General features: G+C 36.4%; 3 protein-coding genes, 1 long non-coding RNA gene and 4 pseudogenes across 15 annotated transcripts; 4 read left to right on the plus strand and 4 right to left on the minus strand.

Annotated features, from left to right (window-relative positions):
- Nucleotides 1–13,507: 13,507 nt before the first annotated feature.
- On the minus strand, nucleotides 13,508–25,943 carry LOC114321156 (uncharacterized). Of its 4 annotated transcripts, XM_082921958.1 has the most exons (10): nucleotides 25,725–25,943; nucleotides 25,540–25,603; nucleotides 17,029–17,172; nucleotides 16,616–16,711; nucleotides 16,378–16,509; nucleotides 16,008–16,073; nucleotides 15,169–15,270; nucleotides 14,928–15,019; nucleotides 14,334–14,415; nucleotides 13,508–13,710 (listed from the first exon to the last, which is right to left on the minus strand). In XM_082921958.1, the coding sequence occupies exons 2-10, from the start codon at nucleotides 25,579–25,581 to the stop codon at nucleotides 13,618–13,620; spliced, it is 849 nt and encodes a 282-aa protein (XP_082778084.1). In that variant the 5' UTR covers nucleotides 25,582–25,603; nucleotides 25,725–25,943; the 3' UTR covers nucleotides 13,508–13,617. The 4 variants fall into 4 exon arrangements, with proteins under 4 accessions (XP_082778084.1, XP_082778086.1, XP_082778085.1 ...); XM_082921960.1 differs by lacking the exon at nucleotides 25,540–25,603; XM_082921959.1 differs by lacking the exon at nucleotides 16,008–16,073.
- LOC145820826 (putative receptor protein kinase ZmPK1) lies at nucleotides 18,511–25,530 on the minus strand (annotated as a pseudogene).
- Nucleotides 25,944–31,624: 5,681 nt separating the features above from the next.
- On the minus strand, nucleotides 31,625–35,030 carry LOC114321155 (putative receptor protein kinase ZmPK1; annotated as a pseudogene).
- Nucleotides 35,031–39,951: 4,921 nt separating this feature from the next.
- LOC114321188 (uncharacterized) lies at nucleotides 39,952–46,904 on the minus strand. 9 transcript variants are annotated; one of them, XM_082921962.1, is made up of 11 exons: nucleotides 46,566–46,904; nucleotides 46,357–46,409; nucleotides 45,426–45,528; nucleotides 45,128–45,294; nucleotides 45,000–45,037; nucleotides 44,757–44,865; nucleotides 44,605–44,628; nucleotides 44,439–44,507; nucleotides 44,306–44,344; nucleotides 43,547–43,662; nucleotides 39,952–40,189 (listed from the first exon to the last, which is right to left on the minus strand). In XM_082921962.1, the coding sequence occupies exons 6-11, from the start codon at nucleotides 44,805–44,807 to the stop codon at nucleotides 40,078–40,080; spliced, it is 411 nt and encodes a 136-aa protein (XP_082778088.1). In that variant the 5' UTR covers nucleotides 44,808–44,865; nucleotides 45,000–45,037; nucleotides 45,128–45,294; nucleotides 45,426–45,528; nucleotides 46,357–46,409; nucleotides 46,566–46,904; the 3' UTR covers nucleotides 39,952–40,077. The 9 variants fall into 9 exon arrangements, with proteins under 9 accessions (XP_082778088.1, XP_082778089.1, XP_028124138.2 ...); XM_082921963.1 differs by having other exon boundaries at nucleotides 46,357–46,434; nucleotides 46,566–46,892; XM_028268337.2 differs by lacking the exon at nucleotides 45,426–45,528 and having other exon boundaries at nucleotides 46,566–46,892.
- Nucleotides 46,905–68,709: 21,805 nt separating this feature from the next.
- Nucleotides 68,710–69,503, plus strand: LOC145788820 (putative receptor protein kinase ZmPK1; annotated as a pseudogene).
- Nucleotides 69,504–71,117: 1,614 nt separating this feature from the next.
- On the plus strand, nucleotides 71,118–72,217 carry LOC114321154 (putative receptor protein kinase ZmPK1; annotated as a pseudogene).
- Nucleotides 72,218–90,966: 18,749 nt separating this feature from the next.
- LOC145823036 (uncharacterized) lies at nucleotides 90,967–101,505 on the plus strand. The gene is made up of 3 exons (XR_014365116.1): nucleotides 90,967–91,096; nucleotides 98,780–99,405; nucleotides 101,138–101,505. It is a non-coding gene; the product is annotated as an uncharacterized LOC145823036 (long non-coding RNA).
- Nucleotides 101,506–119,690: 18,185 nt separating this feature from the next.
- On the plus strand, nucleotides 119,691–121,513 carry LOC114321187 (putative receptor protein kinase ZmPK1). Its single transcript, XM_028268330.2, has one exon. It carries the CDS (start codon nucleotides 119,856–119,858, stop codon nucleotides 121,410–121,412), a length of 1,557 nt encoding a protein of 518 aa, XP_028124131.2. The 5' UTR covers nucleotides 119,691–119,855; the 3' UTR covers nucleotides 121,413–121,513.
- The last annotated feature ends 22,666 nt before the right edge of the window (nucleotides 121,514–144,179 follow it).

Raw genomic sequence — 144,179 nt, forward strand, 5'->3', positions numbered from 1 at the left:
AAGAAAAAAAAGTTATGTACATGTTTGTATATATGAATGGCTGCAACCTAAAAGACCTTTCCCGAAATCAATACGTTTGGTTTGGTAATGGTCCTATCAAGGTTTCTTCTATATATTCTTCTTCAACTCTGCCTACAAATGTGTATAATATTTCCTGTGTCATTCTGTGTCTGATTGATTATTCCAAACCAATGAAGATCAATCAATTATGTTCCCCTCTTCGCAACGTAGGCAAATTGGTTCCTCCATTAAGGTCCGTCATACTTTTTGCCCTATACTCTTTGTTCTTAAATTCATGACGGTAGTCGCAGAAAATATATTTTTGCAAGTACCATACTTGGTTAGGAAGAGTGTTATTTGTCGTACTCACAAAACAGGTAACATTGCATGTCCCAATCAAGGCCAATTTGTTGAACCATGACAGAACAATGTATGAAACATATGAACGGGGGAATAGAAAAAAATCGAGTTATTGGCATACCATTAGCAGGAAAACACATCTAGTTGCACCGCGATGACCTTTATACTTGCGAACACCATTGTGAAGGAATTACAGTGTCAACTTTGCCCAATTACAAGCTCGCATACCATTCACGTTCTTCACTGCATGAATGAACGATGGATTCAAGGCGGTCATTGTGGTAGGACACAACATGGCCCCCAAGACGTACAGCGCAAAATTCCTCCGAAACTCGTCCTCCGCACCATCAGTCTCGGTTAGATAATGTCTCAACTTGTTCAAAGGAATGACTCCGTTAACAACTCCAACCTCATCGTAGATATTGGGATATGCTTCTAATGACCCAGCCAACTGCACGTCATCGCTTTCACACCGTATTCCCAATAAAACATTAACTGCCTTACAGGTGAGCATGAGTTGACGACCATGAACATTCAATGAACTACTGTCAGGATTGAAGTTCTGTACCAACCATGCACACAAGTCGTGATCTATACGTGTACACATCATCCCCAGGAGGCCAGCCAATCGAATGTCAATGACTGCTTGCTTTTGTGCTTCGTTGAACCGGTTAACTAGCTCAACAATTGACTTCAATGATATGCGGAGTTGCCTTTTACCCTGCACATTTTTTACCCTTAAATTAATACAAAAATACAACCAACAATGTCAGTAAAGCAAGACCTAGCCAAATGCATTTACGAAAACATGAAGTACGTAATGACCTCTTCAGACTTCGGTGCACATGGTACTACTTTGGCATGTTCCTCGGCGCTTGCCTTAGCCATTTCCACAAACCTCTTTTTCTCATCAGAGGGGAGTGCCTTCCACCTTTCCCCAATCTCCTTTCTACTCTTTAACCACAAAAGTGACAGACGTACAAGACAAGTAACAACTATGAGTCCAAAATAGCTGTGACTACAACTTTATGCCACATGCAATCCACGTGCATTGTTGGTAATTAAATAAGATTGCAAATACAAATAATAGTTGCAGGAAAAAGTCAGCGACAAAATGTAGTTGGACTTTTACAATGAATTGAAATTTACGAAAACAATAGGAATGTGACATTATTACATCCTACAATCCTACAAACGTGAAACAATCACAAGCCTACTACGACCATTCAATACAACGTGTGGATAGCAACCCAGCCATGTGTTTCCATCATAGTGTATTATAGAGAATACAAATTTCGACACTCATATTTTTCGTCGAGTGTTATCTGGTCCTTGCATTTCCTTGAATTGTTGCCGGCTGCATGCAAGCATCGTGAAGCTTATTATCACTGAATCTTAAATATGAATATATATATATATATGCAAGTATTTATGTCAAGCTGGCCTCGAAATCCGCATAAGACACCTTTCGTACATCCGGGACTGAATCGACACCAATTTAAACATTTTCAGACATGCGGAACGAAACTAATTTCAAACATCACAAACTGAACTTCGACAAGGCACGTAGTTTCACTACAAAAAATGTAATTCCAGATTGTCAAAATGAACAACTAGTACCTGTAACAAATGAATGGTGCAACTGGCCGCTTTCGACAAGAGCCAGCGATTATGTCAAACATTTGGATATGTTGTTCGGCAATTGTCTTCAATCTTTTCCTTCCCCTTTATGAAAAAGAAAATCATACAAATTAGATTGAAGGGAAAATTACAGGGGTGGTGTACACATTTTGTCCGTTGTCTAATTTGAATCGATGCACTTTAAACTCCCTCAATTCTGACACTCCATTTTAAATTTCCTGGACAATTTTGGTCAACTTGCTAATGCCGTTTGCGATTTTTATAACAAATATTGTAATGTCAATTGATTGAGATTATGTAAGTTTAGTAAAGTTATAAGTTGACTACAACAAAAAGTACAGTTGCCACGTATATGCATATTTTCTGATAGAAAACAGTGAAGAGTTGTAATCAAATGGATGTAATTGAAACAAAAGTTCACAATTGATGATGCAAAGCGAGGCCATTCAAAATTTGTGCAAAATAAATAACACAAACACAAAAGTACATAGGCTGCTATAAGAATTGATCCCAAAAAAAAATCAGCGTATTCCTTGGTGATGGATTTCGTTTGTTTACAAACATATGTATGAAACCAACTGGTAGCAAGTCTTGAAGGAGAAAACTAACATTGTTGGTGCGAGGTGACCAATATCCATTAGATGCAATGATGACAATTCTTGCAAAGTATTCTAATCAATATTTACAAGAACACAAACAAACGGCTGCAACATGTGGCTGTTAACCTTAAAATTTTGCGTAAACATAGACAACAAAACGCAGAATTTCCCAACACATATACAGATTTTGAAACGGACAAAAGAAAGGACACACATCAAAATTTTGCATTTAGTTCACATAGCTTACAATTGAAATAATTATGTGTACAAGCGATAAATGCATAATTTCCCAAAAATTGAAGAGGAAGGACTACATTTTGTTTTTCATTTAGGGCTGAAGGACTATACGCACATACTTTTATGAAGGCCCGACTACAAAGGACAAAGAAGCAACTGAACTATTTCATGACGAGGTTAAACAATCTGGACAGGATTTTACTGTCACTGAAATTGGTGTTCATTCCAGGCACAAAAACCAGATGAAACCCTATCAAGTTGAGGGCTTCAATTTCCTACTGAGCAACTTGGTTGCAGAGAATCGAGGTGGCTGCATCCTGGCCCACGCTCCGTTACCTTCGGGTCCTCAGACAGTGGGCAGATCAGAGAAGAATACTTTTCTGGGCGTACCAGCAAGTTTCTTCAATTGTATGTGACAATGAAACAAGCAAGATTGCCACTACCTGCCAACAAATATTACTAATGTACCCATCCATTCTCATTCTAGACGAAGGTCATACTCCCACAAATGAAAGAACGCATTTCATGAACTCGCTCAATAAAGTCCAGACAGCCCGCAACTCCTGAATAACAGCTACCTTTCTCTTCAAATGTAACTATTATTCAACAGAAAGATGATAATTTCAAGAGAAAGGTAACCGTCATTCAAGAGTTACATGCAATGACAGGCAAGGCTGTCCATTTCTATGAATGAGGTTTTCTTAATGAATTGCCTGGGCTTGTTGACTTCTCTGCATTTCTTCACCTCAGCCCTACAACAGTTCGTGAAGTTGAAGAACTAAACAACTTAGTTAAGAAGTTCAACATCAGCTGGGATGGGAGCACACTCTATGTGCACGCACAGTTGAGATCTCTCCTAAAGAGTTCACCTACAGACACGTCAACCACAGAAACAGAGGGCATTGACGATGCCCGGATGGACCACATCTTAGAAAAGTTGGATATTAGAGAAGGACTGAAGGAAAACTTTTTCCTTAATCTGTTAGGCTTGTTCGAATCAGGTGGGGAGAAGGTACTGGTTTTCAGCCATCGTCTCCGGCCGCTTAAGTTGTTGGTAAGGCTAGCCATGAAAGTGAAGGGTTCGACTCTGGGCGAAGAATTGGGTGTGGGGAACGAATAGATTTCATTAAAATTTGAAAATCGTCATCCTCATTTCAACTCTTTCGATTGGCTTTCCTATGTTTTAAGTTCAATACCGTCAACTATGCATGAACTTCAACACTGAAACAAACAGTTGTTTCCTATGTTACACGGACTCAGGTACGGGTGCCGAGTGCAGGTATGTATGTACAGGTCCGACTCATTAAATCTTACATTCAACCGTACGCGGTCTGGGGAAAGAATATCATATTTTTAATCTAATATGTGACATAAAATGGTACTATATGTAACTTGCAGTGTCAAAATGACATTTATAGTAATTTGACAATAATTTGCACATATAATAATTGTGTTATATACAATTATATAAGAAGTGTCCGTTGAAAAGTATCTGACACATCCCATACCCTTGTCCGACTCTCAGGTGTCCGACACGGGTATTTGATATATTTTGAAGAGTCCGTGTAAAACAAATTGTTTCTAAACATAAGTTCCGCCAATATAAAATCACCGAGTACTACAAAATTGAAAGTAGAATTCAACCGAGTGTGCTAGCCGTTGCGGAATCAAGATTAGTCATTGTTTGTTTATCGAGTTTCTTATTTTTGCTTTTTTGGGTACTCTAAAAATTTTTTTTTTTTCCCGTGCCAACATTACACAATTTTTTTTTCTTTGGTTATATATAACCTAACCTAACAATGCTTGTTGCTAACTACTATGATACCTATGTTCAACTTGCAGCACTGATAGCAGACGGAAGACTTCCTATTCGAAAGGGAGAAAATACAAAAATCGAGTACAGAACAGTTCCTTTTGAGTCGATTTCAGGCAGCAGAGGGAAGAGTTCCTATTTGAATAGCACAAAATACCAAAATGGAGTACAAAACAGTTCCTATTGGGTCGATTTCGAGTTGGGTGTGAAGGTATATGAGAATGAAAGAAGACATACAAGGAGACAGATAAAGAGAGAGCACGAAATAAAGGAAATACCAACCGGAGCAGACAAACCGACGGTGGTGCTCGATTAACCCTTGCGGTTGTGCTCCAACGACAAAAATCAACTTCAAAAAAGAATTTATGCATCCACTTCCATGGCTAGCCTTCCCAAGAACTTAAATGATTGATGTTCGCCAAACTCAAGTAAATAAGTTTTGTTCTTTCAATATGATTTTTGCCCTCAAATATTTTTCTCTGTAAAACCCTACAGCTACGAGGAAATGGAACAACGGAGAGACAGGGAGAGGGAAAGACAAACAGAGAGAGAGGGTCCGAGATGGAAGAGAGACAGGCGGGCCGAGGGAACTTACACCTTTTCTGAACACTACGGCATTTTTGAAAATTTTATACTTTTTCTGACAACTTACACCTTTTTATGAAAAGTTATGTCATTTATAAAATAATTTTGTTCATAAAAGTTACACCTTGGAACTTACACTTTTTGTAAAAACAAAACTTACACATTTTCTAATATCCCTAAAGCTTTTGTGGAAAAACATACGCCTTTCGTGAAAACTTGAATTACACGTTTTGTGAATTGACTTGCACCTTTTGTGAAAAAACATACACCTTTTTAGAAAATTTACACCTTTTGTAAAAGAAATTTTTTCATACAATTTACACATTTTTAAAACATTCAACTTTTCTGAAAACTTATATGTTGTAGTGAAATTACTTACACCATTCCTCAAAAGTTTTACCTTCTGTAAAATATTTTTATTCCAAAAATTTACACCTTTTATTCGAACTTACACATTTTCTGAAAACGAACCTTACACCTTTTGCCAATTTACTTACATCTTTTGTGGAAAAACTTACACCATTTCTCAAAAATTACACCTTCTGTGAAATACCTTCTTTCCAAAAATATACATCTTTTGTTCAAACTTGCACGTTTTCTTAAATCTTACACCTTTTGTTGAAAATAGTTACACCTTCTCTGAAAAGTTACTTCTTTTGTGAAATAAACTTTGCATAAAATTTACACATTTTGTGAATCGAAGACTTAGACTATTTTTTAAATCATTTACACCTTCTGTGAAAAACATAAAACTTTTTTGAAAAGTAACACCTTTTGTGAAATAAATTTTTTCATAAAATTTACACCTTTTGCTAAAAACATACACTTTTTCTAAAAGTTTACACCTTTTCGTGCAAATACTTACACCTTTTTCTGAAAAGTTACTTCATTTGTGAGTTAATATTTTCCATAAAATTTACACCTTCTATTGGAAGTCACACATTTTCTGAAAACAAAATTTACACCTTCTGTGACATTACTTGCATATTTTGTGAAAACATTTTCACGTTATTTGAAAATTTACACCTTTTATGGAGATTTTGGTTTCATAAAATTTATACCTTTTGTGAATCCTTACACCTTGTTTGAAAGTTTAAACCTTTGAGGGGAAGTACTTATACCATTTCTGAAAAGGTGTAAATATTTTTCCCAAAAGGTGTACACTTTCAAAAAAAATATAAGTTTTTTACAAAAGGTGTAAACTTTATGAAAACATATTTTCATAAAAAAAAGTGTAAATTTTCAAAAACCGTGAAACTGTTTTCACAAAAAAATTAAGTTATGTCACAAAAATGTGTAACTTTTGTTTTTAGAAAAGGTGTAAGTCATAATAAAAGGTATTTCACAACAGGAGTAACTTCTCAGAATGGGTGTAAGTTTTTAACAAAAGGTGGAAATTTTCAAAAAAGATGTAACTGTTTTCACAAAGGATGTAAGTTATGTCACAGAAGATGTAACTTTTGTTTTCAGAAAAGGTGTAAGTTCTAATAAGAGGAGTAAATTTTATGGAAAAAATTATTTCACAAATGGCGTAACTTTTCAGATAACGTGTAAGTATTTCCCACAAAAGGTGTAAAATTTAAGAAAATGTGTAAGTTTTTTAACAAAAGGTGTATATTTTATGAAATGCAGTTTTCCATAAAAAGGTGTAAATTTTTGTAATGAAATTATTTTACAAAAGAGGTAACTTTTTCTGAAAAGGTGTAAGTATTTGAACGAAAATGTGTAAATTTCCACAATAAATTATTTCATAAAAAACTGTAACGTTCCAGAAATACTGCAAGTGTTTTCACAAAAGATGAAATTAACTTCACAAAACGTGTAAGTTCCGTTTTTTCGCAGAATGAGTAAGTTGCTAGAACCCAATCAAACTGTATTTGTGTTGTTCATGGTTCGATATCGAAATAGACAGACAGAGACGAAGGGAGGGAGAGAGACGGACCGATATCGACAGACAGAGACCGAGATAGACATGGTTTGACAGAGAGAGACGGATCCAGATCGACATAGACAAACCAAGATCGGCAGACAGTCAGAGAGAGACCGACATTGTTCGACAGAGAGAGACGGACCCAGATCGACACAGACAAACCAAGATCGATAAAGACAAAGATCGGCAGACAGAGAGAGAGAGACCGACATCGACAGAGAAGAGCCCGAGATGGACAAAGAGAGACCAAGATCGATAGAGACAGAAAAATCCTTTGATTTGCACTAGCGGCGGTAGCAGTGGCAATGTCAGTCAGCGGTGGGCAACGGTGGCCCGCGACGGTTGCGTGGTCGGTGGTGATAAAATTTTCAATGTATAAGTCATCGATAAAAGTTAGAGCTTCTTTGGGAACTTATATCTTTTGTAAACACAAAACATTCAGCTTGATTGTCTCACAAAGTTTACACCTATTCCTTAATTTTACACATTTTCTAAAAATTTACACCTTTTTGTGGAAATATTTACAACTTCTTTGAAAAATTACACATTTTGTGGAAAAACTTTTTTCATAAAATTTAAACTTATTATTTGAAGTTACACCTTTAGTGAAAGACATAACTTACATCTTTTCTAAGGTCATTCACACCTTCTTCGGAAAAACATACACAATATTTGAAAAGGTTATACGTTTTGTCAAATAATTTCTTTTAACAAACTTTATCAAAGCATATTTTCCATAAAACGTGTAAATTTTCAAAAAAGGTGTAATTGTCTTCACCAAAGATGTAACTCCTATTAAAAGGGGTAAATTTAAAAAAAAAAAAATTTGTTTCACAAATGGACTACCTTTTCAGAAGATGTGTAAGTTTTTAAAATAAGGTGTACACTTGATGAAAACATATTTTCCATAGAATGTGTAAATTTTTAAAAAAAGTGTAAGTTTTCCTGGCAAAAAAGGTGTAATATCCCATAAAAAGTGTAAATTTTATGAAAAACGTTATTCACAAAAGCAGTAACCATTCAGAAAATGTGTAAGTATTCCCACAAAAAGGTGTAACCATTCAGAAAATGTTTATGTTTTTAACAAAAGGTATAAATTTTAAGAAAATATTTTTTCCATGAAAGGTGTAAATTTATTTAATAACACTCTTTACAAAAGTAGTAACTTCTCACAAAGGGTGTAAGTATTTCAACGAAAAGGTGTGAATTTTACAAAATAAATTATTTCACAAATGTGTAACCTTCCATAAATAGTGTAAGTGTTTTCACAAAAAGGTGTAACCATTCAGAAAAGGTTTATGTTTTTAACAAAAGGTATAAATTTTACGCAAATATTTTTTCCATGAAATGTGTAAATTTTTTTAATAACATTCTTTACAAAAGTAGTAACTTCTCACAAAGGGTGTAAGTATTTCAACGAAAATGTGTAAATTTTATAAAATAAATTATTTCACAAAATAAATTATTTCACAAATGTGCAACCTTCCACAAATAGTGTGAGTGTTTTCACAAAAAGGTGTAACCATTCAGAAAAAGTTTATGTTTTTAACAAAAGGTATAAATTTTATGCAAATATTTTTTCCATGATAGGTGTAAATTTTTTTAATAACATTCTTTACAAAAGTAATAACTTCTCATAAATGGTGTAAGTATTTCAACGAAAATGTGTAAATTTTACGAAATAAATTATTTCACAAATGTGTAACCTTCCACAAATAGTGTAAGTGTTTTCACAAAAAGGTGTAACCATTCAGAAAAGGTTTATGTTTTTAACAAGAGGTATAAATTTTATGCAAATATTTTTTTCCATGAAAGGTGTAAATTTTTTTAATAACATTCTTTACAAAAGTAGTAACTTCTCACAAAAGGTGTAAGTATTTCAACGAAAATGTGTAAATTTTACAAAATAAATTATTTCACAAAAGTGTAACCTTCCACAAATAGTGTAAGTGTTTTCACAAAAAGGTGTAATCATTCAGAAAATGTTTATGTTTTTAACAAAAGGTATAAATTTTACGCAAATATTTTTTCCATGAAAGGTGTAAATTTATTTAATAACATTCTTTACAAAAGTATAACTTCTCATAAAGGGTGTAAGTATTTCAACGAAAATGTGTAAATTTTACAAAATAAATTATTTCAAAAATGTGTAACCTTCCACAAATAGTGTAAGTGTTTTCATAAGAGATGTAAGTAACTTAGCAAAACGTGTAAGTTTCGTTTTTTCACAAAACGTGTAAGTTCCTAAAATCCAATCAAACTGTATTTGTCTTGTTCAAATAATGGCAATGTGAGAGAGAAGGGCGTTTCGGAGGGCTTGGTCTTTCTCTCAGTACAAGTCCATTCCAGAGAAGACGAGTTTGGGAGGGCATGGAATAGCGACTCCAAGTCCAAATCCAACCAAGTATGTCAATGTAAAAGAGAACCGTTTTTAATATAGAGTAAGGGACAGACAGAGAGAGAGAGATAGCTGAGATCAACAGACATAGAGACCTAGATGGACAGTGATCGACAGAGACAGCCAGACTGAGATCGACAGAGAAGAGACCGACATGGAGACAGACCAAGATCGCTGGAGACTGACCGAGATAGACAGGGATCGACAGAGAGAGACCGACATCGACGGAGAATAGGCCGACATCGACAGAGAGAGACCAAGATCGAAAGCGAGAGAGAAAAAAACCTTTGATTTGTGGCAGCGGCGGTGGCGGTAGCCGTAGCAGTCGCCGTGGAGGTGGCGATGTCAGATGGCAGTGAGCACCGGAGGCCACTAACGCTTGGGTGGTTAGCGGGGGTCAGGATTGGTGGTGACTATTTTGTGTGCGTGTGAGAGAGAACAGAGAAAGTGTTGATGGGAAACAGAGAAGAGGGGAGCCGATGGTAATAAAATTTCAAACCTTTAGCGACTAAACTGTTATTTGTCGATAAAATTTACACTAAACTAAATTTTACACTTTTTCTGAAACATTACACCTTTTCTGAAAATTTTTCTAAACTTATACCTTTTCGTCAAAATACTTACACCATTTTGTGAAAGTTTACACCCATTTCTAAAAGTTTATACCTTTTCGTCAAAACACTTGCACCATTTTCTGAAGGTTTACACCTTTTCCTGCAAGTTTATACCTTACACCATTTTGTGAAAGTTTACACCCATTTCTGAAAGTTTATACCTTTTCGTCAAAACACTTGCACCATTTTCTGAAAGTTTACACCCTTTTGTGAAATTATTAATATATTATATTATTTAATTAATTTACCTGCAAAGGACCCATTTAGCAGGTCACCAATGTGTAAACTTTCAAAAAATGTCGTCTAACTCAATACATAAAAGGTGTAAATGCAAAATAGAAAATGGGTAAATGCCTTGCATACCATATGCAAGGAACACCTAAGAAAAGTCCTTTTAATTAACCAAACAAATATTGAATAAAATAAAATCATGGTGTGCTGCCTTGCGCATGTGAAATGACTCAACAAATCTCAATATGGTGCCGTATTCACTCACAGCAACCCTGCTGTGCTTAGGCGCACAGCAGGGACCCCGCATCCACTATTTAAAACACGTGACTGTTAAAATATTACTAAAGTTAATTACCTAAAAGTCATGTTTACAAATATTATGGTAGTTCAGATCAGATCTAATATTTTTTGAACCAGTAAGTCCTATTTAATAAAACTGATAATATTATTAGTTTTTTTCCAATTTTCAAAATTAAGAGCATTATCAATTTTGCATATTAATGTTCCAGATAATTGTTACACTAACTGACGAAAAAAATAGATTATGAGATTAAACATTTTTGTTCTTCTATTTATTGGTTTGATTCAACTATCTAATGAAACCGAGAACATTATCAGTTTTTTTTTTTAATTTTAAAACTAAAAACATTATCAATTTTTTCATTTTTAAATTTTTTTTATTCAATTTTGCACATCAATGTTCCAACATCATACTCCTTTATAGACACAAAATTTTCCATTTTGTACAAAAAATAATTCAGTTTTTTCAACAAAAAAAAAACAATCAGCTTGCTTGTTTTCATTTTTCAAAAAACACTTTTCAGAAAATTCTACTTTCTTATTTTTCGTGTTTTTTTGTTTTTACTGAATTTTTTTAATATTTTAAGCAATTTTTTTACTTTTTAGATACACCTAACATAAATATACCTAAAAAGTAAAAAAATTGTAAAAAAATCTTTTAAAAATTCACTAAATACCAAAAATACAAGAATTCAGTACATTTTTTGTATTTTTATGTATTTATTAATTTTTTAAAATATTTTTTTACAAATTTTTTACTTTTTAGATACATTTAAGCAAGGTGCATCTAAAAAAGTAAAAAAAAAAAATTAAAAATTTTAAAAATATTCACTAAAAACAAAAAAAAAATACGAAAATCAAAAAACTCAATTTTCAAAAAACTTAATCCAAAAAACTCAAACCAAACACACTGATTAATTTTTTTTTTTTGGCACATTTTTTTTTAGTTTTTTCAATTTGAAAGTTGATATTTTAAAATTTTGAAAATCAAAATAAATGTCAAATCATCTTGTTCCTTTATAGATAATCATAAATAATGAACAATTATTATTTGAAGGATAATGAGACTTGAAGGTCTAAAAAATCTTAGTTAAGATTTAATGAAGTATAAGTTCATAAATTAGAACTTGTGTGTAAATGTCCCATATTACTATTATAAAAGATGATTGTCCCAAAAAGTGATTATTTAAAAATTATGATAATTGACAATAGTATTAAAAAAAAAGTAAAGATTTTTTTAAATAAAATAGAAAAAAAAAATAAAGAGTTTACTGCAGAAGACATTCAAAAACATAGCCAACTAAAATAGAAAGTTTTTCAGTCAAAATTTGACTAAATTTTATCTAGTTTGATGCAATGCCCTGATCTTATTATTGAATTCGTCTCTCATATAAAATAGATTTCACACATTTAATGGGACTACTCATCTTAGATGAGATAATTGTGTATGATTTCATGCATTTAAAATTTTTCATTTATTAAATGAAAAGAGTTACAAAGCATCACCTTAAAAAATAATATGGACTAATTATAATATGATCGGCCTATTCTATAAGTGACCTTTATTAACTAGTCATTGGAAAAATTATTCAGTATTCGGGTTCCTCACATCAATTTTTATCTCGTGCACATATCGGAGATGTTATTAATAAATAAAAATAATATTCTTTTAAAAAAGCAAGATCGAAAATCCTATTTTATTGGAATTCACATCTTCAAAAATGTGAAAAATTAAAACATTTTGTACTCTTTTTATTTTTATTTTTTGGTATATTCAATTATAATGATTTCAAATCAAAATTGATGTAGGGATTCTAAACTACTAAATAATTTTACTCATGGTCATTGATTATTATGGTTAAAATTATATATGTATTTTTTAATTGAGGATTGCTATATATCAATTTTTTTTTTTAATCATCAAATGAGAAAATATAATTTACTTTTATTAATAGTAAACATGGGAATTATTGTAGGAAATGAAAATAAAAGGCTGAAAACAAACAAATCAAGGACATAAGAGTGCAAATTCAACCAAGTGTATTACCTCACTGGCGGTGTCATGGCTATCCTCATGGCCCAAAAGCATCTCCACCACGTCTCTCATGGTGGGTCTAGCATCTGTACCTACCCCCACACATTGCACAACCACCCTAACCAGATTTTCCATCTTACTCCTCTCACATCCCCCCATCATGACAGGGTTTATTATTTCTTCAATCCACAATGCCTCTGAACCATTCATGTTCTTCCTCACCCAAGTTTCCAATCTTTCACACCCCTTCTCTTCTTCACCCTCAACAGCGTCGCGGACTCCCGTTGGGCTTCTTCCTATGATCATCTCCAACACAACAATCCCATAGCTATAAACATCAACTTTGGAAGTAATTGGGAGATTGAAAACCCATTTAGGAGCCATGTAACCTCACTGTTGGAAAACATATTTTTAGTGGCGTTTAAAAACGCCGCTATAAGTGACAAACGCCGCCAATTCCTTTTGCGACGCTTAGCACTAAACGCCGAGGATGCGGCCGTCACTATAGCTTTGTGGCGTTTTAAAAACGTCGTGATATTGGTATAGGCGCCGCCAAATGTCCTACTAAACACAAGCTGACGTCACTGACGATATTTAGCGACGTTTTGAAAAAATGCCGTCATATCTTTTCTTAAAAATATGACCGTTAGTGAGTAGGGTTTAAGAGGCGTTTGTAGAAAAGCCGTCATATCCCTTTTCTTTTCTTTTTTTTGAAATTGTGCTTATTTTATTTGATTGAACTACAAAAATACCTGTAATAGCACTAATATAAAATAATAACTCTCATTCAAATAGCTGTAATGAAGCATTAATTCACTTTCTCATTCAATTAATATCTAATCACCATTACCCACAAAATTAACATATCCAAAATTCAAAAATCATGTCTTAACATTAACCACAAACTAACATATATCCAAAAATCATGTCTTAGCATTAAAGTTGTAGCCTTCACTGGTCTACATGTCTGCATCAGAACATAAACTACAATCAGAATTTACCAAAATAAACACAAATTGAAGAATTTGTACCCAATACTTATAAAAAGTACTTAAAACTTGAAGAAGCACTAACAAGAATATTTCATCACATACCAAGAAGTACTAAATACATATATAGAAACGGGCACACCCAAAGACAATACAGACACATATGAGAATCATGTAAAATTAATGCTCCCATAGCAAAAACAAATTTAGAGGCCATTTGATCTAACTCACACTCATCAAATTAGGCAAGACTTCCAAAGGGTCATTAACATATTTTTTCTTTTAGAATGTGTATAACCTTATCAAATTGAGATTTACCATCACATACAAATTCAAATTTGAATCCAACCAAAAATCTAGGCCAATGTTGAATAGGTCTATGATGAACAAATCTAGACCTTTAATTGACAATAAAAAAAATAATTAATGATGCTCTCCAATTCGGCAAACACTATTCTTTCTAAAAAAATTGTCAGTGACATGTTTGTTGTGTTTTGGTTAGGAACTTTTTTAGAATTATTTGCGGCCAACTATATATATTTTAAGTAAATGTCAACTGAAATCAAAGACAGTTAACTGCTTGTGAACAGCAATATGGTACCTGCAATAATTCTTCAACTATGTCCTTTGCATTTGAAACATCACACATGCCATAGAGCAGAGCAAGAGCACGCCTCCGAATACTATGAGGGTTAAATTATTGTCAGTAAATTACAGGTACATAAACAAGCATACTAGCACTACGAATGAATTTAGACTAATGACTATATATATATTTTTTTATATGCGTAGGATCAAGGGGACTTGTGCCCCTGACATAAAGATTGGGAGTCCAACTGGGTAACACTTAAGCCTAGAAGCTCAAATATCATTAATAATCAATAATGAAAAGCAGCCCGATTAATGCATCACTGTTTGCTTAGGTGAGCATTTTAGATTGTTGGAGCTACAGAGTGCAATCTAGAATGCCAGGAAAAGATATAATCAGCTCAGCATCTACGATACAAGTCAAGCTGATTTTACACATCTAAGATAAGCAATAAATTTCTCAACAAGTTCATGCACATAACATAGGCATTGTACAATATTAAATACAGATTTAATGTTGCTTTTGCTTACCATGTAATCGATCATTGTGCCTCATGGTGAAGAAGCAGAAAGTATCTCCAAAAAACTACAAAGCACTTAAACTAACCTGATATCTGGATCCTTCAAGGAGGTGATGATCTGTGATTGATGCCTTTTAATAATGTCCTGAACATCTGAGACCATCAACATCCGGGTCTCCTGCATCAGATCAATCCATAAATCATGCAACCAAATGAAAACAACCAGATCAAACCTTCCAAATTCTGACATTTGCATACTATAACTTGGCATGCTTTGAACATAAGTTGCATCAATGAGATAAGAACGGTTGTGTTCTCGTAACTTACCAAACCAAGATATCGAATATTTGGCTCACGAACAGCAATGAATTTCTCAAGCAAGGCAACACACTGAGACATCATTTCTTTCTCAGCACCAAGATGCATAACCTGTGATAAGGCGATTAGAACACATAAAACCATAAAGAAGCCCTCAAAAACCTTAGCAAGGTGAAGTAGATTAAGCCTACCCATACAAAATTAGAAGAAATTACTAAGCATTAGTCATTTTAAACCACCTTTATCATAATCAACTTTTAACAGGGGTAAAAAATGGCCAGCAGCCGTAAAGGGAAGAGAAAATAAGTCTACAACAAAGTGCACGTATTTTTCATGAATATATTTACACTAGCATCAACATAGTAACCACTAACAAATAAGTAAATTGGACATTACTGACTTTCGCGATCTGATGCAGAAGATTTCCTCCCATTGTCAATTCCAGATTTGTATTCAAAAGATACGTATTTGTTACCATTGGGAACTTGTGACCCCTGATGCTGCATCTTTTATAATCAGGTCCAGGTGTATGCATTTACAAAATGAAAAGAGGATTACAAAATGATACCATATGCAGAAATAATGATCAAGTGTCATCTAAATAAATATGTAAACCAAAATTGCAAAAGAGTTCACAAAAGGGTTATGCAACCATTCTATAGTTCACCAAAAAATTGACTTTTCTTTGAAGTAATACGATGTAAGTGAGGCAACAATTTCAAAGAGAATTATGAGCTGATATGTGAAGAGAACAAGACACATTTTCCCCTTATTATTTTCTTCATTTTTTTTTTTTTGATGGAGGGGAGGGGGAGGCGGAGGGGGAAATGCAGTCCGAGAAAATAAACCTGATCAATGACAAGTTCAATTTTCTCTTTCCAGATAAGTGCCTCCTGAATGTTAAATGCTGCCATCTGAACAAAAACCCAACCAATATGAATAAAATTTATCTGCCATGCCATAAATTTACAGCAGCTTACAAAGCATTAGTCTGAAGAAATTACTAAGCATTAGTCATTTTTTCACAATCAATGGCACATGACAACTATTCCAATTTTAAAAATCATTACAAAACATTCTAGATCGATTCTGTACTCTACAGATTACACATTTCAGATGCAGGGAGAAAACATGAAATTAAGAACAGTATAACAAAGGATAACTCATTATAGATGTGTGATGTAAAAGTAAAATTTAAATTTAACAGTAATTTATTACCTTCCCTTCAACAAGCATGCCCATCAAATGCAACTTTGCCCGCATTCCAAAACCCAATCTCTTACTTAATTTCACAGCAAGTATTGCACTCATATCATCTGCAGTCCGAAAATTCATTCCCAACTCCAAAACCTGCATTTAATGAATTTCAACTATTATTCTGGCTACAAAACAAATTATGACTAGAAGTAATACATTATTGACATGAATCCACCATGACTAAGACAGTATTACATACCAAGTGGTCGTCATCAGTGGTTTGATGAAGAACCCTCATTTCTGTGAACACAGGAGGTGATCGTCCCATATACAGATGCTGAACCACAGCGTCTTTCTGTGTATATACCCAAATAATTCTCAAAACTAATCATCAACACATTAAAAATGATTTAAAAACACAATTTTCATACATAAAACTCATCCAAAATGATGTGGTGTAAGTAATGCCATTTTTCAAATTATAAGTCATAACATTGGGCTTTTTAGTTTGAAATTAATATAACCCCCAAAAAGCCGCATTATTTGTATGCGAATTTTGTACAAAATTTCCGTTCGTGTAGAATAGGGAATCCCTCAAAGACGAAGGCATTTTGAACCAGAAAAATGGAACAAGGACAGCAATTAATCATATTTAGGAGGGTAGACTCGTACCACAGTCCATGGTTTGTACTTCTCCAAGAACCAAGGTATGATAGGGAGGAGAATTTTCTGTGAAACAATAGGCTCCATACAAACAGGCCAAATCTTTTCAACCGCATGGTTCAACCACCACACAGTTTCAGAATCGAAGAGTACCTTTAAAAAAGCAAAAAAAAAAAAAAAAAGTTGAAATTATAAACATTTATACATATTCATATGGGCAAGAAAGTAAATTCTCAAAAGGAATCTCAATATCTAACTGCATACATATATATACATAGCAACATACATACATAGAGATAATAAAAAAGATGCAAAGAAAAAATGCCACATATTTGTTCAAGAAGTTAACTTGCACTCCACTATGAACAAAAACAAATTTTGTGGAGAAGTTAATAGGATAACTATTCTATTAAAAAAAACTCATTGATACCGAAGTTTATTAAATAGTCCTAACAAATTATTGAACAACTCAGTCCAAGATGCAGGGTTCTTAACTTTTTTATCCCCAAATTATAAAGTTGTTAATACAACTTCAACAATATGTCTTCCAATCAAATTTGATCAGGTAAAGCAGCTCAAAATAGCATTTTAGTCTCATCAACTGATAGCCTTACTCGCATAAATGCAACCAAAATAAATATGAAAAAGAAAAGAAAAGAGAAAGTCAGCCAAAAAGAATATCACATACTGCAAGTTAAAACATGTAAGAGGAACTATATAACACTTCTGTAGACTAAAAAGATTTATTAAGCTGATATACAAGATATCATAATTTTTTGGCAATAACAATGTTATCAATGAAGTCGGACAAACCTGGCCATAACAAAAAGTTCTCTAACCATTCAAGAGCCCTCACCAACATACTTCTGAACCAACTCAGAGCCAAAAACCCTTATAAAGGTACAATCAGTATGAGATCTAGAGAAAGAGACGGTGGAGCTCGCTACCTCGCCGGTGCAGATGACGGTGGCGACGAAGCTTCAAAATCGCTCTGAATCTCGAAATCGATCTGAATCTTCGAAATTGCTCTGAACAGCCGATTGATATCGATCTAAATCTTTGAAATCGCTTCGAAATCGCTCTAAACAGCCAGTGGAGCTTGTGTTCTTTGAAGCTCTCTTCAAGAATAGCCGATTTATCTTTCGAGAGACGAAGCTTCTTCATAGAGTTATCTCCTTCGTCTTCTTCATCACTGAGAGAGAGAGAGAGAGAGAGAGAGAGAGAGAGAGAGATGTCTGCGTCTAAGATAAGAGAGTATAAGAGAGAGAGGGCTCAGATTCAAAAATAAGGGTTTCAAAAAAGGGGCGCGTATATCTACCGCATTTGGAGGCGGTTTTAAACGCCTTTAAATAGAAAACGGTGCCATTTTGGTTAAACAAATATGCGACGGTTATAAAACGTCGTTAAAAATAAAAAAAGTGACGTTTAATAAAACGTCGTTAATTAAACGCCGTTAAATCCCTGATTTCCTGTAGTGCCTCTTGTTCCTCTTTATCTTCTAAAAACTCGAATTTTGGCCACCACCCTTATTTAGTAATTTGGATAGGTCAAAATCTGCTACCTTTGGTTGGTAATTTGTGTCCAAGAGTATGTTCTGAGGCTTCACATCACAATGCGGAACCCATTCCAAACACTCTTCGTGCAGATAAGCTAGGCCTTTTGCAATGCTAGCCGCGATGTTGAACCTCTTGTCATAGTCAAGTTTATTGGAATACAAATTTTTTTCCAATAATCCGTGTTCCATGTACTCGTAAACCAAAAGCCTGTGCTTTCGCTCCGCACAATATCCCCACATCTCTACCAAATTCATGTGGTTTAGCCTTCCAATGGTGCTTACCTCTATTAGAAATTCAGCTTCTCCTTTGTTAGCTTTGTTGAACCGCTTAATTGCTGCAACTCGATGATCGGGTAATATGCCTTTGTAAACAACTCCATGACCACCTCTCCCAATCTCTTCACTGAAACCTCGTGTTGCCCTTTTCATTTCTGCATAAGTGGATTTTTTAAATGTCGTTGCACTGAGGAAATAGCCTTGCATTTCTAGACCCGAATAGTTGGGGTTTTTAAGTACCAAAAAAGATATCAAAAGTATACATAGTATCTCAACAACTCCTATTGCGCAGGAAAACCAAACCAAAAAATTCAAGAACTTTTTTCCATCGTTCCTTTTATAAACTCGATCCAATTGTGTAGAGTTCTTGCCCAAACTCAAGCAATTCAATTTCATTTCTTTAACAGGTACTGCATTTGAGGAAAAAACACCACTTTTTTTAGAAACATTTAGCTTGACATAGTGTTCCAAGTAAATTTTGGGAATGTTTCCCATTCAGTAGTTGTGACTTGGCATAGCAGTTATAGACACCACTTTCAAATTTGAACAAGAACCCTTTGCATATCAATGTTTGCAAACACATTTCCTTGCAACTCTCTAAGGTGGAGTTCTTAGAAACATTATCCTCATACCCATACAATTCCATATGATCCACCACGACAAAACTAGCCTTGCGATCATTATCAGGAAGATTGTGTTCTAATTCACACCCATAAGACCAATCACTCTGATTCTTGATCTTATGCCTTGGCAGACAAGAGCACCCCCTATTGGAACCAGAACCATAATTACAACTACTGTTGGGTCCACATAGTCCATGAACCCTACAAGGATCAGCCATGGCTTGCCATGTTACGGTTCAATTACCAGTCTTCTCATCTAAGCTACACAATCGAAGATTACCATCGAAATCGAGGGTCAATCTTCTTTGAATCCCCAAACCAAGATCAACAGATTTAAATTTCAAGAAATCAGATGATACAAAATAACCTGAAGTGTCAAGTATTGCAATTTTGCGGTTATTGAATGTTGTTCTGCCAGAATCCCACGGCATGAGCCAGGGGTCAGTCCAATAAATGCTGGAAACTTCTTGAACATTGTAAAGAAGGCTTGGAAGATTATTGTTGTCGAAGAAAAGCTTGCAGAAACCAGATGAGTGGTTGGTTTGGTTTCTTGAGGAGACAAGGGTTATATATCTAGTGAACATTTGGAGAGGAAGAAGTGTGTCTGTGGGTGAATCAAAGCTTTGCCAAAGAATGGAACTTTTCGATGAATTGAGAACAAGATTACCAGAGTTGAGGAGGGCTAATTGCACCATGGTAGTCGAGGTGGTGGTGGTGGTGGACCAGATGGTGTTTTGACTAGCGTCAGTTAAGATGAGATTGCCATATTTGAATAGTGAAAGCTTTGAGGCTTTTCTATTTGCAGGTTGGCCTCAGTTGGCTGTCCAGACAACAGTAGGACACGATGATTTGGCAAACCAGATGGCAAGGATAAAAGCATTGTCGCCAACTGGGTGAAACCCGGCTGTGAAAACACTGTTTGGTGAAATCAAAATGTCATTTGGTTTCTCCACAGAAAGAGACGAGCGTGAGTGTAAAGTGCTGCGAGTTGTTGATGAAGATGGAATCACCAACATGGAAAATATGAGGAAGAAGGAAAGTGAGATGTCCATGTAAGATTAAGAAAATAGTTGAGGAAGGGGCTTGTGGAGGAAGAAAGAGTACTGTGTAAACCTTCACACATCCAAGCTATCAATACCAAGCAACTGTAGTGTTTTCAGTGATAATTGGTTGGCATAGGTTTGGTTTATTGGAATAACATAGAATAAAATTATTGTTTTATTAAATCATTTTTTTTTAGATGGTATAAGGCCGAAGCCTGAAATTAAATCATGTTTGTTTTGATTAAAATTGTAGATACAATTACGAGACAATTTTCACTGTATTCGAAAAGCGGATTAAGAAAGGGGAGACTCCGTTTGATTACAAAAATCAAAAAATAATAAAATAAAATAAAGAAAAACAGATTCGTATTTTATTACAGAAACAAAACAGAATCTAGAAAGGAAAACTAAAGAAAAACAAGAAAGTAAACCAAACATTTACAGTATTATCTTCTCAGAAATTTTGATCATGTCAAGTGTTCAACACTATGTCCTTAAGGCAGATTCGTCTTCTCCATGGTACTTTCAGATTATTGATGTCAATCTCCCAGGATAAAATGATCAACAACAACTAGTAGCGGCACTACTAACTAATTGCCCAGCGAATACACTCTGTGTATATACTCATTTTCACAAAAAATTTATGTAGCAAAATGTAGGAAGTAACAACAGAAAAGAAGAATGAAAATTGGATAATAAACTAAATGGATGACTTGTCTATAGAAGACTTGGTGGCTATTCAAGGTAGAGTTGAACATGCATGGAACTTGTTCGGTACAGTTTTGAACAGGTAAAGAATCTGTTTAGGTTGGATTTGAGCAGGTGCTTGTTCAGGTAAAGCACCTGTTCGGGTTTCGGAATTTATTTTGAATTTCAAACCGAAATTCAAATTCCAAACGGTAAGAATTTAATTTTAGAAAAAATAAAATTCAAATATTTTTGACCCAAAAATATAAGCATTGGGCAAGCCCAACCCAGCCCGCTCGGACAACGGCGCATATGTGTTTGTTTTGGGTCCAATGGATCTAACCCACTTTGCCCATAATCTCACCCTTCCACAAAACTTGGGTATCCTTTGGGGCCCTCCACAAGATGCAAACTCAAAGCTTATAAACCCACACCAAGTTTGCCCATCAAAGCAATATGGGACAAATCTTAACTCCATCCTTTATGAAAATTTCACCAAAACACTATTTTCATGGTGCTCATTTTGGCATCGATTCACCCGATAATTGTTTTGAGCAATCAAATATACGATGTGAATCGTTACGCGGCAAAAAAACGTGTTGCTACATAGACTAGCCAACTTTGGCACATAGGTCCCACTTAAAAAATAGACCAAAGTTTTAGAAAAACTTTTTTTTTCCCAAACCATTTCTTACAATCCCCCACATGAATAGAATTTGATGACAACGAAAATGCAACAATATGCATAATTTGTCAAGAGAGTATAAATCGAAAATATCTTGCATCAAGATAGGTAGCTTTCGGCCTTAAGCCTATCCTAGTGATAACCTATCGAACATACTTGTTAACCAATAGACGCGATACCTTGAATCGTTCAGCTTTAATCTAAGCCAAGACAATAAATTTCACACAAAATATCTTTTGATACATTGTTGTTCTCATGGTTGTGTTCATTTTGGCCTTGAACGGTCTTGGTTATTTATGAGTACTCTAGAGAATTTATCATGGAACCAACCCCAATTTAACACTCATATAGGTGATTCTTATTGAGAGTATCCCTTATACTCATCTTGACTTTTTATTCTTAAGTCAAGATGAAAAACCTAGAAATCCCCTAGATATTAATTTATGATTATGTATCAATTTTAAGCAGAAAATATCAATCCCAATCAAACAATCAAGACAAATCGACTTTAACCTGGAAAAACCACAATTGGAGCACCTCCAATTATGATAAAAAAATCACGGGCCAAAGCTACAAAATAATCCACTAAGAAAACAAAATAAATTACACAAGTGCACTCTCAATTACCTAGCGAATCTACGCCCAAATTGAACTAACCCCTATATGCATCTTCTACCATTGTCTTCACCTCGGAATTGTCTTTCCTAACATTGAATCCACAACGCCGATGTCGAATCACGACGATGAGCTACTTCAGAATCCATCAAAGTTTCAGGCCCGAATTCCCTAGAATCCACTGAAGAAGAACACTCTCTTTTGTATAGAATAAACAAACAATCCTTTGATGTATACTTCTTAAACCATGAGTTGAATACTCAATCAAACATCAAAGAAAACTAGCAAAATAGCCCCAGAAGAAAATCCTAGAACCCTCAAAGAAGATTTGGGATCCGTAACCCTAAAATCTAACTGAAACACATATTTATAGCAATCTGTTTCGCGATCGTCGCTTAAGTACAGGAATGGCCGCTCGAGTGCAGGAAAGTTCACTCGAGCGTAAAATCCCAACTTCTAGTACTTTTGCAGACAGATCAAACTTCTGGAACCAAACATTCTCCGCTCAAGCACACAAACGGCCGCTCGAGCAGACAAGCAACTTCGAATGTATTTTTGCATTTTACTTCAGGGGCATTGCCCCTCAACCCCACCGTGGCGCTGTCCCAGACCCACCAAGGGGCACTGCCCCCTGGACCCCAGTTCGATCCCCATCATAGTCAACGAAGTGACAAACATGAAAGAATAAACACCACAAACTTCTCTACATAGGTACAATTCGGGTTGGATTTGCATCTAAAAACTCATAGCCTCATTGAAATAAAAGTGCGAGTACAAGTACAACTGAAAGGAGTTTTATCAAACGGGATTACCAAGAATAAAAAACCTAACACAAGATATAAGTAATCATGAAAAGCAAAGCTTATCCTTAAACCCCAGCATACAAAACATGTTGCAGATATCACTCTCATCATAAGAATGGATAAGGAATTTAATCCCTTAGTGATTTTTGACAAGCCACACATAACTTAGTTGTCCCTTTGAATTTAGTTCTTGGGATCTCCAGTCAATTAAGTAGGGTTATCATTATGATAACTCTTATGTAATAGGCCTTAACCACATTCCCTTCGATGAACTGTATACTTACTCTTTTGCTAAATCTTTTGTTAATGGATCCATGATATTCTTCTTAGATTTTGGTCTCTCCAAGCTATGTAAAAGAGGCGGCGAACATAGCTCAAACTTTTCTAGAGTAAGAGGAACAAGAGGTTATATGGCTCCCAAGTGGATTTCCAATCTCCAAATCACATCCAAAGTTGATGTTTATAGCTATGGAGTGGTGGTGTTGGAGATGGTTACTAGAAAGAGCCCGATGACAAGTCCTTATACCTCTGGCAATTCAAGGGAGATGGAACAGAGGGGTTGTTAAATGGGTGAGAGAGAAGATAAATGAAAGTGTAGTGAACGAATTGTCGCTTAAAGAGATCATAAACCCAGTGATGATGAAAAGTATAGGACGCAAGCAAGATGGAAATATTGATTAAAGTGGCCTTGCAATGTGTAGTGGAAGACAAAGATGCAAGACCAACTATGAGTCAAGTGATAGAGAAACTTCTGCACCATGAGCAAGGTGATTATTAGCAAAAGCAAAGGTCTTAGCAAAATAAATCAAGATTATTAGAAAAGGTAGTTTATGAATAAAACGTTGCCAAGAGATCACAATGGAAGAAATTGAAGCATCTCTAAAAGTAATAAGCAACAATCATGTCTCTTGCAAGCATGGCAAGGGATGTGGCTACTTAGCTAAACTTCACAGGCTGTCACAAGTTATTTTTGACCTCCCGAGTTGTGAGAAATTGTTATGTTCTTTTTAATTGTCAAGGATTTTTTGTTCAAATTTTTTTTCTGTTCTCTCGTCTTAATTTTTCACAACTAGTAAGACATTTTTTGAAATTCTCATGTTAAAAAGTCCTTGGTAAATGATATATTAGAAAACCTCACAATAAAATAAGGAATATAATTCACTTGATTTGAATGAAATCATATTAAACAAAGAAAAAAAAAAGTAATGCTAAAAGAATTAATTAGACTTTTGCGAGAAAAAATAGACTGGTCTCTTATGTGGGTTCCAAATAATTTATTAATTGGATCATTTATGAAGCTTGCCACATTGAATAATATTAAGATAATTTTATGAGAAGTTTGTACTATATATCAATTTTTATAATTTTTAATCATTCCAATTGGCCATAAACAATAATTTAAACAATTTAAACTTAATTCGATCTACTGGCTGCTCAACTAGAACCACCCCATACTTTCCTTCTAGCCTCTCAATGTTTGAGTTTCAGATCCATCTGGATTAAATATTGTGTATAACAGTGATACCGCATAGTGATATTACCAATCAATAACAAATCCCAAATGAGGTAGTGAGGATTACATTGTTGGGCTAATAGGAGAGGAGAGATATCCATCTAATCCTATTTTGGGGTCTTTTGTTGATAGGTGACACCATGATACAGTCAATATTTATTCCCATGAGTCCAAGCCAGTCCCTTGATTTCTTATCCTTCTAGTCCACAAAAGAGCTATAAATGTACAATGAAAAAATTCTAAAAAATAAAATAATAAAATAAAATAAAACTAGAAAAACGAATTACATGACATAGATTCAAACTTAGCGAGGTGTAAGTTACACTCGGACTAAATTTGGGTGAAGCATTTTTGGATAATTTTTAGGGCATGTGAAATGAACTCTAACATTCATCATAATCATAACACTATTAACATTTCCTAGTTTCCCTAGTAACGAATATCTTAGTATGAAAATTTGCTAAGTGAATATTTTTCTTTAGTTTTTTGGATAACTAATTTTATTAACACATCAAAATTAAAATAATTAGTAGTGACAGTAAAAGCTGCCCTTCAACTCAAATAAAGTAAAAGTAGAAGTAGAAGCTAATTTCTGAGAAAATGTTCAAAACAAATGCAAGCACAGGAGCAATGTTTCATTCGTCGACCATCAACAAAGTCAAAACATACAAGATCCATTTATTTTACTACAATATTGTAAAGAAAGTAAAACACACATACATTGTCCAAGAATGCAAAACTCAAAATCAGAGAATGGCTCATATCAGCGAGAGAAATAGAGAATCTGACAAAGACAGAAAAAACAAGAGAGAAGATTAAAAAATCTTATCTTTACACTATATTTAGTTGAGAGATTTGAAAACTGATTTGGTAACGGAAGGGAAAAAGGTATGTATTTCATCTACCTTTTCGTTTTTCTTTTCCAAATGGCTTTTCAAATCTCTCAATCAAACACAACATTAGGGTCACTTGTGCTCTCTAAAGTGGATTAGTCAAGAAAAGCTCTAGATCGGTGCTTGAGCTGCGTGATCGACACTCTACGATGGCTTGTGGAGCTGGGGATGAGGTCCAGGTGCGGCAGGAATTGGCTCTCTCAAATAGATAGATAGAGAGAGAGAGAGAGAGAGAGGGAGAGAGAGAGAGTAGCAAAGGGTTTTAAAAAAAATGAGAAAATTACAAACGAAGACAATTTTTTAAAAATAATTATAAATACATGAAAAAAAAATTGATTTAATAATTTAAATTTATAGGTTTTACCATAGTTTGTATTTTTTTTTATTTTTTGGTAAATTATACTTTGTCTGTTTTATGTTTGGCTACTTTCTCATTTTAACCCTTAAAATTTTTTTTTTCTCATTTTGATTCTTCGTATTTTAAGTTTTTTCATATTATTCTTAAAATTAATTTTTGTTCAAAATTAGATGGAAAGTATCACGATAACTGTCACATGACATAAAAAATATTATATTTGGATTTGAGTTTGTGTCAAAAGTATGAGTTATATAATAAAATATTTTTATACAATGTGATTGTCAATGTGTTATTTTTTGTCTAATTTTTAGTAAAAGTTTGTTTTAGGAGTTAATTGGAAAAAATTTGAAAAAAAAAAGTAAAAAAAAAAAAAACTTTAAAGATCAAAATGAAAAAGTGACTGAATATAATTTATCCCTTTTTTTGAGTGCTGCTATTAGCACCTTTCTTTCTTCTTTGGACCCCCCACTTCTTTGAACCCCCATCCAACTAAATGAGGCCGCTCTATTTTCTCTTTGAACCCCTACCTTAATTCCAACTATACCCTCACTCTAACCCACCTTCCCAACCCAACCATTGTCAGCTCCGGCAACAACCTCTACCAACGGCACCACTCTCCGGTCAACTCCAATCCCCAGTAGCTTCAGACACTGTCAATCCAGAGCCACCGCCTCGAGCCACTGTCGCGAGCCCTCTCTCTCTCTCTCTCTCGCCACCATCGTCGGTCGCTGCTCCTCCCAACTCAAATCGCGACGGCAACGAAGGCGACTAGGGTTTGAGGCCACAAATCTCGACGACAGTTAGGGTTTGAGGTCACAGATCACGACGACGGCTAGGGTTGAGATCTCAAATCACAACGGCGATGGAGGTGGCTAGGGTTTGAGGTCACAGATTGTCGTCCCCGTCACCATCGTGCCTCTAAACCTTATCAACCCAACCATGCGTAGAAAGAGAGAGAGAGAGATTGCAGTGGCGTTGGGGTTCGCGATTGGTAGGAGTGGAGATCGCAATTTCAGAAGAAGAGGGAGATGGAGGTGGCAACTGGAAGTGAGGGGCTGGCCGGCGGCCGGTGGAGGTGGTAGCCGGAGTTGAGAGGGGTTAGGGTTTGGGTTTGAAAAATTAGGGTTAGAAGATAAGGGATAAGGGTAAAAGTGAAATTTTATGTTGGGATATAATTGGAAATTAAAAAAAAAAATGAAAGAGATAGGGTCCAAAGAAAAAAGGTAAGTGTTAATAGCAACATTCCTTTGTTTTTCATCTATCAACTGATATGCTATTTCCCCAAAAAAATTACAGTTTTGGGGTGGGCAGATTGGGTATGGATGGGTCTATGTTAAGTGACATCAAGGATGAGTGCGCTGGAAACCACCAATGGAAGGGTGGTTTAAGGTGAATTTTGATGCTCCTGTCTTCGGGGATCAAAAGACGATTAGTGTTGGGATTATTATTCACGACTTCAACGGGGAAGTGGTTGCTTCCTTGTCTGAAAAGATTGAAACTTGGGTTGAGGCAGATTGTGCTTGAAGCTTTTGCTGTTCTAAACGCTGCGAGTTTTGCTAGTGAAGTCGTGATTCTAGATACTCACTGACAATTGTCAATGCCGTTCGTGATGTTGGGTATTTGTTCTCTTCTCTCCTTTTGGACACAATCTCTCACAGAGTCATCGCCAAAGGTTGGGTTTCCGTCAGTTTTGAATCTCTCATACGCAGCGGGAAGGTAACAAAGTGGGTCATGCATTGGCTAAGATGGCCAAGTCAGTTGTTGGTTGGTTGGAGGATACTCCACCTAATTTGGCTACCTTGCTCTGTTTGGATTGTTTGTAATTGTTTTGTTTGTTTTGGTTGAATTGGTATCCATTCAAATATATCTATCTATACTATTATAAAGTAAACATCCCTTATAGTGTTTTGAAACATTTGTTTCTTATGCTGCCACATGTCTACTTTTTTATTTGAAATAAAAAAAAAGAAAAAAAAATTAGATAGGTGAGAGGAGGAGATTTGAACCTTAGACTTATGTCAAATTAATAAAACTCTTACCACTTAATTAACCTACAATATATGATAAATGTTTTATTTTATTTTGATTTATTTGAATTGCATTTATTTTATTTTTATTTATTTGAATTGCACACGCATTGTGTGTGACAACGGCTAATATATATATATATATTGAGTGCGGGTCAGTGCGATTCTCAACGAACGAATAATTTTTGAAAAGCTGTATTAATCGGCTTGCCAAAATAAAATTTGAAAGCGCTTTTTTTGCGCGGCCTTACGTGGTAGTGTGATAGTTTGTGTAAGGGGACTTGCATTTATGTATGAAAAATGAACCATGTTGTTTTTATTTTAGCCAAATTATGATAGTAATCTCTATATTTTGATTATTATGTCATTTTAATTTTTGTAATTTCAATTGTTTCGATTTTGATCTTGAATTTATGATTTTATGTCAATTTAGTCTAATTAATTACAATTCTTAGCATTTCTTTATGAAAAATACATACATAAATGTCATGTGTCATATGTTTAAAAGCAAAATAATAAACTTAATAAACTCATTCAATTAACCTCAACTAATTATTTTTTTAAAAAAAATAAACACTAATAATATTATCAATTAGACCAAATTAGCACAAAATTTAAATTAAAGGTCAAAATTGAATCCATTGAAAGTGTAGAAACCAAAATGACACAACTGGTAAAATATAAGTACCACTGGTGTAATTTGTCCTATTTTTTTTGGTACATTGAAAGTTTATATAAAAATATTTAAGAAAGTTACACTATTAGAGACCAGTCTGAGAGTCATGCTCCTTATAATCTGATATCCCAAATTAAAAATACAGAACAATTCTTGAATCGTCTACCAGTGCCTTGCATGAAAGAGCCTGCAATTTCAATTATATATTATAAAAAAAAAAAAAAAATCGTAAGGCTCATCCATAGGGATATATTTTAAGAAACTATTCATTTACGCTGTGTTTGGTTAGGGGATTTGAAAAATGATTTAGAAAGGAAAAAATGAAGGTGAAATGTGAATAAAATATATTTATATTTCACCTTGTTTCACACCCATTTTCTCTTTCCCTTTCCAAATCCCTTCCCAAATCTCTCAAACAAACACAACATTACTTGTATATAAAAGCACAACATCAATCTCACCAAAGCATTTTTTCTGCTAGTTTGCGGGGTAAAGTCATCAAATTCCTTCTGCATCAAGCTCGCTAGTACTTGTGATATTTTAAAACATGCTGGGCTTCCTCGCCACATGTAGCCAGCCGTTGAAGGCTCAACATTGAATTTAAAATAAATGAAACAGTGTTCATCTATCTTCTACTGTTTTGTTTTTATTTATATTTTTTTTCAAATGCTATAATTATTATTTGTTTTAGAATATAATATGATACATCCCAAAATTCTTAGATACCAGTTGTATGTATGTGAGAGTTATTGTATTAATGATAATAAAGTATGCCACATCAAATAGTATATATAAATAATTAAAATAGATGATAAACATAGGATTACTCTTTTTGTTATTACTTATAATTTTTATCCTCATATAAACTTGAATTATTTTAGTTTTTGTACTTCTCATAAATTTGTTCTTGAAATTAAAGTTAGCAAAACAGTCAGAAAATGCGATCTCTTTTTCTTGGGTACAACTGAAAGTGTTCAAAAAATGCGATCTCAAAATATGGGATAAGTGACTATTTGACAAACATGACCATTAAAATATTTCTATTATAAAAGATGATTGTCCCAAAAAGTGATTATTTAAAGATTATGATAATTGACAATAGTATAAAAAAAATAAAAATAAAAAAAGTAAAGATTTTTTTCAATAAAATAGAAAAATAAAATAAAGAGTTTATTACAGAAGACATTTAAAAGCATAGCTAGCTAAAATAGAAAAGTAAGTTTTTCGGCCAAAATTTGACTAAATTTTATCTAGTTTGATGCTGAAAAATCTAAAATCCCCGAGAAATTGATTTGTGATTATGTATCAATTTTAATTAGTAAATAACAATCACACTTAAACAATTAAGACAAATCGACACAACGATTTTAACATGGAAAAACCACAATTGGAGCGCCTCCAATTGTGATAAAAAAATCACGGGCCAAAGTTACAAAACAATCCACTAAGAAGACAAAAAGGAATGACACGAGTGTACTCTCAATTACCTAGCGAATCCACGCCCAAATTGAACCGACCCCAATGTGCCTCTTCCACCACCGTCTTCACCTTGGAATTATCTTGCCCAACATTGAAACCACAATGCCGATATTGAATCCACGATGATAAGCCACTTTGGAATTCACCAAAGCTTCAGGATCAAGTTCTACAAAATCCACCAAAGAACAACTCTCTCTTTTTTAATAAAACAAACTAAACAAACTTTGTGATATAATCTACTCAATTCATGACTAAACTCTCACAGATATCAAAAGAAACTCTAAATGAAAATCCCAATACCCAAGAAGAAGATCTGGAAGTCGTACCCTAAAACCTGACTGAACCGTAGCTTTTGTATCAAACAGATCCGCGATCTCTGCTCGAGCGCAAGAATAGCCACTCGAGCGAAGTAACAAAAACACGTGTGACTAAACAGGGTCTATACTCGAGTGCAGAAATGACCGCTCGAGCAGAAAAAAAAAAAAAAAAAAAAACTCTTAGTACTTTTGCAGGTGAGTGAAACTTCTGAACGGATTGTATCTCCGCTCAGGCACAGGAATGGCCACTCGAGCAGTCAAATAACTTCGATTGCGAACATGATAGGATTAGGATCACAAACTCCTCTGCATAGGCACAATTTAGGTTGGATTCGCATCTAAATACTCATAGTCTCACTGAAATAAAAGAAATAACATTACAACAGAAAGGAGTTTTGTCAAACAGGATTGCCAATAACAAAAACCTAACAAATGTGGATGCCCTAATCTTATTATTGAATTTGTCTCTCATATAAAATAGATTTCACACATTTAATGGGACTACTCATCTTAGATGAGATAATTGTGTATGATTTCATGCATTTAAAATTTTTCATTTATTAAATGAGAAGAGTCACAATGCATCACATTAAAAAATAATATGGGTTAATTGAAATCAGTAACTAAATATGACCAGCCTATTCTACAAGTGACCTTTATTAACTAGTCAATGGGAAAATTATTTAGTATTCGGGTCCCTCATATCAATTTTTATCCCAATCACATATAGGAGGTGTTATTAAAAAATATAAATAAAATTCTTTAAAAAAACCAAGACCGAAAATCCTATTTTATTGGAATTCACATCTTCAAAAATGTGAAAAAATAAAACATATTCTACTCTTTTTATTTTTATTTTTTTGGTATATTCAATTATAATGATTTCAAATCAAAATTGATGTAGGGATTCTAAACTACTGAATAATTTTACTCATGTTCATTGATCATTGGGGTTAAAGCTATATATGTATTTTTTAAATTGAGGATTGCTATATATCAATTTTTTTTTTTAATCATCAAATGAGAAAATATAATTTACTTTTATTAATTGTATACTAATTATCTCCAAACATTGGAATTATTGTAGGAAATGGAAATAAAAGGCTGAAAACAAAACAAATCAAGGACACAAGAGTGCAAATTGAACCAAGTGTATTACCCCAACAGGCAGTGTCATGGCTATCTGCATGGCCCAAAAGTATCTCCACCACCTCTCCCATGATGGGTCTAGCATTTGTATCTGCCTCCACACATTGCACAGCCACTCTAACTAGATTTTCCATCTTACTCCTCTCGCATCCCCCCCATCATGACAGGGTCTATCATTTCTTCAATCCACAATGCCTCTTAACCATTCATGTTCTTCCTCACCCAAGTTTCCAATCTTTCACACCTCTCCTCTTCTTCACCCTCAACAGCGTCGCGGACTCCAGTTGGGCTCCTTCCTGTGATCATCAACACAACAATCCCATAGCTATAAACATCAACTTTGGAAGTAATTGGGAGATTGAAAACCCATTCAAGAGCCATGTAACCTCTTGTTCCTCTTATCTTCGAAAAACTTGAATTTTGGGCAACACCCTATTTAGTAATTTGGATAGGCCAAAATCTGCTACCTTTGGTTAGTAATTTGTGTCCAAGAGTATGTTCTGAGGCTTCACATCACAATGCAGAACCCATTCCAAACACTCTTCATGCAGATAAGCTAGGCCTTTTGCAATGCCAACCGCGATGTTCAACCTCTTGTCATAGTCAAGTTTGTTGGAATACAAATTTTTTCCAATGATCCGTGTTCCATGTACTCGTAAACCAAAAGCCTGTGCTTTCCCTCCGCACAATATCCCCATGTCTCTATCAAGTTTGAAAAATCTACAAATCCCCTAGATATTGATTTGTGATTATGTATCAATTTTACGCAGTAATAACAATCCCAATCAAACAATCCAGACAATTCCACACAACGATTTTATGTGAAAAAAACACAATTGGAGTGCCTCCAATTAAAAAAAATCACAGGCAAAAGTCACAAAACAATCCACTAAGAAGACATAAAGGAATTACACAAGTGTACTCTCAATTACCTAGCGAATCCATGCCTGAATCAAACTGACCCCTATGTGCCTCTTCCAGCCGTGTCTTCACCTCGGAATTGTCTTGTACAACGTTGAATCCATAACATCGATATCGAATCCACGACGATGAGCCACTCCAGAATCCACCAAAGCTTCAGGCCCAAATTTCTCAAAATCCACCGAAGAACAACTCTCTCTTTTGTGAATAAAACAAAACAAACAAACCCTTTGATATAATCCACTCAATTCATGATTAAACTCTCACAGATATCAAAGGAAACAAGCAAAGAAGCTCTAGAAGAAAACCCTAATACCCAATGAGAAGATCTGGAAATTGTACCCTAAAATATACTAAAACACATATTTATAGAAAATAGATCCGCGATCTCCGCTCGAGCGCAAGAATGACCGCTCGAGTGGATCTACGCTCAAGCGTAGGAATGGCCGCTCGAGTGGAAAAAAACAACTCCCAGTACTTTTGCAGGCGAGTGAAACTTCTAAAAGGTCAGCGAAGTGGCAAACTTGAAAGAATAAACATCACAATTTTCTCTGCAAGGCACAATTCAGGTTGGATTCACATCTAAAGCTCATAGCCTCACTGAAATAAAAGATCGAATAAAATTACAACTGAAAAAAGTTTTGTCATACGGGATTGCCAAGAATAAAAATCTAACAAAGTTCATATGGTCTAGCCTTCCAATGGTACTTACCTCTGCTAGAAATTCGGCTTCTCCTTCATTAGCTTCGTTGAGCCGCTTAATTGCCGCAATTCGATGATCAGGGAATATGCCTTTATAAACAACTCCATGACCACCTCTCCCAATCTCTTCACTGAAACCTCGTGTTGCCCTTTTCATTTCCACATAAGTGAATTTTTTAAATGCTGTTGCGACAAGGAAATAGCCTTGCATTTCTAGACCTGAATTGTTGGGCTTTTTAAATACCAAAAAAGATATCAAAAGTACACATAGCACCTCAACAACTCCTATTGCGCAGGCAAACCAAACCAAACCAAAAAATTCAAGAACTTGTTTCCATCGTTGGTTTATAAACTCGATCCAATTGTATAGTATTCTTGCTCAAACTCAAGCAATTCAATTTCATTTCTTTAACAGGTACTGCATTTGAGGAAAAAAACGCCACATTTTTTACAAACATTTAGCTTGACATAGAGTGTTCCAAGTAAATTTTGGGAATGTTTCCCATTGAGTAGTTGCGACTTGGCGTAACAGTTGTAGACACCATTTTCAAATTTGAACAAGAACCCTTTGCATATCAATGTTTGCAAGCACATTTCCTTGAAACTCTCTAAGGTGGAGTTCTTAGAAACATCATACTCATACCCATACAATTCCATATGATCCACCTGGACAAAACTAGCCTTACGATCATTATCAGGAAGATTGTGTTCTAATTCACACCCATAAGACCAATCACTCTGATTCTTGATCTTATGCCCTGGCAGGCAAGAGCAACCCCTACTGGAACTAGAACCATAACTACAAATACTGTTGGGTCCACATAGTCCATGAACCCTGCAAGGATCAGCCATGGCTTGCCATGTTACGGTCCAATTATCAGTCTTCTCATCTAAGCTATATAATCGAAGATTACCATCAAAATCGAGGGTCAATCTTTTTTGAATCCCCAAACCAAGATCAGGAGATTTAAATAATTTCAAGAAATCATATGATACGAAATAACTTGAAGTGTCAAGTATTACAATTTTGTTGCTATTGAATGTTGTTCTGCCAGAATCCCACGGCATGAGCTAGGGGTCAAGCCAGTAAATGCTAGAAACTTTTGGACCATTGTAAAGATGGCTTAGAAGATTATTGTTGTCGAAGAAAAGCTTGTAGAAACCTGATGAGTGGTTGGTTTGGCTTCTTGAGGAGACAAGGGTTGTGTATCTAGTGAACATTTGGAGAGCAAGAAGTGTGTCTGTGGGCGAATCAAAGCTCTGCCAAAGAATACAACTTTTTGATGAATTGAGAACAAGATTACCAGCGTTGAGGAGGGCTAATTGCACCATGGTAGCCGAGGTAGTGGTGGTGGTGGACCAGATGGTGTTTTGATCAACGTCAATTAAGATGAGATTACAATATTTGAGTAGTCAAAGCTTTGAGGCTTTTCCATTTATGGGTTGGTCTCGGTTGGTTGTCCAGACAACAGTACGACTCGATGATTTGGCGAACCATATGGCGAGGATAAAAGCATTGTCTCCAACTAGGTGAAACTCGGCAGCGAAAACACCGTTTGGTGAAATCAAAATGTCATTTGGTTTCTCCACAGAACGAGACAAGCATGAGTTTAAAGTGCTACAATTTGTTGATGAAGATGGAATCATCAACGTGGAAAATATGAGGAAGAAGGAAAGTGAGATGTCCATGTAAGATTAAGAAAAGAGGTGAGGAAGGGATTTGTGAAGGAAGAAAGAGTACTGTGTAAACCTTCACACATCCAAGCTATTAATACCAAGCAATTGAAGTGTTTTCAGTGTGTTACCAAAAATCTGGTTTGGGTCAAATTGACAGAGGAGATTCAATAGAGAAACTAATATTTACAAACAATAATTAAATCAGGAAATGTGGTTGGTGTCTTATATCTTGACAGATTCAAGGACTTCTTTGGAAGTTGTAATGTGAATAAACAAACACAAACAAACTAGAATTTGATTAATAATACTTAAACTTATCACTTAATTACAAAAATCAAATTACAAGTTCAAATAGCATTACTATTTGAAATTGGGTCAGGGTTAGAACTTGGAACCAATTGGGTCGCCTATGGTGGCATGACCCGTTTAGGAGAGATCCAAATAATCTTAATATATTATATTTCAAGATATGAGATAATCATGATATGCGATAATCTTGATATGGATAATTGTCAATATATTAGATGATAATTATTAATTAGATATTGTTGATATGAAATAGACATTATCTGGGATAATACATCTATTTTATGGGTCTCCTAACTGTCCTATATGTACAGAACTTGGATTCTGTATTTGACACAACAAAAATTATACGTTCTCTCTTCCCATAAATCATTCTGCCATTGTACTGTGAATAGTGTGGGTAGTTTTCTAGTAGTTCTGCTCCACTATTGGGAATTATTTAAAGACATCAATAGGGGCACGTGATTCACCCATATGATCCATGGATTCGGTTTGAGCGTAAAAGTATGCCCCGAATCCATTTATTTCCGCTGTGTATATAGTATTATAATTTTTACATTGATATCAGAGCCATTGTTTGGTGTTTTCGTGTCATTTGTGCATGAATATATGTATAGATATGATTTGTACATAAAATTGATGTTTTTTGAACAATCTCTGATTGTCCTGAATTTCATATATGTTGTAGTCTATATTATTTAGACCAAATCTGAAAAGTTTTACAAAAATTGGACGGTCGAATTTTGAGAGAAAAATGGAGATTTATATATGATTTTTGTAACTTTGATTGCATGCTGGTTTTACATGCTTTGTTTTCATGTTGTGAAAATTATGGGTGTGTTTGGTTTGGTTTTTGGAGATAAATTTTCAAAAAAGATTTTGGAGAGAGAGTTTAGAAATTTTTTTGGTTTGTTTGGTTATATATTTTGGAAATTGTTTTGGAGTATGAGAGTTTGGGATGATTTGATATTTTGTTGTAATTGAGTAAATGTGTATGAGAGAAAAAGTGATTGAGAAGGAGAGAGGAGAGAAAAAAAAAGTGATTGATTGATGTGTAGGAGAGCGAGTGATTTTGAAATTTTTTTTCCAAAATCACTAAACCAAACAAAATTTTGGAAATTTTCTCCAAAATTTGTTTCTCAAAAGCAAACCAAACAATGCCTATATATTTCAAATCCTTGTTTCAAGACCTTTGAAACGGTATATTATGGGCCTGATTCCGACTTACGGTTGAGAAGAAAACTCAAACTATAATTTTAGGTGAGAGTTGAAGCAAACGAAAAAGACGAATTTGTTGACGTCATCTGCGTGATTTAACTTGACGCCGATTGGCGTGCTGACGTGTACGACGACGTCATCCGCTTAGATAAGTAGTGACGCAAGAGCTGAATAGTTTAAAGCTCTGTTTGTTTGTTTTAAAATTAAAAATTACGTTAATTGCTTCTATATTATTCGATATAATTCTGATTGAAGCATGACTTATACCATTGGACTCGTAAGTAATGTTTCTACAATTTGTTAAAGTTTCAGAATTTTATGTAAAATATTTTATTTTTCATTAATGAATGATTCAATATTGTTACGTTAAATTGCTCTTAGGGGAGCATGACTTGGATTCTGGATTTGAAATGTTTATAGTAGATTGCTGCTATGTAATCTTAGTTACTAATATGATTTTTGTATTTTTTTAGATTTTGTAATATTCATATCTGATTTTATGTGTAATTATTAATTACTTGTAATTCTAGAAAATTTGAGAAAATTGCAAAAATTATAGAAATATGTTATGGCGCTATTTAAATATTATATACAGCATATTAAGTTCTTTTAAATGATTAAAACTTGTAGGATATTGTTATTTTAAATAACATGATTTATTTATATTGATGAACTTTAATTCCATGATTAAATATTCTAACATATTTTATTTTATGAATTCACATTGAGATGCTATTGTATGGAATTAATATTTTGTCATGCTTTAGACATGCCATAGTTAGTGGGAGGTTGTTCGGTGGAGAGAAATCTTTGTAGATTTACTCCCCAAAACTAATATTTTGCACATGAATTAAATTAAATTTTGGATAATTGTCACTTATGGCTCAAGAGATGATTATGAGCATAGCGTATATTCGATCTTGCGACTTGTGTAATTTTGTCACCATTTAATTTAGATTTTCCCGACAAAATTATATTATGATATGCTAATCAAATTAATCTCAATGTGTATTTTGTTTCCCTCTAAATTGACTTAGCTTATGAAAGTTAATTTGGTTAACCTAGATCTAGTAGAGATGTTCAAATGTGAATAATGTAATCATATTCTTCAGATAAGCAGAAAGTTTTGGAGACTTTAGGTTAGACCTTAATTGAGCCAAAGTAAGGAAACATGACTCAACGTTACCGTGGTTTTGTTGCCTTGTTTGGCGCAATAAAAATTGATGTGTGCACTATGATTAGCGGCATGCTAAGCAGTTTTGTTTGGTGAATTTGAAGTTGTGGGATTTGTAAGCCCTCAATAGATCTAGATGTGATCTTGATTATTGAGCTGCACAAATTGACTTTGTGATTTGACTTTTAATAATGTTGCATCGTTTGATGAAGCAATATCCAAGAGTTGCATCATTTGATGAAGCAATATCCAAGAGTTACATCATCCAAGATATGTGAGCTTGAATGAGTTAGTCATTAAGTATAAGACGAGTAGCCAATATGAGCACTGTTTTGCTCTCTACCCAACTGATGGGAGTGGATGGAGCAAAATTTCACACACTATAATAGTGTGCATTGAAGTATCACTTAAAGTTAAGAGATTAGCGCTTAGAAACTACAAAATCTATTAACACTAAGTGAGAAGATTAGCGCCTAGTGGTTGCAAAATTTATTAGCATTGCCAACTTGTCTAAGTCTAGACACTTTTTGTCTCCACACTTGAGTGTAAGACATGATGAGGTGCTTCTTTGTATGATTCCTACAAACTCAAAAAATAACTCTATTCTTAAATCATAATTCTAAAGCTCTACCAAATGCAAGAAGATTTTCAAATCAAAGAACGTATATTTTATTAATTTTTTTAAAAATAATTATGATTTGTGACATATTTTTTTATATGACTTGTGATAATTATTTAGATACTTCTAGAATAGCTTATATTGATATGATGATATTTATGCTCATTTTGTTTGATTTTTCAAATACTATTTTTAAGATGAGTCTTTTTGTTTGTTTTTGATGAATTTTTTTATATGATAATTAATTTTTTTGCACTTAATTATGAAAAAATTGACTAAAATATGAAAAAAAAAAAAAAAAGAACTTTAAATAATCCTTTGGATAGTTTGGAAGAACTATTATTTGTGTCTAACTTACAAGAATTTTGCAATTAAGTGTATTTTTTTTAAAAAAAAAAATTATTAAGTGTTAAGAGAGTATCACGTAACAATATTACTCCCAACCATTTATACCTAGTAATTTTTTTATGTTGTCTTCTCAAATATTAATATAAATTGTTGAATATCAGTCAAAATGGTAGAAGGCACCATCTTGGCTATACTTTCCCAACATGAAAAAATTGCTCATGATTTATGCCTTATAAAAGGCATACCATACTACACTAGTTTTTAACATTTTTTTTACTCGTAAAAATACGATTGTAGTTTCTAACATTTAATACAGAAATTACTGCAGAAATTAACACTTCTAGTGATGCTAAAAGAAGTGCATGTGACTGCATGTTTGTTGCAAGGCAAGAAAATAGTGATGACAATTTATTATATAAGGTGGTATGTAGTGGAGACGAAGCATATTCTTTATACAATAATTACACATTACGAATGGGTTTTAGTATTCAAAAAGGAAAACCAAGATATTATAGTGGATCAAAGAACATAAGGCAATGTGAATTTTTATGTTCTAAAGAGGGTTTTAAAGTAGATGAAGACCCTTGTGAAGAGAAAAAAATTGAATACGCTAGAGACTAGAACTAGCACTACAAAAAATTTGACTTTTTGCGACAGCAAAATGCCGTCGCAAATACTCAAAATGCCGTCTCAAATACTCAAAATGCCGTCTCAAAAAATTTTTTGCGATAGCAGATGGTTTTTAGCAACGGCAAGTGGGGGGTCGCAACAAAAGGGAGTTGCAAAAAAGTTTTAGCGACGGCACATTACCGTCATCTTTTTTTGCGATGGCAAAGTTGCCTTTTTGTGACGGAATTTTGCCGTCGTCATTAATATGAAAAAATCTGAAATTTTTTGAGACGGCAACATATTGCCGCCGCTTAAGATGTTATTTGCGACGACAAAAATACCGTCGCTAAAGAATTTTTATTGCGACGGAGTACCTATCGTCGCTAAAAAAATATTTGAGATAGCACGACATGCCGTCGCTAAAAGATTATTAGTGACGGCAAAGAGTACCGTCGCAAAAGACTTGTCTCAACTCTGCCAATATCATTTGCGACGGCAATGTGGTGGTCTCAAAAAAAAAAATAAATAAATAAATAAAATCTACAATAAAATTATTAAAAATATAAAAATTACCTGTATTAAATGAAAAATAATTGAAAAAGAAACCAATAATTACATAATAATATAAAATTTTCAATATAAAAATAACAATTCATCCATAATAAAAATATTCTTGCATTCATTCATTACAACACATTAACAAAATTATCTCACTACATAATATTGCATAATGCATATACAATGTTTAAATACATAATGTTGTTCACAATTCAAAATAACGTAAATCAAAAACAAAAATTTCCCTCATGATTCTTCCGTGAGTAACAAAAACAAAAGTAAATCGCAATCTTCACAAGCCTGTATTCCACAAGAAGCAAACAGCTACTCGGGAAATATCTGAAAACAAAAAATAAAAATAATTAATGACAATATAATTATGTGTTAATATTTTAATTACAAAAAAAAAACATAAAAAATTAACTACTATATAATTACAAAGATAATTAAGTAAATAATTTTGGCTAGACGAAAATCCAGCTCTAACTCCCAAACCGAGAACCCGATTGGAGTCCCGCCTTCTCCCACAAGTCTCTCGTGCCTAGGCGGTTGTATGTGCCAAGTTTCGTACTAAACCGGCACCATTTGAAGATTTTGAGGCGTCAACACCTCCAATTCAAATTTCTTAATAAACTAGTTTGCCTAGACCGAAATTCAGCTCTAACTCCCAAACCGAGAACCCGATTGGAGTCCTGTCTTCTCCCACAAGTCTCTCGTGCCTAGGCGGTCGTGTGTGCCAAGTTTCGTGCTAAACCGACACCGTTTGGAGATTTTGGGACGTCAACACCTCCAATTCAAATTTCTTAATAAACTAGTTTGCCTAGACCGAAATCTGACTCTAACTCCCAAACCGGAAACCCGATTGGAGTCCCGTCTTCTCCCACAAGTCTCTCGTGCCTAGGCGGTCGTGTGTGCCAAGTTTCGTGCTAATCCGACGCCGTTTGGAGATTTTGGGACGTCAATAGCTCCAATTCAAATTTCTTAATGAACTAGTTTGCCTAGAGTGATATCCGACTCAACTCCCAAACTGGGAACCCAATTGGAGTCCCGTCTTTTCCCACAAGTCTCTTGTGCCTAGACGGTCATGTGTGCCAAGTTTCGTGCTAAACCGACGCCGTTTGGTGATTTTGGGGCGTCAACACCTCGAATTCAAGTTTCTTAAGGAACTAATTTGCCTAGAGTAAAATCCGGCTCTAACTACCAAACTGGGAACCCGATTGGAGTCCCATCTTCTCCCACAAGTCTTTCGTGCCTAGACGGTCGTGTGTGCCAAGTTTCGTGCTAAACCGACGTCGTTTGGTGATTTTGGGGCGTCAACACCTCGAATTCAAGTTTCTTAAGGAACTAGTTTGCCTAGAGTGAAATCTGGCTCTAACTCCCAAACCGGGAACCCGATTGGAGTCCCGCATTCTCCCACAAGTCTCTCGTGCCTAGACGGTCGTGTGTGCCAAGTTTCGTACTAAACTGACGCCGTTTGGTAATTTTGAAGCATCAACACCTCGAATTCAAGTTTCTTAAGGAACTAGTTTGCCTAGAGTGAAATCCGGCTTTAACTCCCAAACCGGGAACCCGATTGGAGTTCCGACTTCTCCCACAAGTTTCTCATGCCCAGGCGGTCATGTGTGCCAAGTTTCGTGCTAAACCGACTCCGTTTGGTGATTTTGAAGTGTCAACACCTCGGATTCAAGTTTCTTAAGGAACTAGTTTGCCTAGAGTAAAATCCGGCTCTAACTCCTAAACCGAGAACCCGATTGGAGTTCCGTCTTCTCCCACAAGTCTCTCGTGCCTAGCTGGTCGTGTGTGCCAAGTTTCATGCTAAACCGATGTCATTTGGTGATTTTGGGGCGTCCACACCTCGAATTCAAATTTCTTAAGGAACTAGTTTGCCTAGAGTGAAATCCGGCTCTAACTCCCAAACCTAAAACCCGATTCGAGTCTCGTCTTCTCCCACAAGTCTCTCGTGCCTAGGCGGTCGTGTGTGCCAAGTTTCGTGCTTATTCAACCCCGTTTGGTGATTTTAGAGCGTCAACACCTCGAATTGAAGTTTTTTAATAAACTAGTTTGCCTAAAGTGATATCCGACTCTAACTCCCAAACTGAGAACCCGATTGGAGTCCCGTCTTCTCCCACAAGTCTCTCGTGCTTAGATGGTCGTGTGCCAAGTTTCGTGCTAAACCAACGCCGTTTGGTGATTTTGAGGCGTCAACACCTCCAATTCAAGTTTCTTAAGAAACTAGTTTGCCTATAGTGAAATCCGGCTTTAACTCCCAAATCGAAAACCTGATTGGAGTCCCGTCTTCTCCCACAAGTTTCTCGTCCCTAGACGGTCGTGTGTGCCAAGTTTCGTACTAAACCAACTCCGTTTAGTGATTTTGGGGCGTCAACACCTCCACTTCAAATTTCTTAAGGAACTAGTTTGCCTAGACCAAAATCCGGCTCTAACTCTCAAACCGGGAACCCGATTGGAGTCTCATCTTCTCCCACAAGTCTCTCATGCCTAGGCGGTCGTGTGTGCCAAGTTTCGTGCTAAACCGACGCCAATTGGTGATTTTAGAGCGTCAACACCTCGAATTTAAGTTTCTTAAGAAACTAATATGCCTAGAGTGAAATCCGATTCTAACTCCCAAACTGAGAACCCGATTCGAGTATTGTCTTCTCCACAAGTTTCTCGTGCCTAGGCGGTCGTGTGTGCCACGTTTCGTGCCAAACCGATGCCGTTTGGTGATTTTAGGGCGTCAACACCTCGAATTCAAGTTTCTTAAGGAACTAGTTTGCCTAGAGTGAAATCCGGCTCTAACTCCCAAATCGGGAACCCGGTTGGAGTCCCGTCTTCTCCCACAAGTCTCTCGTGTCTAGGCGGTCATGTGTGCCAAGTTTCATGCCAAACCGACGCCGTTTGGTAGTTTTAGGGCGTTAAACACCTCGAATTCTAAGTTTCTTAAAAAATTAATTTTCTTAAGAAACTAATTTGCCTAGAGTGAAATACGGCCCTAACTTCCAAACTGTGAATCCGATTCGAATCTCGTCTTCTCCCATAAGTCACTCGTGCCTAGGCGGTCGTGTGTGCCAAGTTTCGTACTAACAATGGAAAATCCTTCGTCTTTTTTCTAATTATGGAATTAGCCTCTATCATATTAGGCTGTGTACACTTAATGTACAGTTATTATTAGCTTAGAATGCAAAGATACATTTTATACTTGATCTTCTGGTGGTGGTATATATGGAGTCTCATCTCCTGCAACTGTTGGGACATGCATTCCACGTCTCATACGTGAAGCCCAAAAAATATATTAGCAGTAGGATAGAGGAAACCATTGATCTCTAGTCTTAATATATGACAAACCGAAAAAATGAAAATATTTTCACCTTTTTCCCTCAAATTAAGACTTCAATTTCAGGACGGAAACTAGCAAAGGTAGCCAATTAATGACTATTACTTATCTATTAGGATGCATTTCAATTCTTTTTTTTCACTATTTACTTCAAGTCTATTTGTCTTGACTCTTGACTACAGTCAAGAAACAAAATGTCAAAACCTTAGCTAAGAAAGGTGGGCCTGAATTACTTTTAAAACCAGTGTGTGCATACAAGCACATAGATGGTTTAACTTTAGCCTTGATCACCTGAAATATGAAGTGTGATTGATCTGTCATAACAGGTTTGGGTTTCTATGGATTAACATGAAAAGATGGCTTACTTGGAGTGACACGAGAATATTTGAAACAGCTTGTCCGTAAGTGTCGTGGAAATGAACAGCGAGCTTCTCCAAAGGTACAACATCAATAACAACTTCAAGCATTGGAATAGCAGTAGCTAGGCAAAAAGAAAGGGGGGTAAATAAATAGAAATAAGTGAAAGAGGGAAAAAAAAACAATATGTACAATTCAGGAAATGATTGAAGGATTTATTAAACACAAGATTTAGTTAATATACATATTTTATTTCAATTCTATAATTAATCTTATCATCCTTTACAAGGGAGAAAAGTAAACAAACATGCACATTATTTGTTCAAATATACTGTTCCCAAATCCCATGGGAGCATCAATTTACACATGTTTTTCTCAGTTCACACCCTCCTTTCATCGGATATCAACTACCGAAGAAAAAGGGGTTCAATTATCAATTACCAAACAAAAACCCATGGTTCGGCTATACCTTTGGTTTGGTAATTGATATCACAGTACATAAGAAAATCCACCAACAAAATAAAAACTTATTTCAATCCTAATTTCCATATTAGGGGGAGCCAAAAAAACAAGAAGAGGAAAGCAACAGTTGCCTCTCTATAAAATAAACAGTTTAATTAGTCAAATAAATGGAAAGCAAAGAGCAAAACAAAACATAAGAAAACCCACCAACATAAATATATATATATATATATGCATACAAATTGACAACATGTACATTTTCTTAAACATAAATAAGAAACCCCCAAAAATATTTTCTTAAATACCTGCTTGTCTGTGTATTGACATGTTATTTCTGCTTTCTCCTGAGGAAACAAAAGCGTGATATTCATCAATAGAGACTCTTATAAACTTGCCTGCATGCTGACAATAAAAGAATATTGGCTTGGCTAGACTGACCTTCCATTCCAATTTTTTCGCATTGAGCAAAGCATTTTTGGATCCAAGTTCATGTTGTAGAACTTTCAGCTGAAACAGATTAAAACTCTCTAGCAAGTTAGCAGAAGCTATACAACATAGCAAGAACCAGAAGTTAAACTTCATGTAAACACTAGTAAGAACCTACTCTATCTTTTTCTGAGTAAAGTTCCTGCAAAGTCAAAGGAACAGTAGAATGTATGTCACCAAGATTTCAAATTTGTCAAAAAAAAGTATATGCAATTTACTTTTTTTTTAAAAAGGTCATTGATTTTTCAAGTATGAGCGAGAAGAACAGACCGTTAGCATCTGGCTATTTGATTGAGCAAGCTGCAAATTCTGTTGCCGCATTTTCTAGAAGTTGATTCTCAGTTTCTGCAACTCAATTCCACTAAATTCAATGATTTTACTGTTAACCAGATTAAGGGAAACCTGTAACAATAAAATTCTGAAAAAAGACCCCAATGGAACTACCAATCTAGGGATAAAGCATATTAATCTGCCTCACAACCAAATCAACCAAATTGATCCAAAAAAGGATACTTTTTATCCACTAAAAGCTTGATTAGTGTCATATTTTCCTAAATGAAAGTTTCAGATAATACCAATGTTAAAAGATGAAAAATAAAAAAGTTTGAAAAACAAAAATTCCGAACCTAGAAGAATTGTACCTTTTTGAGGTGTTCAATATAGTCTTTAGTGGTATTTGAAACAAACTGCTCCTTCTCATCTTTGGTAGATGGTTTAGGTCGCTGTGGTAAGTTGCTTATGTCACCAAGCCTCTTCCTTGCCACACTTTCAAAAGAGCCCTTTGTTTTTTTCTCTATTTCAGGATTGTCTGATACCAATACAAACACCATAATGTATAACAGAGATACAAAGTTAAAACATAAATTTTGAGATTGAATTATCTGTTTCTACGAAACAATGCCATCTTATAAATATATATGTTTGGACTTGTTGCACAACCCAAGTCCGCTGCATTAAGAGCTTGAAGAAGGTGGAAATCTTTGGAGAAGAGAGTTTCAACTGCATTTTCTAGCACTGGCATTGTCATTGAGGCCACTTTTTGCTGCAAGAGAGAACAACTTTTAAGTTTGTTCCGGAAAAAGTTATATAATCCGAGCAAATATCACTAAAGTATTAAAGTGTATAGTGTAGATTTAAACTTGTATGATTATGATAAATTTAAAATAAATTTGGTTAACACATTTTGTTATTTAAGGATTTTTTTTGGTGTGTAATAGTGTTGTTACTTATCAAACTAAAGATTCGCCCTTTTTTTTTTTTTTTTTTAAATTGTAAATGTTGGGCATACCATGAATCAATTTATATCAGTGACTTATCGTATCATGCTATTATCAATGACTTGTTACGTCATTTTATCTTAATGAAACAATTTTTAACTATCAACAACTCATATCAAGTCGTCAAGTTATTTTTATTGTCAGTGACTTGTCAAGTTGTCCTATTAGTAACATGGCTACAGTTCCTATTGTAGTTAAAATTAAAGGAATAGAGTTTGATCCACAATTATTTAGTGAGTGGAAAAAAAAAAGGCACAACCTCACAATCCAATAAAACTTCAAAACTGTTATTTCATTAACAAAAACTATAACTTGGATACAAATTGCAAGGCATAACAATCGTTGAGTTAGCAGAAATTTTCAAAGAAGGGAGAATTGGACATACCATGAACATGAAGAGTAATGCTACTACACAAATATACAAACATTTTCCTAGTGTGAAAGAAGAGTTTTGTGCATAACTACTTTACTTTATTCAAGAGTAATGCTACTATACAAATACACAAATCTGAATTGAGACTAGCATTTATTTATATTAAGAATATATATATAATGGCAAATCCATAGAAGAGAGAAGATATATAGAATAGAACCTCTTCAACTGCCTTCTATCTAAGGCATTCTAATCCCAATTTTCGATCCTTATCTGCACAACCAAATCAACATTGTACCTATGTTAAGCAGATTATTAGAGATGGCTAATTGAAAACCCTAGGAGAAGATTCAAGATTGCAAACCCCAGTAGAAGAATCGATGGGAAGGAAGACAATATGAAACTGAGATTGTAGACGTCGGTGCTCACCTTAGTAGACGATGGCGCTCACTCTCGCTGGTGGAGACGGTGGTGACGGTGGAGCTTCGAAATCGAGAGAGACAGAACTTCGAAATTGAGAGAGAACTTCGAAATCAAAATCGAAATTGCTCTGAAATGAATCTCTCGCCCTCTCTGAGATGAATCGAAATCACTGAGGCGACGAGAGAGAGGGCGGTGAGGGAGGAGGGGTGGCGGCGGCAGTGGTGGTCGCCGGTGGCAGCACCAGAGGCGACGACGTAGGCGGAAGAGATAAGAGAGAGAGAGAGAGAGAGAGAGAGAGAGAAGGAGAGCTAGGTTACGGATTGGGGAGATCGTGAGAAAAAAAGGGGGGAATTGAGATAAAATTGCGGGAAAACGAAAAGAGTTTTTTTTTTTTTTTTTTTTGTAGTTAATGAATTTAATTTTTTTTCTATTTTTCACTTTTTTTAGTTAATGATTTTTTTTTTATTTTGCATTTTTTTTAGTTAATGATTTTTTTTTTCATTTTTTATTTTTTTTAGATTTTTCATTTTTCATTAAAAATTTCTTTGTTTCATTTTTTATTTTAATGAAAAATTTATTTTTTTTTTTATTTGGTAGAAGTACAGGTAATATTTTAATGAAAAAATATTTTCTACTAAAATAAAGTTAATTTTTTGTGGTCAATGATTTTTTTTTTTTTTTTGCGGCCTATTTTTTTTTGTTACTATAAATCAGGAACTAATTTTTTGTGGTAGAGAAGAGAGAGCGACAATAGTGGTGAAGGTGGTAGGGGTGGTGATGGCGAAGGAGATTAGTGGTGAGGTTGTGGCAGTGGTAGAGGAGATGGAGTGGCGGTGGTGGAGGAGAGGTAATGGTAGTAGTAATGCCAATAGTAGTGGTGGTGGTGGACAAGAGGTGATAGTGGTGGTGGTGGTGATGGCGAAGGAGATCAGTGGTAAAGTTGTGGTAGTAATAGAGGAGATAGAGTAGCGGTGGTGGAGGAGAGGTAATGGTAGTAGTAGTGGTGGTAGTGAAGTGATGGCGATGGTGGTAGTAATGATAGTCGTAAAGGTGGAGTGGCAACAATGGTAGTAGTGGTGGTAGTGAAATGGCATTTGTGGTATGAGAGAGACGAGTGAGAGACAGATAGAGAAGAGAGATAAAGAAATAGAAAGACAGAGATAGAGTGATAAGCGAGAGAGAGACAAAGTGGTCACTAAAAGTGCATTTTCTTATAATGTCTTAATAAATCGGGAGGGAGCTTGGTAAATAGAGAAAAGGGAAGGAAGGGAGTGAGAAAGGCGAACACAATGAGGGAGAGAGAGACAGACAGACAAATAGATAGGCAGACAAAGAGAGAAAAAGAGAGACAAGAGTGATGAGTAAGAGACAGAGACAGAGAGAAAAAGAGACAAAGAGAGACAAAAAAAGAGAGAGAAACAAGAGATGAGCGAGATATAGACAAAAAGAGCGAGAAATATAGCAAAAAGAGATGAACGATAGAGAGACATAGAAAAAGAGAGAGAAGATAGATGAGCGAGAAGAGAGAGAAGAGAAATAAGTGAGAGAGACAGAGAGATAAAGATAAAAAGATGAGAGAGATAGAGAGAAAAGAGATGAGCGAGAGAGAGAGATAGAGAGAAGAGAGATAAGCGAAAAAGACAGAGAGAGAAGACAGATAAGAGAGATAGAGAGAAGAAAGATAAGCGAAGAGAGAGAGAGAGAGAGAGAGAGAGAGAAATAGACAGACAGAGAGAGAGAGAAGAGAGAAGAGTGATAACTGAGAGAGAGAAAGAAAAGAGAAAGGAAGATGAAAAAATGGGTGAAAAGAGATAGACAAAGAGAGATAGAAAAAGAACGAAAAGAGATAAACGAGAGAGAGACAGGGAGTGATGAGTGAGAGAGCGAGAGAGATAAATAGAAGAGAGACATAGAGAGAAGAGAGATGAGAGAGATAAAGAGAAGAGAAATGGGCGAGAGATAGAGAGAAAGAGAGAGACAAACAGACAAACAGACAGAGAAGAGTGATGAGTGACAGAGAGAAAGAAAAGAGAGACAGAGACACAGAGAGAAAGAGAGAGACAGACAGACAGACAGAGAAGAGTGATGAGTGAGAGAGAGAAAGAGAAAGAGAAGAGAGACAGAGACATAGTAAAAGAGAGAGAGGGAGAGAGAGAAAGATAGAGAAGAGTGATAAGCGAGAGAGAGAAAGAGAAAGAGAAGAGAGACAGAGATATAGACAGAGAGATAGGAAGATGAAAAAATGGGTGAAAAGAGAAATGTTCAAAAGAGTAAGACAACGTCGTTTTTATTTTATTATTATTTTTTTGGTGACAGAAAAATACTGTTGCATTTATTTAAACCATTTTGTGACTATATATATATATGAAGCCATCTCAAAGCCACAATATATATATATATATATATATATATATTTTTACTTTTTTTTTTTTGTGCAACGGTACCTATTACAGTCGCAAAAAACTCTTTTTTTTTTTTTTTTTGCAACTGCAGTTGGTGCCATCGCAAAAACTCTATTTTTTTGCGACAGCAATCTTTACTATCACAAATACTCTATTTTTTTACGACAGCAATTTCTACCATCGCAAATGCTCTCATTTTTCGCCACAATATTTTATGCCGTCGCAAATACTCTATTTTTTGCGACGGCAAGTTGTGCCGTCTCAAAAAGTCACATTTTTTGCGACGGCAAGTTGTGCTGTCGCAAAAAGTCATTTTTTGCGATGGCAAATGTGCCGTCGCAAAAAAGTTCCGTCTTTTAAGTCCCCTTTTCTTGTAGTGTAGTTACAAAGCATTTATTCGTTTCACTATTGAAGATGGAATTTGAAGGGTTATTGCCTTCAATCATAAACGTAATCATGAACTTGCATTACAATTAGAGTGACATTTGCTAAGATCTACTCGTCACATTTCAAAACTGAAGGCAGGTGTGATTCTATGGTAAATGCAAGTATAAGCACAAAGAATGTTTATTCATATCTAACAAAAGAAGTTGGAGGCAGTGAGAATGTGAGTTTTACTAAAAAGGATTGTTATAATTATGTGAAAAGCAAAAGATGACGATGATTAGTGCTAGAGATACTCAAAGCCTATTGAATCATTTTAAGCAAAAACAGACAGAAGACCTCATGTTCTTTTTCACATTTCAAGTAGATCAAGAAAATCTCATGACTAATTTTTTTCTAGAGGGAGATCAAGGGTTGATTATGATTGTTTTGGAGATGTGGTTATTTTCAATACCACATATTGCACCAATAAGTATAATTTGATTTGTGCTCTATTTGTTGGCGTTAACCACCATTGGCAAAATGTGATATTTGATTGTGCTTTCCTTTTGGATGAAACCATTGATTCATTTATATGGTTGTTTAAATCATTTTTAGAATCAATGGGGAATCGGTCTTCAATTACAATTTTTACTAACCAAGATCAAGCCATGTCTAATGCTATTGAGGTGGTATTTCCAAATATACATCATCGACTATGTTTGTAGCATATTTCGAAAAATGCTCCTCATTTGGGGGCGTTAAATACTAGTACAGAGTTCAAGTACCTTTTCAACAAAGTGCCAAAAATATTGTGATTCTGCACTAGAATTTCAACAGACTTGGGATAAAATGGTACAAAAGTTTAGTTTGAAGAGTCGTCGATGGCTTAATATGATGTACAAGATTCGACATAAGTGAAGCACTACATTCACTAAGGATAATTTCACCGATGAATTTAAAGTTTCTTCAAGGGGTGAAAGTACAAATAATGTTTTGAATAACATAGCAGGTAAAACAACTAGCATCACTAAGTTTGTTATTGAATATGACAATTTAGTGGCAGGTATGCATTCTTCAGAATTTGATGAAGATTTTCGATGCAAGCAAGGTGCCCTACAAAAAGTAGTAAAAAAAAGTGGTATTTTGGGTCATGTAGCTCAAGTTTATACCTGTAAGATATTTAAATTATTTGAAAATGAAATGCTCAATAGTCTTGCAATGGTGTGGTAGCAAGTTGATTGTCAAGATACAATTGATGTCTTCGAGTTGAAAGAAGAAAATAGTGAAAGGGTACGTATTGTTCACTTTGATCATCTCACTAACAACATTTCTTGTTCTTGTAAGAAGTTTGAATCATTAGAAGTTCTTTGCTATCATGCATTGAGGGTTTTTAGTATAAAAAATTTGGCTGCAATTCCAAGTCAATACATTTTGAAATGTTGGACAAAAGATGCTAAGAAATGAATGATGGCTTATGAACATGGTACCAATTCCATTGCGAATGGTAAAGAGGCTGAGATCATATGGCGTAACAGTATAATATGTATAGCTAATACAACTATATATAAGAGTCAAGGAAATAATAGCCTTAAGAAAATTTGCCAAAAGATACTTGTACAACTTGATGAAAAAATTGAAAGAGAGTTTGCAAGGTTGAAATTGGGTACAGTTGTGCATGTTGAAGAAGATCAAGTCATAGAATGTGATACCATTAACATGTCAGTGTTTGATCCCTCACATGCGAGATCGAAAGGTGTACAAAACACTAGACTTAAAGGGCACTTTGAAAAGTGCAAGACAAAATTGTCGAATGATGCATCAACTTCGTGTGAGAAACATTTTTTTTTTTTGGATTCAATCATGAGAAACTATTTACTTGCTCAATAAATGCTACATTCTCATCCATGATAATATTTTTTTAATGAAGTTCTTATGTTGTAAGTTATTTGTGATTTATATACATACTCAGGAAAATCAAAACAAGTAAAGCAAGGACCATCACATGCCTCACTTGGTATCACATATGATACAACAATTTTCTAACCACCAAATGGGTCCCCTTATGTAAGACCAGCAGATGCCAAAATAGATAGTTAATCTTACCCACCATGGACCGTGCAAGCTCAGGTATTGAATATTTATATTGATTCACAAAATTAAAATATCTACTATTTATACTTAAAATTATGGTCATAATAAATTTTAAGTATGAACTATTCCTATGTGAGGATATGGACTTTGCAAATATTCCATTTACAACTATGTTGCAGAGTGTCAATGTTATAAACCAATTTAGTCAGGTAAATATTGACACAATTCATTTATTTATTTGAATGCCTTTATTTGTTAATATTATGATTTACATTTATTGTTCTCTTAACAAAGGCTTAATTTGTATAATGTTTTTAATATGTTGTTTAAAAAAATGCTAGTCACAAAGAGAAGCTACAAAAGTAAGATGGGAGCTGTGCATAAGGGGTTGAGAGACTTACACAAAGCAATACTTTGAAGGTGGCTAGTGCTCAAAGAATGATATTTTGGAAGTTTAATCAAATGCAAAGAAAGAATTTCAAACAATGTTTTTAGGGAAAGACAAAATTTTAATTTAAGTTGTGTTTTTTTTCCCCCTGCATTTATGTAATGGAGCTTTATATACGTACAATAGTTTTTTTTTATTTCTTTATAAGATTATAGATGAAAAGACGGGCTGAATTTCAATACTTGATTATTGGTTGTGGTAGTGAATTTTTTGATGAAAAATTTTAGATATATATATTTAACAAATTGAGATGTCATTCATTAATAGAAAAATTTTTAAAAGTGAAATGTAACTCAGTAAACTAACGTGATAGGTTTTACATCAGTTTGTAAAGAAAATCTTTAATTTTTATTTATTTATGCAACACTATTCTTTGTTATCCCCAGTAGTGTGTGTGTATAAATTAAATGTATAAATAAAATAAACAACAAAATAAAATAATTCATAAAATAATTATATAAATTAAATTCCAAATTAAATGCTTACAAAAATTAAAGTCGAGGCTTTTGTTGGACACAATTTCTTTAAAGTAGATTTCGCCCTCGCTCTGGTGCTTTGAGTTTTAATGGCGTCTACTTCCTAGGATGCAACAACTAACACTTGATTTGTAGCACTACAAAACCAAGTCTTGCGAACCAAAAACTATGTTGTTACTCTCTCTTTCTTTCCCTAGAATTAAATACAGAATAGATGCAAGAGCACAGAGACGAAATGAAGAAGAAAGACGAAATTTTGAGGGAAAAATCAAATATTTGAATTGCTAGAATGGTAGGCTTTATATAGAAGAGCAGGTGGTTTTTCCGAACAGGTACCAACAGGAAAAACCTGTTCGAAATAGGAACAAATCTGCTCAGAACATATACAGATCTGTTCGGGTGGAAATTGCATTTGTTCGGGTGGACTTTCTGAACCTGTTCGGGTGTGGACCTTATATTCGAATGTGTTTGGGTGAAGGAAAAAAAACTGGACCAATTTATGTTGAAATTTTGAAACCAAAATTAAAAATAAATAAATAAATTACATATGTTTTTGGCCCAAAAAGATAAGCATTAGGTCGGACAAGCCCAACCCAACCTCACATTACACACCCGCGCCAAGCTCGCCCGATCGGACGGACAGCGACGCACGCGTGTGGTTTTTGTTTTGGGTTACAAATGTTTTTGGTCCAAAAAGATAAGCATTGGGCCGAACAAGCCCAACCCAACTTCACACCACGCACTAGTGCCCGACCAGACAGGCGGTGGAGCGCGTGTGGGGTTTTTGTTTTGGGTCCAATGGGTCTAGCCTACTTTACTCATAACCTCACCCTTCCACAAACTTGGGTACTCCTTGTGAGAACCCGAATATACAAATAAAATAAATAATTTGATAATAATAATTTTACAAATCTCAAATATTTTATTGTGAATCTTTAAGTCCAAATTAAATATTATTGGAGGGTTGTTTAACTAATTTTAAAACCTAAAATAAATTTATGATGAAAGTCTTTAATTTAGAAGCAAAATTTATTATTTATAAATAAATAAATAAATAAGTGTCAAATTAGTAAGCATATGTTGATCTAATAATATTTGTATTTTATTTAAATTAATGGAGACAAAACAATAATATAAAACAAAGGATAATTATTTAGAGTTTTGTTTATATATATATAACAGCCCTAGGGTTCCTAATCAACACTATAGCCGCAGCAGCAGTAGAAACGTGAGAGAGGACGAGAGCGCAAGAGATAGAAAAGAGAGAGGGAGAGAAAGCACCCTTGTGTCTCAACAACTCTCTAAGGTATTAATCAATCTATTCTTGTTCTATTATAATATGTTGTTTACATAGTGAAAATCTACGTGATTCGTGATTAGATCAAGATTAAAATATTCCAAATCCCAAAAATCCAAAACACACAATCTAAATCAACAAGCACTTACGAAAGTGATTTAGATTGTTTGTTTTGTCAGATTAAATAATAAATCGACACAAACGATTTTTACGTGGAAAAAACCACAATTGGACACCTCCAACTGTGATTAAAAAAACCACGGGCGAAACGCCATAAATCAATCCACTACTGAAGTAAAAAGATTACAAAGATATCTTACAAATTACCCAACTTAGTCAATCTGTCTTCGAATCTACTGTAACTCTTTTTCACGACTTCATCTCGGAACTGATCAATCTTGAAGTTGATTCCACAACCTCACTCACATATAGAATCAAACACCTTTCGACCCTGTATGCTAGAATCTTCGGAATCCACCGAAGAGAACTCTTTCTTGAATTTAAAGAAACCAACTCCTTGATGTATGTATTTTAGATCCTGAGTGAAGAACTCTTCTCAAGACATCAAGAAAAACTCTCAAAAATCTCCCAGAAGACTTTAAACACAACCCTAGTTTGTTTTTATCAGATCTAGGAAAAACCGTCCCAAACAAAACAACGTTAGCAGCTTTAAATAGGAATCTGAATCGCGATCTCCGCTCGAGCTCAACATAGCCCGCTCGAGCGGACTGAACAAAAACCGCATACGAAGAAACAGAGCTGCGCTCGAGCGTAGGAGTTTCCGCTCGAGCGTCAAATCACACCCACCAGTATCTGTGCTTGTCCTGTCAAACTACTGTGACCTGCTAATCTACGCTCGAGCTCACGAGTCTCCGCTCGAGCGGACAGTACAAAAACAGAAAAACAAAGTTTTGAATCCACACAAGATTTTGTCTCCGGATTTGACAACACAGGGACCTAACAATCTCCCCCTTTGTCAATTCCCGGACAAAACTTTTCTAAACAAAAGTCCTTAAACACAAGCACTAGACAAAATTCAAAAACCAATACTAAAACACTCAAAACAACTCAAAACAACTCTATGAATAAACAAGCTTTCCAATCTTCAACTCAAAACAACTCTATGAATAAACAAGCTTTCCAATCTTGCCATATATCAATCCATCAATCCAATTCATCATCCACCATTCACCTGTGAAAAAAAACGAGCAACATACCAGAAAAACCAAAACTTGTGGAACTGTATAAGAATATAGCAAAATGTATCCATTCAATAGAACCAACGGAACACAATATCAAAATATCCATACAAAACAAAATATACCAACAATATCCATGTACCATCAACAAAATATACCCATGTCCAATCCAATATACCCATGTCCAATCCAGCATGAACCAAATCCAATATACCCATGTCCAATCCAGCATGAACCAAACTCTCCCCCTTTTTGACCGGGAATGAAGAAAGCTACAAATCAAGCACCAGACGGAGGAGGGGGCGGCTGAAGCGTCAGTAAGGAAATGATGTGATCCAGCTGCAAAGTATTGTGCACAGCAGTCTGCTCCAGCTGACCAAGACGACCATCAAAAGCGTCAAAGCGAGCATCAAGAAAGTCTAACCTCCGAGTCATAGCCTCCTCAAAATGCCGAAACTGATCAGGAAACGAGCTAGGTGGAACAGGTGGAGTAGGATCCTCCTCACCCCCGGCGGCAGCAGCATCATATTCAGCCTCCTCAGCAAGACCAGCAGTGGTACCTGTAGAAGGACCAGCCCGAGAGGACTCCCCCTTAACATGAGCCCGACTCTGTGAGACAGTTTTCTTAGTGAAAGGGCGAGAGGGAGAGGCAAACTCATCATCATCGAGGGTAGGAGCCCCAAGGTCAGACAAAAGGCGGTTGATCAGGCAACCGTAAGGAAGGCCAAGCTTGGAATGGCCATGAGCACTGATCATCTTGGTGACAATAAGAGAGGTAAGATCAATAGAGCGGTGATTGGCAATACAAGACAAAATGAATCCTTGGTCTTGTTTGACCTCGGAAGAATGTGTGGTGACAATGATGTTGGCGCAGACAATCAAATTAAGCAGTCTGAACTCCGGAAGAAGTTCAAACTGTTTAATCAAACCGCCTTTAGGCCAATGACGGGCAACACCACAAAGTTCCAAAGACACCTCATCAAAGTCACAAGTAGGACGATCAGGTACAGGAAACGGATAGTATTGAGGAAAACCTTGCTCAATCTGTAGAAGTTGGCGAATCAAAGCAGGGGTGACAGAAATGGATTTGGACCTAACCCAAGTGGTGAAAGATGGCTCATAATCCCGAATACCCTCCATATTATAGTAGAATTCTCGAACCCAATCGAGATTCTGACGCCCCGAGAATAATAAAACACGGTCACCACCTAGAGGATCGAACAATGGACGAATTTTGATGGACTCAAAAGTATCGGGTTGAACATTACGTTCTAAATGAACGGTTCGAGCCACAAACGATATATGGAATGACTTGGATTGAGAGGCTGACTGAAACCTCTCAGGATTATAGGTAGGGCGAGAAACGGTGGCCTTTCGGCGTTTTGGGGCAGGAGCAGACATACCGAAGAAGACACTAAGACACCCAACAAATCAGCAAACCCAAAACCCAATCCCAAACCAAAACAAACCAAAACAAAACATTAGTGCAAGAATCAAATCAAAAACAGAGCAGAACAAAAAACAGGGCATGAAAGCATGGTATTGAAGAACTCAGAATGAATACACAAAATGTGAGAGAAAGTGCACAGAATAAGTATGAATCATGAGTAAACCACAGCAATGTATCTAAGCCCAAATTGATACCCACGCAAGGAGACCTCAACAGTCCATGACAGTAGGAACACAGATAACGTCAAATACCACAGACACAACACAGAAAAATACACAAAAAAACAGACAATCAGACAAAGAAAAAAAAAGTGAGAGAGAGAACCACAGACACGACACACAACACCCCACAAAGCTACAAACCCAACAACCAATCGAACCAAATAGAACAAGAAAACGGGAAAAAAGGAGAGGATAAAACTTACCAAAGAGCAAATCAGTGGGAAGGATGATGAATGGGAGGAGAATCGACCACAATGCAGCCACACGACCAACCCTAGATCGAGAGAATGAAACAGGAAGAGAAAAAATACCTCGAAGAGTCAAGAGAGGGAGTTAAGTATGAAACAGGTCCGCTCGAGCGTACTGAGTACCGCTCGAGCGTACAATATTGCAAGCAGACTCCCGCTCGAGCGTGTAAAAGGCCGCTCGAGCTCAAAAAACCATCTCTCAGAACTGTCAAAACACGAACAAACTGCTGCAAGAGTGAAAAACACGCTCGAGCGTAACACAATCCGCTCGAGCGGAACAAAACAAAACAAAACACATTTTTTTTTTTTATTTTATTTTATTTTATTTTAAGAAAACAATCCAATATGCAAAATCACGAGGTGAGACCTGAAACAAAAATAGATGATCAGACTGAGCCAAATGAATACTAAGATGAAATAATCCACAATTCATGAATCGTGTGAACTTGCACCTTTTTTATTTTTAAAAAAAAAAACGACACTGGAAATCATGAGCATAGCAAAAAAAATATCATCAATGATCATAAGCTACATGAGAATGTACAACTCAAAATCCAATATGAGAGCTCACATAAAAAAGTGTGTGTGTGCAATCCATGAGAGGTCACTGAGCTAGAGTTAATCCTAGTAGTGATCGGATGGCTGGACCTCCATCAAGAGTAACTCAACAATACAGTGAAAAGTCAAACCACTAGGAATCACGGGGTATTTGTTGAGTAAAAGCGGAGGCTCCCCCTCAGTCAAAGAGTCCTTTTTTTTTTTTTTTTTTTTTTTTTTTTTCTTGTGGGCACTCACTGGTGGCTTTCACTCTCAAGAGTATGGAAACCAAACCAGAGAAGAATGAAATCATAAAGGATGGCCTGGTTGGTGCCTCTGAGGTAGCCTTTTCCTAATGCCCGGACTTCAAGGAACTGAGGGAGAAACCGTGGAAGTGAAAACAGATGGTGGATGGTTAAGAGACTCAACATCACCCATGATATGCTAGTATCGGCCAATTCCACAGTAAAAGTACAAGAAACACTGTTAGTGGTCCATAGAGAACTTTGATCACATGTGCGGAAACCCCTGCAACAATTAATCTCAAGGATGTGTACAGAATGAGATCATGAGGTTAATGAGCATGGGCATTCAAAATGAGCTATGACCAATGAACAATGAGATCTTGTAAGCAGCATGAGTAGTGTATAAAAATTGGATGCAAGTAAACAGAAATCAATGATAATGAGATTATCACATCCAAGCATTCATAAGGCACAAACATTTACACCTACTCAAGAAACAGGTAACACTCTAGTGATCGAGCATGACACCCAAGGTCTTTCTAAGGAACTCAAACCGAAGAAGATCAAGGGGTTTTGTAAAAATATCAGCTTTTTGATGCTCAGTGGGAATATGCTCAATAACAACAAGGCCCTCTTCCACTAACTCTCGAATAAAATGATGACGAATGTCAATGTGTTTGGTGCGAGAGTGTTGGACAGGATTTTTTGAAATGTTTATGGCACTTGTGTTATCACAGAAAAGAGTAAGAGTGTTCTGTTCTATCCCATAATCATGAAGCATTTGCTTCATCCACAACATTTGAGCACAACAACTCCCTGCAGCAATGTATTCAGCCTCAGCAGTGGAAAGAGAGATGGCATTCTGCTTTTTACTATGCCAAGAAACCAGATTGTTCCCAAGGTAAAAACACCCCCCGGATGTACTTTTCCTATCATCAGCACATCCTGCCCAGTCGGCATCAGAAAAACCAGTAATTTCGGCTGTAGTGTCAGTGGAAAACCAAACCCCATACCCCAAAGTCCCATTAACATACTTGATGATGCGTTTTACCGCAAGAAGGTGAGACTCTTTAGGACTGGCTTGGTAACGAGCACAGACACCGACACTGAAAGAAATATCAGGACGACTGGCTGTAAGATACAAAAGACTCCCTATCATACTCCTATAAAGGGTAGGATCAACATCAATACCAGAGGAATCTTTGGAGAGGTGAAGACTGGTGCTCATGGGAGTGCGTGCATGCTTGGAAGACTCAAGACCAAACTTAGACACAAGATTTTTCGCATACTTAGACTGAGACACAAATATACCTGAAGGAGACTGTTTAATCTGAAGACCCAAAAAATAAGACAACTCTCCCATCATGCTCATCTCAAACTCATGTGTCATACAATCCGAAAAATATTTCACAAGATGTTCAGCAGTGGATCCAAACACAATATCATCAACATAAATCTGAGCAACAAGAATATGAGACTTAGTATGTTTCACAAACAAGGTCTTATCCACACTACCCCTTTGAAAATCATTGTCAAGAAGAAATGTAGTAAGTCTATCATACCAAGCACGAGGGGCTTATTTCAACCCATACAAAGCCTTGTCTAACTTGTAGACATGATTAGGACATTTAGGGTCCTCAAACCCTTTTGGTTGCTCAACATATGCCTCTTCTCTCAAGTACCCATTCAAAAAGGCACTTTTCACATCCATTTGAAACAATTTAAAGCCAAGAAAACATGCAACACCAAGCAAAATACGAATAGATTCGAGACGTGCAACTGGGGCAAATGTCTCATCATAGTCAACACCCTCTACTTGTGTGTAGCCTTGAGCAACCAACCTAGCTTTGTTCCTCACAACTGTACCATTCTCATCAGATTTATTTTTAAAGATCCACTTGGTACCTATCACATTCATGTCTCTAGGTCTGGGAACTAGAGTCCAAACCTTGTTACGTTCAAATTGACCTAATTCTTCATGCATAGCATTGACCCAACTATCATCTAGCAAGGCCTCTTTAAAATTTTTAGGTTCAATTAAAGAAACATAACACATATGTGATACCTCATCCCGAATCTGTCTTCGGGTTTTCATTCGATCCGAGACACTTCCAATCACCTGTTGAGCTGGATGATTTAGTTTCACCCTAGCTGATGGTTTAAGCTCAGGACTCGCAGTGACAGGGGCAACAGGAGTTATGTCCCTTCGAGCACTCTTTGGACTTGACCTTACCTGTGAAGATGGTTCTGTAACCATTTCTTGTGATGGGTCCACACCTTCTCCTTGATTTTGTGATTCCGCGTCCAAGATTGGAGACTCATCATTATCATCCTCATTTGTTGCTGGAGTAGGTGCACCTGTGTCATCTATAACCACATTGATAGATTCCATTAAAGATGAAGTTCGCAGGTTATAGACTCTAAAGGCCCTACTAGTGGTTGAATACCCTAGAAAAATACCTTCATCACTTCGGGAGTCAAATTTGCCCAAAGGCTCTCTATCTTTGAAGATGTAACACTTACTCCCAAACGTTTTGAAGTATTTTACATTAGGTTTCAACCCCTTCCACAATTCATATGGAGTTTGTAAAGTGCCGGGCCTTAAATACACGCGATTTATGACATAAACAGCAGTATTTAAGGCTTCAGCCCAAAACTTAGGAGGAAGTTTCTTACTAAGGAGCATGACCCTAGCCATTTCTTGAACAACCCTGTTCTTCCTCTCAACAACTCCATTTTGTTGTGGAGTAATAGGAGCAGAAAATTCATGCTTGATTCCATGCATATCACAAAAATCTGAAAACGAACTATTTTCAAATTCACGACCATGATCAGTTCGGATTCTTATGATATGCCCAATGGAAACACCCTGTTCATTTTGGATTTTAGGGACTAAGGCCTGGAAAGCATCAAACGTATCAGATTTTTCCCTTAAAAAATTTACCCACGAAAATCGAGTAAAATCATCAACAGTTAAAAAAATGTATCTTTTACCTCCGATGCTTTCAGTGCGAGTAGGACCCATTAAATCCATGTGAACTAATTCAAGAGGACGTTTGGTTGTAAAGCTGTTCACTTTTTTATGAGGAGCACGGGTTTGCTTTCCAAGCTGACATGGTCCACACACATGGCTCAAATTCTTACCTAGTTTAGGTATTCCCCTCACAAGCTCTTTGTTGGCTATCTTAGTTAGGTCATTGAAATTCATGTGACCTAATCTTTGATGCCACAAATCAATGTTACTAATGATGGCAGAGTGACAAGTGAGATCATTAGTTGTAACAATCCCATAACAGTTATCAGATGTGCGAACCCCATGTAAGACAGTATTTCCTTTTTTATCCAAAATTTCACATTTATTTTTAGAAAACAATACTTCATGATGGGAATCACACATTTGACTAATGCTTAAAAGATTTGCTTTAAGACCATCAACTAGTAAAACATTATCTAGCTTGGGAAGACCAGCAACACTTATAGAGCCCTTACCAATGACTCTCGAAGTGCCACCGTCTCCAAAGGTAACAATTCCTCCTTCATATTTTTCAAGGGAGGTGAAGTAGGATTTGTTACCGGACATATGACGAGAACACCCACTATCAAGATACCACATGTGTGAATCACGTGCTTTTAGAGCAGTGTGAGCAACAAAACAAGTCAAATCCTCTTTTCTAATCCAAATCTTTTTAGTCTTGGTGTTCAGCCTAGCCATGTAAGGTTGTCTCCTAACCCAAAAAGTATTAGAATTTCTACCCTTTTGAGACACCTTACCAAAGAGTTCAAAACAGTAAGGACGAATGTGGCCATACCTACCACAGTGATGACAAATAAAAACTGGTTTTACCTCCTTTTTGTTGATTTTACCAGCTTTCGGTAGACGGAGAGAGAGATCAGCCTGGTCTACCTTCAATTTTCCCTTTGCTTGAGTCTTCTTGTCATGTGAAGTAGAGGCCTGTCCCTTGTGTGCTGTTGCATCATAGCCTAACCCGCTTTTGTCGCAACCCATTTGTTGAGACCCGAGGATGTCTTCTAAGGATTTTGAACCTTTGTTCCACATGGCAATAGTGGTTCTAGCAACCCGAAGCTCTTCATCCTTTTGACAGATTATCTCTTCCAATCTGGCTTGTGACAGCTCAAGACTTTCAAGCTTTTCTTCATATGTGGAATACACCTTCAGAAGTTCATTCCTTTCAGTTTCAGAGGATAGTAATTTTCCACATAAGTCTTGCCTGTCACTCGAGATCTTGACAATATTCTGCTTTGCTGCTACAAGTTCTTCTTTCAGCCTGACATTCTCACCCTCACATGTCTTGAGCTTGAGAGAGAGTCTATCGTTGAGTTTGGACAAATTCAAAGATTCCTCGTACAGCTTTTCGTAGGCTTGTTGTAGTTCATCGCCATTGATCTCCTCATTATCCTCAGATGTCTCATCATCCTCTTTTTGCTCTTCATTCTCCTTTGCCTCCTCCAATCTTGCAACTAAGACTGAAAAGTCGCTGGATGGTGGTGAATGTGAGTTTCCTCTTTCATGGAATTGGCTCAAAATTTCCCATGCCTCTTTAGCCTTTGTGCAACGAACAACCCGTTGCTGTTCTTCAGCAGAAATTGCTCTACGAATAGTGCTAAGGGCTCTCAGATTGCTCGGACTGTCAACACTTTCTGTATCTTCTTCAATGGCCTGCCAGCCTTCTGGATCAAAGGCTCTCAGAAAAGCCCTCATTCTGATTTTCCAAAACAGGTAGTTACTCCCATCAAAAGTAGGAGCATGATGCAAGTTCTGACCACGAGCTAACTCCGCTGGCTTTGGAAGGGTTTGAGTGAAAGTGGACCAAAACGCCATAAAAGCACTATCCCCGTCTTCTCCAGATTCAGGTTCTTCGGGTTCTTGCTCCGACCCGCTTTCATCATCCCAAGTTACAGTGTAGACTTTCTTTCGATTCTTTTTCGAAGGGCATTCAAGGGCAATGTGACCAAAGCCTTGACATTCATAACACTTGACCCCTGGTCCCCTAACAATCTTTTTTTCAGTAGTTTGAGCAAATTTTGGTGGAACATTTTTGGGTTTGTCATTACTCTTATCTTTTGAAATAGGGGCTCTGAAATTCGGCTTCTTTTTCAAAAAATTTTTAAACTGTTTTGTAAGCATAGCCGTCATCTCAGACTCTAAATCAAATTCAGTCTCCGGAGGTTTTGCAGTCTCATGGGCACTCGTGAAAGCCATATTTTCTTTTTGCTTTTTCTTAGAAATTTGGTGGGCTTCATAAGTCTGCAAATTTCCAACCAATTGATCGAGCTTGAGGGTATCAACATTCTGAGCCTCCTCAATGGCTGTCACCTTTGGTTGGAACCTCTCGGGAAGGGACCTCAAAATTTTTCCAACAACTTTTGCTTCCGGGATTTTTTCACCGAGAGTGAAACAGGAATTCACGATATCACTGAGTTTTGCATAAAATTCATCGAACGTCTCATCGTCGCGCATAAAAAGGGTTTCAAAGGCCGACGTGAGACGTTGAAGTTTTGCCCTTTTAACAGAGGTGGTACCTTCGTGAATCGTTTCAAGAATATCCCACGCCTCTTTTGCTATTTCACACGTGCAAATTCGACGGAATTCTTCAGGTGTGACAGAGCAGAAGAGGGAGTTTAGTGCTTTGCTGTTCCAACTCGAATTCTGGTAATCGATTGTGTCCCATTTATCAAGGGATTTAGGAATATCAATCCCATCAACGGTGATTGTAGGTTCACTCCACCCAAAGATTACGGAGTGCCAAACTTTCTCATCGATGGATTTTAAAAATGCTCTCATACGAGCTTTCCAATAAGAATAGTTTGTACCGTCAAGTAATGGGGGTCTATGAGTGGAGTTACCTTCACGAATAGAATCCATGATACTAATCACACAAAATCACACTCCTATAGTTTTTAAAAAAAAAACAAAGAGTGACCTGCTCTGATACCAATTGAAAATCTACGTGATTCGTGATTAGATCAAGATTAAAATATTCCAAATCCCAAAAATCCAAAACACACAATCTAAATCAACAAGCACTTACGAAAGTGATTTAGATTGTTTGTTTTGTCAGATTAAATAATAAATCGACACAAACGATTTTTACGTGGAAAAAACCACAATTGGACACCTCCAACTGTGATTAAAAAAACCACGGGCGAAACGCCATAAATCAATCCACTACTGAAGTAAAAAGATTACAAAGATATCTTACAAATTACCCAACTTAGTCAATCTGTCTTCGAATCTACTGTAACTCTTTTTCACGACTTCATCTCGGAACTGATCAATCTTGAAGTTGATTCCACAACCTCACTCACATATAGAATCAAACACCTTTCGACCCTGTATGCTAGAATCTTCGGAATCCACCGAAGAGAACTCTTTCTTGAATTTAAAGAAACCAACTCCTTGATGTATGTATTTTAGATCCTGAGTGAAGAACTCTTCTCAAGACATCAAGAAAAACTCTCAAAAATCTCCCAGAAGACTTTAAACACAACCCTAGTTTGTTTTTATCAGATCTAGGAAAAACCGTCCCAAACAAAACAACGTTAGCAGCTTTAAATAGGAATCTGAATCGCGATCTCCGCTCGAGCTCAACATAGCCCGCTCGAGCGGACTGAACAAAAACCGCATACGAAGAAACAGAGCTGCGCTCGAGCGTAGGAGTTTCCGCTCGAGCGTCAAATCACACCCACCAGTATCTGTGCTTGTCCTGTCAAACTACTGTGACCTGCTAATCTACGCTCGAGCTCACGAGTCTCCGCTCGAGCGGACAGTACAAAAACAGAAAAACAAAGTTTTGAATCCACACAAGATTTTGTCTCCGGATTTGACAACACAGGGACCTAACACATAGTTATGGTGCGTGTGGGTGTTGTGAGTTGGTGGAAGAAAAAGGAATGGATTGGCTGATTGGGATAGTATTCTAGAAATTTTAATTGAATTCATAATGTTGCTCCTAAGAATATTAATCTGCCAGCAAACTTTAGAAATCAAGAAACCATATCAAACGAATGAATTTTGAACCGAAATTTTTACAGTAGATCAATTACATATTGAATTGCATATCTGAATTTTTTCATAATTTTTGGGAGTCAAAATCCATATAAGATGATGCGTTCAAATCTATCCAGAAAGCTAGTTTAAACAGTAAATTCGGGAGCGTTGTTCTCTTTGGGTATAAATCCAAAAATTATCAAATCAACATCATTAGAACCAGTTACGAGTCTAGTTTCTTACATTTTTTGCCTTGCGTTGATTGCTCCTGTATACTAAGGGAACCATTAATTTATTTAAAGTGCTGTAGAAAACAACCTGTTTGGGCATAATTAATTGTAAATAATTATTTTGATAAGAAAATCAAGTAAAACCAATTGGGTTTGAAACTTAGGATATATTAGTTGATATCTAGAGGGTTTTGGAATTTTTCGAATGGTGTAAAGTGGGTTTTTAATTTTCAGAGTTAGTGAATAGTTCGGGAAAACCTATCAAAAATTTTATTTTATATCAAAGTCACATTTAATTAAGTTTCGACCGGAACCCATGTCTTGGGTATTTTAGACCTTGAAGAGCATGAATTTAGGTAATATTTAAGAGTAACAGTGAGTTGGTTTGAGCCGTGTTAGTGTGCTTTAGTTGAGGTTACTTAGTTCATATTCTTTAGTTTTTTAAAATTAGTAGTGATATGTAGTTTTTATACTTGGTTCAGGGCACTAGTTGGACTTTTATACTCTATTCGAGGATTACATTATTTCGTTTCCAGGTGAGTAGTTTCATGCTACATATTTTTACCTATCTTGGACTGTTAGAAAATTTAATTGTTGTTTCAGGACTAAACTATTTTGATAAATTATTATATTATCAATGGAATCAAATTATTTCTAAAACATGTGTGAACTTGGCATACTGTAAACTATTTGTTTTGGTCTCATGTTTATAATGGTGAACTACCATGTTTTGTGAACCTGATGTGTATTGATTATTGGGACCATCTGTATATTTTAATCTAGGAAAATTATTCCACTGTGTGTGGTGACTCTGGCCACTAGGGAACAGATCCAGGTTGGGCCGTGATGACTCTAGTGCTCAACGATTGTAAGGAAAAGACCTAGGTTAAACTAGGTGACCTTCAATCCGATCGTCTTAGAGAAAAGGCCCGGGTTGCCACCCTGAGGATGACTCTTAGTTCGATATTGGATCCAACGGGACTTATAGCCTTGAGAACTGTGTGGCATGTTACTTGTTATTTCTTGGTACCCAGAAAATTATTGGTGTTCATGTTGTAATCTGTTTTAAGTGGAAAATGTCATTTATCATGTTCTTGAGAGACATGAGTATTTTAACTGTTGAACTGTGAAAGCTTCTTTTTGAAACAGATTGTCTTTACCAAACTGTATGCCAAATCTAATTTCTGTGATATATATCTTATTTTCGAATTGAACCCTGTTTTCAAAACTGTATTACTATCCATGTTGCTACTCACTGAGCTATCAGCTGACTTAATTGTTTACCACTTCTAGGTGTTAGAAGGACTTAGAGTGGACTTATGGCGTAGCGGAGACTTAATTGCATGGACCTTTAGGACATTCATTTATTTTGTTTTAGACTGTTATGTCAAGTTTGTACATATTTATATTCATTTTTATTGAGGTTCATTTATGATTATTTTGATATGTGGGTTGTTTTTATCCCACAAGTTTGGATGGTATTGTTTACGGCTGATTTTGCCGTTTATACTTGTGGCATGACACCCCACAAGTTTGGATGGTATTGTTTACGGCTGATTTTGTTATAGTTATTCAATGTGTATGGTTTCGTATTTAGGCTTATGTGTGCCTTGGCCTAAGGCCCTGTGGGCCACGGCCGGTCATACCTGGGTTTAGGGTGTGACACTCCTTGGGGCCCATCCCAAGTATCCCAAGCTAGAGTATATAAACCCATTCAAATCCTTAAACTTTTCTAATGTGGGACAAGCACATTTCACAAATGTGTAGAAAACCCACCTAAAACCACGAACCCGAAAATACGCGTTGAATTCTCGTTCACCCAGAAATGGTTTTAAGCAACTAAATACATGATATTATTCACTACAAGGCATTAAACATGAACCTAGCGAGAAACGTTAAAAACAATGCTTGGGTCCCACCTTAATTAATGCTCAAAGTTAGCAAAAAAATAAATATTTTCCAAAGTCTCCAAAGCCATTTTCCAACATTCTTTTATTTATTTATTTAGAGAAATATTGTTTTAGATTTTAGATTGCAAAAACAATGACAAACATATATGGAATTGACATTTCAATGGAAGAACTGGACATTGCAAGTTAGCTGTAAGGAACCAATTAAGAGACCAATTAGTTGGCAGTTCGAAGCAATATTTTAACACCATTCATTTTATATTGTTATCATTTTCTACTAATAAAAATTAAGTTGAAACATCACACTCTCTTGTCCAAAGAGCACTAAAAAATGTTCTCAGGCACTGTTTGGGAAGTGGTTTTGTGGGCTTTTTTGGTTATTTTAGCCACAAAAGACAAAATAGGTTATTTTAGCCACAACAAACAAAACATCACATCCAACCCACAATCATTACACTATTCTCTCACAAAAAAAGTTTAAAAAGCCAAAAAGCCTTTCCCAAACCAAGCTTTTTAGCCTAGGCTAAAATAGCCAAAAAAGCCAAATAGCCAAAAAGCCAACCCGCTTCCCAAACCAACCCTCAGAAGATCTAAAATTTGAAGATACTATGTACTGTAATATAAGCACAATATTCAAATCTTTTAAGCATCCTCCATCCAACCACAGAAAAAAGAAGAAAAAAATTGAAATAGAAAACACAATTTTTTCTGATTCTAAGATAGCACCAAATCCATTCTTCTTCAATCTCATTACAACCTATAAACATGAAATTCATCCCTCATCCTCATCCTCAACCAATTTCTAGCTTGGAGGTTATTTTCTCCCCAAATACATAAAAGAGAATCAATTGCTTGACCAATTTCTAAGCTAAATTAACAATTATAATTCAAAGCAATAAAAAAATTTCTCAAGATTATTACTCTTATTTTGCATAATTTATTTTTCTGAAATTAACAAACTAAGTTCAAAATCAATTTTCACAATTCTATTGAAGCAGATCATTGATGATACAGTTAACAATGCAAACATGTTCAGGAGAGAGAAACATGCAACAACACAAACAAATCATATGACAAGTTGAACCCAGAAAATCTGATCGTCTCCAACAAGACTGAACCCAAAAATCTGAAATTAAAACCGATCTCAACCTTCTAGCAGTGCTAGGGAACATGACAAAACCTCCAATCATCTCTAACAAGACTGAACCCAAAATTTCGAAATCGGTCTGATGACGCTCAACAACCACTCGGTGGTGGTGGTGGGAATGGTCGTGAAATGTGCCCATAGTTATGAAAGCATTGAGGATGCGAAGGAAGAACAATTGTATAGAGAGAGAGAGAGAGAGAGGAATAGATGCTGGTTCTATTTTAAATTTACAGTAATGATAGAGACCTCTACAAAACACAACCCCAAAAATGATCTGAACCATTCATATCACTGTCAGACATAACCCTCCAAAAAAATTCAAACACATCAATAGTCAATCATCAATGGGGGTTGTGAGGGTCCTCCTTTGCGGGGATCCTAAACATTTTCCTTAAATAGAAATTCACATTTCAAAATTACAAAAGTTCCAAGTGGGATTTTGAAATTTTGAAATAGTTTCAATATGTAATGTTGTCGTTAACGCTAGTTAACGCAATCAATGCTCCGTCTAGGTGGATAAGTTACTGACAAAACATTGAAATGGCATAATGGTATTGGATAGGAGCACCACCTGGCAGTGTACTAAATAATTTTGCCCAAATCAAATATTAGTTATTGTTTTTCACATACCGAGTCTGCAAAGATTCTATGAGACAAAAATAAAAATAAAATGAGACTAGAAAGGTGTACTTGTGGATCAAAATTATTTAGACCAATTCTCTGGGTTGCCCATCTCTTTCCCAGAATTCACAAGGGAAAATTCCAGATCAACGGTCTTTTGGAAAAATTGACTTGCAAGTCATGCAGAACATTCATACCATAACTACAAAATACTTCAAAAATTGTAACGGTGATGTAATTTATTATATTGTGGAGTTGATCTCTCTATATAAACACAACCACTATCTCACAGGGAACCACAACTAACTAGAAACGCATCTCATGCCTACCCCAATGTTGATCCTTTTTATTATTCATATGATCCTGTCATTCCCATTGCTATCGTTTTCAACACCACCATATAGCTTAACTGAAGGCTCATCTCTCTCCGTGGAGAAGCCATACGTTGTTTTGATTTCACCATCCGGTGTATTCTCGGCAGGATTTCACTCCGTTAGGGATAATGCTTATTGCTTTGCTATTTGGTATAGTGAACCATTGGATGATGGGAATCACACCGTAGTTTGGATGGCCAACCAAGAACAACCCATTAATGGAAAACTCTCATAGCTCTTCCTTAAAAAAAATGGCAATCTCACCTTTATAGATGCGGCCAATTCAATGTTTGAGCCACTGGCACCAAGTCAATTTCTTCAGCACAATTGCTATTGTACGATATTGGTAACCTTGTTCTTCTTACTTCAGAAAGTTTAATTCTTTGGCAAAGCTTTGATTCACCAACTGATATCCTTCTTCCCAACCAACCACTTACCAGAAACACAAAACTTGTGTCATATCAAAGCCAAAATAATTATTCTTCTAGTTTCTATAAGCTCATTTTCAACAATGATAACATCCTCCGTTTGTCTTTGATGGCCCTGAAGTAACTAGCGTTTATTAGCTGGACCCATGGAAAAATAGTTGGGAAGCTTTGAGGTCCAGTTTCACCAATAACAGAACTGCAACATTCAATTCCTCAGGCCATTTCAAGTCAAATGACGACTTTCAGTTCAGGGCAGTGGATTTTGGCACCGGGATTCAAAGAAGATTAACCGTGGATCACGATGGCAACATTTAACTCTATAGTCTGGAAGAGAGAAGCAAAACTTGGACCGGGTCATGGCAAGCTCTTCTTGAACCATGCAGGATCCATGGTATCTGCGGACCCAACAGTCTATGTACTTATGTTCCCCATGAGAAGTTCCCCATGAGAAATCTGATAGGAGATGCTCTTGCTTACTAGGGTACAAGATCAAAAATGATACAGACTGGTCTCACAGATGTGAACCAGATTTCAATCCCCCTTGTAATGATGGTGTTAGGTTTTATTTCTTGGCAATCTCGTTTGACAAAACTCCTTTGAGTTGTAATTTTATTCGCATTTTTATTTCAGTGAGGCTATGAGTTGTTAGATGCGAATCCAACCCAAATTGTGCCTTGCAGAGAAGTTTGTGATGTTAATGCTTTCAAGATTGCCACTTCGTTGATTAGGACAGGGAACGAGCTGCCCGGTCAGCTTGCGGGGGTTGAGGGGGCAGCGCCCCTTGGCGAGTTCGGGGTAGCGCCCAGGCGGGGTCGAGGGGCAGCGCCCCCGAAGTAAAATGCAAAATTGCATTCAAAGTTGCCTGTCCGCCCTTGCTCGCTCGAGCGAAGAAGTCTTCGCTTGAGCGAAGGCTGCGTCTGTGTAAAAACCTGAAAGAGATGAATGTACGCTCGAGCGAAGGGTGCGTGGCTCGAGCGAAGCCACTTATGGAAAACACGCATTTTTGGTTCCTCGCTCGAGCGAGGATCGCGATTCAAATTTCTTTAAGTACGTGATTCAATCAGATTTTAGGATTACTTCTCCAGATCTTCTTCTTGGGTTCTAAGGTTTATATCTACGATATTTTGCTAGTTTTATTTGATGTTTTGATTGAGTATTCAACTCATGGTTTTAGAAGTTTACATCAAAGGATTGTTTATTTAATTCTATACAAAAGAGAGAGTTGTTCTTTGGTGGATTCTGAAGAATTTGAGCCTGAAGCTTTGGTGGATTCCGGAGTGGCTCATCGTCAAGACAATTCTGAGATGAAGACGGGGTTGGAAGAGGCACATAGAGGTTGGTTCAATTCGGGCATGGATTCGCTAGGTAATTGAGAGTATACCTGTGTAATTCCTTTATATCTTCTTAGTGGATTGTTTTGTGGCTGTTGCTCGTGGTTTTTTTTTTATCACAATTAGAGGTGTCCAATTGTGGTTTTTTCACGTAAAATCGTTGTGTCGATTTGTCTTGATTGTTTGATTGGGATTGTTGTTTACTGCTTAAAATTGATACATAATCACGAATCAACATATAGGGGATTTCTAGATTTTTCAGATGGTGATCAGGTTAGTTTCCTACAACTTCCACACGTTGAATTCTATGGCTATGATATTAAGTTCCATAGCAATTATACCTTGAAGAATTGTAAGAACACATGCTTGAAGCAATGTCACTGCTATGGGTTTCAATACAAATTTGACAAGGTCCATGGCTTTTACAACATTTTTACCAAGTCACTATTGTTCAATGGATATCTTTCCTCTCATTTTCTTGATTCCATGTATATAAAATTGCCAAAAGCCTTACTCTCATTCTATACAATGCCCATTCAAGAATTTGAGTTAAATTGCTTGTGCCTAGTTAGTTTACAGCTTGATAGGACTTACAGGAAACCCAAAGAAAATGGGACATTGCAGTTTAAGATTTGGTTCGCCACCACAATTGGAGGAGTTGAGATAATTTGTATTTGTTTTGTATTGTGCTTCTTGTTTAAAACCCATCAAGATTCAAGTGCAATTACAGAAAGTTACTTGCAAGTCGCAACCGGATTTAGAAAATTCACCTACAATGAGCTAAAGAAAATAACGTGTAACTTTGCTGAAGAGATTGGATGAGGAGGCAGTGGCGTTGTATATAAGGGTGTATTGTCCGATCATCAAACTGCAGCAATTAAATTACTTAACGAAGCCAATAGAGGAGAAGAAGAGTTCTTGGCAGAGGTAAGCACCATTAGGAGGGTTAACCACATGAACTTGATAGAGATCTTGGGATATTGCTTGGAAAGGAAGCACCGAATTTTGGTGTACGAGTACATGGAGCGCAGGTCCTCAGCCAAAAATCTTGCTTCTAATACCCTTGATTGGGAGAAGAGGTTCTATATCGCAATTGGCTCTGCAAAAGGTCTAGCTTATTTGCATGATGAGTGCTTGGAGTGGGTTCTTCATTGTGATGTGAAGCCTCAAAACATTCTCTAGGACTCTAATTATTTACGAAGGTTACAGATTTTGGTCTCTCCAAGCTATGTAAAAAAGGCGGCGGACATAGCTCAAACTTTTCCAGAGTAAGAGGAACAAGAGGTTATACGGCTCCTGAGTGGATTTCCAATCTCCAAATCACATCCAAAGTTGATGTTTATAGCTATGGAGTGGTGGTGTTGGAGATGGTTACTAGAAAGAGCTCGATGACAAATCCTTATACCTCTGGCAATTCAAGGGAGATGGAACAGAGGGGGCTAGTTAAGTGGGTGAGAGAGAAGATAAATGAAAGTGTTGTGAACGAATCATGGCTTGAAGAGATCATAGACCCAGTGATGATGAAAAATAGATATGATGCAAGTAAGATGGAAATATTGATTAAAGTGGCCTTGCAATGTGTAGTGGAAGAAAAAGATGCAAGACCAACTATGATACGAGTCAAGTGATAGAGAAACTTCTACACCATGAGCAAGGTGATTGTTAGCAAAAGCAAAGGTCTTAGTGAAAATCCTAAGTGATTCGTGATTAGATCAAGATTAAAATATTCCAAATCCCAATAATTCAAAACACGCAATCTAAATCATCAAGCACTTACGAAAGTGATTTAGATTGTTGTTTTTCTGAATAAACAATAAATCGACACAAACGATTTTTACGTGAAAAAAACCACAATTGAAGAACCTTCAATTGTAATAAAAAACCACGGGCGAAACGCCACTAATCAATCCACTACTGAAAAAAGAAAGATTACAAAGATAACACACAAATTACCCAACTCATTCAATTTGTCTTCGAATCTTCTGTAACTCTTTCACCACGCCTTCGTCTCGGAATAGATCAATCCTGAAGTTGAATCCACAACTTCACTTGTCGAATTAACGACTACGTACCAAATCAAACACCTTTTGAAACTCTACGCTTGAATCTTCGGAATCCACCGGAGAGAACTCTCTTGAATTATAAAGTAACAAACTCCTTGATGTATGTATCTTAGATCATGAGTGAAGAACTCTCTCAAAACATCAAGGAAAACTCACAAAAATCTCCCGAAGAAAAACTCAAACAAAACCTTAAAAAACCTTAAACAAGATCTAGGAGAAGTAATCCTAAAACAGACCCAACATATAAACTTATAGAATCTGTGTTCGCGCGGTCCGCTCGAGCGTGGGAATTCCCGCTCGAGCGGAGGCTTCAAAATTGTGTGATTCATATAGGCTTCACACTCGAGCGGAAGTTTCCACGCTCGAGCGTCGAATCACACCATCCAGTACTTTTTCAGGTGAAGCGGAGATGTTGTGAGCTTGCAATCCCCGCTCGAGCGGGGAGACCAAAATTGGAAAATCTGGAAAACTAGATCCTGTTACAACCTCGGTTTTGATCCATGGAATTTGACAACAAAGGGTCCTAATAATCTCCCTCTTTGTCAAATCCCGGACAAAACCATTCTAAAACAGTTTTCCTAACAAAATCACAAAAGTACTAAAACAATTTTCCAAACTATTCTAAAACAATTTTCCAATCAAAATCACAAAATCAACACCACCAACTATGAACCAACATTCACAACCAAATCTCAAATCCATGCTCTTGAACAATTATCCTGAAAGAAAACAACCACACACAAGCCAACCAAAAATATGTGGAACTGGATTAAATAACAAAAGACAAGTCCTTCCATAAACAAACCATCCAAAACATATGAGAATCCAACTGTACCAAAGAAGGATAGAAGTAAAGGTAAAAAAAAACTATACCATGTACCAGTATCATGTACACCAACAAGATATACCAAAAACGGTGGAGACTGCATCTGAAGCAAGGTCAAGATCTGAGCTAGCTGGGATGAAGACTGTGCCACAGAATCCTCAATCCGCTGGGGAGAAGCCTCCAAGGTACTGAAACGGGTATCGGTAGTGGTCTCAAGATCGGTGAGTCTAGCTTCAAATATATCCAGCCGCTCCTCAAGATGGTCAAACCGGGGACCAACAGAGCGCTCGAGGGACTGGAGCTGACCACGGACTGTACGAACTGGAGGGTGCTGCTCCCCCTCACCACGATCTCCGCCAGCAGCAGCATCATACTCGGCCTCCTCTCCCATGGCCGCAGCAGCACTAGGTCCAGCACCAAAGCTACCAGAACCAGAAGGAACCCCCCTAAACGAGCGGGTAGAAGAAGCAAATTCATTCTCATCATATGCAGGGACCGCAAATTTGACTAAAAGTCGGTTGATGAGACAGCCATAGGGTAAGCCAAGATTGTTGCACTCAAAAGCAGCAACCATCTTTTGAATGATAAGGGTGGCAAGATCGATGGGACGGTTTTGGGCAATACACTGAAGAACAAAGCCTTGATCCTGGTTAATCTCAGAGTTGTGGGTGGTAACAATGATATTGGCACACACAATTATGTTGAGTAACCTAAATTGTGGAAGAAGTTCATTCTGTTTTATCAGGAAACCGGAAGTCCAAGAACGAGGAAAACCACAAAGGGTCTGAGCAACCTCATCAAAATCACATGTGAGGCGCACTGGAAAAGGGTAAAGGATATGAAATCGCTCACTAATCCCTAAAATCTCGCGGATAATATCAGTGGTAACAGTGATTTCCTTGGATCTAACCCATGTCTGAAAAGATGGTCCAATGTTGTCAAGACCATCCATATTGCAATAAAATTCCCGTACCCAAGAAAGATTTTGTGACCTAGAAAAAAGAAGAACCTCATCCCCACCCAAGGGATCAAAGAAAGACCGGATAGGAATGGACTCAAAGGTGGAGGATTGAACATTACGTTCAAGATGGATGGAGCGGGATGGGTAGGACTCGCGGTATAACTTGACTTTTTCAGCCGATGGGAAGCGGTCAGTGTTATATGGAGGGCGAGAGGTAGTAGACTTTCATCTTTTAAATGTTGACATGACTAAACCAAGTCAAAGAACCCCCAACCCAAGACCAAACAAAAACCAACAGAGAAACCATTAGCAGCACAATTGTGATATAGTAACATAAACAATAAAGCAACAATGTAGACTCAAAAGACCCAAAATGACAAATAGGTAACATAGTTAACAAAACAGTATCAAAGACATCAAGGACCTGAGCATAAAACAAATGAAATGACAACCAGGGTGTAGGGAACAACAATCAATGTAGCCAACATGATTATAGACTCAATCAATGCAAGTGAAGAGATCACATTATCACAGGGCAAGCGAGATAAATAAGTAATAAAAAATCCCCAATTTAAATCAGAAAAAAAATCTAACAGAAAAACGCAAAATACGAACCCTAGTTGCCAGAGAGAGACCACTACAATTATGAAACCATGACTAAACTAATACTAAATAAGCAAGACCAACAATGGAGAACCCTAGACAAGATGAACAATAACAGAGTAAACCCAAATTCGAATAGATCAAAGGGACAGAAATCTGACACAAGAACAAAGGAGAATGAGAGGAGAGACATACCTGAGATGTGAAAACACACGAAAAACACCAAGGAAACACCAAGAAAAGGCAGAGGACTGAAATCGCAAGGAAAACCATATGAGAGAGAGAGCACTTTGGAAAAATGAACTGAAAGGACGAAGGAGGGAAATTTATACAAAACCAGTCCGCTCGAGCGTGAGGTTTAACGCTCGAGCGTGAGTCAAAACGCGCAGAGACCCGCTCGAGCGCTAACAAGGACGCTCGAGCGCCAATTCACCCCTCTCAGAACTGTAAAGCAAAGAGCAAACTACTGCAAGGCTCAAAATCACGCTCGAGCGTGGGAATAACCGTTCGAGCGGGGGAAAAAATATTTTTTTAAAAAAAAAAAATTAAAAAACAAGATACTCAATATCTAGAAGAGAGACCTGGAACATAAGTAGATGATCACATTTGGCCAAAAAGAATACTAAGATGAAATAATCCGCAATTCATGAATTCTGTAAACTTGCAATTTTAAAAAAACAATGACACTGGAAATCATGAGCAAAGCAGATAAAATATAATTAGTGATCATAAGCTACATGAGAATGTACAACTCAAAATCCAACATGAGATCTCACAAAATAAAGTGTGTGTGTGCAATCCATGAGAGTCCACTGAGCTAGAGTTAATCCTCGTAGTGATCGGATGGCTGGACCTCCACCAAGAGTATCTTAACAACACAGAGAAAAGTCAAACCACTAGGAATCACCGGGTATATGTTGAGTAAATGCGAAGGCTCCCCCTCAATCAATGAGTCCCTTTTTTTTGTTTTACTTTTTCTATCTTATGGGCACTCACTGGTGGCATTCACGCTCAAGAGTATGGAAACCAAACCAGAGAAGAATGAAATTATAAAGGATGGCCTGGTTGGTGCCTCTGAGGTAGCCTTTTCCTAATGCCCGGACATCAAGGAACTGAGGGAGAAACCGTGGAAGTGAAAACAGATGGTAGATGGTTAAGAGACTCAACATCACCCATGATATACTAGTATCGGTCAATTCCACTATAAAAGTACAAGAAACACTGTTAGTGGTCCATAGAGAACTTTGATCACTTGTGCGGAAACCCCTGCAGCAATTTATCTCAAGGATGTGTATAGAATAAGATCATGAGGTTAATGAGCATGGGCATTCAAAATGAGCTATGAACAATGAACAATGAGATCTTGTAAGCAGCATGAGTAGTGTACATAAAAAGTTGGATGCAAGAAAAACAGATATCAATGACAATGAGATTATGGCATCCAAGCACATATAAGGCAAAACACTTACACCTACTCAAGGAACAAGTAAAACTCTAGTGATTGAGCATGACACCTAAGGTCTTTCTAAGAAACTCAAACCGAAGAAGATTAAGGAGTTTTGTAAGAATATCAGCTTTTTGATGCTCAGTGGGAACATGCTCAAGAACAACAAGGCCCTCTTCCACTAACTCTCGAATAAAATGATGACGAATGTCAATGTGTTTGGTGCGAGAGTGTTGGACAGTATTTTTTGAAATGTTTATGGCACTTGTGTTATCACAGAAAAGAGTGAGAGTGTTCTGTTCTATCCCATAATCATGAAGCATTTGCTTCATCCATAGCATTTGTGCACAACAACTCCCTGCAACAATGTACTCAGCCTCAGCAGTCGAAAGAGAGATGGCATTTTGCTTTTTACTATGCCAGGAAACCAAATTATTCCCAAGGTAAAAACACCCCCTGGATGTACTCTTCCTATCATCAGCACACCCTGCCCAGTCGGCATCAGAAAAATCAGTAATTTCTGCTGTAGTATCAGTAGAAAACCAAACCCCATACCCCAAGGTCCCATTAACATATTTAATGATGCATTTGACAGCAAGTAGATGAGACTTTTTAGGACTGGCTTGGTAACAAGCACAAACACCTACACTGAAAGCAATATTAGGACGACTGGCTGTGAGGTAAAGAAGACTCCCTATCATACTCCTATAAAGGGTAGGATCAACATCAGTACCAGAAGAATCTTTGGAAAGGTGAAGACTGGTGCTCATAGGAGTACATGCATGTTTGGCAGACTCAAGACCAAACTTTGACACAAGATTTTTGGCATACTTAGACTGAGAAACAAACATACCTGAAGGAGACTGTTTAATTTGAAGACCCAAAAAATAAGACAACTCTCCCTTCATACTCATCTCAAACTCATGTGTCATGCACTCTGAAAAATATTTCACAAGATGATCAGCAGTGGATCCAAGCACAATGTCATCAACACAAATCTGAGCAACAAGAATATGAGACTTAGTATGTTTTACAAATAAGGTCTTATCCACACTACCCCTTTGAAAATCATTATCAAAAAGAAAGGTAGTAAGTCTATCATACCAAGCCCGAGGAGCTTGTTTCAACCCATACAAAGCCTTTTCTAACTTGTAGACATGATTCGGACATTTAGGGTCCTCAAACCCTTTTGGTTGCTCAACATAAACCTCTTCTTTCAAGTACCCATTCAGAAAGGCACTTTTCACATCCATTTGAAACAATTTGAAACCAAGAAAACATGCAACACCAAGTAAAATACGAATAGATTCGAGACGTGCAACTGGGGCAAACGTCTCATCATAGTCAACACCCTTTACTTGTGTATAGCCTTGAGCAACCAACCTAGATTTATTCTTAACCATAGTACCATTCTCATCAGATTTATTTTTAAAGATCCACTTGGTACCTATCACATTCATGTCTTTAGGTCTGGGAACTAGAGTCCAAACTTTGTTACGTTCAAATTGACCTAATTCTTCATGCATAGCATTAACCCAACTATCATCTAGCAAGGCCTCTTTAAAGTTCTTAGGTTCAATTAATGAAACATAACACATATGTGATACCTCATCCCGAATCTGTCTTCGGGTTTTCATGCAATCCGATACACTTCCAATTACCTGTTGAGCTGGATGATTCAGTTTCACCCTTGCTGATGGATTGTACTCAGGACTTGCGGTGACAGAAGCATTAGGAGTGATGTCCCTTTGAGCACTTTTTGGACTTGAACTTACCTGTGAGGATGGTGCTGTAACAACCTCTTGTGATTGGACCTCAACTTCTCTTTGAATTTGTGGTTCAGTATCCAAGATTGGAGACTCACCATTGTCATCCTCATTTGTTGCTGTAGTAGGGGAACCTGTATCATCTATAACCACATTGATAGATTCCATTAAAGAAGAAGTTCGCAGGTTATAGACTCGAAAAGCCCTACTAGTGGTTGAATACCCTAGAAAAATACCTTCATCACTTCGGGAGTCAAATTTGCCCAAAGGCTCTCTATCTTTGAAAATGTAACACTTACTCCCAAAAGTTTTGAAGTATTTTACATTAGGTTTCAATCCCTTCCACAATTCATATGGAGTTTGTAAAGTGCTGGGCCTTAAATACACGCGATTTATGACATAAACAACAGTATTTAGGGCTTCAGCCCAAAACTTTGGAGGAAGTTTTTTACTAAGGAGCATGACCCTAGCCATTTCTTGAACTACCATATTCATCCTCTCAACAACTCCATTTTTTTGTGGAGTAATAGGTGCAGAAAATTCATGCTTAATTCCATGCATATCACAAAAATCCGAAAACGAACTATTTTCAAACTCACGACCATGATCAGTTCGGATTCTTATGATACGCCTAATGGAAACACCCTGTTCATTTTGGATTTTAAGGACTAAGGCCTGGAAAGCATCAAACATATCAGATTTTTCCCTAAAAAAATTTACCCACGAAAATCGAGTAAAATCATCAACAGTTAAGAAAATGTATCGTTTACCTCCGATGCTTTCAGTGTGAGTGGGTCCTATTAAGTCCATGTGAACCAATTCAAGAGGACGCTTGGTTATAAACCTGTTCACCTTTTTGTAAGCGGCATGGGTTTGCTTTCCAAGTTGACATGGTCCACACACATGGTTCAGATTCTTACCCAATTTAGGTATTCCTCTCACAAGCTCTTTGTTAGCTATCTTAGTTAGGTCTTTGAAATTCATATGACCTAATCTTTGATGCCACAAGTCAATGTTAATTATGATGGCAGAGTGACAAGTGAGATCATTAGTAGTAGCAATCCCATAACAGTTATCAGATGTGCGAACCCCATGCAAGACAGTATTTCCCTTTTTATCCAAAATTTCACATTTATTTTTTGAAAACAATATTTCATGGTGGGAATCACACATTTGACTAATGCTCAAAAGATTTGCTTTAAGACCATCAACAAGAAGAGTATTTTCGAGCTTGGGGAGACCAGCAACACTTATAGAGCCCTTACCAATGACTCTAGAAGTGCCGCCATCTCTAAAGGTAACAATTCCTCAGTCATATTTTTCAAGGGTGGTAAAGTAGGATTTGCTACCGAACATGTGACGAGAGCATCCACTATCAAGATACCACATGTGTGAATTATGTGCTTTTAGAGCAGTGTGAACAACTAAACAAGTCAAGTCATCTTTTCTCACCCAAATCTTTTTGGTCTTAACAAAATCAGGTCTAGTGGTCTTGGTAAATGTCTTGGCGTTATGAACACCCTCATGAAACTTGGTATTCCGCCTAGACATGTAAGGTTGTCTCCTAACCCAAAAAGTATTCGAATTTCTACCCTTTTGAGACACCTTACCAAACAATTCATAGCAATAAGGACGAATGTGGCCATACCTACCACAGTGATGACAAATAAAAACAGGTTTTACCTCCCTTTTGGTGATCTTACCCACTTTCGGTAGATGAAGAGAGGAATCATCTTGGTCTACCTTCAACTTTCCCTTTGCTTGAATCTTCAGGTTATGTGAGGTAGAGGCCTGTCCCTTGTGAGCTGTCGCACCATAGCCTAGCCCACTTTTGTCATAACTCATTTGTTAAGACCCGAGGATGTCTTCTAAAGATTTGGAACCTTTGTTGCACATAGCAATTGTGGCTCTAGCAACACGGAGTTCTTCATCTTTTTGACAGACTATCTCTTCCAATGTAGCTTGTGACATCTCAAGGCTTTTAAGCTTCTCTTCATATATGGAATACACTTTTAGAAGTTCATTCCTTTCAGCTTCGCAGGATTGAAGTTTTCCATATAGGTCTTGCCTGTCACTTGAGATCTTGATGACATTCTGCTTTGCTACTACAAGTTCTCCTTTTAGCTTGACATTCTCGCTTTCACATGATTTGAGCTTGAGAGTGAGTTTGTCATTGATTTTAGATAGATTTAGAGATTCATCATAGAGCTTTTCGTAAGCTTGTTGTAGATCATCACCAGTGATATCATCATTGTCTTCAGATGTAGATGTTTCATCATCATCTTTTTGCTCCTCATTCTTCTTGACCTCATCCAGTCGGGCAACTAAGGCAGAAAAGTTGCTGGATGGTGGTGAACGTGAATTTTCTCTTTCATGGAATTGGCTCAAAATCTCCCATGCCTCTTTAGCCTTTGTGCAATGAACAACCCGTTGCTGTTCTTCAGCAGAAATTGCTCCACGAATAGTGATTAGGGCTCTCTGATTGCTCGGATTGTCAGCACTTTTTGTATCTTCTTCAATGGCTTGCCAGCCTTCTGGGTCAAAAGCTCTCAGAAACGCCCTCATTTTGATCTTCCAATACAGGTAGTTACTCCCATCAAAGGTGGGAGCATGATGCAGGTTCTGACTACGAGCTAACTCTGCTGGTTTTGGAAGAGGTTGAGTGAAAGTGGACCAAAATGCCATGAAAAATCCCCGTCATCACCGGATTCAGGTTTTTCGGGTTCTTGTTCCGACCCGCTTTCATCATCCCAGGTCACAGTGTAGACTTTCTTTCGATTCTTTTTTGAAGGGCATTCAAGGGCAATATGACTATACCCTTGACATTCGTAGCACTTGACCCCTTGCCCCTTTACAATCTTCTTTTAAGTTTTTGGAGCAAGTTTTGGTGGAAAAGTTTTGGGTTTTTCATTACTCTTGTCTTTTGAAATAGGGTCTCTGAAATTAGGCTTCTTTTTCTTCAAAATTTTTTTAAACTGTTTAGTAAACATAGCCGTCATCTCAGACTCTAAGTCAAATTTAGTCTCCGGAGTTTTTGCAATCTCATGAGCACTAGTGAAAGCCACACTATCTTTTTGTTTTTTGTTTGAAATCTGGTGGGCTTCATAAGTCTGCAAGTTTCTAACCAACTGATCAAGCTTGAGGGTATCAACATTCTGAGCCTCCTCAATGGCTGTCACTTTTGATTGGAACCTCTCGGCTGAGGACCTCAAAATTTTTCCAACAACTTTAGCTTCCGGGATTTTTTCCCGAGTGTGAAATAGGAATTCACGATATCACTAAGTTTTGCATAGAAATCATCAAACGTCTCATCATCGCGCATAAAAAGGGTTTCAAAGGCAGAGGTGAGACGTTAAAGTTTTGACCTTTTGACAAAAGTAGTACCTTCGTGAATCGTTTCAAGAATGTCCCAAGCCTCTTTTGCTACCTCACACGTGCAGATACGACGAAACTTTTCAGGTGTGACGGAGCAAAATAGGGAATTGAGAGCCTTACTGTTCCAACTCAAGTTTTGGTAATCAGTTGTGTCCTATTTATCAAGGGGTTTAGGAATATCAACACCATCAATGGTGATAGTAGGTTCACTCCACCCATAGATCACGCAGTGCCAGACTTTCTCATCGATGAATTTTAAAAATGCTCTCATACGACATTTCTAGTAAGAATAGTTTGTACCATCGAGCAAAGGAGGTCTATGGGTCAAGTTACCTTCACGAATAGAATCCATATCACTAGTCACACAAAATCACACTCCTATAGTTTAGATAAAAACAAAGAGTGACCTGCTCTGATACCAATTGAAAATCCTAAGTGATTCGTGATTAGATCAAGATTAAAATATTCCAAATCCCAATAATTCAAAACACGCAATCTAAATCATCAAGCACTTACGAAAGTGATTTAGATTGTTGTTTTTCTGAATAAACAATAAATCGACACAAACGATTTTTACGTGGAAAAAACCACAATTGAAGAACCTTAAATTATAATCAAAAACCACGGGCGAAACGCCACTAATCAATCCACTACTGAAGAAAGAAAGATTACAAAGATAACACACAAATTACCCAACTCAGTCAATTTGTCTTTGAATCTTCTGTAACTCTTTCACCATGCCTTCGTTTCGGAACAGATCAATCGTGAAGTTGAATCCACAACTTCACTTGTCGAATTAACGACTACGAACAGAATCAAACGCCTTTTGAAACTCTACGCTTGAATCTTCGGAATCCACCGAAGAGAACTCTCTTGAATTATAAAGTAACAAACTCCTTGATGTATGTATCTTAGATCATGAGTGAAGAACTCTCTCAAAACATCAAGGAAAACTCACAAAAATCTCCAGAAGAAAAACTCAAACAAAACCCTAAAAAACCTTAAACAAGATCTAGGAGAAGTAATCCTAAAACAGACCCAACATGTGAATTTATAGAATCTGTGTTCGCGCAGTCCGCTCGAGTGTGGGAATTCCTGCTCGAGCGGAGGCTTCAAAATTGTGTGATTCATATAGGCTTCATGCTCGAGCGGAAGTTTCCACGCTCGAGCGTCGAATCACACCATCTAGTACTTTTTCAGGTGAAGCAGAGATGTTGTGAGCTTGCAATCCCCGCTCAAGCGTCACTGTCCCCGCTCAAGCGGGGAGACCAAAATTGGAAAACCTGAAAAACTAGATCCTGTTACAACCTCGGTTTTGATCCATGGAATTTGACAACAAAGGGTCCTAACACTTAGAAAAATAAATAAAGATTATTAGAAAATGTAGTTTATATAAGACATTGCCAGGAGATCACAATGGAATAAATTGAAGCATCTTTAAAAGTAATAAGCAACAATCTCTTGCAAGCATGGCATAGGATGTGGCTACTTAGCTACATAACTTCTCAGGTTATCACAAGTTATTTTTTACCTCCTAGGTTGTGAGAAATTGTTATTTTCTTTTTAATTGTCAAGGATCTTTTGTCCTAAATTTTTTATGTCCTCTCGTCTTAATTTTTCACAACCATTAAGACATTTTTTGAAATTCTCATGTTAAAAAGTTCTTGGTAAATGATATATTAGAAAACCTCACAATAAAATAAGGAATATAATTCACTTGATCTGAATGAAATCATATTAAACAAAGACAAAAAAAAAGTAATGCTAAAAGAATTAGACTTTTACGAGAAAAAATAGACTGGTTCTTATATGGGTTCCAAATAATTTTTCGATTGGATCATTTGTGAAGCTTGCCACATTGAATAATATTAAGATAATTCTATGAGAAGTTTGTACTACGTCTCAATTTTTATAATTTTTAATCATTCCAATTGGCCATAAACAATAATTTAATCAACTTAAACTTAATTCAATCCACTGGCCGCTCAACTAGAGCCACCCCATACTTTCCTTCTAGCCTCTCAATGTTTGAGTTCCAGATCCATTTGGATTAAATATTGTGTATAATGGTGATACCTCGTGGTGATATTACCAATCAATAACAAATCCCAAATGAGGTAGTGAGGATTACGTTGTTGGGCTAATAGAAAAAGAGATATCCAAATTACCAACATGAATGTCTTGGGCTTGAATCTAAAATTGAGTACACCAACCAAGGCAGATGGAAATCAAAATGTTAGTGTCAAAAAGCTTAGGAAAAAAATATAGTATGAAACTCATTTAAGAAATAAAATTTAAAAATAAGTTAAATAATGTCCCAACAAATGAACATAAACATTGTATCATGTCATTTCTATTTACAAGATGTCTAAAATTTTGGTCTTTGGCTGCTGAAATCTATCTATATCAATAGAAAGTAGGAGGCAAGTGAATATGATATTAATATACTTTTCAGATTTTCAGATCACACAGACAACAAAATTATGTCACAAATTTAATAAGCATCAGAATTTCCCAACAATATTTACCACAGAGGATATGTCTAGCATGTAATAACGAACAATTAAAGTCAAGAAATAACCATATCACACAAAACGTTTGTCATACCCATTATATACACCCTACCCATCCTTTAATGGTGTGGTGTGTAGTCCTTGAAGAAAATATATTATGTCCATTACTATTGCTAATGATAACAAAAATGACTGATCATTGTGGTTTAAATTTGATTAGGCTGAACAAATTTGTGATCAGTATACCTACAGTGATAGTGACTCATGCCATCGCTATGATTGTATTATGTAAAAGCCTTTGGCTGTCAAACAACAATATTAGATTTCATTCGAAAGGCTACATCTATTTTTGAATAACTATTTTAACAGTTTACTAACAAAGATACAAGGAAAAAATAGAAGTCCATCAAACAGTGAAAACACAAGTGAATGAGAAGGTACAAACCAACCACTATAATTGGCATTCATCCACCACAAGAAAATACACTTTTGGCGACCACTTTTGCCGACTAAAAATATTTTGATCACCAAAAGTTGTAGAATTGGCGACCAAAAATTATGTTGGTCGGCAAAAGTACAATATTTAGCTACTAAATTTTTTTAGTTGTAGTATATTGATTTTTGGCAACTAAAAAAAATTTAGTCGCTAAAAATGCCACAATTGGCGTCTAAAAAAATATTTTAGCCGCTGTATGGTTTGTTTTGGCTACTAAAATTATTTAGTCGTCGAATGAAAATCAAAAAATTACTTTTTATCTTTGGCGACCAAACATTTGGTCGGCAAAAATTTATTTTTAGCGACTACAAAATATTTTAGTCACTGTATAGCTAGTTTTGGCTACTAAAATTATTTAGTCGCCAAATGAAAAACTTTTTCATCTTTGGCAACCAAAAGTTTGGTCGCCAAAAATTTATTTTCAGTGACTAAAAAATATTTTAGTCGCTGTATAGTTAGTTTTGTCTACTAAAATTATTTAGTCGCTGAATGAAAACAAAATTTTACTTTTTATCTTTGGCAACCACAAGTTTGGTCACCTAAAATTTATTTTCAACGACTAAAATATATTTTAGTCGCTGTATAGTTAGTTTTGGCTACTAAAATTATATAGTTTTCAATTGAAAAACTTTTTTATCTTTGGTGACCAATAGTTTGGTCGGCAAAAGGTTATTTTCAGCGACTAAAAAATATTTTAATCGTTGTATAGTTAGTTTTGGCTACTAAAATTATTTAGTCGCCGAATGAAAACAAAATTTTACTTTTTACCTTTGGCAACCACAAGTTTAGTCGGCAAAAATTTATTTCAACGACTAAAAAATATTTTAGTCGTTGTATAGTTAGTTCTGGCTACTAAGATTTTTTAGTCGCCAATTGAAAAACTTTTTGTCTTTTGCGACCAAAAGTTTGGTCAGCAAAAAGTTATTTTCAGCGACTAAAAAATATTTTAGTCGCTATATAGTTAGTTTTTGCTATTAAAATTATTTAGTCGCCAAATGAAAAACTTTTTTATCTTTGGCGACCAAAAGTTTGTTCTCCAAAAATTTATTTTCAGCAACTAAAAAATATTTTAGTTGCTGTATAGTTAGTTTTGGCTACTAAAATTATTTAGTCGCCGAATGAAAACAAAATTTTACTTTTTATCTTTCGCAACCACAAGTTTGGTCGCAAAAAATTTATTTTCAACGACTAAAAAATATTTTAGTCGCTGTATAGTTAGTTTTGGCTAATAAAATTATTTAGTTGCCAATTGAAAAACTTTTTTATCTTTGACGACCAAAAGTTTGGTTGGCAAAAGGTTATTTTCAGTGACTAAAAAATATTTTAGCCGCTGTATAGTTAGTTTTGGCTACTAAATTATTTAGTCGCCGAATGAAAACAAAATTTTACTTTTTATCTTTAGCAACCACAAGTTTGGTCGCCAAAAATTTATTTTCAACGACTAAAAAATATTTTAGCCACTGTATAGTTAGTTCTGGCTACTAAAATTATTTAGTCGCCAATTGAAAAACTTTTTATAAAAGTTTGGTTGCCAAAAATTTATTTTCAGCGACTAAAAAATATTTTAGTCGTTGTATAGTTAGTTTTGGCTACTAAAATTATTTAGTCGCCGAATGAAAACAAAATTTTACTTTTTATCTTTGGCAACCACAAGTTTGGTCGCCAAAAATTTATTTTCAACGACTAAAAAATATTTTAGTCGCTCTATAGTAAGTTTTTACTACTAAAATTATTTAGTCGCCAAATGAAAAACTTTTTTATCTTTGGTGACCAAAAGTTTGGTTGCCAAAAATTTATTTTCAGCGACTAAAAAATATTTTAGTCGCTATACAGTTAGTTTTGGCTACTAAAATTATTTAGTCGCCGAATGAAAACAAAATTTTACTTTTTATCTTTCGCAACCACAAGTTTGGTCGCGAAAAATTTATTTTCAATGACTAAAAAATATTTTAGTCGTTGTATAGTTAGTTCTGGCTACTAAAATTATTTAGTTTCCAATTGAAAACTTTTTTATCTTTGGCGACCAAAAGTTTGGTCGCCAAAAGGTTATTTTCAGCGACTAAAAAATATTTTAGTCACTGTATAGTTAGTAATTGAAAAACTTTTTTATCTTTGGCGACCAAAAGTTTGGTCGGCAAAAGGTTATTTCCAGCGACTAAAAAATATTTTGGTCACTGTATAGTTAGTTTGGGCTACTAAAATTATTTAGTCGCCGAATGAAAAAGTTTTTGTCTTTGGGGACCAAAAGTTTGATCACCAAAAAAGTTATTTTCAGCGAGGAAATAAATTTTTAGTCACCAAGAACTAAAATATTTGGAAGGAGACTTTTCAAATTTTGGAATGATTTATAAAATGAATTGGCAACCAAAATGTTTTGTCGCGAATTGTGTAAAATTACCACATATATATATATATATATATTGTTTCCAAAGCAATCCCTAATCAAACCAACGCCTCTCTCTCTCTTCAGCGTCTCTCTCCCTCTCTGCTGCTCCTCTCCCTTCCTTCTCTCACCACCTCTCCAACAGCCACAGAACAGCTCTCCTCTACTACACCTCCTCGCATTTGCCGGCAACTGGAGCATCAATTCATCTGAGATCCATCACCCACGTAAGCTCGATCGGCGACTCCTCCCTCACAAAGAGTGGTAAGGCCGCTGGTTTCTTTCCCCCTATTATCATCATCATCTCAGGTCGTCTTATCACCGACTGTGCAAGTAAAAACCCAAATTAAGTGTAAATTTTGAGTCTTAGTTTTTGGGTTTTTTTTATTGATATAGTTAATTGGGTGTGAATTAGAATTTAGATTATAATTTACATTTGGATTAGAATTTAGGGAAAATTGTGTTATCTAGTTCTCTTACTACGTATAGATTGTTGGAGATGATTCAAACTTTGTGTTCCTTACACTTATTTATATCGTTCTCCCACATTGGTGACCATATATAAATATATGTATTATTTTCTGATTTCATACTTAGCTATATTTAATTTTTAATATATTAATTTGTTAACATGAGTATTTTACAACTGGTGCTCATGGGTTGGGAATCTTCATTTCCAACTTATAATGGAGCACATTTGAATATGGAGATGCTGCTTTAACCTGTAACGCCCTCAAAATAATAACATTAAACCCATCAAATAAGACATGCATTGACATATGAACTAGCCACATTTTTTTATTCATTAGAGTCTCATTACATAAGTATTACATGTTAACATCATAACAAAATGCCCTACGGGCTTACAGCTTTCCAAGTTAACACTTGGTTACAACAAAAGAGTACTAACTCGTTTACACATTAAGCCCTTGGCTTGAAGTTACATGTAATACATCAAAAGTAAAACGACAAAACTTGTCCGCCTCAAGCCTCCCAAGCTATGTCCTTGGAGGTGGCATGCTACCTGCACCTGAAAATGATATTCCCATATAGGGTGAGCCACAGCCCAGTAGAAATACACTAAACCAACCATGAACAATGACTAAAATATTAGCAATTGATAGATGGCCAACACTGATACAATCACATAAATCACATATTTATGTCATACGACTTATGAGTCCAAGTTTCCTTTCATTTTCCCTTTTTCAACGGATAGGCATATAAGCACTAATCACATTCTCAACAGATATGTATAACCACAATATCCACATTCTTAGATAAGCAAATAAGCTATATCCACATTCTACAACAGATATGTATAACCACAATATCCACAGATAAGCATATGAGCTATATCCACACATCACAAAGATAAGCATATAAGCTCTATCTTCACTTCTAGACAAGCATATGAGCTGTATCTACGGAGTTCATCCCCTATCTTCTCCCAACACTAACCGGTTTAGAGGTACATCCCCTATCTTCCCCTAAACCGCGGAGTACATCCCCTATCTCCTCCTCTACACATAACGTATACAAACACATTGGTTCTATATACAATCACCCAATACATACAATTAATGTATTCTATCAACCGTCAAGTTCCATGACACACTTCATTGATTAGTTTCAGTTTGCCTAATCATCATGCATTGTCTACAACAATCACGACTATCCTCCACCGATAGCCCAAAGCAGTTATTTCTAAACAGAAAATAAATGCACAATGGATATTCAATCAACATTTCATTTCTTCATTCTTCTCAATTAATTATCCCAATTAATTAAACAATGTAATTAGGCCATTTTCCATAATTACCATTTCAACCCTTAGGTCCCATTTTCATCAATGATTCAACATTAATTCCATTTCTCTATGCCAAACATGCATCTAGGTTTATTATGAATAAGACCCCAACTTTTGTAAAATTACACAAAAGCCCCAAACTTTCACAAAATTACCAAACCAAGCCCAACATCTCAAAATACCAAAATTTAAAGACAAAACCCATAGAGAGGAGTAGGATATCCCTACCTTGAAGTTTTAGCCAAAAAGGAGATGAAGACTCGAAGATCAACGTGCTCCAAATCCAAACTTTTTCAGATTAAATCGAAGCTCTCAACACCCTCTATCTTTTTAACAAAGGCCCTAGGCTAGATTCACACCCTAGGGAGATCAAATCTTAGAGAGAATGTAAGTTTAGACAGAGAGAGGCTCGGATTTAGGGTTTGATCAAAGAAAGGAAGTGAAAAAGTGATGTTTAAGACGCTGCTGTCCGCTAATATAAAACACGCTCGCTTGAGCGAAGCCTTTGTCGCTCGAGCGAAGCCTTTGTCGCTCGAGCGACCAGACACAGAAAACTCTCGCTCGAGCCAAGAAGTTCTCGATCGAGCGAAGAAAAACCCAGACCGCTCGAGCGAAGGAAGCTCGCTCGAGCCAAGAAAGGTAACTCTCAGGTCCAGAACCAGGTGCAACCGCTCGCTCGAGCGAGCCACTCTGGCTCGACCCACCATACTCGAACCCCACTCTCGCTCGAGCGACCAATTCCTCGCTCGAGCGAAGGTCCAAAATTCTGGGCAGCAACACTAGGCTCCCGAACACAACCAACCTGTAACAAACCTGCCTAACACATCCTATAACTCAAATATGAAGAAAAAGGAATGTAAATACGATAATAACCAACTACCAACATCCACGGACACATGTCCGGATCACTGTACAACAAGGGTAAACCCGGGATCGCTATATAACCCACCAAGCCACTCTACTTTAATTAGATCACAAAGCACATTCATATCAGGTTGCGTACCCAAAAACACAATCTCATTCCTACTATTCCAAATGGACCATAGAACAGCCAGAGGTATGGCCTTCCAAATTTGTTGTTCTAATCTTTTAAAGCTAAAACCAGCCCACCATTGCAACACCCCTGTTTATTAAGTTACAAGGCTTAGTAATGCATTATGATTAATGCTATGAATTGGATCTCCTTATTTCTAAGGCGATGGTAAAAATATAGATGTCAACTGCACTGAAAATCATGTCATGGTTTTTCAATAATACATTTCCTTACAAATTGCCCTTTCAAATAAAGTGCTACTACACACATCTCCAATTTGAAGACAGTATTTTTCTACTCTCAATATGCCATTAAGTATTTCTACTTTGACTAACTAAAATAGTTTCAACGCGTTTGAGGCTTTGTCGGAAGCTCTAACTGCTTAAACATCCTTGAGATTTGGTCATCGAAAAATATTCAATGTGTTTGGTTTCAGTTTTCTAAATTTAGTTTTTTGAAAACTGAATTTTTTGTTTTTCTTGCTTTTTTTAGTGAATATTTTAAAAATTTTAAGCATTTTTTTTTTACTTTTTTAGATGTATCTTACTTGTATCTAAAAAGTAAAATATTTGTGAATAAATATTTTATGAAATTAATAAATACACAAAATATGAAAAATATACTGAATTTTAGTATTTTGTTTTGTATTTTTGGTATATAGGGATTTTTTAAAAGTTTTTGTTACAAAAATTATACTTTTTGACTGTATTTATGTTAGGTGTGTCTAAAAATTAAAAAAAAATTGTTTAAAATATTAAAAACATTCAGTACAAACACAAAAAATATGAAAAATAAGAAAGTATATTTTTCCAAAAAACTGGAAACAAACATGATGATTGGTGATTAAAATAAAATTAGCCGTGGTATACTAATTTTTTCCGATGGAAAAAAAAAATAGTCGCCCAAGGATTTCGGTGACTAATATTTTAGTCGCTGTTACTTAAGTACAAAAAGTTTTAGTCGTTATATATGGGTTATTTGCCGACAAATAACCTATTTAGTTGCTAAAGGTCTATAACTTTGAGAGGGAAATTACTTTTAATATTCGCTCCCTCTTCTATTCTTTGTTTAAACAAACACAAAAGTCCTCTCTCTCACACATCACCACCAAACCTCACCCCACCTTATCTCAGCATAGTCGCTCACCACCGTCGCTCACCGTACGTCGCACATCGCCACCGCTACAGCCGCAAATCACCACCGCCACCGCCACCGCCATCGCCGCAGATCACAGGTTCTCTCTCTCCCTCTCTTTCTTGGTCGCGCTCTCTGTCTCGTTCTCGGTCTCTCTCTCTCTCTCTCTCCCTTCCTCTATTTTCCCAACTATCAACTCTTGTTATAGGGTTTTATATGATTTATACTAAATAATTTCGTGTTGATTTCTTAAACTGGTTTGATTTATAGAGCTTTACGGGTTTGATCTCGTAAGTGGGTTTGATTTTACTGGTTTGATACTTTTCGCCCTCTTTTTCCTTTCTCTCTCATTAGTTTCAAAGCCCTAATCCATTGATTGTGTATGTATTTGCATGTATGGTTGCTCATTGATTGTGTATGTATTCTCATGTGTTCTGATTGTTTGAATTGGAATTTGATTTTGTGATTGCAATAGTAAATAATTTATTAGCTTCCCTTTGATGATTATTTCTCAGATTTTGAGCAATACCCCTCATTTTGCTAGTTTTCAGGAGGCTTCTCAGTCTCACTCCATGGTTTTGCTACATTTGTTTTCTTAGATCTTGTGTAGCCTTGGATTTGGTGTTAAGAGTAATAGTGTAATTCTCTGAGATATATATCTGGTTTTGCTTAAGCTAATATCTTTGTTTATTGACCTACTTAAGATCTATATATTAAACATGTCAGGAAGTCTAACATATTAAGTCCTCCTATTCACACTCTCCTTTTACAGAACCCTAGAAAATAATCTTGCATGTCCAGGGAGGTTTTAATTTTTAATTTAAAATTTCAAAATGGCAACAAAATTTTAATTTATGACTTTTGAAAATTATTCACTATCAATTGTTTCTCATGATTTGTGTGAAGTAATTTGAAGAATTTTTTCTTTCAACAAGCATTGGATAGTAAACAATGATGGTTGACATTTCTTACCTCAAGCATTGGATAGTAAACAATGTAGTTAGGTTCTGAATGTTGTTCTCAAAAGGAGAACATTTTGTTGAGATTACTTGCATTGGAAAGAAAACACTGGCCCTCCATTTCTAAATAAACCTGTGGTATGTAGAGCAGTCATAGTTTTTTGGAAACAAAATATGTTTTCTTTTGGAAAGGAAAAGTTGAACGGTCAAGCAAAAGTTAATTTGTAATATAAAGCAGAAGAAAATCAGAAACTTGTTTTGTTGTGCAAAGAAGCATTTTATTTTTATTTTTTCTTCTTCTGCTGGGAAATATCTTTGTGTTTTTTTCACTTTCGTAAAACATTGTTTTATACTTCAAAGTGACTGCTTGAGCAAGAGGCAAGTTCAGTCCCAAGACTCCCTACTACCATTAACAAAACTCATAGTTGGAATAAACTTTGTTTTTCCCCAACGAGCTAGAAATAATTGCTATTTTTTATTTTCATTTGCAAGTGACTGCTTCTCTAAAATGCATCAACATGGCCTTTTAAGTGTTCATTAGATAAAAAAATATCTCATAAAGGCTTTTGTTGCTCCACAATTGCATCTTTGTTGTGGTTTCTCCCTGGTGATCAAGGTGTACAGAGTCGGGTTTGTTTGGGTGAAAAGTTCTAGATGTTGGAATTAAGTAAGAAGACAAATTTCTGTTTGAGTTGGTTGTATGCTGTTAAAGTTTAACTCTGTCAAATTCCAAATTCCCAATTCCCGAGCATGTCATTCTCTCAGGAGTTTTACATACTTGGGAGTTAATTTTTCCTGTTTGTGTATACTTGTCATTGTATCAAAATAGAACATTGTTCAAGAAGAAAAGAACAGAAAGATCACAAGAGTACTCGCATGAATGATAAAATATTCTAAATTGCGGCAGACTGTCAGAGTTACCAATTTATTTTTATCTCTGATCTAATATTCTATACGTGCGAAAGATCACTAACTGCAACTTTATGTTGTTAGTTATTTTATTAATAGACAGAAAAACTCATAAATCTTTATATATTTAGTCAGTCTGGGAGAAAAAGTTGAAGTACACTTTAATTTAGGATACTATGATCAGCACAAATGTGTGATAGCTGAGCTTCACACTAATTATTATATAGTTGGACCAAGGTTCAAGAAGAAATCTAAATGGAGGTAGGAAGAGACAATCTGCTGATTCCTTAAACTTCTAACAAATGATCATAGAAGTTAGGAATGATGATGTTTGAACTTTTATCTCTTGCAGACCAAAGGAATTAATGTCCGTGCTAGTTTTTGCATCCTTCAAATTTTCATTTATTTTCCCCAAACTAGTTTTTAATAATTTTAATAAAATAGATTCTGATAATAGCTGTTCTTCTCATCTTGGATTCTTGCAGCATAAACAAGAGAAGATATTTTTTCTATATCTTTAACAAGATTGAAGTATTACTTCACCATTATTAGTTCATGGGAATTAATGCATGGATCCTTTTTCCCTTTATGCTAGTCATTTGTTGGTTGCCAGTGAGTTGAAATCATAAAGTGTATATGAACACCATATATTTACTTGAGTTGAGAACAAAATTCAATACAAAGTTTATATTTCCTCATGTTAGTGGTATTATTTTTCCATTTTCATTTTTGTACCTTTAGTTAGAGATTTGTCATACTGATCCCGCTTTTTTATATTCCAACAATTTATATGCAACTGTAGCTTGGTTTGCACTATATTTGATAGCACTACTTGTGTGGCTTTTCATTTTGAACATATATGAAAGTTTCTCCACTGAATGTGGCATAATAAAGAGTATTAATATTGATCACAAACCACTAACAATATGTGTTGAGGGCTAGCTGATCAAATTATTTAGTAAACCTCTTTGTGCTTCTGGTCTTATGAAGCCTGATGAAAAGAACATTTTGCTATTTTAATATGCCTCTATAGTTTTTGCTTTATTACTTTATTAGTGTTAGAATATGTTTGACGAGTTTTTTGATAGCAAGAAAAAAGAGTGCAAGCTTTATGTTCATGGTTGTTAGTTTTGTCAAAAGTAAATATTCCAATAAAATGGCAATGATTACTTTCGTTTTGATGGATATTGTTTATATATAGGCACAAGATACTAATTGTATTTTAGTATCTTGTCCTCAAATCTTGATAGCGTGTTTACTAGTTGATGGAGGAGTAGATGTATTACAGATTGTAGGTAAATTTTTAATTACGTGTTATGATTAGGTTATTGGGAAGCCAAAAAGTAGTTGGTATGAGTTGATTAATTTCGTTATAATTGCTTAATCAATAATGTCATATATGGTATTTAAATCACTAATCAGTCTATGTCTATATCCCAATTTGTAGTATTAGAGTCTTCAATCTAAACTTTGTGAATCTTAACTGAATGTTCTATCCAACCAATGACCACAAAAAAATGCATCAAGCTTTGGAAACTTATTCCTTTCAAACTCAATTGTCAATTTAATATTCTCTTCATCAAAATGTCTCTCCAACCAATTAGGAATTACATTGTATGGATGCGCCAATCCATAATATACTTAGAGACACGAATCTTGTAACGCCCTCAAAATAATAACATTAAACCCATCAAATAAGACATGCATCTACATATAAACTAACCACATTCTTTTATTCATTAGAGTTCCATTACATAAGTATTACATGTTAACATCAAAACAAAATGCCCTACGGGCTTACAGCTTTCCAAGTTAACACTTGGTTACAACAAAAGAGTACTAACTCGTTTACACATTAAGCCCTTGGCTTGAAGTTACATGTAATACATCAAAAGTAAAACGACAAAACATGTCCGCCTCTAGCCTCCCAAGCTATGTCCTTGGAGGTGGCATGCTTCCTGCACCTGAAAATGATATTCCCATATAGGGTGAGCCACAGCCCAGTAGAAATACACTAAACCAACCATGGACAATGACTAAAACATTAGCAATTGATAGATGGCCAACACTGATACAATCACATAAATCACATATTTATGTCATACGACTTATGAGTCCAAGTTTCCTTTCATTTTCCCTTTTTCAACGGATAGGCATATAAGCACTAACCACATTCTCAACAGATATGTATAACAACAATATCCACATTCTCAGATAAGCAAATAAGCTATATCCACATTCTACAACAGATATGTATAACCACAATATCCACAGATAAGCATATGAGCTATATCCACACATCACAAAGATAAGCATATAAGCTCAATCTTCACTTCTAGACAAGCATATGAGCTGTGTCTACGGAGTTCATCCCCTATCTTCTCCCAACACTATCCGGTTTAGAGGTACATCCCCTATCTTCCCCTAAACCGCGGAGTACATCCCCTATCTCCTCCTCTATACATAACGTATATAAACACGTTGGTTCTATATACAATCACCCAATACATACAGTTAATGTATTCTATCAACCGTCAAGTTCCATGACACATTTCATTGATTAGTTTCAGTTTGCCTAATCATCATGCATTGTCTACAACAATCACGACTATCCTCCACCGATAGCCCAAGCAGTTATTTCTAAACAGAAAATAAATGCACAAATGGATATTCAATCAACATTTCATTTCCTCATTTCTCACCATTAATTATCCCAATTAATCAATAATGTAATTAGGTCGTTATCCATAATTACCATTTCAACCCTTAGGTCCCATTTTCATCAATGATTTAACATTCATTCAATTTCTCTATGCCAAACATGCATCCAGGTTTATTATGAATAAAACCCCAACTTTTGTGAAATTACACAAAAGCCCCAAACTTTCACAAAATTACCAAACCAAGCCCAACATCTCAAAATACCAAAATTTAAAGACAAAATCCATAGAGAGGAGTAGGATATCCCTACCTCAAATTTGGAGTCCCAAAGGAGAAGACGACAAAACCCAACGTGCTCCAAAACCCGAGATTTTCAGATTAAAATGAAGCCCTCGACGATCAACAACTTTTTTGTAAAGGCCAAAGGTGAGTAAATCACTCCTACTAGATCAAAACCTAGAGAGAAGGTAGAGTCTAGAGTGAGAGGCTCAACAATGGTGATTTTGGAAAAGTAAGAGAGAGAAGAGAAAGTAAAAAGTGATTTGGAAAGTCACAATTTCGGGACTTAAACCCAGTCTCCCGCTCGAGCGTCACTCACAGACTCCCGCTCGAGCGTCCAAACTTCCGCTCGAGCGCCGGATGCACTCTCCCAGCACTTATACAGAACCAGGCCTCCGCTCGAGCTTCCAACTCTACGCTCGAGCGTCACTCAGACAACCCCGCTCGAGCGGCCAATACCATGCTCGAGCGTACAACGCTGCACAGGAAAAAAAAAAAAAAAAATACTGAATGGGTGTAATATCCGCTCGAGCGCCAAAACCCCCGCTCGAGCGTACAGGCCAAAACCTGGGCAACTAGTTTTGGTTTCTAAACTCAACCAACCTGTAACAAACCTGCCAACACATTCTATAACTCAATTACGAAGTAAAAAGGATGTAAACAAAATAATAAACAACTACCAACATCCACGGACACATGTCCGGATCACTGTACAACAAGGGTAAACCCGGGATCGCTATAAATCTTCTGAGCTATGTTGATGGATCTGCTGTTCCTCCATCTGCAACCATTCTTGATTCTTTTGGAAAAACTTTGGCTAATCCTACTATCTCCAATGGATGCATATTTGCTCCAGATAAAAAAAAAAAAAAATCTGATCATTTATCTCTATCTGGATATCCAATTAATGAAGCATATCTGGTTGTCATAACCTTGAATGGACTTCTTGCAGAATTTCTGTCACTTAAGACCACAGCTCCTGCATAATTTTACTCTGTCATGGGGCTTTGCATGTTGCTTCAGATACTAAGTATTCTAATTCTTATCTCAGTGTTGCTTACTCCATTACAATATATCACACTCACTCGGTTTCAAAATCAATCATCTGCTAACTCTTGAGGGAATCATAATCAGTTTCGTAGAGGAGATAATATCTCAGTTTCGAGGAAATCCGATTCTCTAACTCAGGCCAACAATCTCAATCTTCATCTTCTTCCTTTGGTTCCTTTCTATTTTGTCAGATCTGTAGCAAACCTAACCATACAGCTATTGATTGTTGGTTTCGTATGGATGCTTCTTACAATTCTTCTACACAATCATCCTCTCCATCTTACACTGCCTATATGGCTTCTCAATCTGTTTCTCCTCCTACAAATTGGTATGTTGATTCTACTGGTACTACTCATGTCACCAGACCTAAAGTATCAGTCTCTCATCAGTGACTGTTGGTTTCTACTGCTCCTGATCCTGCTCTGATTAAGCCTCATAGTTTCTCAGATGCCATTAACACTCCAGCTTGGGCTGCAGCCATGATTGAGGAATTTCAGGCTCTCCAAAGTCAAAAGACATGGATGTTGCTGCCTCTTCCTCTTACCAAACAACAATTTGGATGCAAATGATGCTGCCCTCAAAGCAGGTCAGCATGCTTGAATTTGAGCACAGCTCCAACCAAAGCCACCTGATGATGTACTCAATTCCAGTGGAGACATCAATACAACCTGAGAAACCAAACAGTGGGTAGAAGAACAGAGAAACAAAGTCAAAAAAAATTGAGAATAGGGTCAATAACCTGAAGGAAACCTCACTAATATTTGTACTAACAAACTCAACAGTCCATAGCATAATCACTCATCAAATGAATAGGTTATAGAAACTATATATAAATCAAACCAAATATATATCGTCTCATCACTAGGCTCTCACCAAAGAATTCCCAACTAACGTGCCAGTACAGATTTGATCCTGCAAGAAAATAGTTAGGAAGACTCTTACAAAATTTCACAAGTTCACTACTGTCCACCACTTGACTACATACTCACAACACACTCAACCAACCATCCCTAAGAAAGGCCAGAATGACAACCTGCATGGCAAACTGTTAGGAAAGATTTTATAGTAGCTCACATATTTTCAACCCTGATTATAGGTAACACACCACACTCAACTCACTGCTCCAATCATCTGGTCCATTCATGATAATGAGGTATACCAGCAACCAGAATGAGGGCAGGACCACCTTCAAAACTGTTAGATATACCTACTAAAACTTTGTTGTCTTTGTCTTGGTATTTTTGTTGCTATCTGTTACTGTTGTCTTTGTGTATCTGTTGTCTTTGTGTATCTGTTGACGTATTGTAAGCTCTGGTGGTGTGTATATTACAGCAGTTTAATTGGTTATTATGTCTTCAACATGTGTCACTTTCTTGGCCTTTTCTAGGGCCATATTACCAGGCTATAAAACCACCAAATGATCCCATTTTTTTTACCTACAAAATAAACGTTTAGCATGTTTAGGGTAGTTTATTACACTTTCTCGAATATTTTCTAGATTAATTAATGTAATGGTTGTCTTTAACCTTTCAGATGGCCAAATAGACAAGGGTTGGATGACAATAAAAAATAGATTAAGCAGTAGGGAGTATCAAGAAGGGGTGAATTCATTTATTGAATTTGCGAAGATAAATGTAGGCTTCGAGTATAAGATTCGGTGTCCATGTATCGATTTTATGAACGACAAAATACATACGAGCCACGTGGTGAAGATTCATTTGATTCTATGTCCTCAACATCACTTGTAAATTTACATACATGGATTAATATATATATGAAATTAAGATGCTTCATGGATGTTCATTTCTTACTTAAATGTTTGTTAATTATCAGTCTTGATTTATATGTCTATACGCATTAAAAATTTGTGCTTATCCATGTGCTCATTGTGCTCTTTGGCCTTTGATTATGTTAAATTGTAACAGAATGGCTCCTGCAAAAAAGATGCGCCGTTTACCACCACCAAAGAGGGCATTAATTGAACCATACTCATCCCAGACCGATACACCTACACCTACTCCTGAAAATGTTGCAGCAGATGGATCTCAGACTATTGTACCATCTCCGTCTGAACAAGCTGCATTGTTAGGATCTGAGACTGTTGCACCATCTTCGTCTAAAAGTAATGCACCAGCTGCATCTGAGAGTTGTGAAGCATCTTCGTTAGAAACGAATGCACCATCTCCTCAAAGTCAACCGAGTGGCGCAGGCAATTAAATATGTTTCATCTGTCTTCAAATTATATATATTTTTAATATTTTGTAATTTGTAAATACACTAATAATATTATCAATTACCAAGTGCATCTTCATCAAAGCGTGTGCGGGGACCAACAGTTGGAAAAGCAATAGCAAAAAGAGTAGCCAACAATAATGGAAAAAAGTTGTACATTCCAATCACGGAGACATTCAATGCATTCGAAGGTGTGCTAGCGACCCCAAGATCGAATGAGATCGGCCTTCAGATTATGAGGATGTGCCCCATTCAAGGCGTTAACAGTTGGATTGTTGCTGATCCAGCGACAAAAGTTGCTGTTGTACAAGCTGTCCAAGTATGATTAAATTGCTTTCATAGTCTGTGTGGATGATGGAAACAGTGCTATTTTAATGTGCATATAGGAGCTCATTTGTTTTATTTGTTTACTTTGTTGGTTTTCAAAGCTTGAAAGCAGTGAAGAGATGAAAAGCTCATTTGTTTTCAACTTGTGTCTATAAATAAGCAACCCATTCCATCTTAGATTTTTTGGGGAGGGGGTGTTTTAAGTCATTCATAGAAAACACAGTTCTGAGTTTTTGGCTATTCAACAGTGAATCAACACCTTATCTATTATGGATTATTTTCAATTGCATCAGAAAATTCAATATTACAAACAGTGTGAAACAAAACCAAGGCATAAAATGGCATGCAAATGAACATATTTAACTTAAGGGACAAAACTAAAGTTCATGCCCAATGCTGAACATATTGAGTAAAAAAACAGAGATAGAAAATAGTATCAAAAGAAACCAAATTATTTGCTGAAATTAAATCATAATTTGTGCAGAGCTATGTAATGTAACCAAAATCATTTTTCTTCCGCAACAATTTCATTTAGTTAGGGCTCCTTGCTTTGAGAATCGATTAGCAATGCATCTGTTATGGCCTGTGTCCTAATTTTTAACTTTTTGTACAAGTCTCTGTGTCCCAAATAAAGGCAGATTTTACACTTAGGCATTGCCATGTATAAATATTTGTACTTGATGTTCACAAATTCCCGTGTTTTGTTTGTAGGGTAGTTTGATATAGTGCATCCCCATTTTATCTACATATCTAGGATGGTAGTACTGCTCTTGTTTGCAAAAATATGCAATTACTGTTGGTATTCTTTGTCAGTTTACATCATAAATGTTGCAATATAATTATTTCGTATCCTTGTGCTCATAATTTATCAAACACGACCCAAAATTACTAGAAAATTCCCATTGATTCACAATTTGGAATACACGTTTGGAAACATGGTAGACTCTTCTATGCTTTATTAATTACCCAAAAAACTTTTATGCTTTGTTCTAATTTTTCTTGATTCTTTTATCTATAAGAAGCATAGAGATTGAAATCTGACAAGGGTTTTTCAAGAGATGGTTTAAGTTAAAAATCATTACATTCACTAGCTCAACTATTATAGGATTTACCAGTTTACATGATTAAGTTCAATATGACAAACTAGCATCTGAAAGTATCTATGCAATTTATGTGTTGCAATAACAATGTTCCATTATTTTTGACTTGTTAATGCAAAATCACTGGTGCTTCTACCAGTACCTCTTGCTTAAGCAAAATCACTTATGCTTCTACTAGTACCTTAACACAATCCAACTCTCCTACTTATTACATTATTTACACAATGTACCATGCTTTTGCCCCAATTCATGTACCAACATGATCCATGAATAAGTCGGTCAGCAAATTCTTTCTTCACAGATTTTCTCTATTAAAATAATTTGGTCACAGATTGAAAATTGAATAATTTGGTCAACAAAATGTTTAACATTAAAATAATTTGGTCAGCAAATTCTTTCTTCACAGATTGACTTTTCACGAATTGTGGAACAATAGTTAGAATTGATATATACATATGAATGATATTTTATTTACAAAATGGTATTGATAGTCATTTAATTTGTTAATGTTTCCTTTATTTTCCATGTAGAATTTTCATTTTTTGTCTAATTTTAGAATAAAGTTATGTGTAAATATTTTCAACCGAAAGTTACCTGACATTATTCTCATTTTCTTTGGTACAGATGGATGATCTCGTGCACAAAGCTAAATTGTACAGGACTAGTTGGCACTATAAGCATTTTTTGAAGGAATATATATTTTTGGATAGATGTGTATGGAAAAGATTTGGGAGGACTAGTAGTTATATTTTTTGGATGAATGTGTATGGAAAATATTTAGGGAGACTACTAGTGTGTATATTTTTTGATAGCTACACATGGATAACAATTTAAAACATAAAAACAACTAATTGTTATGTTTTAAATTGTTATGCTAGATGGATGTGACTTGGATAATTATATAGATTACAAGTGGATTTTTAATTGGAGGAATATGTAGTTTGAAATTACTTGTGGATGAAAATTTATAATAGTTGATGACTTTCATTAAACAGGTTTAGGCTTAGATGATTTATATTTTGTCGATTGTTGATGATTCAGTTGATTTGAATGAAGCTTGCAAATTACATATTATATTGAATGGATTGAATGAATTATTATGAATTACAAGTTTATTTTGTTGGATGTTGGCGACCAAATGTTGGTCTTGTTTTTTCTGTTTTGGCAACCAATTGATTAGCTGGGAAAGATAACTAATACTTTTGCCAACTAAATAATTAGTCGTTAAAATCATTAATTTTGGCGACCGAAAAGGAATTCGTCGCTAATAGGTCAATTGCCGACTAAAGTTTTAGTTGCGCAAACATTCTTTTTTGCGACTAACATGTTTGGTGGTAGAATGTGACAATTGCCGACCAAACCTTTTTGGTCTTGGAATGTGCCATTTGCCAACCAAACTTGTTGGTCGTGGAATGTATTGCCGACCAAACTTTTTGGTTGTGGAATGGGACAATTGGCGACCAAATTTTGGTTGTGGAAACGGGCCTCAATTGCCGACCAAACTATTTGGTCGTTGAATGTGCGAAGTGGTGACTAACATATTTGGTCGGGAAAATATGACTTTTCGCGAATAAAATGTTTTAGCTGCTAAATGGATTAGTCGCAGTAATTATATATTTAGCGACCAAAAAATTAGTTGGTAAATATGACTTTTCGCGACTAAAATGTTTTAGCTACTAAATGGATTAGTCGCAGTAATTATATATTTAGCGACCAAAAGTTTAGTCAGCAAATATTACTTTTTCGCGAAGTCGCTAATTACTTTTTGCGACCCTCAATTGGCGACCAAAGTGGCAACCAAAAAAATTGGTCGCAGATAACTTTTGCCGACTAAAAATAGACTTTTGCCGACTAAATTTTTAGTCGGCAAAAGTGTGAATTCTTGTAGTGATCTCTCTACTTCTTTAAATTAGAAAGCATCCGCATAATGAAGGGATCATACAACCATCAGAACCTAAAGCCTATTAGATAAATTCCAGGAAGTCCAACTACACCAATAGTCTTTTAGCCTAAGAAGCAACTGTATATTAATCTCCTACAACAAGAATATCTACTCCTTTTTTCTTTTTTCTTTTTCCTTTTGCCTTTTTTTTTTTTTTTTTTGATCCATGAAAACCCATATGCTTCTACAAGAATATCCTGAAGCCTAGGCTCTTGGCAAATTAAGGTAAAAATTACTTACTAAAGAGATCTATAACAACTGAATTGTTAGAATAAAAAATATGTATTGGAAAGCAAAAGAAATAGAAAAATGACATATGTAAACTAGGAAACAAAACTAAGAATTGTCAATAGCATAACGAATTGTCTCATGTGGACAAATATTTTCTCCAATTTAATTGTAATTTTTCTTTGCAAACAATGACAAGATGAGGAAAATGTTATTAGAATAGTAGCTTGTGATGCTAGTAGATAGTTCAAATGACATAGATCAATTATGTAATTTAAATTGCTTTAAAACAGCATTGGCAATAATGTGTTAAAATTCATTTGTCCACATTGGGTTTAGCAGCCTCTACCTATACCATTACGTAATAGCCACTATTTAAAAACCTTGTTTCTCTCCAAGGTGACATTTAACTTAACAGTCATTGCATTACACTAATGGTGAAGTCTAAACGTTGTTTCACTCCAAGGTGACAATGAGTGGTTTAAATTCAGCCTCCAAAAAATGAGGCTTGGGGCTGATACCTTGGGTTGCCTCAAACAAAGCTTTTTAGATTATGGAGCCTAGTTAATCTACAATTGTATACTCCCTCATGATTACTTTCAAATATGATTGTTATATTTTCAAGATTCACAATGATTATACTTTCTTACAGGTAAATCAACAAGTATCACCGGTTTACTACTAGCATGAATCCCTTCTTATCTGAAGCTTTTGATACAATAGAAACAAAACACGACTACGATACATGCATACTTGTCTTTGGAAATTTTAACAAAAAGTAGTTATGAACCTAGCTGTTTGAAGGTACAAAACAAGAGAGTAATAAAGGAATGCAACCACGATAAGTTCATTAAAAAACAAAAGAAATGAATGGAAATAAATAAAACTTTGGTCAGCTTTCATAAAAAAAATCATATCGGGGTGGAACAAGAAAGACAAGTATATCCAGCTGGAGTAGTGTGTGGAGGAAAACCCTTAATATGTGAATCCAAGTAGCTTGCATGTACAATATCTAATATGAACCCCAAAAAATGTAAGTAATTTGGTATAATTCATCCAGCTTTCATTCAAGATAAAAATTGCATGCATGAGGTTTAACAATTTGCAGGAACAATGTGTAGGATCGCATACGCAAGCAACCCAATCGAGCAGTTTGAGGATTGGTCCCCTCTTCAATCGCAGCATGACATAGGCAGCATTTAGGAGGCCAATCATACTCTCCATCTATTACCCATTCTGAGTAAGTTCGGACCTATACAGTGACAACAAATACAACATAAACCCTGGCATAGCTGTAAATTCTACCATGCAAACAAGAACTCTTGATTAAGCAAACAGCTCCAAGAAAATAAATCATACAACTAAAAGAGAAACTTGCAGTGCATAGGACAGAATAAGTAAAGTAGGTATGAAGCTACTGATTTTCTTTATATGTTTAGTAGCTTTACAATGTTGCTAATTTACTAGTTTCTCAATTTTCTTCGTAACTTTTTTTTGTAGGTATGAAGCTACTGATTTTCTCTCTATTGGATTTTCTTTGACTAATTTGCTCCATTTTCTTTTTGATTTAGGGTACAAGGTCTACATGCACATACTTTTATGAAGGCCGGACCACAAAGGACAAGGAAGCAGCTGAAATATTTCATCATGGGGTTAAATTATGTGGACAGGATTTTGTTATCACTGAAATTGCTGCTCATCCCAGACACAAAAAGCAGATGAAACCCCATCAAGTTGAGCTTTTCAATTTTCTACTGAGTAACTTGGTTGCAGAGAATCCAGGTGGCTGCATCATGGCCCATGCTTCAGGCTCTGGAAATACTTTCATGATAATTAGTTTTATGCAGAGTTTTCTTGCCAAGTATCCCCATGCTAGACCACTGGTGGTGTTGCCAAGAGGCATTCTGGCTACGTGGAAGAAAGAGTTCTTGAGATGGCAAGTTGAGAACATTCCGCTATATGACTTCTACTCTGTAAAAGCAGATAATCGAGCACAACAACTTGAGGTGCTAAAACAGTGGGCAGATCACAGCAGCTTTAAAAATCAATTTTTTGTTCTTTTGTTTTTTTCTTTAATTTAAATGTCTTTTTATGATTATGAAACGTCTTTTTTATGATTACAAAGCATTGACTTGAATGTATATAGGAAAATACATGATCATCGTTAGAACCAACTCATATTAGAATTTCTTTTGCTAAAAAACTAGTTATAACAACTGGTTGAACTGAACGAACCCAAAAACATAAGGTTTCCCAGCAGGGCCCTAACGGTACATGTCTAAACCTAATTAATATTCTATAATTGAAATGTTAGTTAGCTCAAACAAGAAGCTAAAAAATTGTCTTAAAGTTGGTTTAATCAATTGGCAATTGGCATTGACATGAAATACAAAGGCTACTTTTCATCAGAAAATAGCATATGTGGAAAAATAAGAAAATGAAAAAAGTTGCATCCAGATTTTTGACTTCACTAACATCCATCCAGCTATTAAATTTTTAGTTATTTGGTTTTGGAATATCTCGAGTTCGAAGAATAATGCGACATCTTCTGAACTAAAAAGTTTACAATCAACAAAAAGCAACACACACATGTCAGAGGAAGGATCAGGACTTTGGCATTTAGTTGCTTGTTCTTGCCAACAAAATATATCATCCTTAAAACAAAACAATGGGAAAAAGTATAAGAACCAAAATATGAATTAGCCCATTACCCACCCCATCTGACTTAGAGTTACCACTGACTAACTCCCATCTTTCATTTCTAAGATTTAATATCTTTTCATCACCATCTATATATGAGACCTGTTCTAGAACGGAAAGAATAACTAATTAGGAACAATCAACTCCGCATGCATAACACAGACATATAAAGCATAGCACGTGCAAGTAAAACCTACATAGTAATCATGCACAAAATTGGAATCTAGTATATACAAGCAAACTAACCTTATGTTTCTTTTTTACAGGATCAAAACCATTAATAAGACCTTCATAGAACCTGCAAGTAACAAAGGAATTATAAACAATGCAAGTTCGTCTTGAATTGTTAATGAGATAACTACATCGAAATATAGTGATGCAGCCATAGGTTTTCAAAACATGAATTATAATAATTCAAATAGAGAACCTCGTAAATTAAGCCCAAACTCCCAAACGCAGTAGGTGTAATATCTCAAATAGATAACAAACCAACAATACAAAATAATACAGCCAAGCTCAGATATTTTGAGAGCAACCAATTAACAAAACTAAATTCAACTATCATTAAGTAATAATCAACAATTACAAATAATAGAGTTTGAATTCAAACAAAGGAAGAATAAGTGACTAGAAATGAAAGAAACTAGCAATTGTAAAGGGAAGGGATAGATGTCAGCAACAGAAACAGTAGGAGAGAGAAAAATGGAAGGTTAGTAGCAACAGTAACAAAGGTAAAGGAGAATAAAAACAGGAAAAGAAAGAGATAAACAGCAATGGAGGAAAAAAGTGAGAAGGGTAACACCATGGGCAGAAAACAAGGACTAAAGATCAAAGGACAACTGGAGTAGCAGCAGAGAAACACCTAAATAAGAAGAAGAAGAAGAAGAAGAGAGAAGAGAGGTAGATCTAGAGAAAGAACAAACCAACAGAGAATAAGGAAAATATAGAAGAAGAAGGAAAAGCTGAAAAGAACCTACAAAGATGCAGTAGCAAAAAGGTAGAGATGTAGAGACGAGATTAAAAAAGAGAGGGAAATGAAAGAACCAGCTATTCGAAATTTTTTTTCTTCAATTTTGAACAAAACCCTTTTATCATTTCTGGGACAGGAAATTGAAGACAAAGAAATTCTAAAACTTCACCAAAGATCGAGAGAGAGAGAGAGAGAGAGAGAGAGAGAGACCGAGATCAACAAAGAAGAGATCGAGATCGATAGAGAGAGACCAAGATCAACAAAGAGAGAGAGATTGAGATCGACACAGAGAGAGAGAGAGAGAGAGAGAGAGAGAGAGAGAGAGAAACCTATAATTTGCGGCGGCGGCGGCAGTGGCGGTGGCGGTGGCGGTGGCGATGTGCGACGGTGGCGAGCAATGGTTGGGTGGTGAGCGGAGGTGAGATGGTGGTGACTGTTCTGTGTGTGAGTGAGAGAGAACAGAGAAGAAAGTGTTTGTGTGAAATAGAGAAGAGGGGCACGGGCAATAATAAAAAATTTCAACCTTTAACGACTAAACTATTATTTATCGGAAAATAATAATTAATAATGACAAATCTTTTGTAGCCAAAAGTATAATTTGGCTACTAATTTTTTTTGTTGTCAGCAAAAATTGAACATACAACAACAAAAATTTTTTAGTCACCAAAAGTTTATCTTTGCCAACAAAATTATTTGGTCAGCAAAGAGTAACAAAAAAAAAAAGCCTGTTACTTTGCGACTTAACTTCTTTTTGTTGACAAATAATTGTATACGACGACTAAAACAAGAATTAGTAGCCTAAAATCTAGACTTACGCTAACTAAATTTTTTTTAGTCGCCTATTTACATCATTTATAGCGACTGAGTTCTTTTTTAGTCGCCAATAAATAATATATATCAACTAAAATAATATAGTAGCTAAACCTTGAACCAACACCAACTAATAAATTTTTTAGTCACCAAAAAACTAACTTTTGGCATCTAAATTCCTTTTGGTAGCCAAAAGTGTAATTTGTTGTAGTGACTTACACATTTTTCTGTTGTTAAAAATTTTGAGAAAACAAACTTACGCGTCATTTTGTGTAAACTACCCTGAGTTTTGTGACACAACTTGCGTGACTTTGTGAAAATTATGCAATTTTGTGAAATAAAAATGTTCTCCGAAGATTTACACGTATTTGTGATCACTTACATATCTTTTGAAAAATCAATTACGTAAGTTGTGAAATCATTTACGCCTTTTGTAAAAACTTACTCTATTTGTGAAAACTTACGCCTTTTATGAAATACTCTCTTTGTGAAAATTTACACATTTTGTTAAAACTTTTACCTTTTTTGTGAAATCACTCACTCTCTTTGTGAAAACTTACACCTTTTGTAAAAACTTACACCTTTTGTGAAATACTCTCTTTGTGAAAATTTACACATTTTGTGAAAACTTACACCTTTTTATGAAATTACTTACTCATTTGGTGAAAACTTACGCCTTTTTGTGAAAACTTACACCTTTTAGTGAAATTACTTACGTTTTTTGCGAAAACTTATGCCTTTTTTGTGAAATTACTTACGCCTTTTGTGAAAACTTACACATTTTTGTGACAATACTTACGCCTTTACCATATAATATATTATTTTATTAATTTTACCTGTAAGGTGGCCTGCTTAGCAAGTAACCAATGTGTAAGTTTTAACAAAATTTTGTATAACTGCTAAAACAAATTTGTATAACCAAAAACATAAAAGAGTGTAAGTGCCTTGCATATATGCAAGGCACACCTAAGACAGACCCAATATTTAACCAACTTTTACCAAATAAAGATCAACGCAGCTTACAGCGGGTACACTTTTCCTGTGCAATACTGGCCATGGTGATGTAATTTCTACATATGTGGAGTTGATCTCAATATATATTTAAAGCAAAAAAACATACATTTAGATGTAACAGTTCAAATATGAATTTAAACATTGAATTTAAATACTTTAAACTGATAGACTATGATGAATTTGAAATAATAATGTGAAAAAGGAAAATAGTTATTTAAAACCTTTGGTACTAAAGATAATAGTTGTACAAATAATTAAAAAAAACAATTGTTTTTTCTTTATTTAACTTTTATCTCAAACTGTATCATTCAAAATTTATCAAAACCGATAGTATAAGATAATATCTATGAAGCATGGGTACAGGTACTGGTATTGGTATGATATGGGTACGTCGATACGGTAAAATTAAAAAAAAAAAAAGTAGTATGGATACGACTTGATACGCTTGTAAAAAAATATTTACTTTTAATTTAGAATAATGCAAAAATTAATTAAATAGTTTAATATGTTAAGATTCAACCTACAATTAATATTTAATGCCAAAAGTAAAGGTATAAATCAAAATTAAATATCAATAAATTTTACAAACCATAGTTTAATTTTAAAAACATGTTAAGCTTAAAACTAAAAATAAAAAAGAACTCCAGTGAAAGGAGTTTTATCTCTATAGTAGAAGTGTTGAAGATACACCACCAGCTAGCTTAGGTTACAGTCGTAGCTCCAAGCTACAGCTCTTACCACAGCTTCAACCTAAGCTATCAGCTTAGATATTTTGAAAAGATATTTTGTAGAATTAGTTAGGAGTTGGTTGTAGTGGTTGTTAGTTTGTTAGAGTCATTGTATTGTATATAAGTATAAGTGATGTATATACTTTAGATTCATTGAAAATGAAAGAGATTTGATTACAAACTTCTTTATGGTATCAGAGCCATAGAAGCTCTATCGAGCAACTGATCCATGACAACATCACTTTCTTCTTCTCTTCCTTCGAATCTAACTTTATTGATCTCTAATTTGTTATCCTTTGTTACAGTCAAGCTTGATGGAACGAATTTCATCATCTGGTAATCTCAGCTCTCGAATGTTCTTCAAGCCACAAATCTTCTTGGTTATGTTGATGGCTCAATCACATGTCCTTCATCTACAATCATTGATTCAATAGGGAGTTCAGTGCCTAATCCCGAATTCCTTCAATGGACTATGATTGATGCACACTTGTTAAGTTACATCACTGCAACTCCTACACCATCGATCTATGCATTTGTTCTGCAATTTCATCACTGTTTAGAGATTTGGACATCTCTACAAAAGCAATTTACGACTTTATCTCATTTACATGTTCATCAATTAAAAAATAAACTGAATAGTGTTGCTAAGAAATCAGATACAATGGAAGAATATCTCTCCAAAATCAAGGTCATAGTTAGTCAGTTAGCTTTGGTCTTTGTTATTATTGATGATAAGGATATGGTCCTCATTACTCTGAATGGTCTTCCTTTAGAGTATGATGTTTTTTCCACCATAATTTGTGCTTGACCAGAGGTTATTACTATGGTTAATCTCTCATCCTTGCTATGTTCTGAGGCTCTTCATTTAGATTCGAAGAATAAACAATCTGCAAAATCAACTGTTGCTTTTTCTACAGTTAAGGGATTTGACAATTCACGAGCTCAGTCTTTTAATCAAACTTGTGGCCGATCTTATTCTAGAGGAGGAAGAGGTAGTCGTACTCAAGGATCCTATAGAGGATATGGATATAAAGGATATGGAGGATCTTACTGAGGTTTTGGTGGTGGTAGATTTTGAGGCCAAGGATCAAGAGTTCCTAATCAATTCTGTCGGATTTGTGGAGGTTCTAGTCATTCTGCCTTAGACTGCTGGCATCGTATGGATTCACAATACTCTTCATTTCAGTCACAATCTTCACAAACAAGCAACTTCAGTCCACAGTCACCATCAAGAGCTTTTGTTACTGCATCCAATGCTTCTATGTCTCCATCCTCATCATCTGCTCCAAGTCCATGGTTCTTGGATTTTGCAGCTACAAATCATATGATCAATGATCTTAGCCAACTCAGTTGTTATCAGCCCTATCAAGGATCAGATCAGATTACTATAGGAGATGGTAACTCCATTCCTATATAACATACTGGTAAAGGTCTTCTTCCCACTCCTCATCATCTCTTTAAGCTTAACAATGTGCTTCATACAGATTCTTTATCATCTAATCTGGTCTTTGTTTGCAAATTGGCTCAAGATAACAATTACACTATTAGTTTTGATGTTACTCATTTTGTTAGGACAATGTTACGAAGCAAATTCTTCACAAAGGCTCTAATCTGCATAGCTTGTACCATTTCTTTTCCACTGCTGCCTCACCTGCTCTCACTTCTCATTCTGCAGCCACACACACCAGTTTACCTGCTCTCACTCCTCATTTTGCAGCAACACACACCAGTTTCACATCTCAAGTGCATTCTAGTTCTTCTGCTGTTAGTACTATATGGCATAATAGGTTAGGCCATCCTAGTAGTTTGAAATTCAAGCATCTTAGGCCTCATTTGCATCTTAAAAATCCTACTTCTGTTCAGGTTCATGAATGTGTTGATTGTTGTGTTGCCAAGAGTCACAGATTACCTTTTTCATTGTCTAATTCCACTGTTAATAAACCTTTTGCTTTAATACACAATGATGTTTGGGGCCCATTTTCTTCCACTTCCAGTTACAAATACTATGTTCTCTTTGTGGATAATTTGAGTAGATTCACATGGTTGTATCCATTAGCTTACAAGAGTGAAGTATATGATAAGTTTCTTGAATTCAAAGCTTATGCAGAAAAATAATTTTCTACATCTCTTCAGATTCTTAGAACTGATGGTGACACAGAGTTTCTTAATAATAAAATGAAGCAATTTACTGTGTCTCAAGGTATTATTCATCAACACTCATGTCCCTATACAGCATCTCAGAATGGTGTGGCTAAAAGGAAGCACAGACACCTCACTGAAGTTGCAATTGCTCTACTTCATCACTCACATGTTCCTCTCCATTACTAGTTTGATGCCATTGCTTGTGCCACTTATCTTATAAATAGACTGCCTTCTTCCAAATTGGCATACAAAACTCCTTTTGAAACTTTCTTTCAAAGCACCCCAGATTTTTCTATTCTTAAGGTGTTTGGTTGTCAGTGTTTCTCTTGGCTTAAACCTTACATTTCTACCAAATTATAACCTAAATCTATTGAGTGTGTTTTCTTAGGTTATCATCCTTTTGCTAAAGGTTACAGGTGCCTTGATCCCAAAACTGGCACCATTTACCTTTCTAGACATGTGTTGTTCAATGAACAAGTTTTTCCTTTTGCTCACTTGTCTTCTTCTTCTTTTTCTTCTTCCTTTCAGTTACCTTCTCTTCAGTCCTTTTTCTAGGCCTCTCCTTCTCCATATTCTTCTTCTATTAAACATCATTCTTTTTCTTTCAACACTCCTAATTCTTCTGCTGCTACTCTTAGTGTGAGAACCTGAATATACAAATCAAATAAATAGTTAAGTGATAATTATTTTATTATCTCAAATATTTTTCTTGTGAATCCTAAAGTACAAATTAAATATTGTTGGAGGGTCTTTTAATTAATTTTAAACCTAAAATAAATTTATGGTGGAAACCTCTTATTTAGAGGTAAGATTTATTATATAAAAAAAATAGGGGGCAAGTTAGTAAGTATATTTTGATTTAATAATAGTTATATATTTTTTTAAAAATTAATGATGAGAGGAAGTATAATAAAATAAAACACAGGATAATAATTTGGAATCTTTTAAGTTTAGATATATATAAAGCAACCCTAGTTTTCCTAACAAAAAACCTAACTCTTATTATAATATTTTTCCACAACACTTTCAACACATAGCAGCCGTGAGAGAAAGAAAAGAGAGAGGGAAAGAGACGACAAGGTGGTTGGGTGAAGGGTGCCTAAGATTGTTTCGGTTTTGTGGTGTCCATTAGCAAGGTAATTTTCCTCACTATCTTTCCTTTTTGTTCTTATTTTCTTTATCTATTTCCTTGTCACCGTTGTTAGTATTGCGTGGTTGGTGGGTTTTGGAATTATTTATATAGATGTACCTACAAACATACTTATACTAATGTAAACAATAAGGTTAATTGGCTAGTCATATATATTACATGTGTATCTCGGTTGGTTTGTGTGAGAGTAGTGCATCTGTGGCAAAGGAATTGTTGGGTATGGTAGGCGTAAAGTAATAGGGCTGTTGTGGTTTGTTTTGATGATTAGATATGTAGGGATATTATTTAGACATCTATGTATGTAACTAAAAATATAAAGGTATGCAGGTGGGGTTTTCTTATTTCTTTATATTTAATTGGTGGATTGGATATGCTGGGAGGGAGTTAAATTCATGTATAAAGAATGGTGTAATTCTTAGTCCAAAAATTTTGCACATAATCACAAATTTTAAAAATCAAGAAATCATATCAAACGGATGAATTTTGAATTGGAATTTTTACATAGATTAATTACATATTGAATTGCATGTAAGAATTTTCTTATAATTTTTAGGAGTCAAAATCTATATTAACTGGTGCGTTCAAATCTGTCCAGAAAACTGGTGTAAAATAGTAACTTCAAAAGTGTTGTTCTCTTTGGGTATAAATCCCAAAATTATCAAATCAACGTCATTAGAACCGGTTACGAGTCTAGTTTCTTACATTTTTGGCCTTGCGTTGATTGATCGTGTGTACAAAGAGAACTATTAATGTGAGAACCCGAATATAAAAATTAAGTAAATAATTAAATAATAATAATATTACAATCTCAAATATTTTGATGGTGAATCCTAAAGTGCAAATTAAATATCTGGAGGGTCTTTTTAATTAATTTTAAGACCTAAAATAAATTTATGGTGAAAGTCTTTAATTTAAAGGCAAGATTTATTATCTAAAAAAATAAAAAATAAAATAAAATTAAGTGTCAAATTAATAAGCATATTTTGATCTAATAATATTTGTATTTTATTTAAATTAATGGGGAGAGAAAATAAATTAAAACAAAAGATAATAGTTTAGGGCCTTTTTGTTTAGATACATAATGTAACCCTAGGTTGCCTAATACAATATAACAGCATCAGGCAGGCAGCCACAGGAGAGAGAAAGGTTGAGAGAAAAGAAGAAGAAAAAAAAAAGGTTGCAAACAAGGATTTTTGGGTGTGTGGTAGGTCTTTATCTTTCTGCTTTCTTTTGGTTTTGTTCTTTATCCTTACTCTATTATTATTCAGTTCATTGATCGAGAGGTTGTAGGTTTATGTATTTTGTATATAGATATCCTATTAAGAGACCTGAGGAATTAAATTTATGTATAAAGAATGGGAAAAATTCTTAGTTTAAAAAATTCTGTACAGAACCACAAACTTTAAAAATCAAGAAACCATATCAAACGATTGAATTTTGAACTGAAATTTTTACAGTAGATTAATTAAATATTGAATTGAATATCAGAATTTTTTCATAATTTTTGGGATTCAAAATCCATATAAACTGATGTGTTCAAATTTGTCCAGAAAAATGGTTTAAAGCAGTAACTTCGGAAGTGTTGTTCTCTTTGGCTATAAATCCAAAAATTATCAAATCAATGTCATTAGAACCGGTTACGAGTCTAGTTTTGTACATTTTTTGCCTTGCATTGATTGCTCATGTATACTAAGAGAACCATTAATTTCTTTAAAGTGCGGCAGAAAACAACCTGTTTAGATATAATTAATTGTAGATAATTATTTTGATGAGCAAATCAAGTAAAACCAATTGGGTTTGAAACTTAGGATATATTAGTTGATATCTGGAGGGTTTTGGAATTTTTCAAACCGTGTGGAGCGGGTTTTGTAATTTTCAAAGTTAGCGAATAGATTAAGAAAACTTGTTTAAAACTCTGTTTTATCTTAAAGTTACTTTTAGTTAAGTTTCGGTCGTAACCCATGTCTTGCGTGAATTTAGACCTTGAAGAGCATGAACTTAGGTAATATTTAAGAGCAATGGTGAATTGGGTTGAGCCGTGTTACTGCGCTTTAGTTTGAGGTTACTTAGTTCCTATTCTTCAGTATTTTTAAATTAGTAGTGACGTGTAGTTTTTATACTTGGTTCAGGGCACTAGTTGGAATTTTATACTCTATTCAAGGATTACATTATTCCATTTCCAGGTGAGTAGTTTCATGCTATAGATTTTTATAAATGTACCCCTACCCTGAACTGTTGAAAAATTAAATTGTTATTTCAGGACTAAACTGTTTTGATTAATTATTATATTATCAATGGAATCAAATTATTTCTAAAACATGTGTGAACTTGGCATACTGCAAACTATTTGTTTTGGTCTCATGTTTATAATGGTGAACTACCATGTTTTACGAAACTGATGTGTATTGATTATTGGGACCATCTGTATATTTTAGTCTAGGGAAATTATTCCACTGTGTGTGGTGACTCTGGCCACTAGGGAACAGATCCGGGTTGGGCCGTGATGACTCTAGTGCTCAACGATTGTAAGGAAAAGTCCTAGGTTAGGCTAGGCGACCTTCAATTGGATCGTCTTAGAGAAAAGGCTCAGGTTGCCACCTTGAGGATGACTCTTAGTTCGATATTAGATCCAATGGGGCTTATAACCTTGAAAACTATGTGGCGTGTTACTTGTTATTTCTTGGTACCTAGAAAATTATTGGTGTTCATGTTGTAATCTATTTTAAGTGGAAAATGTCATTTATCATGTTCTTGAGAGACATGAGTATTTAACTGTTGAACTATGGAACCTTCTTTTTGAAACAGATTGTCTTTACCAAACTGTATGCCAATCTAGTTTTTGTGATATATATCTTACTTTGGCATTGAGCCCTGTTTTCAAAACTGTATTTACTATCCATGTTGCTACTCACTGGGCTATCAGCTGACTTTGTTGTTTATCAATTCCAGGTGTTAGAAGGACTTAGAGTGGACTTATGGCGTAGAGGGGACTCAATTGCATGGACCTCTAGAACATTCATTTATTTTGTTTTAGCTTGTTATGTAGGGTTTTGTACATACATTGTGGTTGGATTTTTATTCAGAATTATTTTATTTTGTGGGCGGTTTGTGTTCCATTTAGTATATATTTTTTGAAGCTGGTTATGGTTGGTTTTACCATTTATACTTGTGACTTGTCACTGGATTGGGTTTTAATTTATTTATTTATGGGCTATCATCACATTTATTCTTTGTGATTTTGGGTTCATGTTTAGGCTTACGTGTGCCTTGGGCTGAGTTCCTGTGGGCCACGGCCGGTCATGCCCGGATTTGGGGTGTGACAATTAATTTCTTTAAAGTGCTGCAGAAAACAACCTGTTTGGGTGTAATTAATTGTAAATAATTATTTTGATAAGCAAATCAAGTAAAACCAATTGGGTTTGAAACTTAGGATATATTAGTTGATATTTGGAGGGTTTTGGAATTTTTCGAACCGCATGGAGTGGGTTTTTAATTTTCAAAGTTAGCGAATAGATTAGGAAAACTTGTTTAAAACTCTGTTTTATTTTAAAGTTACTTTTAGTTAAGTTTCGATCGGAACCCATGTCATGGGTAATTTTAGACCTTGAAGAACATGAACTTAGGTATTATTTAAGAGTAATGGTGAGTGGGGTTGAACTGTGTTAGTGCGCTTTAGTGTGGGGTACTTAGTTTATTATTCTGTTTAGTATTTTTAAATTAGTAGTGACGTGTAGTTTTCATACTTGGTTTAGGACACTAGTTGGACTATTATACCCTATTCGAGGATTACATTATTCCGTTTTCAGGTGAGTAGTTTCATGCTACATATTTTTATAAATGTTACCATACCCTGAACTGTTAGAAAATTAAGTTGTTGTTTCAAGACTAAACTGTTTTGATAATCTATTATATTATCAAAGAATTAAATTATTTCTGAAACATGTATAAACTTGGCATACTGTAAACTATTTGTTTTTGGTCTCATGTTTATAATGGTGAACTACCATGTTTTGCGAAACTGATGTGTATTAATTATTGGGACCATCTGTATATTTTAATCCAGGGAAATTATTCCACTGTGTGTGGTGACTCTGGCCACTAGAAAATAGATTCGGGTTGGGCCGTGATGACTCTAGTGCTCAACGATTGCAAGAAAAAGACCTAGGTTAGGCTAGATGACCTTCAATCGGATCGTCTTAGAGAAAAAGCCCGAGTTGCCACCCTGAGGATGATTTTTAGTTTGGTATTGGATCCAGCGGGGCTTGTAGCCTTGAGAACTATGTGGCATGTTACTTGTTATTTCTTGGTACCCAGAAAATTATTGGTGTTCATGTTATAATCTATTTTAAGTAAAAAATGTCATTTATCATGTTCTTGAGAGACATGGGTATTTTAATTGTTGAACTGTGGAACCTTATTTTTGAAACAAATTATCCTTATCAAACTATATGCCAATCTAGTTTCTGTGATATATATATATATATATATATATATATATATGTATATATATCTTATTTTGGAATTGATCCCTATTTTCAAAACTGTATATACTATATGTTGCTACTCACTGAGCTATCAGCTGACTTAGTTGTTTATCATTTCTAGGAAGGACTTAGAGTGGACTCATGGCGTAGCGGGAACTCAATTGCATGGACCTCTAGGACATTCCTTTATTTTGTTTTAGATTGTTATGTCAAGTTTGTGCATATTTGTTTTTATTTTTATTGAGGTTCACTTAGGATTATTTTGATATGTGGGCTGTTTATATCCCATAAGTTTGGATGGTATTGATTACGGTTGGTTTTGCCGTTTATGCTTGTGGCATGTCACTGGACTGAGTTTGGTTATTTAATACTGGACTTTTGTATAGTTATTCAATGTGATTATGGATTAGTGCTTAGGCTTACGTGTGCCTTGGGCTAAGGCCCTGTTGGCCACGACCGGTCATACCTGATTTGGGGTGTGACACTTAGTCCTTCTTCATCTCAGTCCCAGTCTTTTTCATCTAAGTCACAGTCTTCTTTACCTTTTATTACTTCTCCTCCTCGGCCTTCTATTCCTATTAACTCTATTTCTATTCAATTACCTATACTTGCTCCCTCTTCTACCATTCCTTATGTTCCTTCTCTTTCTAACTGCCATCCTATGGTTACTAGATCCAAAGCTGCATTGTCTACTGTTAAGACACCTCCATCTTCTTCATATATTGATATTGAGCCTTCTACTCATAAGGAAGCCTTACTTACCCCTATTTGGAAACAAGCTATGCTTGAGGAGTTCCAAGCTTTGCAAAACCAACACACCCGGTCTTTGGTTTCTCTTCCTCAAGGCAAGACTGTCATAGGTTGCAAATGGGTGTTCAAAATCAAGCGCAATTCAGATGGGACAGTGGCTAGGCATAAAGCCAGATTAGTTGCTAAAGGTTATCTCCAACAGGAGAGGATTGATTTTCAGAAAACTTTTAGCCCAGTTGCTAAATTACCAACAATTCGTGTTATGTTATGTCTTGCTCTTCGTTACGATTGGCCTATAAATCAATTAGATATTTCTAATGCTTTTCTTCATGGGATCTTAGAAGATGAGGTTTACATGCTACAACCACCAGGGTTTGAAGATCAGTCTCCTAATCAGTCTTCTAATTCTCAGATTGTTTGCAAACTCCATACGGCCTTGTATGGTCTTAAACAAGCCCCAAGAGCTTGGTACTCCACATTCTCCTCTTTTTTGTTGTCTTAAGGATTCAAGAACAACAAATGTGACTCTTTTCTGTTTATTGAAAAGGTTGGTTCTGTCTTTCTTGCCTTACTTGTTTATGTTGATGATATATTGATCACTGGTAATGATTATACACATATTCAAGCTCTTATTACTCAGATGCATCAAGTTTTTTCTATGAAGGAGCTTGGTTCTATTTCCTATTTTCTTGGCATCTCAGTTGATAACTCTGGTTCCACCACTGTTCTATCTCAAAAGAAGTATGCTCAGAATATTCTTCTTAAAGCTGGTATGCTGGATTGCAAACCTTGCTCATCTCCTATCTCTGTCAAGCCTGGTCTACCTACACATTCAGATAAGCCCTTTGCCAATCCATCTGTCTATAGAAGCATAATTGGTGCCTTACAATATTTGAAAATTACCAGACTTGATATCTCATTTGCTGTGAATCAATTGTGTCAACATATGCATAATCCCACCGTTGGTCACTATATTGGTGTAAAGAGGTTGCTCAGGTTCATTAAGGGCACCATTTCTTATGGTCTTACCTATACCCTCAATTCATTTGATCTTCATGCTTATTCTGATTCCAATTGGGCTGGAGATTTTGTTGACAGAAAGTCTACCTCAGGGTATTGTGTATTTTTAAGATCCAACCTCATTTCTTGGTCATCTAAAAAGCAAGCCACTGTCTCTCGATCCTCTACTGAAGCAGAGTACAAATCTTTAGCTCATATAGTAGCAGAGCTTGCTTGGCTTGGTATGTTGCTTCAGGATTTTTCCGTTGTCCCTCTTACAGTTCCTCTTCTCTGGTGTGACAATGTGTCTGCTATTGCTCTGATTCTAACCCTGTATTCCATTCCAAATCTAAGCATATAGAAGTTGATTGCCATTGTGTTCGAGATCGAGTGCTTGCTAAACAACTTGTCTTGCACTACATTCCTGCCATTGATCAGCTAGCAGATATCTTCACTAAACCTTTATCTATCTCCAAATTTTCCTATTGTAAAGGCAAGCTCATGTTAGTTTCTCCCTCCATCAGCTTACAGGATATGTTGAAGATACACCACCAGCTAGCTTAGGTTGCAGTCGTAGCTCCAAGCTACAGCTCCTACCACAGCTTCAACCTCAGCTATCAGCTTAGATATTTTGAAAAGATATTTTGTAGAATTAGTTAGGAGTTAGTTGTAGTGGTTGTTAGTTTGTTAGAGTCATTATATTGTATATAAGTATAAGTGATGTATGTACTTTATATTCATTGAAAATGAAAGAGATTTGATTACAAACTTCTTTAAAAAGAAAATATTGTTTCAACTGAGGTACGATTCGGCTTAGGTATATAGTCGGTACATCTGGGTACGCCAAAAATTAAGAAGAAAAAAATTGGGTATGTGTTTCGTATACCCGGTACATATGTAGAAGTACCATACGAGGTACCATACGCCAGTAAATACGTTGTACAAATACGGCATGTTTTTTGACATACCCATACTTCATAGGATAATATCTACTTTTAGATTAGAGTTGGCATTGGCAACCTTCACCAATGAACCCATCAATTTTACAAATTTAAACCCATTTAAATTTGTTTAAATCCATAAATAATTTGATTATATCTTGCAAACTTTTAGATTTAAATCAATTGAACAAAAAAATAAATAGTTAACACACTTTGGAGATGTCGATGCAATTTTTCTACCACCAACTCTTCCTCCACTACCACCACTTGAACCCCATTTGACTCAGTCAAATTGGCTGTTTGGATCAATAGTTCTCTTCGAATAGACAGTTTGACACACTTTGAATGGCCATGGAGATGGTGATGCAATTTCTTAGTTATGTAGAGCTGATCTCTGTATATATATATATATTCACAACCACCATCCCACAAGAACCATAACTCCAATCTAAATAATTCATATATTCATAATAACAATCACCTCATGTCTTCACCAATTTTGATCCTCTTTGTTCCTTTTGTCCTGTCATTCCCATCCTTCGCACTTTCAACAACACCATATACATATAGTTTAAGTAAAGGCTCATCTCTCTCTGTGGAAAAGCCGGACCATGTTCTGATTTCGCCAACTGGTGTTTTCTCAGCTGGCTTCTACTCCGTTGGTGATAATGCTTACTGCTTTGCGATATGGTTCAGTGAACCATTGTATGATGGGAGTCACACCATAGTCTGGATGGCGAACCGAGACCAACCCATTAATGGAAGACTTTCAGAGCTCTCCCTCTTGAAAAATGGCAATCTCGTCTTGATAGATGCCGGCCAGCTCAACGTTTGGGCTACCAACACTGAGTCAATCTCTTCAGTACAATTGCTACTGAATGACACTGGTAATCTTGTTCTTCTTACTTCGGAGGGATTAATTCTTTGGCAAAGTTTTGATTCACCAACCGATACCCTTCTTCCCTACCAACCACTCACCAGAAACACAAAGCTTGTGTCATCTCGAAGCCAAACCAATTATTCTTCTGGTTTCTACAAGCTCCTTTTCGATGATGACAACATCCTCCGTCTTGTCTTTGATGGCCCTGAAATATCCAGCGTTTATTGGCCAGACCCATGGCTAATCAGTTGGGAAGCTTCAAGAACCAGTTACAACAGTAGCAGAATCGCTGTATTCAACTCCTCTGGCCATTTCAAGTCGAGCGATAAGTTTGAATTCACGGCTGTAGATTCTGGAATTGGGATTCAGAGAAGATTAACAATGGATCACGATGGCAACATTCGACTATACAGTCTGGACGAGAGAAGGGGAACCTGGAGTGTTTCGTGGCAAGCCAAATCTCAACCGTGCAAGATCCATGGTATCTGCGGACCCAACAGTTTGTGTACTTATGTTCCCCATGAGAAATCTGGTAGGAGATGCTCTTGTATACCAGGATACAAGATTAAAAATCATACAGATCAATCTCTCGGATGTGAACCAGATTTCACTCTCACTTGCAACCATGGTGGGGAGGTCGGTTTCATCCAACTTCCTCATGTTGAATTCTATGGCTATGATATTAACTTCTATAGCAATTATACTTTCGAGAGTTGTGAGAAGCAATGCTTGCAGCTCTGTGACTGCTATGGATTTCAATATAAATTTAACTGGGACAACGGTTTTTACAACTGTTATCCCAAATCACTATTGTTGAACGGATATCGCTCGCCAGGTTTTCCAGATTCTATGTACATAAAATTGCCAAAAGACTCACTCTTATTGTATATGAAGCCTGCGAAAGAAATCAAGTTAGATTGCTCGTATCCAATTAGTTTGCAGCTTGATAGAATTTACAAAAAACCCAAAGGACATGAGACATTGCAGTTCATGATTTGGTTAGTCAGTGCTATTGGAGGATTTGAGATTATTTGCTTTGTATTGTATTCACTGTACAGAACCCGTCAAGATTCGGATGCAACTACACAAAGTTATCTTCAAGTTACGACTGGACTTAGAAAATTCTCAACCGATGAGCCAAAGAAAGCAACTCATAACTAGTATTTTTTTTTTTTTTAATTTGTGATTGTTGGTGTAAGAGACTAAAATTTATGTATAAAAATGTAAAGCAGAGAGTTCTATTGTTATTATTATTTTTGATACATTGAGAGTTTATTTAATTATGTATTTAGGAAAGAACATTACAATATAGAGATCAGTGTTTGTTGAGGCTATGAACCAGTGTTTTTGTAAGAAGGATTGATCTAAAGCAAAAAAGAACAATTCTTCCAATGCTTGTGCTTTGCAAGCAACTTTCCAATAATACAGGGTTTGGATTAACCGTCTCGGGGGAGTTTGGATTCACGATTCAATCCCATGAAATTGGGGTGAAAGTACCAGTTTACCCCATCTAAAAATAATAATAAAATCACATTTTATATGTTAAATGTTTTTACATAATTTCATAAATTTAATTTTAGCTCACAAATACTATCACATTATTATACAAACAAAGTATAATTTATCTTAGATTTAATATTATCATACTAATAATTCTATTATTTAATTCCATTACACCCATTATCTCACCTAACTTAATTCAAGAATCAAACATGCCCTTGGACTTCTCTTCCAGATGTTTATTTCCTTTTCTTTTTTTTTTTTCTTTTTTCTTAGTTGATAATGTCAAAAGAAAAAGGCAATGATTTGCAGCCTTACATTGGATTTGGACTCATTTTATCTGATGAATTGACTTATATTAGGGCAGCGGGTATTTTGATCTGTTCAAACCGATTGAACTGAACTAATTTGTCATATTTTGGACGGATATGTAATGACGAGCGGATGGTTGCGGATTGTTTTTTTCCAATCCGCCTAGTTTTGGACAGATGACGGATTTGAAGTTCATTTAGCCGCAACCGAACGGCCAAACCGCGAGCACCTCTAATAATTTGTAAGATTTTGTGTTTTCAATTTGTTCAGACATTTTGTTTGTATTTTCAATTAAAAAAGAATTTAGTTATTCTGTTGTATTTTCAATTTGTTTTCAATTTGAAAATCCTTTTATCAAATGGCAAGGGTTGATATTTGATATTTTTATGTGGAAAATATAAAGCCTAATTTTGTCATTTAAAAAAAATTAAATTAAATAGTTTTTGAAGAAATAAAAAAAAGTAAAGAAATAGTTTTGATAATGCATGATTTTTTTATATGTATTTATTATTGGTATCTAACAATTTACTTAATAATATTTTGATTATGTTGAGTTGGATTGTTATCTAAAAAAAAAATTGACAAGCTGTTGTATTATGTTTAAAATTTGTAAAAGTTTAAACCGCCAAACCGATCCACATCCATCCGCCAATCTGCCAATCCGCTCAATCTGCATCCGTCAATTCGATAGACGGATGCGGATTAATTTTTTTCAATCCGCCCATCTAGCGGACAGATGACGGATTAGAGGTTTTCCGGGCACAACCGAACCGTGAACACCCCTAACTTATATGATTTGATTAAGCCCAACACGTTCAAGACTTTTAAAGTTACAAATTTTTATAGTGAAAATTATTAATGATGAAATTATAGTTTGCATCTTTAAAATTATTAATGACAAAGTTATATTTTTTATGATAAAAATTATAATTTTTTTTGTATAAAATGTATGCTGAAGAGGGTGCACATGATAACCTTTTCCTTAAGTTCAATTATAGGTTACAGCAATGCACCTGTAAAATGTATTTAAAATTAAGTGATTACAAAATCGAATGTATTAGAATAAATTTATTTTTATGTGTGATTCATAACAAACTAATTTAAATTTGTAATAATTATTTTATTTTTATTAATACTTTAAAAATTTTGGTATAGTTCATGCCTTCTGTTATGAGAATTTTTTAAAGATGATGACGAAGAAGAGGGAAATGTTTTGCGGCATTAGACTCGATAATCTGATTAATTGACCTGTATGACTCAATTTATTTATTAATTATTTCTTTTGGATATACTGAAAGTGAAAGAGTAATTGGACATGTGACCATTTAGTAAGGTACACGGTTGTAATTTCTTATATTAGTTTAGGTGGTGTTTAATAAAGTTGAAAATTAAAAATTGAATGTTGAATTTTTTAAGTTAAAAAATTATTTGATAAAAATTTAAGTATTCAATTGAAATAAGTTGTCTGATATATATAAAAATATACATAAGTTCAAATTTGGAAATTATTATTTTTAAATTGTATCTTCTAATTTTTATATTAGGATATGGTAAGTTGGTGGTGGTAGAAGAGACAGCAGTGTTAGTTATGGTGTTGATGGCAATAATGGTGAAGATAGATGGATATGGTAGGGGTGTAAATTTGGCCCAACTCGGCTCATGTCGGGCCTCAAAGAGCTCCTGTCAAAATTCGGGCTGGCCTACGGGCCAGAAAATTAGGCCTAGGCCCAGGGGGTATTCAGGCCTTGAGCGCGCCAATGGACCTAGGCTTGGGCTTGGGCTTGGGCTTGGGACGGGTTTGGATGGGCTTGAACAAATTTTATTATTTTTTATACCAAAATTTTATTATTTTTCATTAAAAAAGACATTAGGCCTTGGGCCGAACGGGTCTCGGGCCAGGCTTTGAGTTGGCCTTAAGGGGGTCGATGGGCTGAGCCATGGGCCGAGCCGAGCTTCAAAATGATGGCATAAGGTCTCGGGTTGGCCTGGGCTTGGGCCTGGGCCCACCCTGGGCCGTAGGCGGGATTCGGGCAGCCCATGGGCGGCGGACCATTTTTACACTCTTAAATAGTGGTTGTAGTAATGATGGAAAGGTAATATTGTAGAGATAAAAAAGAGGTGGCAGCGGCGATGGCAATAGTTGTGGCAATAGTTACAATGGTTGTGGAGGTGAAAGGTTGTTGTAGTTGTTATAGTAGTGGTAATAATGGCAATGACGATTGTGCTGGAGATAATAAAATTATAATTGTGCTTATAGCAAAAATGACAATAGTGATGAAGGTGGTGGTGGCGGGTGGCATGATAGTGGTGGTGGTGGTGGTATGTAAGTAATTTTCATATAACTTAAAATTTTCTTAACTAGAAGTTTACATTTTAAAAGACGCTTAAATTTTTGAGTAATATCAATTATGATTAATAAACGAGCTTAATTGGTTGTCATTTAATACATTCAGTTTTAAGTGTTAAATCAGGTTAATTTGGATGACTAATTAGGCCTAACATGCCTATATTCCACCCTTAGGCCTTCATATCCATTCCTCTTCCCTTACACGCACTCAATCCCTCTCCTCTCACTCTCGATCCCATTCTTGTAGCTCCTCTCTTCCTTGTGCACACCTAATTGCTCCTTAATACACCACGACCCCTATCTATGTAGTCATTCCCTCTCTTATGTGTACACCTAACCCTTTCCCTACTCTCGCCACCCCGACTCATATAACCCCCTTCCTTCATGCACATTTAGTCTCTCCTCATCTCTTGCGACCTCCAACTCACAATCCCTCTATCTTTCCTTATGATATCTACACCCACAACCCCTATACTTGGACTCTCCTTCTTCATTTTTGTCCCCTCTGTGTGTGTGTGTGTGTGTTGCACTTTCATTACCATTGTTAGGAAATGAAAAAGAGGGGTTAGGGCTAGCTAGTGAGGGTTATTCGAGTAGAGTAAGTTGGTGTAGGGTGAGAATAGACTAGAGGTGGCGGCCAGAGCTAGAAAGGGACAATGATGGGTGGCTAGAGTTAGGAAGGTGGCACTTGGAGTTGGTGGTGTGTGGACGCCATGTCTTTTTGGTTATTAGGCTCATTTTCATAAATAGTACCAACCTCTAAATCTCACATTAAATATGAATAAAGTGATCTATAATGGAAACAAATCGTGTATCCCAAAAGTTATCAAAATAGATAGATTTATAATAAAGAGTCGCCACTTAATTTTTATAAGAAACTAAGAAATCTTTTGACTTTGAAAACATAATTCAGCCATTAATCCATCATAACAACTTAGGTACAAGAAAACAAGGTCATTACATGAGCACCATTCTCGCCCAATCAAGTGATTGGCCTCTACTAATATTTTATTTTATGAGATTATTTGATTGATTAATTCTATAAACTCAATTATTACCATAAATTCTTTTAACCTAATCAACTAGGTGATTGAATAAATAAATATCATTCAAGTTAGATTAATGGACAAACCGCATCAAGTCAAAGATTTTTATAAAATAATTCTATTTTTTAAACAAAAGATGGCTTTAATATCATATGGTTATGAAACATAACCCAACTCAAACAATGTCACGAAAAACACTCAAAACAACTAATTAATCATTCAAAAACACATAGACTTGAATTGTTGAAAAACAATGCATTAAATACAAACAATATGCTATGAAGTTTGAAGAAGTTACCCAAATTCCATAGCAAGACGTCAAGTATGTAAAATATATATTAAATAATGTATATATGATTCTAAACATGCTACTAATGCAAGCAACATGAACCCTAGACCCGGTTTGATAGCTATTAACATTATATAAAGCAAACAAAGCAAGTAACATATACAATCTAACATATTGAACATTATATGATGATTAAACTGGGCTATATGTATGATAATATCAAGAGTAAACTAACCTAAATATGTTGCTAATATACACAACCTAAAACATGCAAAACAAAGTAAAATAAAATATAAAAAAAAAACATGCGAAAAAGTTAACCTACATGATCATGCATGCTAACTAATACCATAACCATTATCATCTATGTAAAACATTATTAAAGGAGATGTATTTAAACTAAAATAAGAGGACTTACCTGTTGGTTTAAGATGAACACAAGAACACAACTGAAAATAATTCGCTTGAAAGCTTCCATCAAGCTTTGGGCTTGGTTTGATGCTTCTACTTTAACCCTAGACCTACTCTTAGTTGCTGGAGCTATTGTATTAGGGTAGAAATTTCAGAATTACTGTCAGAGTTTCAAGGTTGCACACATGCAATACAAAGCGAAAAATATGCAAAAAGATGATCGTGCATACTAACTAACACCCTACCCATTGTAAAACATGATTAAAGGAGCTGTATTTGAACCAAAATCAGATGACTTACCCACTAGTTTAAGACAAACCAAAAAACACAACCGAAAAGGTGAGAAAGTTCGCTTGAAAGCATCCCTCAAGGTTTGGCCTTGCTTCGATGCTTCTACTTCAACCCTAGATCTACTCCTAGTTAATAGAAATGCTGTATTAGGGTAGGAATTTCGAAATTAAGGCTAGGGTTTCAAGGTTGCACACTTCAAGTTCAACTAAACAACTCAATTTTACTTCAATTCTTGGTCTCCTTCAAAGAGGAGATGAGGGGTCCTTTTATAGGCAATGAGAGCCTTGGGGGTTAAAAAAAAAAACTGCTAGGGTTTCCCTACCGCTTCCTTATTATGCCTCTAGTCTAAAACGCAACACGGTCCAAAGAGAAACAGGATTCCGGATTGATTATCTACATGTGCGAACACACATGGCTAGCTTGGGGAGAGGTCCAGCTTCATGCAAACGTACGGAATTTCCATGCAGACATGCAGATTTTCCATGCAATGCGCGAATTGACTCTCCTAGTATGACCGTGTGTTAGTTAATTCATTAGCACACAAGGTTCCAAGTCAACTTTTCTCCCAAGGTTGGTTGTTGCATAAGTAAGCCCCATTAACTCTCCATCGACGTTTTTAAGTAAAAATTGATCAATACTTTTGAAAATAGCATCAGTTGTGATTCAACCAGCCATTCCCTCTTCATTTTCTTCTAGATGAGACCAAAGAGGTAGGTTTTGAATAAAAATGGATTCAAGGGCAAAATGATCATTTTTGAAATAAATATGGTTTTGGCTTAAAATAGGGTGGTACAACAACTTGAAAAATCTAGAACTCCGCCAGATATTGATTTGTGATTATGTATCAATTTAAAGCAATAAAACAATCTCAAACAAACAATCAAGACAAATCGACACAACGATTTTAACGTGGAAAAATCACAATTGGAGCACCTCCAATTGTGATAAAAAAACCACGGGTAACAGCCACAAAACAATCCACTAAGAAGATATAAAGGAATTACACAGGTATACTCTCAATTACCTAGCGAATCCAAGCCTGAATTGAACCAACCTCTATGTGCCTCTTCCAACCCCGTCTTTACCTCGGAATTGTCTTGGCGATGAGCCACTCCAGAATCCACCAAAGCTTCAGGCTCAAATTCTTCAGAATCCACCGAAGAACAACTCTCTCTTTCGTATAGAATGAACAAACGAACCTTTGATGTATTCTTCTTAACCCATGAGTTGAATACTCAATTAAACATCAAAGAAAACTAGCAAAATATCCCCATATATAAACCTTAATATCCAAAAAGAAAATCTGGTATAGTAATCCTAAAATCAGATAGAAACACGTAGTTATAGAAATCTGGGACTGCGAAGCTCGCTCAAGCGAAGACTCTCTCGTTCGAGCAAGGAACTAATCTCGCGTGTTTTTCCATAAGTGGCTTCGCTCGAGCCACAGAACCTTTGCTCAAGCGTACATTCATCATTCTTAGGTTTTTTTTGCCAGACGCAGCCTTCGCTCGAGCGAGAACTCCTTCGCTCGAGCGAGCAAGGGCGGACATGCAACTTCAAATGCAATTTTGCATTTTGCTTCGAGGGCGTTGCCCCTTGACCCCCCCTGGGCGCTGCCCCGGATCGGCCAAGGGGCGCTGTCCCCTGGACCCCCGCGAGCTGACCGAGCAGCTCGATCCCCGTCATAATCAGTGAAGTGGCAATCTTGAAAGTATTAACATCACAAACTTCTCTGCACGGCACAATTCGGGTTGGATTTGCATCTAACAAACTCATAGCCTCACTGAAATAAAAGTGCAAAAACAAGTACAACTGAAAGAAGTTTTGTCAAACGGGATTGCCAAGAATAAAACCTAATACAACTCGTAACAATTTCAAGTATCTCTAAAGTCAAAGTTTTTACCATTAAATCATCGGGAAACTTTCAAGCGCCTAGTTTTAATGATCAACTAAAATAGAGTGTCTACATGGTAGGAGAAGAGTAGTGGTTGTAGGGGGCAGATTAGGGTTTAAGATTATGTAAGTTAATTTTGACAGTGCTTTGCCCGAATAATTTTTGTAAAATTTGGACGAGTAAATTATATTGATCTCCCTTAAGATTTGGAAAAATATAACAAATTCCACTCTTTTAGCATAATTATTTTGACTTCTCTTTTAATAAAACTAAAAGGCTGAAATTAATTCAAATGATGTGAAGAAAATGATAAATAATATATATACATATATATATATATTAGTATAAAAGAATTAATAATTTTTTTTCCATCTATATTACTAAAAAAGAGACAACGTGTTATGTGAAGTAAAACTTTAAAGGGTAAATTACAAATAGGATAAATTACACTTTGCCTCCTTTATCTTTAGTCACTTTCCTATTTTAGCCCTTAAAGTTTATTTTTCCTACTTTGGCCTTTTATATTTTAAGTTTTTTCCAGTTTACTCCTAATGCTAATTTTTGTTAAAAATTAGACAAAAAATGAAAAATTAACAGTCATGTGATATAAAAATATTTTATTATATATAACTTACATCTCTAAGTAACATAAACTTAAATTCTACTATAATAATAAAATTTTTATGTGACAATTATTATGGCATTTTCTGTCTAATTTTGAACAAAAAATAACTTTAGGAGAAATTAGAAAAAAACTTAAAACACAAATGGCCAAAGTGAGAAAAAATACATTTTAAGATCCAAAGTGGGAACGTGGTCAAACATAAAAGGAGCAAAGTGTAATTTATCCATACAAATACATCTCCTGTAATTTCTAATATCATTAAAAACTGTTAATTAATTTGATAATTTATTAATAAAATATGCCATTTATTTTCATTAGAAATTTCAAGGGGTGGGATATAATTTTGAAAATCATATGGTACTGTTAAGTAAAAAAATTCCTAATAAAAAAGTATTTATAGCTTTTTAAACTACAAAAAAAAACATTCTGTATTTTAAATAAAACTCAGTAGGCATATTTTTAATTTATCTTAAATTCCATCCATACGTCATTACTCTTATAGAATTTCTGTACAACCAATAAATTCCATCCACACATTTCTCGCGTAGAATTCCTTGTCATAATCCTACATTTCGGGTCTTGCACGTTGCAGGGAAGAGCCGTCAAGGGCCGGCCCTGGTTGGGAAAAATGTGGGGGCAAAGAGCGACTCTTTTTTTGGTTTTTTTTTTTGGACTCTAGTGTGACTTCATAGTCTACAAAGACTCAAAAACAAAATAAAGTGGCGTTTAGATTTACATATTTAAAATAAAAAATCTCCATAATAATCACATAAATAAAATAATTTTGAAACAAAAAGATCTTGATTATAATCACAAAGTAAAATAATTCAAATTTACAACATAACAAAGCTGAATGGCTTATTTTGAAAAGTCACAATTTTAACTAAAAAAATTATTATAAAAAAAAAATCAATTCTCATCTTTATTTTTTTTTACATATTTTTTTTTATAAAATATTAAAAGTCAAATTCTCAACACAATTTATATAATTTTAAGATTTTGAAATATCTTGATAAAATATGATAGATCAGAAATTTGAAATAATAATATAAAAGTAATTATTAAAAAAAAAATTGGTACTTAATATTACCGTTTTACAAACTTCATAATAAAATAATTTTCTTTTTATTTTACTCTATCTTTATGTTAATTTCATGATCTATTTATAATAACTAACTTCTATATTTTTATAAAAAATTTAATTTTAAATTTCATCATTTGAGATAATATCTACTTGTAGAGCAATTGTCCTTTCGATTGATTAATTGACTAGTAAGGTCATGTTTGTTTGGACAGACTAGATTAGGTTGGATTAACATTGTTATGACTAATAGTTCTAGGATTATGAATCCCTTTGGATTGTATTTCCTATCCAATGTTTGGATTGAGTTAGGATTATAAGGAGAGATTAACAAAATATTATCCCATCCGATATTTGTTTAAGGGGATTAGAATACATAAGACATCTAATATATTGACCATAATACCCTTGTTATAATTATTATATGTCACGTCCCCAAAATAATACCATAAATCCGACTCATGAGCAGGAGGATAATAGAAATAAAATACTTTTATTCATCAGAGTTTATTTACAATAGTTAACACATGTATGATACATTCACAGATGTTCATCATGAATCTATAGCATGTGTTGCAGTGTAAGGAGAATTAAAACTAAACATATAGTCATATGCCCTATGGGCTTACATCTTTCCAAGTCACTACTTGGTTACACAAAAGTGAACCTAGCTCAATACAATTTAAGCCATTGGCTATACAAAAGAATACAACAAAATAAAGAAGCTATTGCTCCCAAAGTCCTTCCAAGCTATTGCCGTGGTGGAGGCATGTTACCAACACCAGAAAATGTTTTTCCAAAATAGGGTGAGCCAAAACCCAATAGAAATAATCTAACACAATATATGAGATTTAACAAAGATATAAGTACAATGTACATATACAATGCTGGCGACAAAATCTCCACATTTTATATAACCATAAGACACAAAGGCTCATATTTCAATTCATTTTCTTTTAATTCATTTCAAGTTCATTCAGTATTCTCAATTCATGAGTCAATTTCATTATTTTTCAATAACTCAACTGAGACTATAACTTAGTTGTTTTCCAATTCAATACACTACCACACAAACACTTCAAATATGCCATTTTACAGAAATTTCATCTGTGGGATCGGCACCCATGTATACACAGGATTTCAGAATTTTCACCCTGGACACTCCGGCCAACTTAAGTTTCAATGGAGTCCATCCCCTATCTCCTTCCCAACAATGGAGTATATCCCATTTCTCCTCCCAAACAATAGAGTACATCCCATTTCTCCTCCTAAACAATCATACATATACAATTTATATAAATCATAGTCATATTCAATGACAACCAACAATAGATTAGTTTCAATTTACCTAATCCTCATGTAATTTCTCCAACAATCATAACTATCCTCCATCGATAGCCCAATACAGATATTTCTAAACAGATATATTATTCAAATTTCCATGGGTGAGGGCGAACACGTGTCCAACCCCACCATTTACATCAATAATCATCCAATTTCACATTACCATCATCAATTTCAATCATTTATACAATATAACAATTTGAGCCATTTAGGGCAAAACTCTCATTTTTCCAAATGTCAATCCAAATGGCCCAAATCAAGTATTTGGCCATAATACAACCTCATATTCAACCCCATGACTATTTATTTCACATTCACTTAGATACCCCTCTTTTTATTTCACACCTAAACCCTAGGTTTGCTCAAACTACTCCCAAATCCCACCATTGTTACACAATGACAAATAACTAAGGTAAAAACCATATGAAAGTGTAGAAAATCTGTAACGCCCCAAAAATTAGGCAGGGTATATCTATTTATGCAACAAAACCCACCTGGTAAACCAACGTATATATATAGTTGACTATTCCATACATCCATTTTCATTAAATCCCAAATGCCGAATACATGTTGTTCACATCTCAATGCCCCAGTTCCAATCCCAAGCATGCATTTTACAACAAGTATAAAATGGAAGCCAAACAGATAATAAGTGCTCTACAGGCTTACAAATTTATCCAAGAACATTCTTGATTACACAAAATGAAATTTCAACTCAACGCAAATACAGCCATGGGCTTACATTCAACAAATAACCATAAAACAAAAATGAAACCTCAGCTCCGAGTCATCCCAAGTCAATGCCTTGGCGGAGGCATTGCACATGTACCTGAAATGGTTTCCCTTATAGGGTGAGCCACAGTCTAGTAGAGATATACTACACAACATATGGACCATGACAAGACTAAAGAGAAGTATGCTCATGCCATGCTCATGATAAAACAGCTTATCTCTCTTTTTATAAAAGCATGCAATGCTGAGATGCAACAACAGATATAAAGCCATTTTCATTTTAAACTATATCTGTTACATAAATACAAGCTCTGTGAATCTCTAGGTGAGTGTCTGCAAGTAGGCCCTAATGCACTACCACTGTCATTTTTACTAGTAAACTGGAAGGCTCGACACCTAACCGCGCGGTTCTACATCCCCTACCTATAGACGTCCCCGAACGCCCAGGGAGGAACGAGTCCCCCGTTCCGTTCGATATTGGGCTTACTACAGTTCGGACTCTCAATTTGTCACGGTTCTAAATCTGAACCAAAGAGTCCAAATCCGGCAAATCGTTTTGAGAAAACAGATTTTGAAAGAAGTGCCAAACATGGACTGCTTTGCCAGATACAGAGTCGCCACCTAAATATTTTATTTTGGAGAAATTTAGGAAACCCTAACTCGTTTGCCTAAGGCCACGTGTCCGTCATCACCAAAGTTGCCTCGGCTCGAGAACTTGGGTACGATTGGGGAAGGTCACTTCGTGAGCACCTCCGCTCGCCCGATCAAAGATCGGCCTCTACTAACCATGATATCTATTTTTGAAAACATTATGCGTTCTTATTCCGGTTATTAGCCTAGATTTACTATGTGATGCGCACAACATATAAGTATAGACTGGATCGCCTGAATTGGAACAAAACATTTCATGTTTGTTTGTTTGAAAATGGTTTGATGGTGCTACTCGCAAGTAGGCTAAGACGTGGATTTGCCACCCTCGGGTGGGCTTAGAAAACATGATTTTGCCACTATCTAGTGGGCTTTAAAACACACATTTGATGAATTGTTCCAATTCAAATAACCCAACCTTCACCCACAGGCATTCAGGCAATTATATCACATAAGCATATAGCCTCATGGTAAGCATGCTATTCATGGCAGTCACTCACACGCATGCAAGGATGCTAAAGCATAAAACTTACCGAGTACTCCAAGCCAAAACAGAAGCTGATTAGAAATCTATGCATGATCCTAACTATACAGAAGTGCCTAATGCAACGCATGCAAAAATGCAACTATAACAGGCTCGGCTATTCTAAACATGGCATATGAAATGCTACAGGTAACATGTATTCAACTTGGAATTGAAAATACAATGCAGTTAGTATGCTGCGCCAAGCCCGGTGCATGCAAAACAGATGAATAAATACAAACATGCTATCATACTGTATGCTAATTGAAACATGCCCTAATCTAACCATCATAAGCGGGTAAATAAAAGGGAGAAAGACGTGGGGTTGGAAGACATACATCACACACACGCACACTTATTACAACATTGCCCTCGCGCAGAGGGTCCGAATAAATAATATACAGTCCCAAATGAATAATTACAGTCCAAATATGTACAAAACCCTAATTAATTAACAAATTAAATTAGGAAAGCAATAAATTGGCATGCAAGCCAGGGACTACCTCAAATCTGCTCCGGATGATGAATGATGCATGCTCAGGTTGCCTTGTGCGGAGAATCCCTCGCGATGCCCCGGTTTGCCTCTGTTTGCAATTGTTCTTGGAATGCGTGCCAAGCTCCGGAAGGCTGTCGATTTCTGATTTGCTGCAACAGAGAGCAACAAAAGGGCATGGCAAAGTATTTTCACATATGTATGCATGATTACTCTTCAGGGAGTGTAGTCCTCGGTCCTCGTGCCACCAATCACGCATATCGATGCATGATGGCCGAGGAGTCGAATTGCACGACTCAATATGAAATGAATGCACATATAAACACAACAAGACCTAAACTCCATCATGGATAATCCGAAGTGTCGGTGACTGGGAATTGAGACACGTTCCGTCACTCGAAGTACGAAACGTCCCTCGTTTCCCGTGCTCGGGCTAACTCCTATCCCAAACACAATGCAATATGCATGACATGCATGAATGCAACTAATATACAATCTAGCATGCACAATGCTATGAGACGACATACACAATGCACGATGTAACAAGGCATGCGCAATACTCTAACATACAACCTAGCTTACGCAATGCTATAAAATGAAATGGCATACTCAATGCACAATGGACTTACACCAACATGAGTGGACCTCAGCCACACTCACATTAGTAGCCATTGGATGAAAATGAGACACTCGAGATGCGTGCACACGTGCACGCAAACCGAAGACTGAACCCTAAGGCACAAATGCCACTCTAACAAAACATGGCAGGGCATGGAATATGGCATACAAGCATGCAAATTTCAGTACCGAAATATGATGCAAAACAGCCCCGAAACATGGCAATATGGTACCCGATGCATGAAATGAGACCCGAAACACAAAACTAGGCACACGCAATGGCCTATAGCTATACAAATCATGCATTATTTGAAAATGAAGTGTAAGGACAGAATCAAGGCAGTCCCAAAACATGCATATTTCCAGTTTTAAGCAAGGCCAAAAAGTGAACACAAATAGGGCTAAGTTAGCATGCAAAAATGGCCCCGTAAGAGAGATAATGAAGCAAGTAGCATCTTCTGGCCCTAAATGGCCAAGAGCCCTTCAACAAAGTTGAAGAGGGGCTCAAAATGAAGCACTTTACAGTTTATAACAAGCCACGAAAACAAACACAAGTATGGCTAAACTATTGTGCAAGAAATGGGCCAAAAGGAAGACAAAGAAGCAAGTGATGGTTTCTGGCCTCAAACAGAGGAGGGCCCTTCAACAAAGTTGAAGAGAGGCCCAAAACATGGTATTTTACAGTTAGTGACCAAACCCAAAACAGTGCACATGCAAGCTTAAAATACTATGCAAAATAAGGCCTAAAAAGAGGTTTAAACACAAAGAGCAAAAAGGAAGCTTCAAAAAGAAAAAGTCCCTTGATAAAACATGAAGAGGAGGTCAAAATAAGGCTATTTACAGTTCGGACTAGGGCCCCAAAAATACAAGCACAAGGGGCTAACAAAACATGCAAAAATAAGGCCAAAAAAGGGATAAAGAGGCAAGTGACAAAAGGAAGCCTTAAACAGTGAAGAGCCCTTCAACAATGTTGAAGAAGGGCTCAAAATAAGCCACTTTATAGTTTATACCCAAGCTCAAAACAGTTTACAAATAGGCCTAAAATGCTATGCAAGAAAGAGGCATACAAGAGAGGTAAAGAAGCAAGTGTAAAAAGGAAGCCTCAAACAGGGAGAGGTCCTTAAACAAACATGAAAAGGATGCTATTTTCAGTTAGGGCAACTGGAAAGTTGCCCCTATTCTGAAGAGTACCGCGGCACTGCATGGCAACGGAAAGTTGTCCTTAGTCTGAATAGCACTACACCGGAGATTCCAATGGATGCTAATAGACAAAGATGACTGAGATGATCGAATGGACAAAGTTGATCAGGGAAAAGTTTATGGCTGAACTTCAGGATGAAGTTGCCTACGTATCCCAAAGATGGGAATCAAGCCTTACGTAGTTCAGGCTTAGGTTCACTCGAGTATTTTCACTCTCCTTTTACGCTCTAACTTTTGCCAAGGTCACCCTTTGCGAGTTTTCAACCTTGCAAGCTCAGTTTTTATATTTTTCAATTTTTTTTGTGCTCTAACTTTTGCCTAGGTCGCCCTTTCGGATTTTCGGCCTAGCGAGCCTCTCAGGGGTAATATTTCTTCAACTTGTCCATGTTGATCGGTTGGGAAAATTCCAGGCCATCTAGGTCCATTAGAACCACAGCTCCACCTGACCAGATAGCTTTGATGATATAGGGACCAGTCCAATTAGGTCTGAACTTGCCCCTTGGGTCGTGGATGGGAGCTCGGTTGTCCTTGAGCACCAACTCTCCTTCCTTTAGATTCCTGGACTTAACTTTCTTGTTGAAAGCCCGGGCAATTCTGCGCTGATAACCTTGAACATGGTACAGTGCTTTCAGTCTCCTCTCATCAAAAAGCATGAGTTCCTCAAACCTGCTCTGCTGCCAATCTGCTTCGGCTATTTGACACTCAGCTAATACTCGCAATGACGAAACCTTAATCTCGATAGGTAGAACGGCCTCCATCCCATAAACCAATGAATACGGAGTCGCTCCGGTAGAAGTTCTAATTGACGTTCAGTAGCCCCACAGAGCAAAGGGCAGCTTATCTGGCCAATCGCGGTAGGTTTCCACCATCTTCTGCAGTATGTGTTTGATATTCTTGTTGGCAGCCTCGACCGCTCCGTTGGTTTGCGGCCGGTATGTGGATGACTTATGAAAAGCCACGTTGTATTTTTCTAACAAGCTAATCACTTCCTTCTTGAAGTGGGAACCATTATCTGAAATGACCTCGTTCGGGACCCCATAGCGACAGATGATGTTATTTTTGATAAACTTTGCAACGTGCGACGCCTTCAACACCGCATAAGACTGGGCCTCAACCCACTTTGTGAAATAATCTATCGCGACCAGGATAAACTCATGCCCATTCGACCCCTTCGGAGTGACAGCCCCGATCACGTCAATTTCCCAAACTGAAAACGGCCATGGCGAAGTCATGTTGTACAGTTTCGACGGCGGGATATTCATGTGATTTGCATGGATCTGAAATTTGTGGCATCGCCGAACAAAACTAACACAATCCTCCTCCATGGTGGACCAATAGTAACCCTGTCTGAGGATCTTCTGTGCTAACATTACTCTGTTCATGTGTGCACCGCATTTCCCTCCATGGATGGCTTCCATTAGATGTTTCGACTCTTCGGCATCAACACACAGCTTATGCATTCCCAGATGACCTCTCTTATACAGCTTGCCCCCACAGATGATGAACTGAACGGCCATTCTTCTTATTGCCCTTTTGTCTTTGGCGTTCACCCCTAGCGGGTATGTTTCTTTCTCCAAGAAATTCCAAATGTCGTAATACCAGGGGTTTTCGTCCTGAACCTCATCTATAGCAGCAATCGACTCGTAGGCAGGTGCAAATTTCTGGTCAATGATGACTAGACGCATCCGGACTCTAAACGGGATGTCTATCATGGAAGATAGAGTTGCTAAAGAATCTGCGAACCTGTTGTTCTCTCTTGGAAGATGAGCAAAGTTTAGCTTCTCGAACCTAGGAATTAACAAGTCCAAGGTCTGGTGATACATCATCATCTTTTCTTCTTTGACTTTCCAGTCTCCTTTTGCTTGAGACACAACAAGGTTCGAGTCACCGATGACGTCCAACCGTCTTGCCCCTAATTCCAGGGCTGCTTCTAGACCGGCAATGCATGCCTCATATTCTACTTCGTTGTTCGAGACTTTGAACCGGAGTTTGAAGGCTAGAGGGATACGGGAATTGTCGGGTGCTATTAGCAACACTCCTATCCCATACCCGTATTGATTTGACGCTCCGTCAAAGTACATCGTCCAATATTCGTCGTCGATGTGCAAAATGGCTTCATCTGGGAATAAGTACTCAACTGCTTCACCTCCTTTGACTGGATGATCGGTTAAGAACTCTGCCACTGCTCTTCCCTTGACTGACTTGCGTGTTACATATTTCAGATCGAATTCGGAGAGCAACAGCAGCCAACGAGCTAGCCTCCCCGTAAGTGCTGGTTTCTCGAAAAGATATTTGATGGGATCGAGTCGTGAAACCAACATTATGGAGTGAGCTAACAGGTAGTGCCGCAGCTTCCTAGTAGCCCATACCAAAGCTAAGCAAGCCTTCTCTAATGGTGTGTAACGAGTCTCATACTCTAGCATTTTCTTGCTCAGATAGTAGATAGCCCTCTCCACCTTATCCTCTGATTCTTGTGCGAGCATGCAGCCCATTGTAGTCTCAGTCACTAAAAGGTACAATATCAACGGTTTCCCCGGCTCTGGTGGCGACAACACGAGCGGGTTCTGTAAATATTTCTTGATCTGTTCAAAAGCAGCTTGGCATCAGCCGTCCCATTGGAATTTCTTTCCTTTCTTCAGGAGGCCAAAAAGTGGTTCACAGGTCAAGGTTAATTTCGAGATAAATCGTCTTACGAATTGCACTTTACCCAGAAAGCCTCGCACCTCCTTTTCAGTCCTTGGTGGGGGCATTTCTAGGATGGCCTTGATTTTGGACGGGTCGACTTCGATACCTCTTTGTGTAATCAGAAACCCCAGTATTTTTCCCGTTGTAACACCGAATGTACATTTCTAAGGATTCAGCCGTAACCGGAATTCCCTGATCCTTTGGAAGAACTTCTGTAAGGCGGTGTAGTGGCCCTCTCTTTCTTTGGACTTGACAATCATGTCGTCCACGTACACCTCAACCTCTTTGTGGATCATGTCGTGCAATATTATGGTCGCGGCCCGTTGATAAGTAGCTCCGGCATTCTTCAACCCAAACGACATTACTCTGTAGCAGTATGTCCCCTACGGGGTGGTGAATGTAGTTTTTTCCCGATCTTCAGGTGCCATTACTATCTGATTGTACCCTGAGAAGCCATCCATGAATGAGAGCAAAGCATGCCCTGCTGTGAAATCCACCAACTCATCAATATGCGGCAAGGGAAAGTCATCATTCGGACTAGCTCTGTTTAAATCCCTAAAATCCACGCACACCCGGATCCTGCCATCCTTCTTCGGCACTGGAACGATGTTGGCCAACCAAGTCGGGTATTCGGACACCAGTCGAAAGCCTGCATCGATTTGCTTGGTGACCTCTTCTTTAATCTTGAGAGCCCAGTCCGGGCGGATCCTTCTAAGTTTCAGTTTGATAGGTCGGGCCTCGGGGTCAAGGGGGATCCGGTGCTGTACAATCTCAGGATCGATCCTAGGCATGTCTTCGTAGGACCACGTGAAAACATCTTTGAAATCTTTTAATAAGGCGACTAAGCGCTCGCGTTCCTTCGAAGACAACGTGGACCCGATCTGGACCAGCCACGGGTCCTCCTCAGTACCAATATTCACGGTAATGATTTCATCCGTTAAGGGTTTGACAAATCTCTCCTGCTCCTGCTCAATTAAACGTTGCAAAACCGGAGGAATTTCTTCCTTGTCGTTTTCATCAAAATTTTGAAAGTCTGAGTTTATGCAATAAATTAAGGGCACAGAAAAGTACTCAGAAACCACAGTTACTTGATTCTCATTAAGCACATCCAAATCGTCCGAATTCTCGGTTACAACAGACTCAAACGAGAAAGAAAAAGACGACCTGGACATAACTGTGGCATCCGGGTTATCATCCCCAGGATTACCGGACTCAGACTCAGTCGAGCTGGAACCTGATTCTGACTCACAAGATTCGGTGGAATCAAATTCCAGCTCACTACCTGACCCGGCGTTGCTGGACAAAAACCCCTCCTCGTACTACCAAGTGAGAGAGGGTGCGATAGATGCATCCAAAATAGTTGCTGGTAGGCCCGCAGCCATTTCATCCCCAATCACGAAAACCGAGAAGTTATCCCCCAAGCACTTATGGTCGATCGGAGGATCTGAGAGTAGACTTGCCAGCGCTACCCCCATTTCAATTTTAGCGCCTTCAGAATCCACTGCCTTACACTGCCCAATCTCAGCTGATGGATCTATCTGCTCTTCGGTAATATCATCCCCGGGTAGTTGCAGGTCGAAGAAGATCTCGAAACCTGGCACGCGCTTCTTCTTTGCGTTTAGCCACGGCTCTGGGAAGCCGCAAAACGGAAAGTCCTCCCCCTCCCGGACGAAGCGTCCGTTCAGGGTACCTTGAATGGGTCGATGCATTAACTCAAAAGGCTTTCCTGCCTTCTTTGCTTTGGCTCTCCCAGCCATTTCCTTTCCCTTCCTCACCCAGTCCTCTTTGGTGAGCATATAACCCAAGCCAAAGGTATGAGGGTTGTGTGGCACTTCGGCCAATGCTGCGACGCCCTTCTGGCCGCTCCTTCCTAATCCCATCCCGGGGATGTGTTGTAACTTGTTCATAAGGTAGACGGATTGAGCACTGACGTACACCCCCTCATTCACAGCCATAATATTCTGCACCACTCGAGCCTCAGCCAAAGTGAACCCTGATAAGAACACATCCTCAATGCCATGCTTGATTTCCAAGACTGGTATGGACACTTCCGGTGGCGGATAGATTGATGAATTCCCGAAGACAATAGCCACCCCCTTCCCGTGAGGGTACTTCAACATCTGATGTAAAGTGGAAGAGACTGCCTTTACTTGGTGCAACCATGGCCACCCCAAGAGTAGATTGAAGGTTGCGGGAACGTCCAAGACATGGAATTCAATGTTGTGTTGTCCGGGACCAACCTGGGTCTGAATTTTGACAGTCCCCATCACTTCCCTGCTAGTATTATCATATGCTCTGATCACTTGAGCAGTCGGCACGAAGTCCGCGGGCTTCAACCCAATTGCATACGCTGTTCTGGCTGGGCAGACATTGATGGCGGAACCGGTATCAACAAGTACCACCGGTATCCACTTGTCTCTACATTCCACGGAAACGTAGAGGGGTTTGTTGTGATTTGTGCCCTCAGGTGGTAGTTCTTTGTCTGAAAAGGTTAATGCCGAGGAACCTCCTCCCAGAAAAACCAGCCCAACCAGCTGTTCTGGTGTAGTATCTATAGAGAGTTTGGCCTTGTCCATGGCAGATGAGACAGCCTGTCTGTGTACTCGCGACGCCATAAGCAGTCCCCAGATGGAGATGTCTGCTTGTATCTTCTTCAGCTGTTTCAGTACAGCTTCCTCTTCGATCTGCTTCTCTTTCTATCTCTCGGCTTCTTTGTCCTTCCCAGATGCCTCGGGTTGGTCTAGGTGCGGGGGCTTGAAGTACCGCCCGCTTCTTGTCATGTGATCAACCTCATCGAGGTACCAGGTGTCGTCTGGTTGATTGTTTCCCCAGTCTTCGTCTGTGTGGGCAAGACATAAGTCATTGTCTTCCCACCACATTCTGTTGGCATTCAAAAGGCACCTGTCTGGCTCGGGCATGTTTGTACTCACAACACTTTCAGCCTGCATGCTCACAGCATCCTCTGTTCTTGTGCCCATAGCACTTCCGATCCCCTCATGGATTTTAGCTTTCCCGATTCTCTCAGAACCCTGTTGTTCTACCTGCGTCAGTGCAGTTTGTTGTTCAACTTTCCCTGCATTCACAATGCTTCTGTCCTGAGCGAAATTCTTTGTACCGGTGCTCTCCGGCAATGCACTCTGACTTTCGGCCCTCCCGGCCATCACTGGTACTCTCGCCCCTGCTTGGCCTTGTTCTGGTTGAAATTCTACAATGTTTGGTTGATCATCTAACCATCCGGTAACTTCTGCCGACTCCTCATATTCAAACCAATTGACTGCCGCATCCCCTGATTCTTGGTCACTGAAGAACTAGAGGTTGGCAAGGCCCTTTTCTACAGCCATCAGATTGTTCGTTCCTTGTTCAAATCTGTCCCCCTGAATCACACATAGTTCTGCTTTTTTTGGCAACCCTACACTTAGCTCAGATTGGCCCACTGACAGGATGTACTCACTTGGGTCGTAGGTTTCCCCAGCAAAGTTTCCAGACTGCTCAAACCCTATCTCAACCATTCCATCCTCCTCTGCAACCTCTGTTGCGCTGTCTTCCACAGTCGCCACCACTGGCTCAGGTTGGGTTGTAGAGATGTCCAATATGCACAAGAAGTCAGTGCAGTCGGGAAGGAGCACCTCCGGCTTAGGTAGATAGGTAGGAGTAATATAGATGCTAGGATCGTAAAACACGACCCCAGTCTGGATAAGATTGACTCTTTTGGGAGGTTGAGCTTGGTTGTGTGTAGGGAGTGGATTGGTTGTGACGTTAGGTTTCTCTGGAGGTAGAATCACATTTTTGTCAACGAGGTCTTGAATCTCGTGACGCAGCTTGAAACATTGGTCAGTATCATGACCGTGCTGCTGGTGATATGCACAGTACTTGGCTGGGTTGTGAGAGGGTGGAAGTGGATTTGGTAATGGCCTCGGCTCCAGGGGTTTTAGATACCCCTTTCTGATTAAGACCCCCAGAGCCTTAAACAAAGGCATGTACAGTGAGGTGAAGGTTCTTTGGCCTCTGGGCTGGTATTTAGTGGTTTGGGTATTACTTCCGGATGCACCGGAGAAGGGTGTGGCTGCCATGGGCCTTGGAAGGGGAGGGGGAATGGTGGCGACCATGCTGACCTCCGAAGCTCTTGCAGTTGCAGCGCCACTCGGGCCTGCGTTATTGTTGCGGTTAAATGTTCTCCGGGGTTGCTCCCTGTCCTGGTCAATCAGACCTTGCTTCATCGCATCCTCAATTTGTACCCCCATCTCATGTAGATCCGAAAAGGTGGGGAAGGGGAGTATAATCATCTTCTACATCAATTTTGGTTGGAGGTTGCACATAATCATCCTGATTTGGTCCTTATCAGTGGGCCTCAAAGTCATCATCGATGCCTTCGCCCTCCACCGAGTTACGAAATCTGAGAAAGTCTCTTTGGGCTCCTGCCTCGTTGTTTCGAGATCACGAGTTGTAATCTCGATCTGGGTATTGTACGAGTACTGTGCGACAAAGGCCTCGGCCATTTCATCCCAACTTTTTTTTACCTCATCTTCCAACTTCGCGTACCAGATAGCGGCCACACCCGATAGGGTTCGGCCAAACAGCGAAAGCTTTTGTGGTCGGGTTAGGCCCATTAGCTGCAGTATATTTGAGAATAACCGGAGGTGGACCATGGGATCCCCGGATCCGTCGAAACGATCAATCTGCGGCATCTTGAATCTATCTGGCAACGTTACGGCCACATCGGTATATCCGTCCTCGATATCCGGAATAGCCTTTACTCCTTGTGATTTCTTAAAAAGCTTCTTGAGCTTGCTCAGTTTCAGAGCTGTATGGTCTATTTCGAACTCGAAGGGAGAGTCCGGGTGGTTGAGTGTATGGGTCTTGGACAGTTGAAGCGGAAGCGGGGGCGGAGCTGGCCTCGTTGGAAGGTCTGTGTCCTCTTGGATGTTCTGGACATTGGGTAAGGTGTTCTGGGTGTTTGGCAGGGCATTCTGGACAGTAGGTGCCTGCTCGGGTAACGGGACCCCTGGTGGAGGAGGAACTTGATGTGAAGCAGATGCTGCATTTTGCTGTTGCAGTCTAGTGATTAGCTCGGCCTGCTGAGCCATGACTGTGGCCTGCTGTTTAGAGAATTCCGCTTGGTGGATAGCATCCTCCTGGATTTGCTTCATGCTCTCTTGGAGCTGACGCATCATTTCCTCCATTCCGGCTACGCTCTGCTGATCCTGCTAACTGACTGGTATGTGTATTTCTATGGCAGAAACCAAAACTTCAGCCCGACTGTTTACTGCTAGGGTAGACCACTGTTCTGGTAACCTCTGCTCAGACTCACTGCGTTTTCTTGGCCTTCTTCTGACAACTGGGGGTAGAGAATGAAACACTGGCTGTCCGTCGACCAGATCCTCGGATCGATTGAGCCGACGACCTCTTGTCCAAAGTACTTGAGGAATATCTACTGGGTCGGAAGCAATTGTGCTAAAACTGCCCTAGTAAAAAGATAAATAAAGTAATAAGGAAATAAATAAACAGATAAACAGACAGCATAACAGCTTAAAGTAAATGCACGACACACAGCCGAGCATAACAACACACAGTCGGTAAACTGAACACACACTGTCCTCAATCACTGATCATTATCCCTGAATCGCCGTCCCCAAAGACCGAATCTGATACCCGCAGATAACTGATTCTCAAACACTGACTGATGCCCAAACTCATAAACTGATACATGCAATCCCTGTAGAGACACACTCTGACAGCACATAACAGATAATTGAGAGCCAAAACACCCCTATGTTGGGGTAGGGTTTTCCCTGTCCTATTTTGTTAGGAGCTAGGGTTTCACTACGCACGCAGCGGTTTCAAACAACCTATATCGGGTAAGCAACCTGTTCTAGTTTGGAATGGTCACTA

The sequence above is a fragment of the Camellia sinensis genome, chromosome 3 (assembly GCF_055761805.1).
Source record: "Camellia sinensis isolate YWXY chromosome 3, ASM5576180v1, whole genome shotgun sequence".
Taxonomy (NCBI): Eukaryota; Viridiplantae; Streptophyta; class Magnoliopsida; order Ericales; family Theaceae; genus Camellia; species Camellia sinensis.

What these genes read in the sequence shown, in the direction of transcription:
- LOC114321156 (XM_082921958.1), bottom strand. Translation starts at nt 25,581, where the DNA reads ATGAGCCATTCTCTGATTTTGAGTTTTGCATTCTTGGACAAT. An exon ending in TTGAACTTGTCATTGATCAG is followed by an intron (nt 15,271 to 16,007) that starts GTTTATTTTCTC and finishes GCCTTATCACAG; the next exon opens with GTTATGCATCTTGGTGCTGA. An exon ending in TAGTTGAAGAATTATTGCAG is followed by an intron (nt 13,711 to 14,333) that starts GTACCATATTGC and finishes GTTCTGATGCAG; the next exon opens with ACATGTAGACCAGTGAAGGC.
- LOC114321188 (XM_028268331.2), bottom strand. Translation starts at nt 45,513, where the DNA reads ATGACAATGCCAGTGCTAGAAAATGCAGTTGAAACTCTCTTCTCCAAA. An exon ending in ATATTGAACACCTCAAAAAG is followed by an intron (nt 44,508 to 45,127) that starts GTACAATTCTTC and finishes AATCTGTTTCAG; the next exon opens with CTGAAAGTTCTACAACATGA. An exon ending in CGAAAAAATTGGAATGGAAG is followed by an intron (nt 44,345 to 44,438) that starts GTCAGTCTAGCC and finishes TTGTTTCCTCAG; the next exon opens with GAGAAAGCAGAAATAACATG.
- LOC114321187 (XM_028268330.2), top strand. Translation starts at nt 119,856, where the DNA reads ATGTCTTCACCAATTTTGATCCTCTTTGTTCCTTTTGTCCTGTCATTC.